Genomic DNA, 121,896 nt, shown 5'->3' with positions numbered 1-121,896 from the left:
ACACCATTACCAAAGCAATCTGGTGCTAACAGTAGACAGCATGTGAATGCATTACATTGGTTGTAATACTTTTATGTACTCAGGACAACGTTTGTGAGATCTTGCAAAAAAAAAAAAAAACAAAACAAGGACATGCATTAGCAATGAGATCAGTTTGCTAGGAAAGATGCTGAGGACCACTCTGTCTCAATTAAGAGCAATTTGGAGTGGCAAATATCTTAAATGCTGGTTGACTCAGCTTGCAGAATGTAGCCAATAACCAAATGGCAGAATTTCACAAGTGGCTACATCAAAAACATTCTTCCTCACTTGGTGACACAAATAGCATTAATTTCCTATGTAAGGTATTTTTCTTCAGTAGTGAGATCCATTGACCCAAGATTTTTCCTCGCATCTAAGAAAGCATCATTTCCTCACTGTTCCTGTTTTCTCCTCTAAATTAATTCTTCTCCTCTTTGATCTTCATAAGTAATAGATCAATATTTTCCTTCAAATATTTTGCATTAGTTTTCCTCTAGCCATGGGGATGAGTGGGAATGACTTCACCTTTTTTGATAGAATAAATCCTCTCTTACTTTTGTTGAGAATATGCACTGATGTATAGTAGGTAATGCCCTGATGTAAGACGGGGCTAATTAAAAGAAGAGGAAGGGAGACAGCACCCCTCCTTTTTGTGAGAACAAGGAGGCTTTTTCTCCTATTTTGACTCTTTCTAGTACAATAGTGTTTGTATGTGTCTCTTGGTCACCAGGTATAAAGGAAAAACATGGGTGAAAAAGACTTGCACAGCATTTCAAACTGATAGAAAAATGGAACAGTTTATCATGGCAGGATCCAATACTTCAGTAACTTAGGTATCGAGGGCCTTTTTGTAGTTGCAGTACTAAATGATCCTGAACTCATATGAGCATACACTTGCTCATACCTCATATCTCTCGCAATCTTTCTTGCAATAACCTAAAGAATTACAATTGTACTATGTCTGTTTCCTCTAGAGTTCCAGTTAATTCAAAATAAAAGAGGCTAAATAATACCTCAATATCAACCCAGAACTGTTCAACCCAGATAGATCTGACCTGTGCAGTAGTCCAGGAAGTTCAGAAACATGCAAACCCTGTGGTGCTTATGGCATGAAATGTACTTAATGGCTTTGGTTAACTGCTGGAGTTCTGTGGTGATGTGAGGAAAAAAAGCCCTTTGAATTGTTTTTAATGAGTGAGCTCCACAGATCAGAGGAGAATGCCATGACACCCTGAACTGAAAAGGCCTGAATTTCCCTATATTTACTAAACAACTCTTTGTTTTCTTTCTAGATTCCAGCCTATGGAGAAGAGCACATAAGAATAGAATAAATATGGCTTTTAAGGGCGAGGACCACTTAGATTCCCTTCCGTTACCTGTTCAGCGGTAAGTAGTACACTCTTTCATCCAGACTTGTGTGACTAAATGCTTCTAAGGCTGCAGCTGCACTTTTCTTTGAGGATCCAAACTCATTTTTAAACTCATGTAATGTTCAAATATAATGTTGAGAATTAATATGGAAATCTGGGATGCATTTCCCACGGCGTTTGCAAATTCATGTACACACAGTCTGGTAAGTCATGACAGTGAATATGCAGTCATTTTACATGGATGAAAGTATTTGCAGTAGAAACATGACTGTGTTTACTGGATCAGTTCTTTGGCATGATGGAAGTAAGTTGAACGTACTGCACTCTGAAGACTGCTGAAAACTATAGATATAATTTTTTAAAAAATCTGTTCGACTTTCTTCAGGTATGATATGATAATGATATGAAGGTTATAGTACAGTCCCTCCAGTCTGTGATGCTCTGGTGGGACTGGAGATGTTGGTAACTTGACTAATCAACAGGTCTTTAAAATCTGGCTGTTGACTGGCATCTAGTATCTGTATGTGTGTAGTATAGTTTCACTTCTAGCATAATAGAGGTTCTACGAAAAGAAAAAATGAACAGTGAATACAACAACCTTCTATGTTCTCATTGAACTACAGTCTTGACATGTGGCACAACTGTTTTTTTTGGTGAGGGGGATCGGGGACTGTTGAATGCAGAATTTAAATCAGAAATAAAAAGTATTGCAATTGCAATTTCAGTTTTTCTCCTAGTCTTTTTTTCTTCAGGTCCAATTGTAATTCTTTACAATAACTAACTGGCTGCTGATGCGCAATCTCAAAATGCTCTGCTTTTCTTCATTGAGAATTTGATATTTTTGTACCTTTTCCTGCTCAAGTCTTCTAGCAGATGCTTTGATAATGTCATGAGTATATTGTCTTCTGGAAGAAGTACTATGTTGAGGAGCATGGTTCGGGGATCCCAGGTGCCAAGGTAACTGGTACTGTTCATCAGATTCCAGCCAAAATTAGTTTTAGGAATTAGTGAGTCCTAGAAGCCCTGAATAGCCAAGCATGGAGTGGGCTAGTATAAACAGCAAAGAGGTGTCCTGTCTCACTTATTAATCTAATTTTCTTCCATGGGATGGAGCCACATAATATAATTTCACATGCACACAGTAGTGAAGACAGACTAATGACTTTGCTATGGAAATACTCAAGTTAACCCAGTGGTCAGGTAAGCTGCCAGACATTCAGCTTAACTGTTTGGTGATAACTAACATATTCCAGAAGCTGAATTCTGGATCAAAAATCAATGAAGTTGTTAAAGCTAACTGCTTTGCCAAGAACTTAGGTTGCAAAATGGGTCACTGAATCCTCTTATTCTCGCAGAAAACTAGCTGCAAACAGAACCAAAGGTAGTAGGTCCTGTGGATGTCTAGGGCTGATCCAGGTTGATGGTGGAAATCGGCTGCAGACTCCCTATGCTAGCAACTGGCAATGTGCAGTAGGAATAATGCATGCAGCACTCAAAGGCAACAGCAGCACAGAACTGAGAAGCACTGATTGTTTTTTTATTATAAACCCACTCAACATAATAGCTTTTCCAAAGAAATGGAATTTATGTGAGATTAAGTTGTTTCTCTGGGTTAGAGAAAGGACAGACACAGATCCTATAGGGAATTTAAGAGGATTAAGTCAGGTTTCAAAATAACTAACAAGATTCAAGGATTATTTTTTCTTTATTTTTCCTGTAACCAAGCCTCAGGATTCCAGTTCATGCTCCTGCTTTTTGTGAGAGGGACTTGAATTAACTTAAAGGCATGTGCTGTTGTGTCATGTCAGAGGGGAAATGTAATGCAAATCCAATTGAGGTTAGTCTTGTGTAACACCACATCCATGCCTTGCTTCATGCTTAGGTCAGAATCTTTCAGAAGTGAAAACAGATACATCCACAGGCAGGAATATCTGTCTCCATAGGAAAAATGTATGATACACAGACAAACTGATTCTAAGTGTTTCCACAGCAGACATTAAAGTCAACAGCTATCCTGACTGTATGAGGAATTTAGAATTGGGGCCTTAAACCAAGTCTCTGTAAACAACAAACTGTTGTTTACACTCTTCTCTCCCCTTGGATTTTGTGGGAAATCGCTGCTTGTATCAGGAAGTCTCTGGAGTATTGAGTCACTGTGCTAGTGGTTTTCTAACGCACTGTCAGACCCACTTTCTCTAATTGACATCTAGACTGCTATGGGTACAGTATTTAAGACTATTCTGTATCACAAACAAAAAAACCCAAACCACAAACAAACAAAAACCCAAACAATAAACCCCACAAACAAATTATAGTTACAGAAACTTTATTTTCTGTTTCAGTGAGTTAGGAACTAACAATTAGTGATACTTTCAGCACTTTACATGACCACAAAAAATAATCAGTTACCATCAGTGACAGCCAGTTCACTATATCATGTGAAATGTGCATATATTCCTTAGAGGTGCATGTATCTCAACATTGCAGTAGACTTACTTTAGTATAGCTTTTGAAAAATGTTGTGACTCTTTCCTCATATCTTTCTATTGGTATTGGTTTTCCATATTTCTGGTGAGCTGTTACAAATGGCAAAGCCAATGTAAAAGAAGATGCGTTTCTCTTCTGTCTCTCCCCCTCCCTCCTGTGTAATGAAAGTTCATTGGCCTTTTTGTTTTCTTCAAGTGAAAATTGTAATTTAGCCAGGTTTTTTCATGGTAGTCATGGTTTCTTGTGCTTTCCACTTTGGGTAGTAAACTAAACTTAACATTTGGAGTGCTGAATCTGAAGTCATTCAGTTAAAGAAAGGGTTCTCATAACAAAAAGTGAAATAGAATGCTGTTTTTTCTTCCTGGATTATGTGTTCAATTCAGTATTGTAATTGTGAGAAATATAGTATGATTAGACATACTTTAAAAAAAAAAAAAAAAAGAAAAAAAAGAAAGAAAGAAAAGAAGGTCTTCTGTGGAAATTAGATAAAAAAAAAAAACCTGTCACCACCACCACCATCAAAAAAAAGCACAAACAAACCCAAACTCAATCAAACAAAACCAAAAAAACCTCAACAAAATAAAAATACCTTCATCTTGCTGAAAGATGTTGGAATTTGGGCTATATATCTTGGAGATACTCTTGAAAATGAAGAATGGGGTGAGAACAGAGAGAATATGACTTCCTGATTGTTAGGAATGCAATACTACTGGACTGTTTAATACATTGTCTAAATATCCTTATAACTTCAAAAATGAGAGATGATGCTGGAGGTTATAATTTCAACTCACATACAAACAAAGGGTAATGCTGATTATTTAAAGTTTTGCTTATAAAAGGTGAACACTTTGAGTATGAGGACCAGGAACATGAATCTAATAGTTGTCCATATTTATTTTTCCTGGTTTTAGTAATATTATTATGTTTTCTGTGGCAAATTTACATCATCATTGGGATATAAATGAGAATTTTGATCACTGCTTTAGGTGAAAGAGATGAGGCAGAGAAAGTAGACAAGTCTTTCAAATGTACATGCTTGTGATTAAGTCCTTTGTAGCATTTCATGTCTCAGAATCACTTGCTTCATTTGACCCCTCAAATCTGGAAAAGTTTGCCATAATGGACTTCTGTGGCAGAGCCAAAAATAGAATCCAGGTTTCCTGTCTCCCAGTTCTTAACCAGTAGACAGTCCTTCCTCCTTTTGTTATTTTCTTCCTTATTTTGTTGAACTAGAGATCTGAGTTCTATGAAGGAACAATATGAATGAGGTCATGCCTTGCATATTTATAGCCTTGCATTGCTCCTTAAAATGTACTGTATATCTGCAGGTGTTCTGGTAACTGCTCTAGAGGATCTGCTCAGGGATTCTGTTATGTAAATTAACATGCCTTTTGGAATTAAGAATATCAGTGTTAGAGCATACTTCAGCTCTTAAGAAATCTGAATTTCTTCCGTTTATTTCAGCTCACTTTTTGTCTTAAGTAGAATGTTTGTTTGTTTTTCAGTGCTAATTTTGTATTTCTGCATGGTAGCTAATGTAGTAGCTGGAGATCTGTTCACTGCATGTGCACACCCTGAAAGGAACTGTACAAGCTATAGTGACTAGGTCTGTTCTGTACACTCTGTAAGATATGATGGAAATTACTGAAGGAAACAGATTCATAAACTCACTTTAGAAAAAGTCTTATTATATGCATGACTTGACAATGGAAGCAAAAACATGGTTAATGTAAGAAAAAAAAATGCCTTTTAAGTCCAAGTAGAATTGTAATCATCTTGCCCCAAACTCAAGTTTAATGAAATAAATGAAGTAGTTAAAAAAGCAAACAAAACCTGGGAGTTGGTGCTTGTCAGTGTCATACACAAAAATCAATGTGTTTCTTTAAGTTCAGATTTGAAACTTTCTGAAGTAAGAATTTGTGCTGAAGAATGTGCTTCTCTGAAGTGCAGCAAGAGCAAGGCTTTAGAAGGGTCTGTGTGAGAAGTTCCCACATGGCTGAGATATAGCAACAGAGCCAGCGTAAGGCCCACACCATGATGGCCCTTCAATTAACAGTAACTTGAGGTATAGAGAGCTAAAGTGGAGGAGACATCAAATTTCATAGTATGAAAATCTGAGGACAGGTTCAGCTTGGTTATGAGAAAAATACTGTTCTGCATCTGTGTTTCCCTATCCATGTAAAAAGAGAGATTAAACTGATATTTGGAAATTTATGATGTGTTTGTCCCTTCAGATCTAGAAGAACTGGGGATCACTTGGCGGGGATAAAGAGTGAGGTCTTCAGTGAGAGAATTTTTTGATTAGGTTCAAAATCCCAACGCAATACTGAAGGATTTAAGGAATCCACAGTGAGAGAGAGAGTTATTCAAAATAACTTGCAGGTTTTCAGTAAGCAAACAGAAAGCAAACACTTGAAAGACTATCCCCAGAGAACAAGGATCAATGTCTTCCATCCATGAAGAGCTGGGGACCATGTTGTCTTTCACAACTCTTCTAAGTACTTTGCTGCTTGCCCAGTGGTGAAAGAGGTATTGATTGAAATTATGTTAAAACCTTTATGAAATGAAGAAAAAAATATATTTATGTTTGGGATTAATTGATATGTTGACAGATAATGTTTGCCAAAAGTTGAAAGTTGAGACTTGAAGTAAAAGCAAGAGAAATTAAGAATTTTTATACTGCAGAAACTGCATTGATTCTACTTGTATCTTTGCCAAATCAGGAGGAGAAACATGCAGAACTTATGGAACACATGGATATAACAAGATGAAAAATACGGACATCTATAATGGATTTTTTCTTTTTTTTATAATGTAAACTGTGTTTCTCATCCAAAATCCCTAACACTTGACAATATATTCCTAGTAAGGAGTATGTGTAAAAAACCCTTTGTAAATTAAGCCATATTTCTACCTGTTCAGGAACTGATTTATTTCAAGGATTATTCACATCAGATTTTACTTCTAGAGCTTCATATGGCCTCTGTACAATTGAGGTGTTTTGAGAGCATTGAGTTTGAGGTGTAAGACATGTGGAGAACCTTTCAACATGTTTAATATAGTGTTCAGATGTTCTTAAGAAATAGAACCACAAATAAGGCTGTCAGGAAAATAATGGATCCTACCTATTGTGTTTTTATCCCTAGAGTGTCTAAAACTTCACAAATACTGAATGATTTTGTTGTTAGGTTTGAGGGCAGGGAAATTATGTTGTCCAGTCATTAAAAAGTGAGTTGGACAAAATTGCACAGGTGTGTTCCTTTTTATTCAGCTAGCCAATGATCTCTTTCCCCTTGTATTATGTAGGTGGGGGGAATCTGTAGGTTTTGGTGCCATCTGTTTATCTGGTTTTAAGTTCAAGCTCTGGTTTTGACTGAATCTTGGGCAGCAAGTCGTTTGATCGAATGTCAGTTCATTGAAACATTTCTTGTTTGGTTATCTACCTGTTTTTTTAGATATGAATCCCTCAGGTGACTTCTGTGAATTAACCTGAATAAAGGTTATTCACTTTTGTCTCTTTATCATTTATTCTTTTTTTTTAACCATCTCAGTTCTTGTTATCTTTCTACTTCATATCTGCATAGCTTCAGCATATTGTTACCACTTCTGTTATTAGTGCCTGTCCTCACAAGACTTGCCTCACCTTTAATTTTTTTATAACACCTTGACTTCAAGAATCAGCAACACATTTGAAAGTATGCACCACTCTAAGACTGTTCTCAGGTTCATAATTACCCATAAAATCATATTTAAGTACAAGTACCTTAAATGCTTTGTCTAATCAATAATTGTTTATGTCCTTACACTTTTTAGACATCTTCTACAACTGCCGAATTCTTCCTATTTCATGGTTTCCTATGGTGTCTGCTGCTGATAATCAAGGGCTTGTTCTGTATTTCTGGCTTTTCCCACCTGCATCTGCAAACTGAACTTCCTGTCTGACAAGCACTCTGTGCAAAGCAGAAAACAGCATTTGTATTTCCTGTTTATATTTTACAGGCTACTTACTGTACATAGATCTTGCCCTGATTATTTAAATCCTACTTTCCCTACAATCGGTTTTATTTGGACAATGCCAAGAACTTGTATGTTGTGGCTCTTTAAAGCATTCAGATAAAGACTGTAAGAAACTCTTGAAAAAAAAAAAATGCATGTTATCTGTAATACAAGTGCTAGAGCTGAAGATTTTCAGTGTGCTTATGTGGCTTTGAATCATTGTACTATGACTTTTTAAAAGCCATTCAAGAACAGAATGTTTGCTGGGCAATTGAAAATGTTTTTTGAAAAACCTCTTTTTGCAGTAAGCTGTAGGAACAGAGTACTACAGAAGAAAGGAAGGTGCTCTGCCAATAATGCAATAAAGTTACCTTCTGGTGATAAGGAGCAATTTCAGTTATTGCATAGCTCAAGGCATTAATGATGCCTCATATGATGGCCTTGTATTCTTTTCATTTTACTTAGTTACCCTTATAACAATTCAGCAAACAGGGAGCTTGTCTTACTATGAAGCATTTCTGGTTTTAGGGATTAATATTCCACCTATAACCAAGCTGATAGCCGGGTTGTTTGCAGAAGTTTTCATGGTGGCAGTTAAAACAGATTTGTGTATCTGTATGGCCCTTCTGGGAAGGATTTTTAGATATGCTAGTTGACTGGATCCAAAGGATGATGTTAGTAAAGTAGTGACTATTGATTTGCCATCATTTGATGGTATTCGTGAGGAATATGAACTCAACAGATTTTTATTTTTTTCTTTGAATGCCTGGTAAAATATCTCTGTTCCTATATTCAGGATGTTAAAACATAGGTCAGCTGTTCAGCTCACAGGCAGTAAAAATAATTGCACTTCACTTGTACTATATGCATTTTTGGGGTGTGCAAGTCTGCCAGAATGCAAGGTTTTTCTTAACACTTTCTTTCTGATAGTTTTATCACTATATCTTTATATTCTGTTGTATAACATGCTGTAGAAACATATTATATTACTTCCCAGAGCTATGCTGTAAAATATTTTATGTTGAACTTTAGAAATCACAGAAGAATTTTGGCTTTTAACCTGAAGGAAATTTGAGTTTGTCCATTATAATAATTGTAAAGTTATAGTGTCTTTAAAAAGCAAACAAATTGACAAATTTAAACCATCTGTTCAATTGGCTGCACTAGACCTTTTTTATTAAAGTTGGTATTTCATATTTGTAGCTTGCTGCTAGTTGGGAACTTTTCAAAATTATCCTGTACCATCTTTCATCCATCAAGACAGTTAAGAGTTTATCCTGAATCCCACTTGCCAGGGTCAGTAGCATGTTTCATAGTATGTGGCAAACAAGCACTGTGAAGTGGTCAAGCTAGTGCTGGTATAGCCTTTATCATAGAAGATATTTAGCTGATTATTTTCAGAATGTGTATTTTTGAAATGTGGGAGTCTTCTATAGAAAAGACGCTTCTCTTTTTGTGTGCTAGAGAAATAACAGTCTCCACCTGCCTGATGAGTATCTTGCGTTTGGGACTTGGTCTTGTTTTTAGAAAGGACCCTCAATACAATGTATTTGAAATAACAGTGACAAAATTTGCCTGAATGTTAAGACAGACATAGATGATGCTTTCTGACTGTACCTTCACAACTATTGCATGAAATTTTTATTGTGATGTCAAATTAGCAATCCTGTAAACTTTACACCATGTAGGTAGCTCTTCTAGCCATTGTTTTATGGCTTTGACTCCATGGTTTGTGTTCCTCTGCAAATTTTCCTTGGTAGTAGCAAGACCTTTGCAAATAATTCATATGTTGTTTGTTGTCGGTTATATTTATTTGTATTCAGATTTTCATCATACTTGTTCTTCTGTAGCACATTTCAGAAGAGATGTTGATCAGGTTTATACGTGTTGCACCACTCCAGTTGGATGCCTCTGCTCTGTTTTCAAAAGATATTCTTGCTAGTTATTTCTATGTTTAAGTTTTTGTCTTGCACATGGGAATATTCTTTCCTCTTTGTGAATCTAACAATGTGAACGATACATTGACATCAATACTTTAATTACTTTTAGTCTACCAAATGTTTTTAGTGCAGTTTGATACTTGTCTGCTTTGTGAAGTCTTCTAACAATGTAGATGGATTCTTTGAAGTTTGGGGTCTATTAGCTGTGCTATGTGAATATAATGGATTTTTTAAATTGTAAGGAAATTGTATTTATATTGTCATCTTAGTTCTTTAACTCAAAATTTTATTTCAGCATTCGCTATGTATTATTATAATGATTTACACTTTATAGCTATTTCAGTATTGACAGTCTTCCCTTCTAGTTCACAGATGGTGTCCCATAGGTGCCCCTGACCTTTCTTCCCTCCCCCCACCCCCAAAAAACCCCCAACCAACCAAAAAAAAAGACAAAAAAACACCCCTCAAACTGTTTAGTTTTGGTACAATCTTAAGTAAAATATCAGGACAACTTGCTTATTTACCACAAAAGCTAAGGAAAAGCCTCTTAAAACCTACCATAAAGGTTAAATAACTCCTTTGATTGAGTTGTGCAATGATGTTATGCTGTTATGTAATAATGTTTCAGCCATGGGTAGCTGGTAGGAGCCAAGTTTTTGGCTTCTGTATTGTTGATGTGAGCTTCCTGGCTTCAAATAAGATGAAGCCTGAAGTGTAAGTGTACTCTTTCTGAACCCAGTGTATGAGCTGTGGGGAAGGGATGTGCAGAAGGAATCTCTCCCAGCAACTGTATGGCTAAGAAGGAAAAAGGAATACAGAGTAAGAAACAGTGGAGTATGGCAGGATAAGGCCACCACAATAATTTGATATGCCTTGTGGCACCCAAAATAAGTCAAACTTGCACTTAAGAGTGGAGGAACTCGGAGGGCTGTGCCTCGAGGAACTCAAGCCTGTATCTTGCAATCATGTCTTGTGTGGTCACAGAGCAATGCTGTGTGCCTGGCGGTGATGCTGTGCTCAAGGGGTTGAGACTGCTCTCAGATGCTGTCCCCTGGGTGTAAGATGCAATGAGCCAGGAAAGGTAAAGCTGGCATTGACAGGGAATCCTGAAACTAACTGCATCCTTGTTCCTATTCTGCTTCATGAGAGCACAGAAGTGCCTCAAACCATGCTTGGGAAAAGTACAGAGAACTACATTGCTTCACTGGCTGCAGTTTTTGGTGTGCATCTTAGAAAATTTTATTTCAGATTTGTTAGCAAGTTTGTGCATGGAAGAATTTCCAAGTTATAAGGAGTCTTCAGGAAGGCAAAGTTAACTAGTATTAGCTGTAAACAGTACAGCTTACAAGGAAAATAGGGAGTCTGCAGTGTCTAATCTTTGACTTGGTTTATCTCCAGGTCTTTCTGAACTTTGATAAATTACAATAAAGAGTGTACCTTTGCTTTTCCATTTACAATATAGGGTTAATATTTATTTGTTTTAGAAAACTATTGTGAGACCTTGACTTCCTATGTAATTTTACACACATCAAGCAACCTGAATTTAGTATTCTGCTGGCAAGAATAAAGATTCATCTGTTGTCTGTCATTTTAACAGCTAGGCCATAATTTTATTGTTATCATGTTAGTAGTGTAGCTGGAATTGTTCCTGTTAGCCCTGGAAGGCAATTAAATATGAAATCCTGTCTGTTGAGTTCATTATATCAAAAATATTTTTCCTGTATAAAATGCAAGCTTCAGTGAAGCATTTCAGGGATATTCACCTTCACCGTACAAACCAAGGGGGAAAGGAACTAAGTGGTTCTCCTTAATGGGAATATACCTCTTCATGCAACTCGAAAGCAGAGATCAAAGTAATGAAGGGATCCTAATGGTCAATAAAGTAGATTCACTGAATTATTGTCTTATTGTGAGACAAGACAGTGTTGCCATCTGTCTTCAAAAGAACACTGAAGTTTGTTGAAGCCTTATGTTTGATTTGAGCATTATACACCATTCTTCCAGGTTATACTGCTGATTAATCTTCTTGGCCTTAAGCAAAGCACTTTATCTTTCTGTGTCTTTCCTTTCTCCACCTCAGCTGGGGAAACACAATGGAAGTCTTGGTTGGTCCATCTCCACAAGTGGCTATTTTAATGATACTTATTATAGCACTTGGTATGTTATAACCTCATCTACCTTATTATGCCTGATAGCTGTACATCATTGCACTGTTGCAGGTTGGTAATGTTGAATACTCCTAGGATCTGCTTTCAGTCAATGTGAAGTGTATGTTTCTTTTCACAAAAAACAGCTTGTTCCTTCCGTGTGTTATATTTTGCCATTATTTTCACAGTGGTGTTACCTGGCAAGTGAGTTCACTAAACCCTCTTTCCAACCATGGTTATAACAGATGATGATTAATTACACTTTTTTTCTTTCTAATTTCTGAGGTGTTTTTCCACAATCTGATTTTATAAAATAAATCACCTTATTAAGGATATTTTAATGATCTTACTATTACTTGTATTCTCAGCTATTTATTGGAAATGGGGTATGATATTGTGTTAAGTACAATATTTGTCACTTCAGTTCACCCTTCCTGGGAATTTCTTCCTTACTTAATTGCCTGGTGTCTCTTAACATGGTTCTCTGCTGCCTGGGGATGGTGGGAGGATCTTGTAATCAGTTGTTCAGTAATGAGCAAATTTAAGAAAGCTAGCAGAACAATGCTACAACTTTGTAAATGGTTTTTTGCTTTTTTCTCTTTCTGACAAATATAATGATCTTAAGACATATGCTGGTCTGACCCCATTTCTAGTCTCATTAAATTTGCTAGTGTCTGTTAGTGATGGGATTTCTGAGCTTGTATCAACCCTGAGGCATTGGAGTGGTGGACTGCAACACGTACTGGAGTTTAGTATTAAAGCTGAAATGTGACTATCAGTAGTGCTAGTTGATGCTTTTTGCTCCCTACAGTATTTTAGAGAATGTGATGAACTATGTGTGTATGTATATGTTATTTTATTTAGGGCAATGTGCCTAAAGGACTATAGATATCCCTTAATTTACTTATTTTTAAAGAAAAATCTTTTTCTTTTGCATGTTTAGGCTATGTTTCATGTTTTGACTGTGCCTAGACCACGTTTCAGGTATTTGAATTTTGTATCTTACCTTTCATGGATATTTTATGGTTGAAGTTATTCCAGGGGTGCAATGGAAACATAGAACACATCCACATCAAGAACATAATATTCTGTCCAACTAAAGTAAATGGAAATATTTTTTCACTGTCTAAAAAGGCAGCAGGGCTGAGCTCGGAATAAAGATTAGACAGGAAAAAAACAGTGGAAAGCTGAGAAAGTAAAATATCAAAGGAAAAGGGAAAGACCAGGAAATGGCATCAAAGTAGACTGAGGTTGTTCAAGAGATGGCAAGATAGTTGAAAGCAACCTTCTGGGAAGTGCTACAGAGCAAAAAGTCCTGTTCAGTATTGACTGTACACACATAAATGTTTGATTTTGGAATTTACCTACTTTGTAGATTCAATTAAAAACACATGGTGCAGGATGTAAGTTACTTTGGTACAGCAATGAAAATTTATTTTTTATACTACTTATGCAAGAAGGATAAGCTAATTTCACTTTTCAGTAGTTTAAAAACAGATAAATTGAGAACTAATGGACATTACATTATTACAGATATATGGTTTCTACCTAACCAGGAAACAAACATTCAGAGTGTGATATTCCATTAAATTTTAAATTTTGAAAAATATTCTGCTGAGTGCAGAGCACAAAGTTTACTGCTGACTGGGAGAACTAGACAGTAACTTTTACCCACCTCTGTTGTCTCCCAAGACCCACTTCTCTGGGAGTTCTGCCAGCTTTTGGCCAGAGAGCCTCAGATATCCTAATCACAGAAGATTTCTACCTGCTTTCCCCTTGTAGCATAGCTGAGAAGCTTTGAAAAAGTAGCCAGAATGTTACCTTTTAAAATTTATTTTACTCATGACTATCATTAGATTTTTATTAGATTTGAGTTAGAATTGTATCATCTCTATTGAGGAGCAAGAGTTTACATGTGAAGAGAATGATCTTTAGTATGTGAAATTACTGTTTCAATGACTTTTCACTAATTCACCTTTGATTTCTGAGATTTAAATAAATCACAGAATCGAGGAATAATTTGGTTTGGAAAGAATCTCATGAAGTTCCATCTTCTACTTCCACTAAGCTATCTCTGTTTCTTCCCCTCATTGTTGTTGTGTGGGGCTTTTTTGTTTGTTTTTTAAAATTTGTTTATCTATCAATTTAGTTATTTATCTTATTTATATATTTATTTACATTGATACCTTACATATATTTATAGACTGGGTTTCCAAACTTTGGTCGAATTGATTTTTGTTCTATGGGGGATGCAAAGGGCAGGAAAATAATGGAATTCAGAAGCAGTAATATCAGCTAATGACACATGTTCAGATTGTTATTCTTATTTGTTAGGATCTGCAAGGAAGGGAGCCATAGCTGTCTACAGGCTGACTTATAGACCAGGCTTGAATTCTGTGCCAGTGGCTTCAAAATTCAAGATCAGAGTTTTCTATGTTTTGTTCTATTGATGCAAAATGTTATATTTTTCCTTTATTTTGTGAACTTTTTTTAAAATTTTCCCCTTCAAAACTAATTCACTGCTATCCAATTACTAAGGCTAAGATTTTCAGTATAAAATCTGGAATGCTGGTCTGTCTGCAAGGCTTAAATGATGAGATCTTGGCAGTGACCTAGTGAATATTACAGGAATCCAGCCTGCAGCAGTTACGAGTCTTTTATTCACAGGTGTTTAAGTTGGGTTCCCAGTCTTGAGAATATCATTGAAGTCCTCAGACTTCCAAATGTCAAGTAACAATATTTGGATGCTAGTTTTCTTATAGTTCAGTGCACCCAGTGGGAAATCAGGATGGAGAAATATGGAAATGTCTTAATAAACTTTTTTTTTTACATTATTTTGACAGAAACATCTCTCAATAGTGTTTCAGGCATAAAGGTATTTTTTCCAAATCATGTAAAAGCAAACAAACTTTTCTTAAGCCTGTTGGAACTTCCCATGATGCGGAGGAGTAAGGGCTCTGCTTATGTTGTGAGAGTGAGTCAGGAAGTAGTTAGATCAGAACACTCCTGTTTTTTTCTGAGTAGAGATTCTAACATCATATTGCTCTTGGCTAAAGTACCAGGAACAACCTGGAAAGAAATCAGATTTTTTTAAACTTTTTTTTTCCTCCCAAGCATTTTGATCTACTCAAAAGAACTGGAATCTCACTGAACATTTCCTGTGGTTCAACTGCTGGGTGAGAATTTGACCTCAGTAATTTTGGAAAAGTATCCTTTTCTTGGTAAAGTGTGAAGACAGTCTAACTGAGCAAATTGCTACAGACCTGCCATGCTGTAAAAGAGGGAGATATTTCAGAGTGTGCGTTGGACTCGGCGTTGTTCTACTGTGGTTCCAGTTGCTGCTAATGCAAGGCCTTCAGTAAATGCTCATATTGAGCATTTTTTACTATTTAAATTGAAACCTCGATATCAATTTTCACACCTCTTCAACTGATCCCAAAAAAAACAAATTTGGATTTTTAATTTAAGTGGCTACTGTGACATGAGAAGCAAAGACTTTGTTTGTCAGTTGCCCCAGCTTCTTGTTTTGGGCTGCATGAACCAACCCTTCACAGCCTGCCCACTGAACATCTTCTGCACCGAGGGTCTTTAAGCCAGCAGGACACCAGCCTCATACGACTGTTGAGTGCAGCATAGCAAACAAGAGAAAATGTGCCAGAAGATGACATGTGAAGTTTGTAGACACAGAGCAGTCACCAGTGCTCTGTGTGTGCTATGAGGACTGTGGTAAGTGAGGTAAAGCAGACTGACAGCTGCTTCGACTGCACTAGGGTCAGAGCTGTACTGCAGTTGCACACACACTCAGCCTTTGTTAGTGCCAGGCAGGATGAATCAGGCCCCATGTCTTCATGAGGTGAGAAACTGGAGTAATAAAGCTTTATTATTATCTTTATAATGGTAGATAAGTGTTTAAGCCATTTCTCCTATTCAGAGAATAATTTTAATTGAAAAAGAACAACAGAACTGCCCAAAGGCTTTCCCCTGTTTCTCCCACAAGCACACACGTACACACACTGAAATTTAGTTCATAAGCAGAGAACAGTGTCATTTCTCCTATTATCTTTGTGAACTTTCCAGTATTTCTTTCCATGTTGTTTAACAAGCATGCTTACATGGAGGTCCATATGAAGAATAGGTGAAGCCACCCTTAACCATTTTATTTTCTTCTCCACCGACTACCTGTTTCATCCTCCAAAGAAACACCTTTGGCAAAAATTACTACTTAATCATTAAATAAATCAGGAAAGGTAAAACTGATAAGGTGGAACAAGTGTAATATTCCACAAACATAATACAGGAATCATAAATGCTTTCTGCAGGTATATTAACCTTAGCGTTATTTGAAAAAATATATATAGCCTCCAACCATTCTTGTGTTGGAATACAGCAGTACCACTTCCCAAATTAGGTCTTGAAGTAAGCAGAAGTGAGCTTAGTTATGTTTTATATCTCAAAGAGCTTTAACAGTGAAAATAGCCCATTATCATCAGAGGTCTGTATACAGACCTGCAGCTTGTTAGGACAAGTTTTACTACTTCAAGCAGACAAATGTGGGACAGATTAGCTAATTTATTATAGTTACATAAGAGAAGACATGTTCAGATTTCACACATTCTTTTATGTCAGATATAGTTGAACCTTTTGTTAATAGGCAGCAAAGTGCTGTTATTTGGTATGTGTGTCTGTGTGTGTGCCTGTGAAGCTGCTGTGCCTGGAATGCTGTCACTATTAGTTACCTGCGCAAGGGGCAGGCAAGTGGTACACTGGGCTGCACACTGGTGAAGATGTGGTCAAAGGATATCCTAGCTAATAGTAGTGTGACCCAGAGATTATTTAGCATGGCCTAGAGCAGAGGTGTCAAACTCCTTTTCACTGAGGACATGTCAGTATTGCGGTTGTCTTCAAAGGGCCAAATGCAATTTTAGGATTGTATAAATGTAGGAGTAGTTACATTAATGTACAAATGTGGAAATGAAAATTTCACCAATGAAAATGAGTTTGACATCCCTGACCTAGAGAATTGTTTTAGGAACCTCTCTTCTGTAGTTCTCTCAAGAAATATGAAGGTAGAATCCTGTGTGCAGGTGTAAGATGATTATTTCACAACAGGTTAGGTCTGTGAACAAAATGAAAGAAAATAGGTGTTGTAGGACTGTTTATCAAGTCTTTGCGTATTTTTTTCTCAAAGCTGACGTAAACCAGATTGACAGGAACACTGAGTACAGTTGGCTGAGAAATGGTTCCTCTATTTGAATATTTCATATTTATTTGTTTTACCTTTGCATAAAGATTGTGTTTCTTGTCTGTTCCATTCAAGTATTGGAAACCAGCACAGGAAGATCCCCCTTCTCCCAGATAGCTTGTTTCCTAAAAATATCTCTTGAAATGGTGACTTGAGTCCAAGCTCAGTATAAATGCCCTAATATCTTTCTGGATAAACTTTATATATGTATTGATAGGTCAATGATTCCAACAGAACCTATTGCATGAGACTAACGTTAGAACAGCAAAAAGCCAGAAAGTGGAATATGAAGTTATAATGTGTTAAAGCAATCACACTGTGGTCTGAGTCAGGAGATACTTGGCCTGTTATTAAGCCACAGGTGCTGGGTGTTTGACTAGCATGGGTTTCATGTATGTGGAGTCCTGAGTCCTCATTGTGACTGGAACTCTGGTACATAAAAACTGATCTGAACCCTTCCCCCTTCCCCCGTCCCCCTCCACTCCCCAAAAAAAAAGCAGTTGGGGGAGAAGGAAAAAAAGAAGGAAAGATACATACTCAGGAAATGGCCAGCCAATATCAGGTCTGATGTGTCAAACAGCATTTTGAGATTTGGTCTATAGTCTCATGGATCTAGCAGTTACTTTTTTCATATGAAGTGTCATGGTATTTGATTAGATCTGTGTGTGTTTCTAGAGGTAAGTATATTCATACAATGTGGACGAAAGAAAGATAATGACCTAATTGGCATATGCCATGTCATAGTTTCACTCCTATTACCACCAGCCATCTTTCCAGGTATCTGTGAGGTACAGGAATGACTAGCTCCAGTAAGGTAAGCTGAAAAATCCAGCTATATGTTTAACAGATCAAGGGCACAGCGTGACAAAGGTGGCATTCCCTGAATACAAGAAGAGGATACTGCACCATCCCTTTGCAGTCTCAGTAGGACCAGTGACACTTCTGTCAGTATTGCTCTTCAAAGCCTTGCTATCACATTTAGACTTGAATAGTGCAGTCTGGAGCATCTCAGGTCTTCAAAGCTTCTGAATTCAGGTCAGACGTCTGGGGGTTGAGGTGGTGGGAAAAGGTGAGGAGGAAAGAGAAAAGCAAAGACATAAGCACACAACTTCTGTCGTTACCCTATTTCCCCAAAAATAAGCCCTAGCATGAGTTTTATGGATTTTTGAGGATGTTTGAAATATAAGCCCTACTCTAAAAATAACTCCTAGTTACAATTCATTGAAAAAGTCAATTTAAATAGTGTCCAGGCAGCTATACATGTAAAAAAGTAATAAGTTTTGGAGCAAAAATTAATATAAGACCCTGTTTTATTTTTGGAGAAACAGGATAGTACACATCTGGCAAAATATAGACAGAAGATATTTAATGTTTTACAGATTCAATTATAGAAGTGCATTATGTAGTGGTTTGTTTGTTTTCTTTTTTCTTTTTTAGTGCTACTTCTACATAGAGAATTGAATTTCAAGGTGGGAAATCATGGCAGGCTATTATTATTTCACTTGTTGTGGATGAGTGGTTTAGAGTCTTGCTTGTCACAGAGCAGTAGTTATATCACCTAAAGAGAAACAAGACTCAACAGAGTTCAATGGCAAGGTTCACTCTTACTGTATGGAGGAAATATGCCAAGGAGAATCAGGTGAGAGTTGTTTTAGAGTGACTTATATTTGGACAGGAGATGCAAAAGGCTAGATAGACGTGCTCCTGTTGAGTCAGAAGGTTTAGAATGGACTCCCTTGCTTTCTAAACTCACTCTCAGAGAGGAGTCTAGGTGAAGCTGGATCCAAACTTAGTCCCAGACTTGGTCAATGGTTCATGTCTAAGAAACATAGAGGATAAGGGATTATACATGTTTATGGCCAAAGGATTGTATGTGCACACTCGATTCTTTATATCGCTTGGCTAGGATTTCAAAGTGTCATTATTCAGCATCTGACCCTGCTTACCTCTCCTTTAGGGGTCTGGTGCAAGGCCACTCTGAACTATGGATCCTCAGGCTCTCAGAGAAAGCTCTCAGGCATTAAAGTTCATTGGCGATGAGGATGGGATTGTAGGTCTCTCAAAACAAACTCTCAGTCAAAGTTCATAAAAAGAAATAATATAATGGAGCAGTAGAGCAGCAGTGTCAGCTTGAGCTGGGTGCTGAGCCGAGCATAGAAGTCCCTGGGTAATTATACCCTGACAGACTATTTACCTGCCCCTCACGTGATGATTCAATCCAATAGTAATGTTTGAGTCTGGGGTTTTCTTGCTTGTTCTTGGATTCTTTCACTGTCTTCAGACAGGCCCTTGTTTTTTTTTTTTTTTTTAGCTGTAGAAATTGGTGACAGTCTGTAGGCACTTTGTACTGGCCTTGAAAGTGTTTTCTGTCTGAATGAATTCTGTTTTGCTCAATAAGGTGCAAAACAGGTCTTATCTTTCAGGTGTCATTAGTGGTTTGTAGCTGCTTTGTTTTCACTAAGTAGATACAAATTTGGTAAATATGAGCAGAATTTTACAAAATATGGTTTAAGATTTTGGCAAATTTACCTTACTAAGTAACATAAAGCAGACAGTGTATTAAAAATCACACTACCGTATAATTCTAAGTTATTTCTTCTATTTGAAATGCACTTACTTATGCTAAATGATTAATATAAACCTAAATTGGGCTCATCCAGTGATCTGTGATTAGTAAAAGATTATCGCCCTCAAGCCATGCTTGTCTAGCAGAGAGAGCTCCAAGTGGGCTCACCCAGGCTGTTGTATTTGTTGAATAAAGTGATTGGCTTGTAGTCAAATTGCACACAGTGGGAAAGGTATGCATGAGACTTCTTGCACCCACAACTTACCGGTGTTGACTGTGTTGTTCTGCTTCTTTGTGGGTTTCCTAAAAGGAGTTCTTGGTCCAGCTGCAGCTTAGGCTTTTACCTCCTCTGGTGCCTGTACCAAACTGCTGCTGGTTTGAGGGGGTGAGGGGATGCATCTGTCACTCTTGCATATTCTATCACACTGTTTCTAATGCTTGTTTTTTGACTAGCCTTAAATAGGTTAATTGACATTTGTTTTTAGCTGTCTACTGGAAAGGGGTTGTCTTCAGCTTTAGTGTCTAGCAGTAATGAGAAGTAGGAAAGTGGGGGAATTGGCCTGTTTAGTTTGGTGTGTATGGGGTGCTTAATGTGTGTTTTATTGATAACAGAGAACAGAAGTATCTGTTAGTGCCTTTTGAAGAGTACACCTATTAAAATTATTAATTTCTGGAATATATTGAAAATAAATGCTGTATCTTTCCCAAAACAGGAATTGTGTAGATTTGTTCCTGTCTTCTAATTTCAGGAGGAAGCTTCAGTTGCTTTGTTTTTCATGGATAATCTCCAGTCTAATAATGAATTTACTCAAGTGAAACTTTTAGGAGAAAGGGACACCGGAGAGAGAATCTCTATTTCTCTTCAAGTTAGAGATGCCCCAAAGTGCACAGTTTCATTCCTGTTTCAAATGTTTTCAGGTTTAGGATCTGGATGTGAGGGTATTGTTTGAGTCCTTCCAGAAATGAGTGTCAAGTGAGGGATGGAATCTGACTTGCACAGCCTTTTGCTTGTAGTCAGTGTGCCAATTTATCTCTGAGCTTCCTGCCTTTTTGTTTTTTTTTTTTTTTTTTAATATATCAGTGGCTGTTATAGAAAAATCCATTCTGCTTGAGAACTGATAGAATTTGAGAAACTGTTGAACATGTGCCTTGAAAATTTTAGGCAGTGATGGCAATCCTTTAATAAAACTACATTGACTTATTTTTGCACTCTGGAAAACAGTAGAACATGGAAATCAGATAGAAAACTGGGATCTACCTGCATTTGCTTCTCTACATGGTGAAGTCAATTATATTATTTTCTGGTTATATGATGGCAGCAGGAAAGAACTGTTAATCAGACACTTGACAAATCCACAGAGGGCTTTTTTTCCTTCCTCTGAACACTTTACTCTCGTAATAAAGACTGAAAGAGAGAAAGTAAAGGAGAATATTCAATGAATAAGCATTTTTTTTTTTTTTTTTTTTTTTTTTAAATTTTGTGCATCAGACATGTATTTCCCTTTTGTGAGGAAGTTCTGTTATCCCACAGTAGTTTAAATGAAGCAAGTTTCTTTAGCTGGTGACTATAACAGACTTAATATTATGAAATATTTCCTTGCTTCCATTTCGGATACATTTTCACATCCAATTTGCTTGCTCTACTGTGAGGTATCATAAAGCATTATAGCAGGACAAAACCTAGTTCCACTTATCCTTTAATTGTTTTTTAATGCAAAATATTGTACTCACATAAAATACCCATTCATTTATATTTGGTGCCAGAGGCTAATTCATTGAACCTGGGTTGTATTATTGCAAAACAATGGTGTTCACTATGTTTTTCGCTCCTGTTAGCTGTTTCCCAGGTTCCTTTCATGGTCAATGAGAGTTTATTAGTGCTAAATAAATAATTAAGGAGTGATAATTGACTTATTTTTGTGCAATGATACAAGAATGATGCTTTTTTTCCTGGAAAACATAATTGTTCAGTTTTTATTGCACTGTAGAATGTGAAGCCTGCATACCCTTATTAATCATGTATAACTCATTTGTTCCAAAGTTTCACTGACAGTGACCCAAACCCTGCTCTCACTAAATGAAGAGGAATAAATAGATGTGCTGTTCCATTCTACTCACTAAGAAGAAGAGAAAATAAGAGAACTTTTTTCTACCTTCTCTTCTTGTCATCATTTGTAATACTCTCTCAGTCCCCATGAAAACCACTTGGTTCTATCCTCCAATGTGTGTAATTCTTCTCACCCACTCCCTTCTGAAGATGGAGATTAACACAGGTGGAATGAGGCTCTTATCAGCAAGATTTGCTCTCTCCCTTGCTCCTCTTTTACATCTGAGATTACCAGAGTTGCTGTGGACAGCAGTAAGGTGAAAAGTCTTCACTAATGATTTATTTCCAAGGAATGAACAATCTGTGAGGCTCCTAACCCACTCACCTTCACTTTCACTAGGAAACTGGGCTGTGGTTGTTTCCTCACCTCACTCAGTATTTTGAAGAACCCTTCTGAACTCTTGTCTTTTTCAGGTGTTGGAATCCAATTGCTTTGGATTTTATATTTTAATGAGACTGTTCTAGCTCAGACATTTTTCACACTTCTGCTACTGTCCCTCATTGAAAAGCAACTTATGGTGGTAGAAATAACCACTCATTTTCTTTCTCCCTTTGCTATTTAGCCTTCATAACTTTTTTCAGGATTGCTTTGAAAAACTTAGATTTTTGCCTTTCTCCACTACATGTGTTACTGTAGCATCTGGAGGGTCCAGTCAAGATCAGAATGCTGTGCACAATGCACAGTATGAAAGTAGGAAAGTGTCACTTCATATGCCAAGCAGAGGGGAGAAACAAAGTTTAACAGGAAAGAAGGAAGGCAGGAGGTGATAAAATTTGTCAGAATGTTGATAGGAAAGCAAAGAGGGGAGCCCAGCTTTTTTAATTTCTACTCAATGAGTCTGTCCACAAGATAACTCTGATGTTCTGAGTAAAGTTATTGTGGCTGGAGGACCACACAAACTTTAACTACTTCAGAAAAGACAAGTCTGGCTGTGCGCAGCAAATGGAATACAAACATCTCTTATTTCTGCTTGGCTCAAGAGTCTTTCTCTGGTAAGGAAGCAGTGGATATGCAAGCGGAAAGAGCAAAACAGTAGTACCAGCAGAAGGAGGGAAAAGGAAGAGAAATCAGAAATTTGAAGTACATTAAAAAGGCAGGAATGAAACAGAGTCTTTTCCAATTAGATCAGAACCTTAGACATAATGTGTTGTTCGGGAGGGATGTAGAGTGTAGAAAAGAGAAATGTCATATATATATATCTGTGCATGTACACACACACATACACAGAGTAATTAGTGTTGTTGTACACTAATTTGGAGCATAAGGAAGTGCCCAGGTGGGGAGACTGACAGAGGAGGTCTGAGTTTACTAAATAGCCTTTTAAGGGGTGATTTGACTGTCTAGGGCTCTAGTCTAGTATACACTGTCAGTTATACTTTTTCCAATGTGATTTTTGTTCAGGAAAACAATTTACCATGTATGAATCTGAATTCAATAACTACACAGACTAATATAGAAGGTTCAGTGTGGAGAAGGCTGAGAGGGAATCTCATCAATGCTTACAAATATCTCAAGGGCAGGTGTCAAGAGGATGGGACCAGACTCTTTTCGGTGGTGCCCAATCTGAAGCACAGGAGGTTCCATCTGAATATGAGGAGAAACTTCTTCAAGGGTGACAGAGCACTGGAACAGGCTGCCCAGAGAGAGGTTGTGGAATCTCCTTCTCCAGAGACATTCAAAACCCGCCTGAATGTGTTCCTGTGTCATCTCTAATGAACCTGTTTTAGCAGGTGAGTTGGACTAGATGATCTCCAGAGGTCCCTTCCAAACCCAACCATTCTGTGATTCTGTGAAATGCTTACTTTATGTAATTACTAAGGAGTAGATATTAAAAGCAGTCATAGTACCCTGACTAAATAAAGACTTAATTTGCAGTGCAAACAGGAACATTAACCATCTAATTTTGACTCTGTCATGTACATGGGAAGAGAAAGAAACATATATAAGAGATAATCAATACACAAATGAATCTACAAAAAGCAGGAAAATCACTCTGTTCAGGCTGCTGAACTTGTTGGCAAAATTTTTTAGTGCCTTCAAGTGAAAGGTAGGAAAACATAATGGTTACATATAAGTGGTGAGAGGGAGTGAAATAGCAGATAACTGGAAAGGAAGAGACAATAAATTCAAGAAAATTTCTAGTAAAATGTAGCTGAAGGTTTAGGATTAAATGGGAAAGGGGATGCCAAAACATGAACCTGCCAAAGATAAATTAAACTAAATAATCTGCTATTGTTCTCTGATAAGGTAAGTCTCCCAATTCACCCCTTTTCCCTTTTAACAAAGGAAATTCAGGGAGATTATACATGTGGTGATTCATTAGTAAATTCAGAAAACAGTAAAAGGGTAAAATGGCAAAGGGTAATGGCAAGGGTTATTTTTGAAAGCAGGGAAATAGAAGAAGAATTCAAGTATTGAAGAAAAAGGAGGAGTAACTGAAGTCTCAAGATTATGCATTGAAAGACTAAGAACAAGAAAGTGTATGAAAATCTGTAGCTCATTCAATGAAAAAAAAATAGGAGGAGGGCCTATTTATACTAGTTGCTAATGAGATGACTGTGACTGCATTTGCCAGTAAGGTGTGGTGATGAAAGCAGCAAGATCAGTCCCAGGCTGTACAAAGCGAGATGTTTCTGGTGGAGATAAGGGTGTACTAGTGTCACAGAGCAAGGTACTCAGAGACTTTATTTGTATCAAGCAGGATGTCAAGTCTTTCAGTAAAAAATGAACTCAGCAGCAGCTACAGATCTGCCAGGCTGCTTAGGACAGGGGGAGTGGAAAGCGATGTAGTTTCGTAAAAGGACCCTAAAGAATTTTGCTTGTTCAGTCTTCCAAAACAGAAGCTGAGAGCACATGTTTGCTTTCTTGAAATGCATTGGAAGATAAATTTTTGTTTAAAGGATGAAATGAGAATGAGCTGGATCTGAAGAAAATCAGATCAGAAATAAAGTATTTCAAACCATCAAAGCAGTGCAATTCTGGGATAGCCACTTACTAGAACCCTTCTGAGCCCACAAAATTATCTTTAGAGTTGTTTTTTAAAGCCATTTATGAACAAATTATTCTGATCTTTTTCTTTCTGGTATCAGAAGAGTAGATGACATAAAATTTCATTTTCAATCCTTTGCCTTCTATAGAAGTATATAATTATTTGCTTAAGTATCACATTTGTTTGATTAGAAATGGCTTTCTTATTTGAATGAAATGACTTAAGGTATTTTTTCCAACTCATTCCATTATTTGTGAAACTGTTGCTAGTTTCCATATTTTCAACTTGTCTATTGAAGGGTTAATGTTCTACTGTGAATCTTTGAAAAGCCAAGATTCTTTTCTTACCCATTTATTTTTTCTTACCCTTTTTTTCTGACAGTTTTAACCAGAGCTGCTGTGCAATAGGTATGATAGAGGGTCTCCAAATTTCTGTAGTCTCCTGAGTGATACTGATCTCATAACTCCCTGTAAAATGGTTGTTGCTTCCTTCATTAAGTAATCCAGGCTTTACTTAATCAGTAGGGTTAGGACCTTAAATGAGTGAGTAGTGAAAGGTGAAAGGCTAATGGTGCTGCTCATAATGCATGTCATAACTGCTTTGAAAAAGGCACAGAGCACTGTACTGTTTGTTATTAAACTACAAAATAAGGCAAATTTGAAAGAAGGAAAAAAAAACATTCAATGAGCTACTGGCACTGTTTTCATGGACTCTCATGTTAGTTTCCAAATTAGTCCTTGCTTGTGATTGTGTCTGAGCATTTCCATGATCTATGGCCTCAAATTATTTCCAGTGTTGTTTTTCTCCTCTCTTTCATTTCTGTTTCACCCTCCCTGCTAGTTGTTTACAAGGACTTCTCTCTTACAGCATATTGTTCATACAAGGCTATGAGGAATATTGTCCTCGGAAATTACAAGCGTAGCCTGAGCATCAGGAAGCAGTGAACTGGGATCACCTCTCTGGTTAATATCTTGAGCACATTCTCTCCTGCTGATGACCTTGTCTTTTCTGTCACACAATCCAGGAAACATGCCTAGCTATTTATGGGAGTGAGAACTTTGCATATACTCAGTAGTTAGCAATTTAAATTCATGCTGGTGACACTATCCCTTCAAGATTATCAACCTACTTCAGTCACCAAGTCAGACTTAAAGTCCAGAAAGAAGCTGTAAAAATGTTCTGAGTAGATCTACCTTGTGATGTTCCATCAGGCTATGCTGTTCTGCTTACACTGGGCTAAATACAGTCCAAAGTAATGGATTCTGTCACTGTGCACAAAGCTAAGATCCCTCAATTTTGCTATCTCTATATCTATGTAAATACAGAAAAACTGTAACTGTTTCACAGACTCAGGCTGTTATTTGCAAAGAGAATAAGAGTGGTTTGATCTTGCCTATTCAGCACTGCTTTCGTCTGTGCATTGGAGAATAGTTTCTAACTTCAGGATCTAAACTCAGAGGAAGGGAATGGCTATTTCATCCAGCTCATCAAAGAACAATTTGCCTGAGGAATGAAGGGAATCTGCTTACTCACTGCAGAATAAATGATCAAGTAACAAAAGAAACAATGTTTTCCACAAATCATGGTCAGTGGGTTTTTTTCTTTCTTTACTTCATGTATAACTCTTCTATCTATCTCACACTGACATTCTGTAAATATCATTAAAATGAACATGAGCTGATCCAAGAGAGAATTCATTGGATGATGTTATCCTATATATATGTGTGTGTGTGTGTGTGTGTGTGTGTGTGTGTGTGCTTAGTGCAGAGCACAAAAATGCAATACTGCTTGGCAGGTTTGGCTAAGTGACAAATCTCATCTTAGGGAACATCCAGGCCAATGTAGCTGATGAAGTGCATACTACTACTGAAATGAACTTGTAGAGGAAAGCAGAGTTTAGATGATGATCAGTGTCTTGTTGCAAATAGTTTTTATCTGACCTTCAGTGAATAACAGACTCTCTTATACATAGAATAAAAAGGGATAATATTAAAAAAAAAAAAAAAAAAAGAAGAAAAATTTCTCCATATCAGAGTTCTACTTAATTTGATAAATTCACCTTCATTTATTGGGAAAATTGAGATTAAAAATACATAAGGCTGTCAGTAACTGGTATGAACACATTTGTGTGAAGGGACCTGTGGGAGAGGGAGGACCACAAATATGGCCAGAGAGCTGGAACACCTCTGCTGTGGGGACAGGCTGAGAGATTTGAGGTCATTCAGCCTGTAGAAGAGAAGGCTCTGTGGAGACCTTATTGCAGTCTTTCAGTACTTAAAAAGGGCCTATAAGAAAGATGGAAACAGACTTTTTAACATGGCCCATTATGACAGAACAAGTGGTAATGGTTTTAAACTAAAAGAAAGGAGATTGAGGCTAGACATGAGGAAGAAAGTTTTTACAATGAGGATTGTAAAACACTGGCACTGAATGTCCAGGGAGGTGATAGATGCCCCACCCCTGGAAAAATTCAAGATCAGGTTGAATGGGGCTCTGATCCACCTAATCTAGTTGAAGATGTTCCTCCTTATTGCAGGGGGGTTGGACTAGATGAGCTTTAATGGTCCCTTCCAACCCAAACTGTTCTATGACTCTATATTGGCAATCGACCACCACCACTTTAGCATGAATGGACTCTCAAGCAACAGGGATCATGGGAAGGCATTTTTTTTTTCCCAATTTACCATATTGTCCAAATTGTAGAATGTCTAAAATTGCCTGCTTTCTAAGGCTGGTGGATTCCTCAATTTGGACCAAAATCCATCAGGTCTGATCTGAGTCTACAACAGCTTATTAAGTCTGAATATGCCAACATCACGGGGTTCACCAGTCTAATTGGTTTTGGACATTTTATTCAGTTTACTAGTTTATAATGACACTGCAAATGCAATAGTATCGTTACTGGTATGAATTAATGATACCATATGAATACGAATTCACCAGACATATTTCAGTTGGTGATCTTTGTTACAATGTTAGCATACTGCCCGTAAGCAGGACAATTAGTAGCCTTATACTGTCATTAATTTGCCTATAGCAGGGTTTATTTAACATTTCCTTCCTTCTGTCAGGAAATTATATTCTCTTTTACTGCTGTCTTTACTTTCTGTGAACTTGGTGGCTTATGTGCTTGTCAAAACAGCTACTGTTTTAGCAATTTAATGTACCAGGCACGAAGTAAAAATCCACAAAACGGGCTTGAACTAGTCCTTTTGCCCTCCTGACTGTCTCTTCAGTTGAGAGAAGCTGGAAAAAACCTGGCCCTACTTGAATTCTAACCATGTAAACAAAAGTAATACATAATAAGTTTATCCTAGATTTTGCGGAAGCTAATCAGCAAGCTGAATTGGTCTGTGATTTTTATATTGTCTTCCTCATGTTCTATAGTGTGCCAGTAATTCTGGGATTGTATATTTCTAGACGTTTTTAAAGGGACAACTTACAGTGAAGACTTCTCAGAAAATATGAAGATCTAAGAAAAGCATTGGTGCAGCATTTAATGCTAAATTATTTATACGGCTTTTTAAATAGGTGTGATGAAGCTATAGTTAATTTACACATAATACCTTATATTTTATAAGTATTTATAGTGTTTTTACTTTCATTATAGACCTTTCTATATTGCTGAATGCATAAGGTTTAAAAAATACAGCAGCCTGCCCACAAATGTTTAGTTCTAAGTTTCACAGGCTGAGCTCCCTGCAGAAGTTGGATGGATGCTTAACAAGGCATAAGCTGTTTGTGTTTTAAACACGTTTTTCTCAATTGTAGCATTGATTTTGAGGGGGCTGGTGGTTTGATTAACTCCGTCATCCCAGAGTGGAGATGTCAAACTGAATTTGGTAATACTGAAGTTTCAGTAAATGGCAAGGAAGGGACTATTTTTGGTGTCCAGTCAGGTGAAGAGATTCATAGATATTGGTTATCAGAAAAGTAGCAATATTGAGGTATCCCTGTTCAACAAAACAGTTAACTTAATACCACTATTGTGATACATCCATATTTTGCTTGTGATCTTTGAGTAATTCTGGTTTTGTTACCAGTATTTCTTCATTCTGCCTATTGGCATGCTGATTCCCGAAACTGGAGGTAATTCCTCTATTACTTCTGTTTCGTTTCTATGTTGTTTAAATCTATATCTAAATTAAGTGGAAATGTTGAAGCATAGAAGGGTGATTGATGCTGGCTAACAAGAGTTCTGTGTTCTACAACACATTTCAGGATATCTGGCTGACTACAGTGTTCCTTTACTTAAGTTTCATTTTGAGAAAAGTTTCAGGGCTTTAGCTCATGTCTGTCACAAACTTCATTTGGGGAAATTGTTAGACTTCAGAAACAGTAATGTTTGAACATTCATTGAGGCAAATTAAAACACCTTTTTAATGCAGCCTGTTAACTTTTTTTGATAACTAGGAACTAAATTGTTTTTATCAATGTTTTCTTGAGGTTTAAAGAATTAATTCTAAGCTTATATTTTGTCCTAGTGGATTTGGATTGCTGATTTTCTACTGGAAAAGAACAACATAAAATCAAGGGGAAAAAACCCACAGTGCAAATCATTTGACTAATCTTTTAGATTGCCATATCAATTACAAATATCGAATATTCATAGAACTCTGTTACCTTAGGAATGATTTACAGAGCAAGTGTATTCACTTAAAAATCAGGAATCTGATTCACAGCTACCTTCAAGCTATTCTGTACCTTCTAAGCTAACTAACTAGCTCTATTTAATTTTGCTAAATTCAATGCAAATACAATATCATGGATCTACAAGACTCTTATGCAATTAATATAGTGTAAAACAACTTGAGGATAAATGGAAGCCACCTCTATGGCTCTTCACTTCCACTTATCCTTTCACTGAGAGCTGAGTTCTGCTGTCCATTGTATTGATGTAGAAACTGGCCCTAGGTATATTGGATATCTATGAATAATTTTGAAAAGATGAATTAGAAAAAAATTAGAGATGATTCATGTTCAAAGATTGGGCTAAATCCATTCAAAAAGTTGTTTGTTGCCAATTAATTACCTACCACTAATTAGAATAATAAATTTGAGTGCAGTTGTAAGACTTGGCATTGACTTTCACTGTAGGCTTATCTGGAAGCTATAATAAATGCTATCATTGGAAGCTGTAATAAGTCTGTCATAATAAATGAAAATTGAAAAAAAAGGATGAGAAGCCTCGAAAACATAATTTGACTCAGCAGAAGTCTTTACACTTTATAAATGTGACTGTTGGAATTATTTGCATGAATTGATTGGCTCAGACTTGAACACAATGTTATAAAACATGAAACTTTTGCACTTAGTGAAACTCAGTCCTAAAATGGAGGTATAACTCTTTTTCAGTATAACATTTGCAATTTAAAAAAGAAGTTTATGTGCTGCCAGTAAAATTGTAGTAGAGAGCTCCAAGCTGGAAGTTTTACACACATGATCTAGTTATTAATTCTTTGTTTTTGTATTCAATTAGCATCAACATGAGATAGAGCAATATTTTATATGACAATCTATCTTGTCTATCCTAAAGACCTTGTGATGTGTCAGTTAACAAATTCCTTATTAGAGGACAGAAAATAGCAAAATAGAAGAAAAATGCTGATAATAGAACTCTGAATATGATAGGCCTCTTTTTAGAAATTTCAAATGGGAATTTTTAATACAAGTATTTCTCCAGGATGAACTTTGTCTGCAGTGTATTTATATAGTGCAATGGTATCTGTATGAAACCAGGTCTGAACATTTTTTTAAGAAATATACTTTAACATGCTGTTACTCTAAGGTGGTCTCAGCCATTGACACCAAATGATTTTCTCAAAACAAGAAAATTTTTAAAATACCCTGTTTTTTGGCAAGCACACTAGAGTTCAGAGTATTCAAATTGCTGGTTACTTGAGTTCAGTTGAGTGCTCTTGAAAACTTCATCAAATATTTTACAACCTCAATTAAAATATAATGACTTTGAAGAAATGCTGGAGAGTTTCTCTTGAATTTTTACTTTGCACTGAATTATTTTTACTGCTATTTTTACATGAAATGTTGATTTTATAGTGTAGAGTCTAGATAAGTTGTTTTTTTGTCAATATGCCACGATATACTAAATTCAGAAATTCTAACTGATGGGAAACTACTATCTATGTACATCAGGATCTCTGCCAGTTACCCAGCTGCTGTTTCTCAATTAAGCAGAACTGGGGAAAATCACACCAGCAAGGTCTTTTATGCTTGAAACAATCTTGCTTAATGTATTTAGCAATCTGAAAACTAGTTATCACAGCAGGATATCACTTTCCTGCTGATGCAAAACTGTTCAGGTTAATTTAAGATAATGTGCAAACACAAAAATTCTTACAATACCGAGTCACTGAAATATAAAATGCCAGAAGAAATTATATGTTAATGAACATAAAGTAGTGCACATGAAGAGGGGTAGGGATCAGAAGAAAATCTCTTTCATTGTATGTATAGGATAGCAAACCCTAAACTATGTATTATCACTCATGGAAAAGATTCTGAAATCAAAATAAGTAGATTTTCTGCAAGGTAAAAATGAAACAGGTCTATGGAAAACACTTAAGTATAAGAGAAAATTAATTTTGGATACTCTTGGAAAATAGGGACAGTGCAGAAAATGTAATCAAACTGTAGAAATCCATAATTTACCTGAATCTTGGATTATTGCCTGCTGTTCTTGCCATCGCATCTCAGGACATATCAAAACCAGGGAAAGTTTTCTGAAAACATGGGGAGGGTAAGTGGATGATCAGAAGAGAGTGGAATAATTTCTGTATGGTGATAGACTGAGTTTCTCTACCTTGGAAATTAGATAACAAAGAGAAGATAGAGTAAAGCAAATAAAATAATTATATGAAGTGGATGAATGTAGAACTATCATTTTAGTATCTCTTAACATGCAAGAACTAAAGAACTTGTGTTAGTATCTCCAGGCAGCAAGTTTAAAACAAAAAATAAGAAACATTTTTTCATACAAAAATAATCAAACGATGTGAGACAGTGCCACTCGATGTAAAGGCCAAAAGTTTAACTGAGTTCAAAAAGGGTTTAATGGCTACTTTTGTTTCATGAATTGCAAAAACATCCTGCTCAGACACAACTTCTGGCTTTAGGAAGTTCCTAAACCACTAATTGACAGAAGATGGGAAGGAGGGGTTGCTCAGCTCTTGCCATGCCTCTTATAATCTTTCTGTATGCATCTCCTAATGGCCATGTTGGGAGCAGGATAATGGGCTAGACAGATGTTTTTTTTTAGTCTAACCCATTATGATGGTTGTTTTTATTTTGCAGGCTTCTTTTTTTTTTTTTTTTTTTTTTAAGTAATAGACAAAATGGAATTTTTCAACTTGTTTTTATAGTTCAGTAAATTCTGTCTGCAATATGATTCTTAATAGCTAGTTAGGAATGATCAGACTTTTAAACTTTATTTTAATATATAAACAATTAGCACACAAATTCATCAGCTGAATGCTTAGGAAGATTTTCTCTAAATACAAGAAGATATGGACGAAGGTAAATAATTTCTGTGTTTCACTTCAATAATCATGATATGTGTATTTTAAAACAAAGGTGACATAGGGAGCAGGGGAAGTTTTTTGTGGTTCTTCTCTCTGGAAGGAGGTGAATGGCATTATTTTTGCCGTTGTTCTGAGTTAAGGAATACTATGTTTCAATGACAGCACATCCTAAATTGTACATTGTACTTCTGACAATTACTTGGAACAGTGAGGTGTGAAGGGCAACGGGCACAGACTGAAGCACAGGGGATTCCATCTGGGTATGAGGAGAAACTTCTTTACCTTGAGGGTGACGGAGCACTGGAACAGGCTGCCCAGAGAGGTTGTGGAGTCTCCTTCTCTGGAGACATTCAAGATCTGCCTGGATGCGATCTATTCCAGGTGAACCTGCTCTAGCAGGTGGGTTGGACTAGGTAATCTCCAGAGGTCCCTTTCAACCACATTCTGTGAGAGTTTAACATTTGTACTTTTTTTGTACAACTCTCATTCTTTCCTCTCCTCAGAGTGAAGATTGACCTTTAGGATTAAAGGAAATATGATATATTTTTTTTCTTCTTTTCTGACTAACGTGTTCTATTTTTTTTTCTGTGTTAATTTATAATGTGGGAGTTTATTTGTACTTACTATGCAGAGATTTAATTAATTATCATAGTGCACTTTAGAAATGAAAAATACATTAGTCTGTGTCAAATTAGTTTATCCTGTACTGCATGCAAACTACACACATCATTATAAATCATGGTCTCAAACTTCTAAAGTTGTTATTTTTGTTTATTAGGAAACCTTGCTTCAGATCCAAAAAGGCAATAAGGGGACTACACATAGCAAGAAAAAAGCAACCCACAATCGATCATGAAATGCAATTACGCAATCTTCAAAGCTGAACGAAATAAAGACCTTAAATAGCAGTAGCTCGTAAAGTTTTAAAATTAAAAGTAGTTTCATCGTTTATGGTGAAAAGGGGAATTGGATCAATGAAATTGATCTCTTGTATCTTGTTTGCTGTTGATTTATATGAAACTATACTTGAGGTGAGCCTCCTTTTCATACGTATGTTAATAAATGTTGGTAATTTGTGGAATACTACTTCAGTGGTCTGGAAGGGCATTTCTTGAGTTCAGCTGGTGCTCTGTCTATAAATGGAAGCACAAGAATTAAAAAGGCCTTCCACCTGCTCACCTGTAGCTTGGCTAATGTGATTGCAGATTTTGTTCTAACATTAAGGTTTTACACAACACAGAGCATTACTGCTGTGATGCTGAGTTGCAATAAATCAGTACCTGAATTAAAAGAATGGGGGCTGTAAAACAAACTTTCTTTTTGTCCTTTCTGACATAGCATCTTATAAAACTGCAGCATGTATGCAGAAAGTTCACAACAATCTGCTACACTGTCAGACTAGTTGTAAGATACCAATAGAAGTTTGGAAAAAATAATTAAGCACAGTGTCTCTTGCTTTCGCTTAATTTCATTTCTCCAAATTTAATCTTCACTTCTTTGGAGTTCTTTAGTATTGATCCATCTTTCACTAGGAAAAGAGATACTAAAATTTTGAACTATTTCATGTTAAGAAGACTTTCCAAAATTTCAGACTGATGAAAACTGCCAGAAAAAATATTTTATTCATTGTAGATCAGAAATTTGAAATTTGTGCTGAGTAAAGTGACCCTTTTGGAAGTGTATTGTGTATGCAAATTCTGCTTTTGTTGGTCATGTGTGTGTTTATAAATTCTGGAAAAGCTGGCTTAGAGATATAAAAATCTCCTATGCCATGGAGACTTGCAGTGATTCTTTGAGCTCTTGGCCTCCTGCTTTACTTTATTACTAGTGAATGATGTTGCAATGAGAGGGGATATATTGGGCCTAGTAGGGAACAGATATTGATAAAGCCAGTCTTTAGCATTGCAACCGTGGTTAATTTCAGAAACTGTGATTGAGAATCTTTTAAGCTTTTGCATAAAGATAAAGAAAGTTTAAGTAATTTGAAAATACATTAAAGCTTTATTTTTAGAAATAACTTGTATCTTTTTCCCTTGGCGCTATGATTAGATTTATTAGATGTAGCCCATTAGGTTTATATATAGATATATATATATATTTATACAAATATGTATTATATATCTACTATAACTATGTTTCATATATCTGTGTTTATGTATATACTTAGCAGAGAAACTGGTCTTTTGTGAGGACTGGGGAGGGGAAATGCAAACTGAAACAATCTGAAAAAAAAAAATAATTTGGATGTAGGATATTTGGAGATGAACAGTGTTTGTTCTGTCCTTGGTTTGGAATCGAGGGTCAGACAGACCCCTTGGTAGTGATGCTCCTTCTTTGCGGAGCTCCCTCCTGCAAAGGAAAACAGTTCCAGCCTTGGATATGGTAGGTGAGTCAGACCATGAAGCTCGGAGCCTCTGTTCTGTGCAGATGGTCTGAGAGACTGTGGGAGGCAGCAATGGGCCAGACATGCCTCAGAGAGAGGGAGCAAATTTCCAGGGAGTCAAGACATCAGGGTGTTGCCACTAAAAAAGTCCATGAGCTAAATGAAACAAAAGCAGAAACCATAGCCTCTCTCCAAAGACAAAGTAGGTAAGAATGAATGCGGTTATGGAAACTTTGGTCTGTCTGACCCAGAGTTCTATACCTGACCTTTATACACTGTTAGATACAACGTTAGTAACACTAGTCATGTTTAAGAAAATCTGCCTCCCTACCTGTGTATGGCTGGGGTGAGGATTAAAGTTGTTTTATTAGGATCTGGGCATCTCACTGTAAGGAAAAAATTCAATGCAACCCAACCTCAAGGCTTTGGGGTACATGGGATCCCTCACATAGATGAATTCGGAACAGCTCAGTACAGCTGCTGTCTCAAGTATCACATTTGAGCGCTGGAGGGTTTAAAATGCAGGCCCACTGCCCTTGGGTCAGCGTATACTCACCAAAGAGTTTCTTTCAGCCTCACTGGTTCACAGTACATTTTTTGTAGTGCTAAAATGTGCATTGGAAGTCAGATGTGCAAATTGTACAGAGAGTAGTGAGAAAGAAGGGGGAAGGTAAAGGACTGGTCAGAAAGTACAATCCAGCTGAGTTTTGAGGGATTATGATATGACAGAAATGGATATTGCAGACCGTATCATTCACTGTCTTGGTTTGGCTGTGTCAGTGTGGGTGGAAGGGCTTTGGAGAGATGCTGCAAAGCAAAATTTCAGTTAAGTATCTAATAGGTAAAGTGTCCAGAAAAAGCTGACAGTATAGTCCCGTAAACAACAAGCAAACACGCCCATAGTTTTGCTCTTTTATCGTATTAAGGTCTGAATGTACAAGAAACATTTTTGCCAAGAACTATAGTCTAAATTTCTCTTATTTACCTACCTCTAATGTCTGCTTGTTTTTTGCAAACAATTTTATAGCAGAATATGTGATGTGCAGATGTTTAGAAATCTAAAACCTGTGTTTGGAATACAAAGCTAAACATGTCACTGTGTTATTACAAGCAAATTGTTCTGTTCATTAAGTTACCTTTTGTCAAGAAAGTGCAACTTAGCAGATGGATGCAACTGTATTTCTGGTGGTTATTCTAAGGTTGTTTTTCATTACCTCATTCTTCCTTCTCTTTCTCTGTCTTCTAGCATGCATTTAATTCAAGTGGACTCTGTTCAGCGATGGATGGAAGATTTGAAGTTGATGACAGACTGTGAATGTATGTGTATTCTCCAGTCCAAGCCAATCAGCATTGAGAAGGATGAACAAAATGAACTTCTCCTTTCCTCACAATATAGCACATGTGATAACTTACAGCTGATATTAAAAAGGGCTTGGATCATAAGCACAGAATTGACCAGAATTGCTCAAAAGCTGGAGAAGAATAGATGGCAGAGAGTCCACAGCATGACAGTAAGAGTCAACTGCCATGTACGTTCAATGATAAATGAATACAATACATTCACTATGAATTCTTCAGAAGAAATGCACCAGGTAGGTTGTCTCACCTATTGTCATGCTTGTCTTGTTTAATTTTTTTATTGTAATAGTTAAAACTGTAATGGGTAAGAAATCCTTACATACTGATACTGGTCCCTTGTTTAAGACCTTCTAATCCCTTTTCAGCTAAGAAAACATTATTGACTCATTTTGGATCCTGTTTTATCATAGGCCTAATTCTGAATGATAGCACTGTTAAAAAATTATATTGCAAGGTTTTGTTTTTGAGGACTACTGGACTAAAATAACTAGATGTCCCATCCATGAGTTCCTTTGCATTTACAATGTAGAAAATACTACTTTTTTTATTAACTTCAGTTTTATCTCCAGTTGTTTTAAGCAGAAAAGTAGACAGAGGGTGTCCAAATGAAAATTATGTTTCTGGAGGGTTTTCACCTAAATATAATGGAAAAATATTTAGTTTTAAAAAGCAATTGTATATATGGATATTGCTTTAAAACCACTTTTTCTTTCTCTGCAGTTTGAAAAACTCTTAATAGACAAGTGTTCGGAATTTACAGCATTCACAGAAAGGTAATTTAAGTTTTCTAGTTGAAATATTAATTTTGCTGTTTTGTTATGTTGTAAAATTTCTAATGAGGAGTACAAATCAACCAACACTCTCAAATGTCTGAACTAGGCCCCTGCAGCTCTAAAAGGTTTTCTAAATGTTAGCCTCTAGTGGGTGAAGTGAGTTGCTTTTATCTAAACTGCATCCTAATGAAAGATGGGATCTGCTGTTTCACAAAGAGCCTGGCATAGACACAAAGCTGTGTGCAAGTGGAGTTTTTAAGGTTTTTAGACACCAAGGGAGAAAGTCTGGCTCTAATGATATCGATGACAAAGTTCCCTTCAAGTTCTGTGGAGCCAAGATTTCAGCTGGTGTGAAAACTTACATTGTGAGACTGTTGTACTGCATGTTCTTCTATGCATATATCAAAGTGTTGGTAAATCAAACTCAAATAAATACACATTCCTTTAATTTACAATTGTAGGTTTACTCAGCTCCACGCACTCCAGAATGCCGAGACTGGAAAATAAGAATCTCTTTATAATTCTTCTCATGATATTTCCCCACCTATCTTAAGTTATCCTGTTTCCTCCAGCACAGCTCAATCAGTCTTTTTTGATTTATTTTAAACACTGTGCAAGTCATTCTACTCGAGGGATCATCAGGGAAAAAGACACCATCCTAATTATCCAGGAAAGAACATTTCTTGAGCACTATTGCTTTTTGCCAAACCCACACAGCTCAGACTTTACTTTTATATTCTACTGTGAGGCACACTGATTTAACGAGATCTCTGATCTCATAATGTCTGCCCCGAATCAGCCCTCTCCCTCCTTGTCTGTTCGACAAAAAGTTGACATAGGTGAGTGAAAGACAAGTGAAGTGAAAAGGGGACCTAATGTGTAGATGGAGGCACTGATCAACCAAACTATATCTTCCATTACAGTGGCCTGCCTAAGTAGAGCATGTTTTGACAATTCAAATGAACGCATTTCTGTGAGGAAGTATTAGTTATTTCATTTGAATTGTATACAGTTTTCCATCTTTAACTCATTTATTCAGTAACAGCCCAATATCACTGGTTACAGGATAGTTATACTAATTCTGTGAAGCTGCTGTATGTAATCTTCCTGCATAAAAGGCCAAATTTTACTTTTGAGTATGCTGTTTAAATTTAAATGAACTTTACTCATCTGGGCACACGTTCATTTTGGGTCGTTACCCTACTATCATTAAACTATGGCAAAGAAGGTAAAGAAATTAAAATTATTGAACACACTTCTTTGGCAATGAAAGATGGATGGATGTACATAGCTTCAGCTGAAATGCAGGCATCCTGTAGTGACTGTAACTAGAAGCATAAGTGGAAAAATAACAGCTACACTGATACAAATACAGCATCTACAGAATAATCTGACCTGCAGTCTGTGAAGTAAATTTGACCCCAAAGTGATTTATTAATGTTTATGAATAAACAAAGTTCCTGCGTAGAGAAAGATTTGATTGAAGTCTGGTGTGATGCTAATGGCACAAAGGCTGCGTCTTCATATTAACAGTTGAATTCCCATTATATCCCCATTGTTCACACAGAGCTCACCCACTGCAATCAGCTTGATAAAACAATAGTTGTCTGTTGCATCATTTTTCCTTCATCCCTTTCCTTTCTCATTCTTTTCAGATGCATACAAACTGAAGATGAACAAGCATTGAAGTCCATGAAATCTTGTATTAATGAAACACTCACCACTGTTGCTCAGTATTTTGGCCAGTTAATAGAGCTGGTTTTAGCACATGAGGCGCAGGTTAGTTTATAGATTTATTTATTTAATTATTTTTAACGAGGCTGTCAAATCGTTGAATATTGAGGGAAAGCATCCGTTAAGAGAAGGATTATAATTACAGCTCTCAATTTTCAGCAAACTTATGATCAGTAATTCAAATACCTTGCAAAGTGATGTAGGTGTGTGTATTCTCAAATTCTCCAACAACCTCAAATCTCTACCACAATTGTCTTGTGGATCGATATGTTACTTACTTCTCCTGATAGGTTGTCTTCGTTGCAAGGCATCTAATTTCTGTACAATATCTTGTTAATAAGACCTTTGGACAGATTTTCTCTTCAGGGAGAAAGTGCTTTTCTTTAGAAACCTTGAAAAAAGTCTCTCAGTGATTTTTATTGAAAGTTAAACTTTTTAGAAGACGTTCATATAGCAAGTATATTATTATAGCACACACTTTAACTGTATTTTGTCACTACAGTGTTTTGTACAGGTTATATGTGTGTAACCTTCCAGAAACAATGCTGTGTCATTGCAGGCATGACATATAGTTTCCAGTGGTGATTAAATGTAGATGAATACATTGAGTAATAAGACTGAGACTACAAATGCATTATTATTTTTTTCCATTAGACCATTCTTGAAATAATAGCAACTTGTAAGTCTAACCAATCTATCTTGGCTTACACTGTTTTTTTTTCCTTGAGATCTCAGTAATGCCTTTGTACCCTTCAATCTTCTTCAAATAAAAAACCCCAAATGTAATTACGTTCAATTAATTTGTCCATATTTTAGAGGTGATGTTATGATGAAATGTTATGTTGTCCCTACAGAAAAAGAGGAAATGAGAGAGTTACTGAAGAGGAAATAGTTAAATAGTATTTACTACTGTGCTAAAACAAAATTAATGCACGGTATTGGTTACATTTCAATGTACCTTGATGCATTAAGATTAAAATACAGTTACGTCTCTTTCAGAAACATCCCTTATAGTTTTAAAACATTGTTGCTAGGAAGTGAGAATCTCCAGAATACTTTGCAGAGTTACTGTCAAACTAACAAGCTACTTGCTAATGTGCTGTGGTTAGGATTTATGAGAGCTAAATGAAACGCCACATATGAGCTGAAGTGTGTAAATAAATTTGCATATTGCAAATTCAATGAGTTGCTTGTGGTTGTTTTGACATTTATTCTTTTTAATCTGAAGAGTAGTTCCTCATTGCTAATAGTTCTGTCTTTGGGCACTTTGATACCTACTGTCATCTGATGTGCAATTCCTTTTTTCTTAAGGGAGCTGAATTAATTACTCTGCATCATCTAGTGTGTATTTGTGTGGCTGAGGACTCAGATTAGAGATCATTAATGAAAGCATTTTTGAGAATAGTTTTCTGAGCCATTTAGTCAGGCTGTGTGTCCATGTCTGCCACACAAGTGCATTGTCTGTGGGTACTTTGCTGCTCTGGAGCAGACAAAGTGTCTGTGTGAGAGGCCAAAATTCTCAGCTTAAATTGTGTGCTCAAGAGCTTTCTTTTCCAATCAAGGTATCAAGATTTTATTCAGGATAGGTTCATGTCAAAATGTGAACTGATAAGTTATGTCTCTTATGGAATCTTTTTCTAAGAGAAGATGCTACAGGTGGGAGAACACAGCCTCCTCAAGGGAAGATAATTGAAATTTGTATCAATGACAGTGTAAAATGTGGGATATTTCTTTGCACTTCTTCCTAAGTTGGATTAAATATCAAAATGCTTGCCTTCTTCCTTCTAGCAAATATGGTTAATTCTACCTCTAATGATAGAATGTACTTTCAGAAAGAGTAGAATTAAACATCATATTCCTCTGACAGCTGTGTTTCTTTATGAAGCTGCAATGACATACAAGGAAAAGCAAGATAACTATTTACAAAGACAAAAATACTTAACCTATTTCATACATTGGAGAAATAAACTCTATTTCTGTAGAGAACACCCTGCGTTGGTCAATGATATTTTGTGCATACCAAGAACAGTGATGAGCCTAGAGCCTTAGAAATTAATGTTAGAAAGGATACCGCAATGTTCTGTATAAATAAGTTGGAAATCCTGTATCACCTTGTGATACACCTTCAGCACTAAGACAATTACTTGCCTTCTGAAAATTTTAGTTCAATCCCAGGCCAAACCCAATAATAATTTACTAAATAGCTGAAGAGTTCTTTATTGAATGTTCTCACACACATAAAAATAAATATGAATAGAGTAAGAGAACATTTAAATATCACTATTCTTGGTTATATCTATCCAAATGCAACCATAAACATGTTAGTGTTATCAGTTTGACTCCTGCCCATGTGTGTGGTTTTTTTTCTTTCTGTGGGTGAGAAGTAAGATGATAGGGATTAAACGAACTAGACTTTCTACTCCATTTTGTTTTTAAATATAATACTAACATTTTTCATTGGAAGTAAATTATTTTTATTATCTTATGTCACACAGAACCTGCTGAGACAAATAGAATTGTCGGATAGTGTGTACATCACTGAGTCAGCGATTAGTAGTTTATTCAGCCTTACCCAGGAAGGTGCTCATCTGTGCCGTATCATAGCTAAGGTAAGTGGATTTATGGATTAATCCAAAAGAAACTAGTAATACAAGTGTGTTGCTTTACTTAACACAGAAGTCATTGCAAGTTTTGAAATGTACAGAACAAGATGAAATCCTGTATTTCAGGGGACAAATCTAGGTTAAAGAACAACAAAATATTCTATGAGGAACTATTTGTTTTCTTCTTTTGTTGCTTTTTACAAGTCTTAGTTACAATTATACTATTAGATAGTAAATATATATATATATAAAATAATAATAATAAAAAATAAAGACCACAACCCCAAAATATTTTATTCAATAAAGCACAATGCTTGTACAAGTAACTGCAGTAGGATGGTAAGCTCCAACAAGCTTCTGAATGTTGATCCAGCTACAGTTGTCTTTGTGCCACCTGATGCATTATCACTCCCTTCGACATCTTAGGCATTTTTCTAGTGTTTCTCCTGAGAGTATCAGACGCAGAAGTGGAGAGAAACTTCACAATTGGCCATGCATATGGCTGACAAGTATGCAGTGAAACAGCAAGATTCTTCAGCTGTGTGTACAGAGAACATCAGGGATATTATGAAAGATGTAATTTTAAAAATACTTTGAATTGATTATTTTCCTTTTACGGAGGAACATCATTACAGTTACTTCTGGCAGTGTGTGTTCTCATTCACTGAGTATTTGATGCTAGCTTTTGGTATAAACAAATTATTCTGCCAAGATCAACGATACTGGCAATCCGTGCAGTGTTGGCGCCTTTGAGGATGCTTGGATCTTGAAAAAGTGAGAAAGGCATGGCACTGTGTGAGGTTGAGAATAGGTTAATCCCATCCACAGTGTGTACAGGAAGAAGAAGAAAACCTCCTTTCCCCAGCTTTTGCTTATGGAGTGGTGTGCCAATCCCTTGTCCTGCTCAGAAGTGAGGTTAAACAGAAGCGTTTAATTCATTTTACTTCTGATTTGCCTTTAGATGGATTTTTGCACCATGAAAGTTACTGCTCTGTTCTGAAGATGGAGACTAAGGTAGACTTAGAAATGTGTGGTGGATCCTGGCAACAGCCTGAGAGGCTTGATTTTTTCTAAGTTGATATTTGAGCTCCACTCAGTGGTATCCAAAAACAATGTTAAAATGTTAAGTATTGAGGAAGTGCAGAACTAACATATGGAGGAAAATTGGTATTGTGCTTTTTATCATTGTGTGAATTCCAAAACAGTTTAATTTAGCTGAAATCTGACCTTCCATAAATCACTAAATGAATTTATTGCTAAACGCTGGATGTGTCACAGGTTTATGAGTGAGGAAATGCATCCCCTTATGCAAATAACCCTAAGTGGTGTTCGGCTGCCAAATTACAGTCGTTACTGCATCACCTGTCCTGTGTGACTCTTTGTGCACTGTGAACAACATTCATCCTGACTCACTATCATCATTCACCCTCTGTATTGCCTCAGTTATCTACGTCAGTGAGCAAGGTGGTGGAGGAGTTGTAACAGATCAAAATTTTGAATTCAGTCACTGGAGGAGTTAGCTATGACATTGAAAGTGCAGGGTGACTTTAAACAAAAAAGCCAGAACTTTGCCCACTCATTAAGGGGTTAAGAATGTTTTTGTAAAGATCTCAAAATTTCCCACAGATACAAAGTTCCCTTAAGAGCTGTCATTATCTTTGTAAAAACTAGCTGGAGAAATGGAATATTTGTTTACAGCAAAAGCAAAACTCAACAAATGTGTTGATGTAAACTTGATGACTTAGTCTCCGTGACAATGTCTGATTTTGTGGAACACTGCTGATAGCCTTTTCTTGTCCCAAGATATGAAGTACAGCTCTAAAGCACACCAAAGTCTTTGACATGCAAACAAAGAACCTCGATAATATTGTAAAGCTATAATATTACAGGAACTGGTTTCTCACTTTACATTTTGGTAAGGGTTTCAGTATCCTCTTTCAATCCCTCTACTCCCCCCATCCCGCTGCTGAAGTATTTGTACCAAAATTTAAAAAAAGCTTTGAAATGATAATCTCTCATGCTGAAACATCACCTATAATTTTATTCCACCTGGAGGTGGTTTTTTTTTTTTTTTTCTTTTAGCATGTAACTTTGTAATGTGCTGTGAAAGTGTCATGTTGCTGACTCACCCTGGCAGCCCACTAGTTGTTCTCACAAGCTGTCAGAATTATGAAGACTGAAGTCTCTAACACAAATGAGTAGTAGCAAGGGCAAGATAAGAAACGAAAGGAAAAAGCCTAAATACTACTACTGCTACTACTACTAATCACCCTTGAATTCTGAGCTAACAGAATACCCAATGTTGAGCTATGATACATAGTAATACATAGTTTTCATCTACAAGCAACTTCACTGGTGGCAGCATAACGAAAAGTCCACGGGTTTAGATAATTTTAAAAGCAAAAAAAGATGAGGAAAGGAAGAGAAGAGCCAAGTAGAGAATTACTGGGTAGAAGTTTTAGCCAAGTTTCTTTCTGCAGATCAGTTTCCTACATTTGGAACTAAATGTTGCTAAAATATTCCTCTAACAAGTCTTATAACACATAGCTAAACATCAAAAAATTTGACTAACTTGCTGTATCATTGTCTGGAGTTGTACTGCAGGAATGTGTTCACAAAAGTATTTTTTATTATATTATAGATGTATGGATTTTTTTTTTTTTAAAAATTACTTTATGGATGTATGGATTTGATGGATAGACTCTTTGGTAGATGAGGAATGGACTGAATGTTTGCATCCAGAATGGTCAACAGCTTGATGTCCAGATGGAGATCAGTGATGAGTGATGACCCACAGAGGTCCATATTGAGACTAGTATTGTTCAATATCTTAATCAATGACATAGATTCATCAAGCGCACCCTCAGCAAGTTTGCAGGTAACGCCAAGCTGAGTGGTGTGCTTGATGCCTGAGGGACCTGGATAAGCTTGAGCAGAGGGCCCATGTGAGCCTCGTGAGGTTTAACAAGGTCAAGTTTAGGTCCTGCACCTGGGTCAGGGCATGCCACAGTATCATGACAGGCTGGGGGATGAAGAGATTGAGAGTAGCCCTGCAAAGAAGGACTTGGGGGTACTGGTGGTTGTTGAAAAACTGGACATGAGTTAGCAATGTACCAACTATATCCTGGGCTGCACCAAAAGAAGCATGGCCAGCAGGTTGAGTGAGGTGATTCTGCCCCTCTGCTGTGGTGAGACTCCACCTGGAGTCCTGTGTCCAGCTCTGGTGCCGTAAGTACAGGAAAGACATGGACCTGTTGGAGAGGGGGCAGAGGAGGGACATGAAAATGATCAGAGGGTTGCAACAATGCCCCTGTGAGGAGACGCTGAGAGAGTTGGGACTGTTCATCCTGTAAAAGAGATGTCTCTTGGGAGATCTTAGTGAAGCCTTTCCATAGTTAAAAGAGGTCTTCTAAGAAAGATGGGACAGACTTTTTAGTAGGGCTTATTGTGACAGGAGAGGGAGTAATGGTTTTTAAATTAAAGGAGGGGAGATTCGGGCTAGACATGAGGAAGAAATGTTTTACACTGCAGGAGGTGGAACACTGGAACAGGTTGCCCAAAGATGTGGTTGATACCCCATCCCTGCAGACTTTCAAGGCCAGGCTGGACAACCTGCTCTAGTCGAAGATGTCCTGGCTCATTGCAGGGGGTTTGGACTAGATGAACTTTAAAGGTGCCTTCCAACCCAAACTATTCTATGATTCTATCTATTAGATTTCAATCCTGGGATCTTTCATATTAAAAACTATGAATTAGTCCTGGTTGTTAAAACTATAACTTTATGTTCTGAGAGCACAACGAGACACTAAAAAACAGAAATTATAAATTTTAAGTGGACTTGAGCACTTGAAGTAAACTGGTTCTAAATTGATTTGGCTTCATAACAACCAGATGAAACAGTAAAAATCAGTTCTGGAGTTACAACGATAAATGTTGGGACACGGTGATACAGGGAAAGAAGTGTTAATAAAACCATTTCACTGATCACGATTAGAGTCTAATACCAAATGTATTGAGCTGGATGCTATAATAATAGTCTCTTAAAAGAGAGAGAGAGAGGTAGAAATTATAATGAAGATAGCCATACCCGCTTATCACACTCTTCTTTGGAGAATGCTTGACTATTTGAATCCCATATGGATGTGCAGCAGATCACTTGCTCTGAAAGGCTTCTCATACATCTTATCTTTACCTTTTTGTATATCAATTCCTTTTCTAGCAAGTATTTACTATGAAAACTTCTTCATAGATCATCTTTAAAGCTAATTATAATTGTTGTCCTCTATCATGAGGAAAGACTTGATGAGAATTCACTGCACTTTGAGTGATTTCAGGCTGAAACTGAAAATGTTACACCTTAGAGTTGGATGCCTTTTCTCTCTCCTCTTTATTCATTCAACTCACCATGCACAGTGGGGTTTTCTGTACTCATTACTTCCTTCAGATACTTTCTGTGGTTTTATTTCAGGTGATTTTGTTATCTCTTGCTGGCCCTTCTGGATAGCATCTCAGGGATGTCTCCAGGAAAGTGAATTCCTGTTAACCCAATATAGAAGAGAAATAGGTCATCAAGCAGTAAAGCAAATTCTCTTTTCAGATACTGCTTCTCAGAGTATGTGAAGCCTGTCCTGAATGAAACTTGAATTACAGAAAGAGCAGCTTTTCATGTGTTATTTTGGCATTTCCAGATTTTGACCAGAAGTCTGCAAAGAATATATAAAAGTATGCTTAGACATATCAGGAACTTTTGGAAAGGTGCAGGTTTATTTCAAAAGGAAGTAAAGCTCAGTGCTGTTATGTTTCTTTGTCTGAATGGTACTGTTTATTCATTTGAATAATTTATATGTATTCCTGTCAGATACAGCTTTGTCATCATTCCAAAAGATACAGGAGACAAATCTTGGAAAAGGTGAATAAATTCTGGGGAACGCTGTGATCCCATTGAGGGGAGTGTTGTTGACAAGCCACAGAATCAGGCTCTGTATTTCCTACACATTCCATATTTCACTTACAGCTCTCTAGGTTCATTATTTGTGATCAATATTTTACAGCTTGGTGATGGTACACAGGGCACAAAATAAACAGTTTAGATCTCCTTCTGACAAACATGATGATAAGTCACTTCCCGTCCATCAGAGGCAGAAGCAGGGCACAAATTTCTCATGCAGAAAGCTTGAAGCATATGTGCCATTACTTCAGCTTTACTAGTGTTGTCCACAAACTTCTGCTTATGAATAAAGCAGAGAATCAGGTCATCTCTGTTGAACCATGAGGACTTTCAAACTGATAATAAAATAATAATAAAGAAATCCCAGTTACTTTAGGTTTCGTGACAACAATATAATAGCTTTTTTCTGTATTTTTAATAGATAATTCAATTAACGCTTGGGTGAAATACCAATATTCTTTTGTGGAATGCAAAATATGACTGAAACTTTTTTTGTTAGTGTACTGCCTTATTTTTATTTTAAAGGCTCAGGTATCTTTCTGCAGTAGGTTATATATAGAAGTATATATAGAAGTATAGAAGTACAGATACTTGTGCACTTCTTACAATTCCAGAAATACATTTTACCCTTAGCAAACCTTAGTAAGCCTACTGTTTTCACTGATCTCATGGAAATTACATATATGTGTGCAAAGACATAATATAAATGTTTTATCTTGTAAATATATTGAGGTGTTAATTTTGTCTAAGTCTAATTTTCTTATAAATTGGTATATATTTTTGTTAGACTGAACATATAGCTTTGCTTGCCCTATTATTGTCTACTCTATTCCAGCAGAACTATTACACTACAAAAACGCAGAATTCTGAAAATGAGTGGTCTGTATTGTAGTCCGGAGGTTTTATGACAGTACAACCTGTTGAGCTTTCAAATAAGAGACAAGGTGGAGGAGAAAAAGATTTTCTGTGAATCTGAACAAGAGGAGTGTATATTGCACTTGCTCCATGATTCCAACAATTTTAATTTAGTAGTGTAGCCTGAGTACTTAATTCTGAGACCTTTCATCTCTTTTTAATATTTTGAATGCTTTCCTTCTCATTATATGTCTGCTCTTACATAATATAAGGCATCTCTAGTCTACCTGATGGCATAACATTTTTAAATGTAGGAGAATAAAAAAAATACTAAAAGAAGTGCATGTATTGTCTGTATTTATTTATATCTTTCCATTTTTAATGTGAACTTTTCTAACACTTATATGTTTACAATCTGTGTTGGAAATTATTAAGTATAACTACTGTAAGGATGTATATGTACTCAAATATTTGTCATTATTGCCATATTTAAAAGAAAAAAATGTAGGAATGAGAATTTCATGTATTGGAGGATGAAGTTATGACTTGTACCTGTATAGAACTTGACAGCTATTTCCACATTATTTTAGGTAGGTCTTCAACCATCTGATCTTCTCTTTCAAATTTTAACATTAATTAAATATTGTATGGAACTCATGTAGAGCAATGGGAAATATGTGCTAACAAAAGTCTATTTTAAACTAATAGCATATTGTTGAATTGTCACTTAAATGTCATTGCAATTGCTGGTTATTGATAATTCTTGGTAATTTTTGCATGAATGTCAAGTTTAATTTAAGTTGCACTTGTAATTGATAAAAGTCAACCACTTAAGCACACCACCTACTGAGGCTATATTACTTTTTCATCACTTAGTGTATAAGCATTAATCAACTTGAGTTCTCTATGTGAGCTTAACATCCTTTTTGTTGGTGTTGTGATGACAGCTAATTTGGATAAATTACTAAAGGATTCTGTCCCCCATCCCAATCTCAGTTAAATACTGGGGAGACATTCAGTGCTGCTTTTCTGATTTTTGCTTGTCCCCTGCAGGAAGGAGGTGTCATCACTCTCTTTAAGATCTGTCGCCAGGATTGTTTCAGGTGCCTTTATCCCCAGACACTGAGAACGTTGGCATCCATTTGCTGTGTAGAGGAAGGTATGCACCAGTTGGAAAAGGTAAGCACTTCAGTGTTCTCTACTGACTCTGTGTCATAAAACAGACAAGTCCTGTTTTTAATCTCTTCTAGGAATTCTAGGGGGTGTTTGGTACTGTGCTCCATGCTTTTCACTTTTTCTGTGCTGAACACTTCTTCAGTTTTTACAAAGTTAGTCCCAGCAATACCATTATCCTATTCAGTTGCTTGCATAAATAAGTTTTCTAAGTGGGGATAATTTTCATTACGCAGATAAATACGCTAGTGACGATGTCAAAAAAAAACCCAGAGAACTCATAATTTCTGGACTCCCTGAAGTGTTTGTTTAGAAACTCTAGCGTTTCAAATGACCCTTAAAAGACAGAAAGCTCCATACCTCTTTCCATCTTTTCGTGATGCACAGGTAGGGCATTTGTGAGAGTTGTAATTGCACAGAAAGAACCGGGACACATATAGAAACTGACCAACAGAAAAATGTGTCTGCTAATCAGTAGTGAGTCTCATACAGGCCAATTTTAACTGGGATGGCAAACATCAAAACATTATCCAGATAAAATTATATCAAATGCTCAGGTTCCATTCCTTTCTCACTCTTGCTACATACTGCTGTGTATTGGAAAATGAACACTTCTGGTCACTAAATCATGATCTCATCCTTTGTATTTCATAAAACAGTCATCTTCTACAGCTGAATAATGGCCTCTTCAAGTTAATGATAAATGATTTCACTGCCACTTTACATTGACATATCTTGTAATTTACTGCCCTGAATTCAACCAAACCATGACAGAACATCTGCAGCAAAAAGCAAGTATCTGAGCTTACAGTAAATGAAGATGACTTTTTTTTTTTTCTCTTTTTACATAATGCTGGTTCAGACTGACACCAGAATCAGTCTAAAAGGATCTTTCATTATGTCCACTATAGCAGTGGAATTAATAGAGTTAGAAATGGAAGAGATTGATTCAGCTCACCTGGTCCAATTCCTGGCAGTCTCAACATGCATTTAATGTGGCCGATATCAAAGCTGACAAAACAGGAGTCCTAGAAAAAGTGATAACTCTCAGGCTCCTATGTCTTTGATCTGCTTTAATGTCGATCACAAGCAAAACTTCTCAGGGTAAACTTTGTCACAATCAGGACCAGAGTAGGTATTAAGGGATGTTTAACTGAAATCCCTACCCCTGCTTTCAGTAGTTTGTTTTTCACCTGGGCCTTCAATTCTTAAATAATATCTTGGCAAAACCTCAGTCTGTGACATGAGGGGCTGGATGTTAATCCTACTCACCAGACTGAACAGACAGAAGCAAATTTTCTCTGCAAGGAGAAAGTGCTAGTGGAGGTTGAAGAACACAAGCCAGTAAAATGTTATGTCACCAGTAAATAATCTTTCAGCTGGTGACAGCCCAGGTTTGCCAGTTTATAGAGCTGCAGAAGGATAGTAAACAAGAAAGTTTTACTACTCTTCGTACTCTCTTTTCACAGTTCTTGTATACCTATTTAGAAGTGGCAAGACATTCTGACACTAGGGAGGCAATGGAAAGTACATGGATCAGATGACCAGTATATTGATGTGAACAGCACTCCAGTTTTTCATATTGTCTTCTTTAAATAAGGAGGACTCCTTACCTGGCAGAAAGGGTGGCTTCTATTATCCAACTAAGTACCTGGGTGGTAGGGAAGCATTTAATTTGTTTTAATGTAAATATAATTATGCCACCTAGTGCATTAAAACATCAGTGCAATTTGAATTTGATTTTTAATGGCAGAAACTTCATTCAAACAAATAAAGCTTGGTCTCAAAACAATTCAGATTAGGTATTTCAGGATTAAAACAATTATTAAAATATTAAAAAATATTAAAATATTATCTCTCTCCCTCCCCTCGAAAAATACACCTTCCCCCTCTATTTTTCAATAAGATTTCACAACCATTAAAGTGTTGGAAAGACCACTTAAAAGAAAGCAGCAGGAGCTACCATTTCTAATGGAACATTTCTTTGGGAGGTAAACTAAAAGGAGGCAGTATACTTTCTGCAGTAATTGCAGTTCTTAATTACTAAAGACATTAGGAATATTATATATTTATCCAAAGCTCTTTTATCTTTCCAATTCAGTAGCAACACAAGAAGGGTAACAAGAACATCTATGTTAATGCAAATAGTTATTTAGAAAGCAAGCAAGGTATTGAGTAGTTCACAGAAGGCAATCCAAGCAGAGAATATTTTAACATTTTTCTTGCATTTTAAGATACCTGAATATTAGATTTTCTTTATAATTAGTGCAAATTTAATGTGAATTATGTTATACTTGTCTTAAAGCATTTGTCTTGAGTGGATTTTTGGATTGCGATGTGGAGATATTGTCCTCATTTACAAAAAAATAAAAGTAACAGTTGAGTGTTCATTTCTAAAGGTGTAGGAAATTGCCTATTCTAAACCAATATATTTTCAGTAATGAATTATGCAATTAGGCAATTCTAGTAGAAAGATAGTGAAGAAATAGTCTCATTTTGTGATTGAGAATCGTGTGTAAATAAATGTTGTTCTGTGAAAACTTGTGCTCCACAAGTGGTAATTCTGGTGCTCCAGGCTGTTTATGGATGTTTGGTTGTTTGTTACACTTTAAGTTTATAATCCATTGTGACACCAGCAGGTTTGAGACCATTCTTTGGTCTCAGCTGCCCGACCAGTCGCACTTCAGAGGAGTGGTGAGACACTGGCAGAGCAATCCAAAATTTCCTCCTTTACATCACTAGTGTAGCTGCCTCACCCTGTGCCAAAGAGTTTTGTCAACTGTGTCTTGTGGAACTTGAGCATGCTAAGTTTTTAGAAGAAAGCTCACTGCATCAGAAAGGATGGTTATTTTTGGTCTAGGCACTCCAGAGTTTATGCAGAGACAATATATAATACAGATATAGATAATATATAATATAGGTAATAGATAATACAGAAAATAGCTGAAATCTCTAAAATGAGAAGAATGGAAAACGCTTTGGAGGAGATGAGCATGACTGGAAACTGAAGAACAGTAGTAGTGCTGCACACGCAGACCTTTTTGTGTATCCAGCTCTGGACAGAAATGCAATGATATAGAAGGAAATTTGTTCTCAACACAGACATTTGTTGAGGGTTCTAGAGGGAAGAATATCTGAATCTTCACAAGCGTGCTTTGACAACCTAATTCACCTCAAGGGTTCTCATGTAGAAAGGACTGTTGGAGGAGCAGAGCTGAGAAAGGTTAACATATGCATTTCACGAAACTTAAGGTAAAAAAAAAAAGAAAAAAGAAAAAAAATTGGTGGACTTGATTGTCTGATAATGTACATCCTGCAAATTACATTAGGAATAGCTGTACTTCAAATGCCATTTTTATTGTCAAGACACACACAAAATCTAACAGATTATGGTCTTCAACATGAAGCAACCTTGCCTGGAAAAAGGATTTTTATTTGAATACAGTCATATATCTTCAGCATGTTGTTTGCCTAAAGGAGCTCTTCAGCCCTTTCCCTTCCTGAGGCTGCATTAGGTTCTTGTTTTGCAGAGCAAAGTCCTTCCTGTACAGATGCTGACATGTGGCCTCATTAATGTCTAGAGACTCTGGCAGTTTTTCTGCTTCGGGTCTGTCCATACAACACTTGTTGACTGATGCTAGAAGGCATGACTTTCCAATTTTTGCTGTGCACTGAAGCTCAGTTGTGTGATTTTCACTGAGGCAAACTTCCTATGTGATAAAAGAACTGCAGAATTAGTGCAGAAATAAACAGCAAACAGGTAGTGCAACGTACTGCAATTTCTAATGTGCATGTGAAACATTATTACCTTTAAAAGCTGCAGCTCAGGAGGGACCTAGATTGAGGCTCATCTGCCACAAAACCATAATGATTTATACAAGTAGTCATTCAAGCAGCTGCCTAAATATTAACATGTGCGGTGTATGTTTACTTACACTATTTAAACTACTCCAGAAAGCAAGACACCTGGAATCAACTCATTAAGAGAAGATATTCCAGAGAGACTGGTGACAACTGTAGTTACTTTCATTAATAAACCCTCCTTTTGAACAAATGACGTGGTTTTTATCACTGTGCTTTAAGCAAAATTGCCAAGGTATAGATTACAAATTACTTTAAATGCTTCATTTAAACCACATCATATCAAATTACTTCCCTCCAGAAAAATAATCTGAAGAAAGAGAAAGCAAATACAAAATGTCTCATTTTTGTGCTTTGGAAACTGTATGAATTTTGTGAAAACTTCTTCAACACAAGTAACCTAAAATCTGTTGTTCACTGTGAACCCAGTCTGATTTTTAAGAGCAACTGCGCTTTTATATGGAGTAATAATTTCTGCATGACGGGGATGTAGTATGTCAATGATATATTTGAAAAATGAGCTTTTGGTGAGAATTAAGTAAAATATTTATTACAGAACCTGCAACTACAATTTATTCATAGCTTTTGGGTGAATGTGAGCTGATTAATTCATTCAGCTGTAACTGCTTTGAACTTTCAGTTTCCAACATTAACCTCAGTCAAAGCCAGGGAGTAACTGTTTCAGATGAAGTATATGTGTTGCCTTGAATCTCAGCTGCTGAAACCACTAAGGTTCGTGTAGCTGAAGGGTGAGACAGAAGTGAGAAATATGGAGAGGGTTTTGATTATGAGAGCTTTGATGACCTGGTATGAGGGTACAGTCACCACTTCTAAAATCTGAACACAAAATTTAGCTGGTGGCCCATGGATTTCACTGTCATGGCATATGAATGTTTTTTCTTTTCATAGTGTCTGGTATGTGATGGAAATAACTTTGTACCATACAAGAGAGAGAAAATTTGCCTGATCTGAATGAACCGTATGGCTGTCTTCATATTTACATATTCCAAATGCAAAATACCAGGGGAAGCAGAATATTAATAATGGTCTCCTAGAAAAGGTGTGTGAGAGTGCCAGTGATTAGGAAGGAGAGACCCAGAAGTTGCTACATTAAAAAAAAATATCTGCAGGTTGTCTTCTTATTTTAAGAAATGCAGGAGTAGTGTGCAGCTTTCTAAGAAGCAGTGAAATGTTGATTTTCATTATGGCAAATAGCAGCTTATTCACAGGATCTGCAGCAAGGAGAAAATCTCAGGAAGTGCAGAGCTCTGCCTTAACCTGCTGGCCTCTCTCACTCCCCAGAGAAGGGCTTTGTGCCAAAATTTCTTTTCTTAGTTTTAGAACAAGGGGTTAGATGGGCTTATAAGATGATAAAAATTGCATGGATATTTTATTCTAAAATTCGTTGAATTCAAGAGCTTGATTGTTTTAAGAAAAATATTTTCAAAAAAACCCCCCATAGTTTTCAAAATTTACTTTTAGTTCACGGAAAGTCAAATTCCATGTTACTCTGTCTCCTGAGTGAGATAGGGCAAGGCTGGGTATTAACAACAAAATAAAGGACTTTTAGAAATCGTTAGAAGGGGATACGTTGTTGAGGAGTCCTTCTCTTGTCTCTTTCCCACAAGAACAGGTAACATTTAAAACTGTAATCCTTTCCGAGTGGATCATATTGATGAAAACATTCTCAACACTTTTTTCTGAATGGGAATTTCACTCTTGTTTGTTCCCCAAAACAGTTCTTCTGAAGTTTCACGGATGAGAAGAGACTGGAAACTTTCTTTCTGCATGCTTAAAACCACAGAACACTGGCTTGTGTGCTAAGAGCATGTGAGATGATTTAGATGGAAAGAGTTGAAGAGATGCATTTCTTTTACAACCCTTTGGCTGATGAGTCAACTCTCCTGATTTGCATAATGGACTTTTCTCCATCTGAGAACATTGTTTTGGCTCATCTTCTGTGAACATTTGTAGCCAGGCTTTGAAATCATGCTTGTAAACTTACAAACAGTGAGCAGGAATGGATAAAGAGATTTCTGTTGTTCTGAATTTTGAGGAGAACCTTTTACAGACTAATTTAAGCAACTTTGGCATGCAGTGCAGAGCACACTGAAACTTAATGTCATTGATAGCTGGAGTTGGGAACTTTGTCTCACTGGTCACTGGGTAATTGTGTATAATAGTTCACAGGGGAATGAAGAGCTACAATGAGACAGAAATATGTCAGCTTTAAGGAACAGTGTGGGGAATAGCATTTTCAAAAGCTGCTTCTCACATAGCCTTTTTGATAACCAGGCAAATCTATTTCAGTAGCTGAGTTTGTGGTACAATTAGATAATGTAAAGTTCTACTCTTGCAGCTCTTTAATTTACTGGACACTTCTTCTCAGTAAGGCTGTTTAATTAATTGGCAGTGAAAAATGTGCTGGGTTTGGCAAATTACATTTCTGTCAAAGCCCTTGTGAGATTCATTAAATCATATCTGAGAGTGCAGGAACAGCCCTTCCTCAGCTGCTGGCTTTGTATCTGTTAGGTGGTGTTTCAAGTTTTACTTCCTGATTATACAGCCATGTATATGTAATTAGTAAATGCAGCTTTTCAGCAGAATCCCAGAAGTAGGGTAGAATGCTTTGGAAGTCATGGAAGGGACTTGTTTCTGAATACTGAAAACCAGTGTGAAAACAGCCTCTCCCTGTGCCCTCCCCAAACCAACAACAACAAACCAACCAAACCAACAACTGGTGGCTAATGTATGCAGTATCACTGTTGAAAGCCTTCTGCCAGTTACACAGCAGATTAACATTTGTTTGCTTTATCACAGTACCCACTTTATCATGCAAAGAAAAAAGCAAGGTTGGTTTTTTTTTTTTTTTATTTTTATTTAATGTACTTGTTATTCAAGAGACATGGAACTGAATAAAGACAGACATGTTAGTGCAGGATTATGGGACATTGCCAAATCTCTGTAGGAATAAAGTATGCACAAAATGCTTTGGCTGAGGTCACTGCCATTATTCCAATTCTGTTAAAATAACTAATTAAATTATAGTGGTTGTGTTGTTGTAGGCCTGATGGTCTAAGGAGATATGTATCAGTTGCTCTAATAAAAGATATTACCTCCTCTTACAAACCTTGCTTCACTTTAATCATATTATAGATTTTAGAAGAGGGAGAATGGAGCCAGCAAGTGTAGCACTAAAGATAAACATTTTGATAATACTGGTAAAGTAGGACAATATGAGACTTAGCTAAGTAGTTGGTGAATAGCTGCATTTGTAGGACACAGATTCTGTTGTTTATCAGTAGATCCTCATTTAGATATCAGGCCTGGCCCAGACTCTCCAAACATATGCACATGCGCTTAGCCTTAAGTGTGTGAATAATTGCATTTAAAAACAAAATAACAACTACCTGTTAAAAATGTCAACTGACATGCATGTCTGTTGTTTTGCTCACAATTGAGGTTTCAGACTGCAATAAGTTTCACGCAGTAAATATTACTTGATGGTCACTGAACACATAGTGCTGTGGAACAAAGCAAATGCTTCAAACTCAGATCAAATAGGTTCAAGACTTTTTTGACAAACCTTGTCTGTCTTTTCAATAAGAGGCACAGCAGGCAGTCTATGAAATGATATATAAATCTATCTATAAATTGATAACAAAAGCGCAAGCTGTTTTCTAACCCCAAAATGAACATTTTTTTTAAGGCATTTGCCTTTAGAGTCCTTTCATGTCACGCACAGATTTAATCTTTACTTCCCTTTGTCCTGTGCTTAAAGTGACATACTGCTTAAGCATGGATCTGTGATAACATGTCTGCATGCAAGAATTTCATAACAGTCAAAACAGGCCTGCTTTTATTCAGGTTTTGTCTTGTTTCTGTAAGATTTGATCAGGAGAAGCCATTACAGTGGCATTCAGGTATTATCAATGATGTGCTGAGAGCAGATCTTGCCACTGCTCTGTTGTGTTTTTTCATGGCTCCAGAGCAGCGTCCAAGCAGAGTGAGAACTGATAAACTTAGGTGGACTTTGGCATTGGTTCCCCTATATGATGCAGTCACTGCAGGAGGAACAGCATTGCTTCTCATCTACTCCTCAGCTTTGTCTTTTTATACATCTTAATTTTTCTAGCTGAGGTGCAGAAAAGAGTGTCTTCAGAATTTTTCTTTTTGTTTTAAAAAGATAAATTGCACTGAAAGAGATTTTGAAAGCGGAAGAGGAAAGTCCTCAGACTATGCCAGGTTACTGAGGTGTACACTTCAATGTGCAAGATCAAATTGGAACATTGCCTGTAGATTGCCATTCCCTGCAACGTCATTTTGAAATTTTGAGCTGGTGCCAGCTTACCACTCTGCACTTGTTTGGCTCCCATATAATTTACACATGGTTTTTGCAGTCAGTTATGTTGGTATTTTATGCTAGCTATTGATTTTATATTTCACTGAGTATTTTATTTAAAGCGCTCCAAATAGCTCTAGATTTATGTTTCAAAAGTCAGGATGTTAAGAGAATTTTATAAATGAAAAATAATTTGGAAATCACCATACGATGATTTTTCTATAATGATTTAAAATATTACTTAAAATGATGACAGTGATCCAGGCAGCAAAGTGATCCACAAATGACGTTTGAAGGAACGGAAGCCAACACATCAAATGACAGGTGGGTTTTCCCTACCTAATAATAATAATAATAATTATCTATCAAGCAAATTTAATTTTAAGATGAAAGAAGAAGCTTACTCAGCTCCTATACTGAAGGTAGAGATTAATGAGAATCAATGGAAGCATTTAAAAAGAGTGCAGGGAGAGAGCTGTTTTGGACCTCAAATATTCCTCCTGTCCCTGATAGAGGCAGAAAAGAAACTGGAAACATATGGCCTTACAGAAAGACCTATCAGATGAGTTGCTTTCATAATTCTTCTCACTCAGGAAACTGTTGCATTGCATGTCTGCATTTGCATCCATATGTAAACACACATACTGAATGTGCTTACGTAATTCAGCTGTATTGCACTACATAGGGAGGAGAGATAGGAGTAAAAATACTTGCTAAAAGAGACAGACACATTAGAAATTCCCCCCTCACAAAACCTCAGCTGCAATTAGATCTGCCAGTCTAACCGACCCATCCGGCTGCTGACTAGATGACTCAGAATTGTTGATGATTTTTGTGACTCATTGGAAAAGTCCAAAGGGTTTGCTGCTCAGACTCTATTTCTTGTCTGGCTGACCTTTAACCTTGCCTAAAACTGCACTGACTTCAGAATCCTCTGCAGGAGGAAATACATACCCATGTAGATTTGGTTACACAACAAGGATTTAAACATTTTAGAGCCTGATAATTCATTACTAGGGTTATTTTCTCTTCTAAGGCTTCTGTCACATTTACTTTCCTACCAGAATTAACTATGACACTCGAAGTTTCCTAGTGCTCTATGTGCTTTCTTGTACATCTATTCTTGCTTGCATAACATTGCCTTTGAAAATTTTACACACATTTAATTTTGAAGGACTGAACTTTCCAGATGCACATTACTAAAAAGCAAGAGGAGAAAATCCTTTCTTCATTCATCTAACTGCAGCTATGGAACTCCTCACTAGTTTAAAAATACATTTACCTGGTTCGAGGTGCTTCATATTTCTTTTCTTCGGGATATACCAGTTGGAAACAGCTCTGTACGTTCCATCTGTTAGAGCTTTTAACTTGTCCGTAAATTAGTTGATCTCAGTCATAGGTGAGGACAACATGATGGGGGTTACTAGACAAGTAGCTGGCTTACTTTTATCTGGTAATGAATATTGGTCACCTACTGGGGTGAGAATCAGGACTTAAAAGCACTGCAGAAAATTGGTTATTCTCACGAAACCATCTGTATTCTGCATTAGCTTCTCAGCTTGACCACTTCCTTGGGCTTGTTTCTTAGTAGTAGTTCAAACTAGCAAAACACATAAACCTCAGCTTACACCTACCTTAGTCCTTAGCTCTTTTCCAAAACCACATTTGTAATTTTTGTAGTTCATTCTCACAAGTGTTACTGCCCTTCCCTGGGTTCAACACAGGGTTAACAGGCCTCATGCAACACAGCACTCATCAGGGTTCACACTTGCTTAGGCAGTGAAGCTGTAAGAGACCTGCTGTGACACAGGGTTTGGAGCAGGTGAAAGGCAAGAATCTTTTCTAGCTGCAGACACTAAGGAGCTTTTCCAAATTGGGTCCCAGCAGTAGTGTGCAACCTCTCTATGTGGTTACTGAGAAGGAAATTCAGAAATTTGTGTTTTGTGAAATCTCATTTTATATGGCTCGAGTTGTCTGTATTTTTTGTTTGTTTTCACCCACTGTTTTCCAAAATTATATTCAGAACATATGGTTGAAAATCCCTTTTCTCTTTTCTCCTCTACAGTATCACTCACTGCAACAAGTTGGGACAATGCTTTACAAAACAGGGGAAAAGTACATACAGGAAACATTTTTATGATAACACCTTTGGCCAGTTCTAGCACTGGCCATTACGACTTAAACTTTTTACCAGTAGATTTGATTGGTTTAAATGAGTGCTTATCAGTTTAACTTTCTCATCCGAACAGCATCTTATAAACTCAAAACTGTCTCAGGGTTTTGTTGTCAGTATTGGTATATTCTGATTCTGTTGCATGGTCCAAATGCTTACTCTTACTGGAGCTGAGTTTGTTTGCAAGAGCTAGAGTCACATAAAAGAAACAGAGGAAATCAAATGCAGTGTAAACTGACTAATTAGATGAAACTTGGTATCCTTCCCTTATGAAATGCATTTTAAGGCATGTGCCCCTAACAAAAATAAAGGAAGTTAATTGTATAAGTTTTTTCTTTTCTCATATATGTTATTAGCTAAGAGCTGCTTTGTGGCTTAGCTGAAGCTCACCCATGATATGTATGAGTCTCCCTGTATTTCTTAAAAAAGTGAAGGTTAAATAATAAGTCATGGCAGGTGATGTAGAGGCATGTGTTTGCATTAGTATAAAGTTTTTTTTACTTAGGTTTGCGTGCAGGAAACCACTTAGATCTGGCACTCTGCCCGATTTACACTAAAACTTTCATGTTTCATAAAGCATCTCCAAAAACATTTAAAGAGCTGTTAGAAAAACAATCTCATCTGTTTAAGATAATCATCCTGGTTTTGAAAAGCTAAACACGTAGCAGCATTGCTTATATATTTGCTCTATCTTCTGTTGTCCATCTCTAAGTTCTCAGACAATAGCTCTTTCACTGACTGTTCCTTCCCTTGCCAGTACTGTCTAGAGCTTTTCCTTTGCAGAGGGCTTTCATTTTGCTCATTTGCCATCCATGGGAATGGATGAACAAGTTTTTGTATGGATCAGGGTGTACTGATATGCAAAATCAGTCTCAGTTTTCAAGAGATACTTTGCTGCATGCCATAGAATGGCAGGCTTCCCCCTCCAGCTTGCAGTTTGGTAGGAAGGTAAAGTCCACAGATTTATCAGGGCTGACATAAACCTAAACTACAGACTTGAGCTAGGTGACTTGTGTTATTCTTTACTTTGGAAGTCATCTGGAGTCCTGAAGATTGTCTCTTAGGCCTTGTTGTGCATAGCTGGTTTTGTTTAACTCTGCTAGCTTTTGGACCTCAGGTAAAAGTTTGATCTGACAAAGCTGATATGACGTCTTGCAGAAGGGATCCCTATGGGACCAGTGGGTGGAATTAAGAAAGCAGAAGTCTTTCTGGTTTTTATAAGAGCTCATCTCTGTCAGTTTGTTCTCACAAAAAAAAAAAAAAAAAAAAGTAGGAAAGCAAAGGTTCCCCAATAACTTGGCTTTACCAAGGACAAGACTTGCCCGACCAACCTAGTGTCCTTCTATGATGGAGTGACCGGATTAGTGGACAAGGGAAGAGCTACTGATGTCGTGTGTCTGGACTTCTGTAAGAGCTCTGACATGATCTCCTAATACTTTAAATCCTGCTGTACTGGGTATGTATGTACTCATGCCCCCTTTATACTTTGTATATAACCTACAGATGACCTTATTTTCCTTTCACTGAGTACAAGGCATTTTATTTGATACAAACTGTTAGTTTCAATCACAAGAAAAAAGTTTTACACTTTTAAGAGACTAACAAAATTAACAAAGCTCCAATATTTGTCTTATTTTCATACATGTTTTACAGTAAGCCACTGTAAGGGGTTTGTTTCATACAGACGTTGTTTCTTAGGGAAACTCCATGTTGATTTGCTACTTCTTGTTCAGGGCCAGTTATCCAGTATTATCCCCTAAAACACAGGCAACTATTAGAAGTGTTTTGTTTTCCTAAATGCTCTATTTAGTTGCAGTAATGACATCATAGAATTTGACAGCAGATTTAACAGATTTCACTGTCAATTTCACTGACAGAAGTTTTAGATCTCCTTGGGTTCACACTCTCTGGATGTGATCTAGGTTTCACAGGATGTACGTAAGGGAAGAACTTGTCTTCCCCTCTAAATCTGCTTTCTGAAGTATTCATGCCAATACTGTCTGATTTTTGAGATCCCGATAAGCTCACTTTTAAACACAGACAAGAAGGCATGAGGACTCTTGCAGAGACATGTAAGTGTGGCATTATGGAGATGCACCAGAAGTTAGAGAAGAACTTTCAGTTGCACCAGCAGGCTTTGAATTACACCCATAATAGAAATAAATGGGTGAAAATGTCATCATAAAGAAATCTGCACATAAATCAAGCTGTTTATGAGAGAAACCAGTGGTAATGGCAGAGTTATTACTAACATAATGCAACATAACCAGTGACCATCACAATCTGTCCATGAATATTGAAATCTATTACTTGCCCAAGGCGATGGCAAGCAGCATGCGGGTTCTCCAGCAAGAACTCACCCCACTGCCATCCCCAGCACATGCTGCTGCCCTGTCTGAATGCTGGAGTTCTCCACATCTGTAAATGGAGCTTGTTTGCACTTTTGTTTGATTTTCTTTACACTCCTTCTAGTGCAAGTACAATTAAAAATGTTATCTTACATGCAATGCAAACACATTAAACATTCAAATAACTTAAGGAGCCACAGGTCACAGTTTTTTTCTTCAGTGTGAGGAGAGCTGTATCTTAATGGCTTTGGTTCTGCAGTTTCTTTGCTGAGCTTCCATGCATGTTTTTGCAGCTGTGTCCTCTGAATGGTGACAAGCACACAGGGTGGGAAACAGCACACACGGAAAAACATGTGCTGTTACAATACCAAGCATGGTGATGGTAAGCATGTAATAGTGGCATTGCTTAGTGATAAACCTATCCATAATAAACCTGTTGAGTATGTTTTTCTTGTACAGTGGCTGCTTGTATGAGTTCTAAGAGGGACTCTCATCCTCCAGATCCAGGCAGATATAAATGAAGAAGAAAAAGAGAAAGGAATATTATTTTCTGAGAAACAAGCATGTCTGTGATGGGCACTGTAAAAATAAACCTAGCTATACTGGCATAATTTACACCATGCTCCTAGCATCAACCTTTGTCGTACTAGTAAAGCAGTTGCTTTTAGCAGATCCCTGACATCCATGAAATCCAAAGAAGAAAATACACTGTTGTCAGGAAGCTTAAATTCATCATACAGGTGTCAATAAATCAGAGAGAGCTGAGAACCCTCCTGTCTATGACAATTCTGATTCTTTCAAAAGCAAACAGGACACAAACCTTGTAATTACCCTGACCTGAGCCAGCCCTTTGTAGAAGAGCTGGCAGAGGGAATGGAGGACATGGAAGATGAGAAGCATCTGTGTAATGAAACTCTGCTATCTGATCTCACCATGGGAAGGGGAGGTAATGATTTAATGCAAAAAAAGGGTAAGGTCACTGGCATCAGTGTAAAGGAGAGGGATCTTCCTCACAGCCAGAGCACTGAGGGGTGCTGCTGTTGTTATAAGGATGATGATCCTGCTGTCATAGCAAGAGAATGCTGGGTTCCATTCTGAGAGCTGCAGCAAAGCAGAAGACTCTACTCAAGAGGATCTGTCTGTGGAGTCAGAAAATGAAAATGCAGCACTGAGGGGGTTGTTCAGCCTGGAGAAGAGAAGGCTCTGGGGAACACTTATTGCCACCTTTCAGTATTTAAAGGGGGCTTCTAAGAAACTTGGTGGAAGACTTTCTAGTAGGGCCTGTAGTGACAGGACAGGGAGTAATGGTTTTAAACTGAAAGAGGGGAGATTTAGGCTGTAACAGGTTGCCTGAAGAGGTGGTAGATGCCACTCCTGGAAACATTTAAGGTAAGGTTGGATGGGGCTTTGAGCAACTGACTCTAGTTGAAGATGTCCCTGCTTACTGCAGGTTGGGAGGACTAGATGACCTTTAAAGGTCCCTTTCTACTCAAACCATTCTATGGTTCTATGATGCTAACTTTTTTTGTAATCTTGCTGAAGGAGAAAGCAACTTCCTGTAGCAGCTGAACTCTCCAAAGGCAGAGCTCTTGATATAGCCTACTTGTTAACTTCAGGGACTGTGAACACTGATATCTTTGTAGACAGGAGATTGTCTTATTAGTTTTACTAGTCCCTACACTGTTGTCCTTAGTTACAATTTAGTGCTAAAAGCACTGTCTCTAGCCCTCAGGACTTTATATCCTTCCTTCCCGCCACTTTATGCATCCATTTTTTATGAGGAAATACGCATCTTCTATGTATATCTTGAATTTTAAAAGGAGTCCTTTCTGAGAGGAGTGGGTGACAGCTTTGATCTGACTAAAGGCAATGCAGAGCTGGATGCTCATGAGGCTGAAGCTGACATCCTATACCACTGGAGACGTTGTCACATGAAGATGTGCAACTAGGGCCATGCAAGATCTGCATGTGATTATATCATCATATGCATGTGATGAAATCATTACCTGGCCAGTCTGTTGTCTGCAAATCTTGATCTATGCTAAGTAGTGCTGCAGTCTGCTGTGTGTAGCTGACAAATAAGTAAAATGAGACAGCAAGGCTGAGGTTGAAGTCTCTGGTAGCCTGACCATTGCTCTGAAGAACTCTGAAGGCAGAACAAGACACTTTTAGAAACTATTTCGGGTGGCTGTGAACAGCCAGTTTCCCTAACCATTGGTGAGGTAGGAAGGAATATACATATTCTAGATTCCTGGAAGTAGGACTGGGCCTTTTTCTTACTGGGAAATTTTTAGATCAGTTGTTGATGGAAAGACAGGGATTTTCCATTTTTGTGATAGCACAAATTGATTTATAATCCTGACCTTCTTCCCACCTATGACGTTTCCTTTACGTCAACACACATATGTCTAATAGCCACATACCCATTTAAAGAGCAGGTAGATAGCTATTTTATCTTGTTGCCATTTTTAGTATGATTCAATAAGTCGGCATAATAGGAGAAACTACGTGGGTGATAGTCATTCCTGCAGAGTTTGCCATGTGTGATGAACAACAGCCTGCGTGCTGAGAGCCCTAGCAGGGCTGTTGTAGTAAAGTGAAAAATGTTGCCTCTGTCTCAATTTTCTTTTGCAAGTACTTCTATTTCCTGCCCTGGGTGAATTTCTTGAACTTAGCATTTTATCTTACGAAATGAATTGCGAACTCTCTTTAGCTACAAACAGCCACTATGAGTTTCTCAGCAGTGCAGGAATGGTCAGACTTCAGGGCATTTGGCTTGTCTATTGCCTCTAGCCCTGTACCACAGACCTGTTTTGCTGCAGGACACTGATTTATCTGGCTGTGAAAAAAATGTGGGTCAGATCAAGATTCAGTCTACTTGCTGTTTGCTTCTGTTCATTTCCCTGATTTGTCATACAGTCTCTTTCTCTCTTCCTTCCATATATTCTTTTCCCTAAAGGAGCCTATACTGTCAGACAACTGCTTACACGTTCTTCTTTTTTGCCCATCTCTGTGACAATACAACTGATGTTGGCAGAATCATGCAAGCCTATGTTTGTAGGAAAATCTGTGTCAGTATGTAGCAGAACTTCAGGAAAGTATTCTGGATTTCTGCTAGAAAAAGGCTAAAATCCTTTCAAAGATCAATGGCTATAGAAATTTCTGTACTTATCAATGCTACCATCTACCAGACAAGACTGTTGAAAAGAGTGAAAGACCAGACACTGAGGTAAGCTTTATAAACAGTGAGACACTGCTTCCCCTGTCTTCATCACCTTGAAACAATTGTGGGTATGTCAGTTCTGCCAAATGAATAGTATAACAAATGATTCTAGTATGGAGGGATAGCATGAAATCTCCTTTTAACAGTCTTTTGTCTGAAAGATTTTCTCACATTTAGTGTAAGCTCTCAAAATCTTCCACTAGGTAAGACTGAAATGAAATCTTGTTATTATTTATTTTTTTAATGGAAGCCCAGGAAAACAAAATAAAACAAAATCCAAGTATAGGGATTCTGTGAAACAGACAGACTAAAGGTTACTACATTGTCTAGCCAGAATTTTTGAAAGTGATCGATGGCATTAAAGTTCAGCATTTTCAGATTCAAGGTTAAGTCACCAAAATGAAATTTGATATTTAGCAAGTTGTGGATATCCACTGGCCATCAAATGGAAATTACATCCATTCCATAAAAATAATACTTAGTTGCAATTAAATTCAAAGGTAGGCTAATAATATATTTTCAGTGTTACTGCCATCCTGATGTGCACACAGTTTACAAACACTCACTAAACGTTGTTATGGTCACCTACAGGTTTGTGTTAAGGTTTTACCCTTGTGGTATTTAAGCTGTCATCAAAGCACTTTAGAGGGAGATGTGGTTATTGTCCCTTCAGAGGTTAAAAAATAAGGTCAAAATAGGATGCTAAGTTGATTATCAGCCAGCACTGCGGAACAAATCCACTCATGGGGCTAAAAGGAACAAAATTAGGGAAGAATCAGAGCACTTCTGCATTTGAGCCTTTTAGCTGTAGTGATCTAGGAGGAATTAAATCCTCCTTGTATTGCTGTCTCGAAAGGAATTATGATATAGCATTTCAAGGACATAAAAATGAGTGTTAAATCTCTGAATATAGTTGGAAAACTTCACGAGAGTGAAGTGCCAGTTGAAAGTCGGTTTTGCAAGTTTGTTGACTCATGCAGCATAATCCACTCATTGCGTTATACAATAGTGGCACCCAGTGGAGGCTGGAATTACAGCGAAGTTTCTGTTGCTGCTGGTAAGGGCTTGTCCAAATGAGTTTAGGACTGTGGACACAGATTAGGGAAGACAGGTCTGTGAGGACCAAAGCTACGTGAACAACTTACGTGTTTTCCTAAATCAAGAACTCTTACCTGTCCACCAGACTTTTAATTTGAAAAGTTCAGGCTATCTGATTTATCTATTCGCAACAACTTCTGGATAGTGTGAGTGCCTATTTTCCTACAGGATAGACCCTCTGCACAAGCTGCATTTGTTCTAAAACCTTAAGCAACGTCTAATATATGAACATCCTGGGGAGCGGAGGGAATATATGCTCTGCTCCTACTGCCTGGAAAGTAGTGCTTGAATAATGACAGTGTCAGCCTCAGAGGTTTGGCGGGAAAGTGAAGAGCAGCATGTGTGCATGGGGGCAAGGGGGAACAGACGGAAAGCCTGGCTCCTGATTCAGTCTGGGCTTAGATGCAATAGTCTCAATAGACTGGAAGGTATGTGAGAGAGGAGTGAGAACAGGAGGAATGCCAGATGTGTGTCATGTAGGTGGGAAAGAAGTCTGTAGGGAGCATATTTTAACATTTTAAATTCAGGCAATGCTAACAGTAGCATCATCAAAAATAAATGGACATTCATAATAATCTGTAAGCAGATCAGCCCCCCAAAATGTAGAGCCCTCAATGTGTTACATTGTGTCTGGAATGTTGGATTTCCCTAAAGTATACATTATTTACTACGATGCTGGTCAATGTCCAGGGGGAATGAGGCTATATGTGTCATCTTCTGGTTATTGTTTTCTCAGCAGAAATGTATTGCAAATACTTGCGGTGAGTAGGGATGTGGGAGTAACTGACTTGCAGTGTCAAAGAGAACAGAAAGAATTACAACAATGTTCCTGTGTACCTCATGCTGTTGAGCTCAGATTTCAATTCCAGGCTGCATGCCTACGTAATGTCTGATATTATCAGAAAAATGTGATTAATGAGGATGATGATCTGAGTTCCTCCAAAATTTTCTTCTTTAACTGGTTTAGCACCATCTGCTCCCATTTTTTTTTTTTTTTTTTAATTATTTATTTTAACTTTTCATTGTAAGTACTGTATGCTTTAACATTTTGGCCAAGCTGGACTTACTTTAGATCTGCAAGGAGAGGCTGAATTCAGGAATTAATTTTCAGGTAACTGTTTTGCAGTCAAGAAAGAGTTTAAGAAAGAGAGAATGACAAGTTGGACCAGTTTATTTGCACACTTTGGAATTGTTTTCATAGGTGCAAAAGTAATTAGGCAGAAGAAGCTGCTTATTAAGTATGTGCTCTGTCACTGTTGCAGTACTGTATTTTGCAAGTGATCCCATTAAGTCATGAGGACTGTGTTGATTATGTTACTATTCAGTGTAAGATATACTCTCGTAATTTGTGGAGAAATGACTGCTTATTTTAATGATAATAGGTAGTATCATTACAATGGCATTTATCCAAACATTATGTGGCAGTCGGTAAGTAGATTATCTTCATTTTATAGCACAGGGTGTGAGAGCAAAATTAAATCACTCAAGTAAGGACTTGCCTCAAAAGTGTGATGTGAACTTCATGGCTGATCCAAATGTGATATTATACTACTGTCTAGGCTGAGGAAGGACTTATAATGAAAGAGAAAGCAAATCAGAGCTGTTGGAATAGGTTTGCAAAATATTTTTTTCTCGATATTTATTTTGTTCTGAGCAAAATTATTGAAAGTCGTAGGACGCTTTTTCATTACTCACTAAAGAATGCTCCTATCTCATCTTGTATTCTGGAAGAAGAACTGGTTTTCAAGTCACAGGATTTCACCTAGCAAATACTTGTGGATGAAGCCACGTGTCTCCTGACTTCCTACTCCTGTTAGAGGAATTTATTGTATGAGTTTAAAGGCTGTAACAAATTACTTTTCCCCTTACTCAGAAGAGGATTTGTGATGAATTGTGCCCCAGGGAACTGGCAGTTTGTGAATTCCCCAGCCCATGGCACTTCTGTGCTGATGTGTCAGATTATGTTGAGAAGCCACCCTGCACCTTTAGTGTACTGGTGTTGCCATCTCAGTTGTATTGCAAGTGATATTGATGTTATACTGAGTAAAAATTCTTTGTGCTGTTCCCCTTCAGTTAATCTTCCCTTCAGGCTCATTTCAACATGAAATAACACAATTACATCTAATTTTTGGCACCGTTTTATCACTACTCTGCTAGAAGGATTTCTGTCTTCTATGAACTTCACAAAATGAAGGATTTGCCACAAAATGTGTGAAGAAGGTAAGGCACCTGGGGCATTGGAGAAGGCATTAGGACAAAGAAGTCCAATTAGTCAGATGAAGACTTTCATCCTGGAAAAAGGGCGGGTGATTGAGACATACTCATGTAATTACAATTGATTTCACTCACAGAAAAAAAAAGAAGACACAAAATATGGCAATTGCTGAAAGCGGTAATGGAAAAGGAAGTAATTTTAATTAGAGATGACACTTACTTTTTTTCTTTCCTTTTCCCTCTTAGTTTTTAAAGAAAGCTATGAGTTCTGACTTCTAATCCTAAAAAGAAGCCAGTCAGGGTAAGCCTATACCAATAAATGGTATTTCAGAGTCACAGGGAAGAGAAAATCACGGAGAGAGAAAGAGGAGAGGATATAAGAATCAAAGACCTTCTCAGTAACATGGATAAAGATTTACAATTGAATTAAGAATGATCAGTTGTTCAAGCTCATTAAAAGATGACTGATTAGACTTTTTTTCTTTTTTTTGAGCAAATGGTTTGTGGTCAACTGTTCTGAATAGAAACATGATTGCGCTTTCCCTTAAAATCCTTCAGGCTTTGGAGTACCTACTGTCTTGTATTTTGCCTTGGCCATTCATCTTGGTTTATAATGACTTTCACATTTTACCTCTGGTTAATGGTGCTTTTTATTAAGACAACCAAGGATCTGGGCCATAAACCTCAATAAAAGCCCAGCCAATATCTCTGTTGCAGCTGGGCCCATAGTCTGTAATGGGTAGCGATGGAGATGACAAAGAGACACCCTGCAGGCTTTGTGCATAAGGAGTGGGAAGCCTTAGCTTTTTACTATGGCAAGGAGCATGTAGAAGGTCATTTGCATCTACTTGGCTGTATTGGTGCCTTTGCTCAGTGATGTGACTAATGAATCTCCGGAGTCCATGGTGAATGGATTTTTTGACCTGAAAATATCTGAGTGGAAATCAACAGTTAATTAGAAGCAAATGTATTGTTTCTAAAATTTCCTGGATGCCTGATAAAAGGTGCTTTACAAAGCAGTTCAAAAAGTGTTTTAGAAAAAGACTTGAAAAAAACCTTTGCATGTTGCTCTGCCAAAGTCTGCACGCTGTTATAAACATACATGTTGTCTTTAGGGGCTGAATCTTAAATGCAAAAATTATACTCTCTGAAATTGTCAACCAGCCATTGCAACTTCCAAGAATGACATAATAGTGCCAGAAAAGAAAAGCAAGGTGGAAACGAATTTAAGATGTGTGTATATTCAAGGGCAAAATCATGTACATATGAATGCTAACCTAGCTGCCTTGGAACTGTGAAGACACATCTAGTAAATTTACTGATAGATCTCACGGTTAAGAAAGTGTCACATTTTTGTGACAAACTTTTGTTGATAGGTTTTCAGGAAGAACTGCTAGAAGTTGTTGAGTGAAAGAATTTAATTAGACTACTCCAACAGTGTTGCTGCTGTCTTTGCTATTGGCAATATGGAAATTATAATGTGGAACAATATGAAATAACTGTTATTGGTATTTGACTTGGGTATTAGGAAAATCATAGTCACAGACCAAAACTCTATGATGCCAACTATAGTATGTGCAGACATATACACACAGAGTCTCTTCAATAAGTGACAATTCTATAAATATTTTGAAAGCAAAAGTCCACTCGTTCAGTATAACAGCTGGTGTTTAGGTTATTAAACAGAACTTCAGCGCAGACACTGTGAACAGATCATCTAGGAGTCTAGGCAGTCCAAGGTTATTCATAACTGTAAAGGCTTCTAGTGAAATTTGGGACAACATGGGGTGTGGAACAATTCTTAGTTCAATGAAGTCCCTGTGGAAAGACTTTCTATTGACGACTCCTAACTTCACAGGGGAATGATAAGACTTCTGTTTGTAAAATTATTAATGTGCCTGAATTGCAAGGCACGTTTCTCACGTTTTGTGTGAAACTAAACCTGTACCATGCTCTTTGTTCATGGAAAGCAAGAGAGACAGTTGTTCTTAGCACATTGGAGACTCAGTCCAAGACACAGTTTTGAATAATCTTTAGTAGAATATCTGTTCCTTTAAGCAAATTATATGTAGAGAGCAAAAGAAAATGTGTAAGAGAACATTTTGCTTGGAGGCTACTAATCTAGTGATAAGCAAGAATAAAATGTGCAGGTTATTTAAAAAAATGATTTGCACTGATTGTTCTCTTTTTCCTCCAGGATCCTTGTTGGCTTTGAATTTGGCATACTTCATTTATATTGTGTTTTGTTTTGTATGGCTTACCTTCTTCATCAGACATTAGTCAAAGTAAATTTCAGAAATACACTGAGTTCATCTCTGGTAAAAAGTCGTGGGAGTGATATAACCCAGACTTTGTACTGGCTTTTCCCCAGCAGTCGCTATCATTGCTTACAGTGCCAGCTCAATTGTGTTGCGACACTTTCTCAAGAAGAATAAGACCAGGGCTCTACCTGCTGCCCAATGGAGCTGGAGAGGTGGCTGAAGGAGCTTCTATCCTAATATAGATAGAAACATGTTCACAGATATTGTTTCCTTTCATTCTTTGTCAGCTATAGAGCTGAAATAATGCAAAAATTTTAATATTTTTGTTTTGTTTTAATATTTTTATATGTTTTAATAATTTGTTTTGTTTTGTTTTAATATTTTACTTGCAATCTGAATTATTCTAAAATAGATGCCTAAGCAAATAACATTTATTCTGTTCGTTAGTGCTGTTAGAAAGGGAGAGTGTATTGCAAACAAGTCTCAGGAGAGAATCCAGTTAGCCACTATTTTATTCTAGCATCTATCAAGGTGCTGTCCCTTGAAACAGCATTTTCTTTTCCCCAGATTATTTGATCTTTAACAGAATTTGAACCTTTTATACAAGTTTGGTAAACTTTGATCTAAAATTATGTTCTTTGTTCATAAGGGTACTGTAGTTCTGATTTCTAAGTGATGTGTTTATACCCATTTTCTAATTGTCATGCTTTTCTAGTACTTCTTCTAGATGTCCCATGGCTTATCTGTGCTTCACTCTGAAAAAAAAAGTGAACAGATCCTAATCCTGGGAGCCTGTCCTGGAGCCAGGGGAAGCTCTGTACTGTTCTGTGGAGAGCTGCAGTGGCTCTTCTTGTACTATTTATGGACTGGCAGGTGGCAGAATCAACCACAGAATCACAGAACGTTGGAGGTTGTAATGGACCTTGACAGATCAACTAGTCCAATCTCCCATGTAAAATTTCTTGCTCAGACTTGGGCTTTACATATTTGGAGGATTAGGTTGGTTTGGAATATGGAATGAGAGTTTTTAGTGCTTATGTGAAATGAACCTTGAGTATTATTGGCAAATTCTAATACTTAGTACTTGCTATTGGAATTGTTAGGTTCCTTCTGTCATGGCATCTCTTGTGAGTATTATTTTGAGTGAACCAACTGGCTCATAGATTAGAGACAGTATTAGAAAAACAAGCAGTGAGTGGGTGACAGAAGCAGAACAGTATTTGGGACTTTCCTCAACAACATGCTTGTTTTCCCAGATTTGTGTAACTTCTTTGCTAAAATATGGCAAGTTGAGGTTTTATCTTTGTCATAACATAATGCTTACACATTTCTTGATCTAAAATAACCAGAAAAGGTCTTTGGCAGTTGAAGCTGGAACTTGCTCACTAGGTAACTTCATTTTCAGTGAGTACTGACATGATTTTCTGATGTGAGATCAGTTTATGATCACAAGCCTGACTTGCCAACTATGATTTTGAATGCACATTGGGAGTGCCTCTGTATCAAAGTGCTATGTTGTAGCTACCTTTGCTTGCTGAAAAAAAATCTCTATTGAAAGTGTAACCAAATATATGGTTTTGTTCCTACTTCAATGTAGAGTTCAGACACTAGCTCAACTTTAAATATCTATGTTTGCTATCCTCAATAAGGATGCTTATTTCTGTTAAGACCTGGCAAAGAAGCAAACAATATTGAGTAGAAGAAAAATAAAAAGTCAGCTTGTAAATATACCCCATTTTGTCAGCCTTTTAGCATTGTCCTTATTTATTCTCATATAGAATCAATGTAGCAACTGTATTTGACCAAAGAGTGCTACTGGGAGGCGTTAATGGAGAGAAAAACCTCTGAGATCACTTTACCTGATGGCTCATAGTAGACCTCTGACTGCTCATAAAGATTCCATGAAAACATCTGATCTTAAACTTGAATTTCTTATGCTTAAAGCAGTTTTGAAATTATTTTATTGCCACTTCAGTCATAGAAATAAATCAATATTTGTAGGAGACACTAGGAGATTTTCCTAACTGTCAGGAGAGGAATCTTAGGACCAAATAGCTTAAGTCTGCTGCAGCCAGTAAAGTTACATCAGTTTTCACCAGATGAAAAGTGCTACATTTCTACTTTTTTTTGAAATTCTTGTTTGAATAAGGGTAGCAATTTCCTCTGTTGTTATTACAACATGAATGGACTCTTATTGAGTTGCTCACTAAAAGTTTTATAGCTAAAGTGCTGTGAGTGTTTTCGTTATAAATGGCTATCATAAAGCTGTATAACTTGCTTGTAAAAATTCTCTGCCAATAAAAATCTGGCACATACAAGGTCAGCTCTGGAGCTAATTTATTTAAATTAATTTATTAAAATAATTGAGCAGCCATTGTGAAGTAATGTATGTAGCAAACAATTCTTTTAACGCTTGGTGCCTCATAGCATTTTTCATATAAGCAACAAAAAGTTTTAGAAAGAACAACATGGGTCAAACACTGCACCACTTTTGGCAATTATGTGAATTTAGACATAAAAATATTTTTCTGGACAAGTCGCTGAATATATTTAATATATTCTATTGGATAAATATCCTACTGTTAAGGTGCATTTAATTAGTTTGCATGTGATTCAAATACAGTAGAAGTCTTGCCTTTCAGAGTCTCTGGATACTTTTTAGGCTAAACTGACTGACACCATTGAAATGAGAAATATTTGCAGGAAAATTGTTTGTCTAAGGTTCTGTTTCTGAATTCATTTGCAGAATCTCATATTTAAAGTAATAATTAAAAAAGCGACATCCTGTGCTATTTCCATTGCTCATTCACTCTCTGCCTTTCTGATGTAACTCTCTACTTTCCTGCTGTGGTGTTTTCATTGTCCTGCTTTGAACACAGGGTAGGGTTATGTTTGTTTCTAACTTCATGGTATAATGACCTGCTCAAGAATTTGAATCTGAGGAGAGGAGAAGTTGTATGTGAAATTACATTAATAATTAATAATAATATGTCCATGTATTGACTCTTTAGCATAATCATGTTAAGGTTAGAAAGTATTGACTTAAATACATCCAGAATTCTAGCAGGAAGATTATAATAATACGTTACCTGAGAGAAGAAAGACACTATGAGGTGTTAGATTAGCGGCTATATGACAGATTCTCTGGCTGTGACCTCCATGCTCTTTTTGGTTAGAGACACTTTCTCATTATTGTAATAGATGAAGAGGGTCCTCTACAAATGTGGCATGCATGGGATTTTTTTTTTCTCATGAAGAGGTACACTAACAGACACTTCTTGAAAATAAAATACATGGTGTCACACCCAAACCTAAATGATACGAAGTAATGAAACATGTTGAAAGAGTGTTCTTGTTTTAAAGTGCCAGACACCAGGTGTTTGAGAATATGCCCTCATGCAATTAAGTGTCTGTGACATTATTTATTTAAAACTAGATGATTGGAGCATGCTCTTTTCAGTAAGCACATCTCATTTTCTGGAGTGCCCTGCTATGTATAACCCTGGAGCCCCTTTTTGTTTATAGGGATAGCTGAGGTGTTTGTTCGTTTGTTTTCTCAGACTAGGATCCTCAAGGGTAAATAAAAATGAGGGCTATGTGAAAACTGCTAATGTGAAAACTATTAATGTATGGTCTTTCCCTAACTCAGACTTCAGGTCCCAGTATCTTGTTCAGCATTGTTATATAACACATGACACTTCCTCTAATTTTTTTGCCAAGTCCTTTTTGTGTCTGTGTGGCTTCATTTTAATGGAATTCAGATCCCAAAGTACAATATATAAAGCCTCATCCATTATTTAAAATAAATAAGCATATACTTTCTGTAATTTGTAATACATACATCAAGAAAATCCTACAAATAGGAATAGATTCCTGTAACTTAAAAACAAGCTAGTATGTCCAGCCCTCCAAAATGTAGGGCAGATGAATCTGAGAAACCTTTCGCTTCTTCCTATGTCACATAACTTGAAGAAATTAATCTGTATCTATCTTCTGTGAACACAAATAGTCCTCCCATATTCTTATATGCTCCTGAGACTACAGATTACACATTATTTTGGTTGTCTCTTAACTGTGACAGAGCAGGAAAAAGAGAATGTAACAAATGTTGAGTTCAAAGGCCATTGCAAACATCTTTCTTTATATATATATATATATATATATTTTTTTTTTTTTCTCAAGCCACCATACTCATTTGTGTTCAGTAGTTTTCCTCCTGTTTTGTCAAGACATCCTAATTCTATAAACACCAACGATGGTTGAGTAGAAGGATCTGTACTACAGATGACTTCTACATAACTGCAAGTGAATTCCTTTGCAGTCTCTTCTTCTGCCCTTTGAAGTCACTGCTATCATGTAGAATTGGAGGCATGAGAAAAGTAGATCAGAAAAGCCGAATGTATCCTTGGGTGGTTCACCTATGTTTGTAGAGGGTAGTTTGAAGCAATGTAAGATGTGATTTAGGGAGTAGGAACATGTGAGTTGCTTGGCTAATAGCACCACAGTTCCTGGTTTCTTATATCAATTACAGAAATAATACTTTAAAAGACTGTTTTATCTTTCATTTCAGTCCTCAAAATTGAGGGAGTTCAAAGCCAGCTATTCCTTATCCTTGAAGTGAAGACAAGAAGTCCGGATGTTGATCTTATTGATTTTGTCCATCCTTTCTGTAAAATGATGTATTCTCTATTATCTCTTTGCAAACAGTTGTAGTTTTTATCTGCAACAAGCTTAGAGCACCTCTGAGTGCCAAAGAACATGCACTGTGAGGTGACTGTTAGGCTGCTTTCTCCAGGTTTTGCAGGGAGAAAAGACTTACATACTATTTATCCTTTCACTCCCAGTCAGCCCAGAATAAGGAAGTTGTTATTTCATCTTGCTCTGCAGTTTGTTTCTTCCTGCAGCATTGCTGCAAGGTGGTTACCTGGGCATTGTCACAATGCATCCTTCAAGTTAATGCAGCCAACTCTCTCCTTTTTTTTTGAGAGAGAGAGATTGAGATACTTTTGTTTCACACCATATAACAGTATTCCCCATATAGATCAGATCATCTTAACATTGCCCCTTGATGGCTGAACATGGGAAGAATGAATACCTCTTCCTTAAGTTGACCACATTATGAAGGAGGGAAGTTTAAAAGGGAAGCTTTAGTTGAAGTTGCCATGAACCAAAACAGGCACTCATAGCCAATTTAGATACAAAGCTAAGGTTATTGCCAGCAGTTTTTAAAGCTACTGAGATGGCAACCTTTCAAGCTTTATTCAGCCCCACACTTTCTGTAGAGTATATAATATGGCTTATAAATTAGGTCCCATGGTCACTTGCACAGCAGGAGTTACAAAAATCATTGGAGTTTTGTTCACTGGTCACTGCTGCTGCCATGGAATTGCTGCAGTAGCTTTGATTACTTGGAATAGTATTTGTGGACATTTTAATTGCATCACTCTATTAATATATCATCTCACTTCAAAAATAGCTGACCAAATCTTAATCTAGTATAAGTCAGCACAGTTGTCAGTTAGTGAAGCTAAGGCAGTTTTTATCTGCAGAGCACTTGGCAGGGCAACTGTTCAAATATGAAAGATCATTTTGTGTGAGGTAGAACACTTTTGTCCTTTTCTCTTCCTGTCTTTCAACACAGAAATTCTACAAGACTTGTAGGCCTTCTACAAGTGCAGAATAAGTTAGAGAAATTGACATCAGATATACCTCAGCCTTGAATGATAAGGAATTCATTTAATGAGTAACAAGTCATCAAAATAACAGCATAGGGATTCTGCTAGATGACATTTTCAATGGAGCTGCAGAATAGTGAAGTCACTCCATGGTTCACGTGATGGTCTGGCAAGTGAAAAAGATTGTGGTCAAAGAATGCTGAGCAGGATTCAAAATTTTCTGGACAGGATAATCCCTCCCTCCCTTCCTTCATTCCCTCCTTCCTTCCTTCCTCCATAAATTTTAATGTGTTTGGGTTTTTATCCAGCTATGCAGTTTCTATTTAGTCTGATAATGTTCATGTCTTCACCTATATAGTTAACCTGTCCTTGCTTTGAGTTTGAGGTGCTAATACACAGCATGTGTGAAAGTATAAACCAACCACAACTCTGATCTGTCAGTTCTTGACTGTTTGATGCAGCCTCTGCATTTGAAATGCTGCTCTACCCTCCTGGGAAGGCTGAAACAATGTTTAAGATGTTTGTGATTTTCTTTCCGTATTTGCTGTCTTATATCTGGATCTCAACATCTACTTTCCATTCTTCCTTTAAAACTGCTTTGGAATCTGCTGGTGCTGCCTACCAGAAGCACCCAGTTGTAGGCTGATAATGTTATCCATAGGATATTAGCTGATAGCCTGTAAGGCTTTCCAGTCTCAGCAAGATGACTTGGGAGATCAATTTAGAGAATAAAAAGGCAAAACAAACACACCACCACCACACCTTTGAGAAAGTATACCAATACACAGCGATCATCAGATTGTTAAGAATGGACAAACAGGAATGTTGGAGAAAGTCACAGCAGGAGAAAAGGCTTTCAGCAACATTTTATACAAATGAAGACAGTCATTATTCAAAAGAAGGCAATTGGTTTTGGCTCCCAGAGTGACATGGAAAGCCTGTCTTGAACTTCCTTCTGGAAAGTAGAGAGTTAAGATTGTTGTTGTGTATAATATTTCAAATCATGATGCTGTTAATGCAATTAATCCCAAGTTCTGTATTGGTATCTTTAACAGATGCCTAGCTTTATTTAATATTTTTCTGAGGAATCAGTATGCTGAAGAAAGAAGAGGTCTGCCCCAGAACTCATTCATTCCTGTTGCAGAGAAAAGGAATTATTTTCTTCCAGAAGACTTAATATATGCAGTAAAGTGGTCACGTATTTATTTTGTCACTTTGATTAAGTTTCCGTAACAGGGGTATGCTCACAAGGATGTAAGGTCTTGGCATTTTTCCAGTTATCAATATTGAAATATTAGTGATCAAGCATTTACTGAACGCCATTCCTCAAATGCAGGGTTGCCACAGCATCTTGTTGCATTCATAGAATTCATTTGTTTGCATTATCTGGCTAACTGGTTCTTTTGTATTGCCAAGGTGATGAACAGATTTGACATTTAGCTGATTACTTCACCAAAATTAAACAGAAAACAGGGCAGCCATCCAAAGTTCCTTTCAGTGTGAAAGCTAATTATAAAAATGCTTTGAGCAGCAATTTCTTTTTGGATGTTAAAGTGCTTTTATTAGATTGTTCCCCTGTCATTTTAAAATTTATTGCTAGACACTTATAAATGGGGTTGCTTGCAGGAGTAGAATTATTTTATTTTCTATGTTTAAGATGGGAGACAAAAGTGTACAGAGAAAATTTTAGGCTGAATTTGTTAGTATTTTCCATGATTCTGAATAGAAAGGAGAAAAAACAACTGGTGCTGGCTTTCATGGACCCAAAATATGTATCCTATCTGAATGCTGAATAAACACATGAATCCACTTCTATTTACATTTCAGCAACTCCCAATCTCCAAAAACAATTACTTAGCAAATAAAAAAATCAAATATGTAATTTAATAGTTGAGTACAGCCCTTTTATTGTTAGAGACTTGTATTTTAGCGTGTGGATATAAACAATCAGTGGTGATGGAAAAATCTAACCATGTGCCTGCACCTGTTTTTCATAAGCCATTACTTGTCTGAAATAGGATAAAACTACTCTAAAGTCATTTTGTCGAGGTCATTTAATAAGAGTTGACCAAGTGAATTTTAAGCAGCATATTTAGAGCCAAAGAGTACTGTATCCTGTTAAGAGATCTTAGGAGAAGTTTCTTGTTAAGTATTTTCTGAACGCGTTGGAATGTATTTAACTTTTTATACTGACTGTTGCTATTAGCATCCTTTGGATGCAAGACAAGGTGTGATCTGGGGAGGTTTCAAGGTGATGAAGTTGGAGGGTTTTGCATATGATATTGTCTAGCACACTTTTGCTACTAAATCATCTTGTGAGGATATATATTAATTCTTGACACTGAGATCTATTAATATACCTTGAAGCCAAGTGAATTATGTGAATCTGCTGTTTCAAGCTGTAGAATTCTGCCATAACTAGGAGGAAATATTTTGCTGTAGGTAGATTAATGTTGAAAGCTTGTCAAGAAAAAGTTTAATGTTGAAAATTTATTCTTCGTCTTCTTGCCAGTACTTGATCTCCTATACTAGATCCCATTTGTAATCTGAGGAAAAATAGGGATATAATTTCTTTTGTATTTATCTGTGTTATTAGAATTCCAATGATATAGTCTGTTGCCTATTAAAAAGTGCATCTCAATGAATGATCTTCCAGAGGGTAATTTTTGCTCCCATCAATCTGAGAGCTTTTCTTGTAAAATAGAGTAACTGTCAATGCTTATCAAATAATTTAATTCATGCTTATTATGGGATAGGTAATTAAGATAACTCAACAATCTGTATTAATAAATAACAAAAATGTGAATATTAGATTTGCTAAATACCTTTTGTGAATATAATGGATAGGACCTACTGTGCATGTTCTGAGGAAGCTCTGAGTAGACAGATAACAAGGTCTGAACAACAGACCTAAGACAGCATCTTGGTAAGTGTACAACACAAATGAGGGTTTGTTTTTTTGACTGTTAAAGTATATTTCAGTGCTAAACCTTCATAAATCCTCTTTATGTTTATGAAGTGTCCAAGCAACATATAAAGCAATTGACCTCATACTTTTTCAGAACCTCAGATAAATAAATAAGGCCGGTTTTTAAAACAGTTAACTTGGTGAAATTTATAAAAGTTCTCATCATTTGTAAACCACCCCTATAGTTCAGTAGTTTCACTTATACAAAGACTTTAATTAGTGGATCTACGTAGATTTGACACAAACGTATCGATAATTAATTACATCCATCTTCATGCTCTCTACCCTCTAAACACATCTACCTACCTGCTTAACAACATGATGAATCACAGTATCACAGTATATTTGGGATTGGAAGGGACCTCAAAAGATCATCTAGTCCAATTGCCCTGCTGGAGCAGGAACGCCTGGGTGAGGTCGCACAGGAACATGTCCAGGCAGATTTTGAATGTCTCCAGTGAAGGAGACTCCACAACCCCTCTGGGCAGCCTGTTCCAGTGTCTGTCACCCTCACTGAGAAGAAGTTTTTTCTCAAATTTAAGTGGAACCTCTTGTGTTCCAGCTTGATCCCATTACCCCTTGTCCTATCACTGAGGACTAGCTCTGTCCTCGTGGCACTCACCCTTTATATATTTATAAGCATTAATAAGGTCACCCCTCAGTCTCCTCTTCTCCAAACTAAAGAGATTCAGCTCCCTCAGTCTTTCTTCATAAGGGAGGTGCTCCACTCTCTTAATCATCTTTGTTGCCCTATGCTGGACCCTCTCCAGCAGTTTCCTGTCCTTCTTGAAGTGAGGGGCCCAGAACTGAACACAATATTCCAGATGTGGTCTCACCAGGGTGGAGCAGAGGGGAAGGAGAACCTCTCTCGATCTACTAACCACCCCCCTTGTAATACACCCCAGGATGCCATTGGCCTTCCTGGCCACAAGGGCACAGTGCTGGCTCATGGTCATCCTGTTGTCCACCAGGACCCCCAGGTCTCTTTCCCCTACACTGCTCTCTAATATGTAATTTCCCAGCCTACACTGGAACCTGAATAATTCTGTGTTTTGTTAAACAGGGGTGAAACATAGTCCTGTTAATATGAAAGTTCACAGATTATGTCCTTGTCTACAGAGAACCTTCCTTTGCTGGTTTGGTTATTAACAGATGTTCTGTTGCTGCAGTTCATGCCATCCCACTGGCTGTGCTCTCTTGCAGTCTTGCCTTGTGTCAATGGATCTCCTTTAATCCGGAGCAAGGTGTGCTTCTATGATATATCTACCTAAACTGTAAGAAATGGGATTAGAACACTTCAGATACTCTAAAGCATAAACCTATGTACATTTTACTAAATTTCTGTTTCTCTTCCAAGTAAGCAAGGAATATACAGACTAGTTTTAATGTGAGAGCTGTGCAAGCTTATCAGGTGCAGTTTGGCCAGAGGTGCTCCTTAATAGTATCTTTTGATCCTGCGTTGGCTTTGCGACAAATTCAGAAAAAACATGGCAAAAAAAAAAATATCTGTAAAGAACTTACTGCACACCCAGGCTCAGATCTCACAGTGGGACACACTCAGATAAGTGCTTAAATGAGGCTGTGGCATAGTAGCAGTGAGCATTTAATTCTCAGAGCTTATTTTTGGACTGATGTTTCACTTGAGATGTCTGTCAGAAAACACTTGTTTGTTTGACTAAAATCAATTGAGCAGAAACATTAAAGGAGAAAGAAATGCAAGACTTCGGGCTGGTCGTCAAACTTTTACACTGAATTCATTTGTATTTGCTAAATTGAAACTTCTTGTGTCATAAATGCCACCAAGTTTAACTCGTTTTTGAAAATCAACCGAGCAGTTTAGCCACAGCCAAGAAAAGAGAACTGTAAACCCATCTTCAGTTGCAAAAGTATTTCCTGGAGTATTTCCAACTTATACCTATTGTTTTTTCCGTAGGTTGATGGGATACTGTGCCTGGCCGACATTCTTACTGATAACACCCATTCTGAAGCTACTCATGCAGAAGCAGCGGCAGTAATTGCACAGATCACATCTCCACATCTCACATTCACTCAGCACCTGAGCAGCTTTCTGGAAAATATGGAAGAAATTGTAACAGCACTTGTCAGTAAGTTCTTTATGGGATTTCTGAGTTTTTCCATTTAAAATAATAGATTGGCACAGGACTCTGTTTCATTAGAAATATTCCCTAAACAATGTTTGCCAATCTTTCCTTAACAGGTAAAAGAACTCAGGCATTTTAAATTCAGAGTCAGGGCATTCTGCAATTACACAATATTTTTTGTTCCAGTCCAGAGTAGTTTCTATTAGTTGCTAACTTTTATGCCTGTTGAATTTTCTAAACTTGCTAGAACTCAAGCTCACTACTACATCTACATTTGTATGATACTTCAGAGGGAAAGTACAGTATTATATAATCTGTGGGCATTGTCACAAGAAAAGAAAAGATCTGTCTTGTCTAGGCGTCTGATCCATGGTAATATGAGGCAAAGGTAACAAGATTTTCCTTAACCTGGGCCAGTGAGGACACTTCAGAAAAATAAGATCATATTTCTCATGACTTTCTGAAGAGAGGTATGTCTTATTTCTGCCATTGTGCTCCAACCCTCTCAAATACTAGAAGCATTCTCTTCCTCTCTCTGATCTGGAAATTCAGAGTTTGACAGAGCTTCATGTCAGAAAGCACAATTTGGGTTACCTAGTTTGATTTCTCATGTATGATAGATCAATAAATCTGGATATTTCTATCCTGACCCCAATGGCTACATTTAAACTACAGCACTTTGATTTTCACAACGTAGTAGTGCCAGTGCTTGAGGATTCTGCAGTGGCTGGGAATTATCTGGGGTGTATTTAGGCATTCTTTCATGTGTCCAAACAGAAATAGTGCTGAAGATATCAAGGAAACAATTGACCAGGCCAGAAACAAACATTGAAGGCTTGGCCCTGAACCTGCCCTGGATTCCAGTGGGTGGGATTAACTTGTGCTGAGATAAGTTCTGTTGTAGCTGGACTCCTAGAGGCATCTGACCTGACTTAAGGTGATTTTCCAGGTTATTACAGTGTACCACAGTCAAGGGACAATCTAAACAACCTATCCAGAAGATATTAGTAGGTGTAACATTTCCCTGATTATCACTGTTCCACGGGAATTTTAGTAGTATATACTCAAGAAATCTGAGCATTAAAATCAGAACATGTAAAATGTTGGAAATGCCCTTTCAGTAATCACATACCGATTTCCTTGTGATACTTACAACTCAGTAACTGAATTACTATAATATATTTAATTTTTAAACCATGCTGAAATCCAATTGCCAGATCATTCACATCTTAGTTAAAATACATGTATGCAAGAAATGTAAAGGGAGCTGTGTCTTCAGCACTTCTTCAGCTTTGAAACACCTAACTATATTTTTTGTAATAAAGGAATTACTTTTGTTCAACTTATTTTCTGCATTCTTAGAACTGTGCCAAGAAGCCTCATCTGGTGAAGTTTTCCTGCTGGCTTCAGCAGCTCTTGCCAACATTACTTTCTTTGATACCATGGCTTGTGAAATATTACTCCAGTTAAATGCAATGAAGATTCTTCTAGCAGCATGTTCAGACAAACACATAGTGGATACACCATATTCCCGAGATCAGGTGAGTGGTTTCTCAGCAAGATGTTGTCTCAACACATTTGAGTAAAAGTCAACAGGTTTCAGATCTACGTCTGTATTACAGTATCACAGTACGTTTGGGATTGGAAGGGACCTCAAAAGATCATCTAGTCCAATCCCTCTGCTGGAGCAGGAATGCCTGGGTGAGGTCGCACAGGAACATGTCCAGGTGGGTTTTGAATGTCTCCAGAGAAGGAGACTCCACAACCTCCTTGGGCAGCCTGTTCCAGTGTCTGTCACCCTCACTGAGAAGAAGATTTTTCTCAAATTTAATTGGAACCTCTTGTGTTCCAGCTTGATCCCATTACCCCTTGTCCTATCATTGTTTGCCACCGAGAAGAGCCTGGCTCCATCCTCGTGGTACTCACCCTTTATATATTTATAAGCATTAATAAGGTCACCCCTCAGTCTCCTCTTCTCCAAACTAAAGAGATTCAGCTGCCTTAGCCTTTCTTCATAAGGGAGATGCTCCACTCTCTTAATCATTTTTATTGCCCTACACTGAACCCTATCCAGCGGTTCCCTGTCCTTCTTGAAGTGAGGGGCCCAGAACTGGACACAATATTCCAGATGTGGTCTCACCAGGGCGGAGTAGAGGGGAAGGAGGATCTCTCTCGATCTACTAACCACCCCCCTTGTAATACACCCCAGGATGCCATTGGCCTTCCTGGCCACAAGGGCACAGTGCTGCCTCATGGTCATCCTGTTGTCCACCAGGATCCCCAGGTCCCTTTCCTGCTCTCACTGCTCTCTAATATGTAATTTCCCAGCCTATACTGGAACCTGGGGTTGTTCCTGCCCAGAAGCAGGACTCTACACTTTCCCTTGTTAAATTTCATTAGGTTATTCCCCACCCAACTCTCCAGCCTGTCCATGTCTCGCTGGATGGCAGCACAGCCTTCTGGAGTGTCAGTCACTCCTCCCAGCTTAGTGTCATCAGCAAACTTGCTGATAGTGCACTCAATTCCCTCGTCCAAATTGTTAATGAATATATTGAATAATACTGGCCCCAGTACTGACCCCTGAGCCACTCCACTAGATACTGGTCTCCAACTAGACTCCACACCATTGACTACCACTCTCTGGCTCCTCTCCTTAAGCCAGTTTGCAACCCACCTCACTACTCTGTTGTCTAGACCACACCTCCTCAACTTAGCTGTGAGGATGCTGTGGGAGACTGTGTCAAATCTAAGTTGCTTTCATATCTTCTGTTCTTGGTTCTTTTCAATATATGGCTCTTTCTTTATCTGCTTCTGTTCCTTTTTATTATGAGAATTATGAAATATGACAGCTTTTAATGTGTGTTGGTTTTTTTTTTTTTTAAAAAAAAAGCACAAAGTTCCATATTTCTAAGATAGCAGAATTCTTTTCATCATGAAAATGGCCAGACAGTGCCACAGAAGCCCAGAGAGGCTGTGAAACCTCCATTTCTGGAGGTATTCAGAACTTGACTGGACAGAGCTTTGAGGCAAATAAGCTATATATGGAAACTGCAGCCTAATATACAATTGTCAGTTCAAAGATGAATTAGCTCTAAAAGCTGAATAAGGATCTGATCCTCAGCCCATTGACGTCGGTGGGGTTTGGATCAAGTCCTAACTGCATAGTAGATGGTTTGCAAGTTTTATGGTTTTATGTGTACTCTTGCATTTCCACTTCTTTTTTCACCTTTTTTTTTTTTTTTTTTTTTTTTTTTCAGTAAAGAGACAGAAAATTAAAGGGCTGTGCTAATGCAGAGATGAAGTCAGAGGGAATTCTTTAGTTCCTCACAGTTATCTCCATGCAATGGGGTGCTGCAGAGGCACTGTTTGTTTGGCATCACAGTGATTAGTTTCACCTCAGCAGAGTAATTATTATGAGGCTTGGGGGTTTCACTAACTGTTACTAGTCTGCTGTGTTAACCTACTTCTCTTTATGAGACATCGTGAATATAACTAAAAGTCCTTAATTCAGGCCTCACAAGCCAATGCCCTTCCCACCTCTGAAGTTGTGGAAAGATGATTTACGGTAGACTTGGGATCTGCATTGCTACAGAAAACTCTGTACCCTTCAGCAGGGGCCAGGCCATGGAAATCAAGGCACAGGGGACCTTAGAAACTGATTATTGGTGTTCTAGAGAGTTTACTAGGGCTTCTTTTGTTTATATTAAGAGCACTCAGTTTTCCAGGTCAGGAGTCCTTATGAAAAGATGGAGTTAAGCCATAATTACTATATTTCACTTTGGGCGAAATCAAGGATGTGAGCTGTGGTGTTTGACATGGCTGTGTACTATTGTTACATATGTACAATTCTTCATGTTCTTTTTTTATTGCTGCTATACACTCCCATAGTTTTGATTTTCTTATTTATTTATGCCCTCATCTTAATTCTGCTGTCAGCTGTGAGTTTGCCATTTGCTCTATGGGTAGCATCGCAAGCCCCTTCTTTGTCTGAAGAAGGCAGACATTTAAAGAAATATGTATGACTTGATCAGGTAACAGACTAGTTCCAGGCACTTTGCAGCTTGCAGGACATCTCATTAGCTATAGAAACAGAGAACTAAGTGGCTTCCTTCCAACTGAGGATATTTCATCCCAAATAAACCCTTACATTCCTTCTTTGAATGAAAAACTTGATCAGAAAGATGTGATGTGTTTCTGTGGTATGCTGCAGTAAGTTTCTGAGCTGACTCCTTGTTATTTCTGCAGCAATGGGGACTATGAAATCCTGCCTTGTTTTTCTGTTACTGAGCACCTGATGCTCATGTGGAATCTGAGTGCTGCTCATCTTGGCTTAAGAGCTGTCAGTGTTGCTAATCAAGCAGTTTTTGTAATGCAGCAGCCTTAAGAGAACTCATTCTTTGAATTCCTGAACAAACATGTGTTTGAGTAGATTGCTTGCTTTTCAAAAAGGTAGTTATTTCAGTGTTATATTGGGGTGAGGGGGAGGATGTCTGCCAATTATGACAGTTTTATGGAATATTTTGCTTTTTAGTTTGCTCTGTGCCTAGTTGTTGCAATGAGGAAAACACAGAGAGAAAAACAATGATACAATACTGTATTTTATAATGGTATTCTAAATTGCCATTTTGACTTTTGATATACATACTTCAGTTCCTTTTAGGGATATGATATCATTACTAACTTTTCCCATTATATGTATTATTATGTCCCAGCCAGTAGACATTTGCCAAAGGATATGTAGATTAAAGTAACTTTAGGTTTGGGAATTTTTTGATTCAAGGTTTTATTTTGGAATACATTTCCATGAACTAATGACCATTCTGAATGATCAAGTTGTCACGGCCAGTAAAGCAGATGAATTAGAAGTAAGCGATACTACATATTGATACAATTAAATAAAGCAAGAATAAGATTCATAACAAATACAAGAAAATATGGTCTAATTATCATTAAATGTTATAAAAGAGCTCCTCAAACTTAAATGCCCTGTTTTTCATACAGAGCTTTAACTTAAGTGACATAGTTATCCTATAGAAAATTACCCAGTATTTCTAAATACATTCCTACTTTACAATGACTGCTGATTTAAGAAAATTGTAATTTGTTAAAATAGATTGACGCATGCTCACTGTAAGCCAAAAAGGAGAGAAAGATGGCTGATATGCAATAAAGGAACAGTGAGATTTGTTTCCATTTATGCCATTTTATCTTCAAGTCACAGTATGTCCTTCTATTCAACCTTTCTAAGGACAGCTAGCACTGATTAATTATCACCTTCCATGATTAATATTCTGCCCAGGAGCTGGATGTTGGATGTACTATGTGTTGCCTGCAGAAAGTACTTTTCTGCTCAAACACCTCTAAAAGTATTTTTTTTTAATTTCTGAAAAGCTTTTGTGAGCAAATGATAACAAATTTTTCCTGCCTTCACTATCTGAAAACCAATCTCCTTCCTCTTTCATTTCCCAGGCAATGGTCGATTAGGTCAGGTGAGAAATCTAGAACTGAGTGATGGATGTAATGATGAACAAGATAATAATTGTCTGTTTGATGGAAGCATGTATTGTTTCTGCAAGCAGCAGTATTACATTGAGAATGCTTAGTCTTATAACAAAATACTTTTTATAAAAGTCACCAGATCAATAAATAATTTTCAGATACCTTAGCCTCTAGTTTTACGTCAAAATATCTATGAATGTGCCATGTTCTTTTTCTTGATGCAGATACTTATTTTTTGGATAGCAAGTTTTTTACCTCCAAGGAGCATCAAAATATCCTTTCAGAAGGGTTCATGCCTGAATTCAGCTGTGTAATTCGTACAGTCAGATGTCTTAATGGAGTTTAAGCACTGTCAGAAGGAGAGTTTAGTCAAAACCCTTGTGATTCAGAGCCTTCTTTACTTTAACCATCATCTTAGGCTCTACATAGAAAAATATGAAATATGTATGTTTGCGCACAGTATGTTTATGTATAAAAAAATTTTTCTCTCTGCATTCCCACTTGTCTCTTCAGTGTTGTTAGTATTCTCACCTTACCTGTGAAGTTGTGGAGGTACAGTCTAACAGCTTCTGATCTTCTGTTATTCAGGCAAAGAATTAATGTGCAGTGAACACATCAATTTTAAAGTGGTTACATCTAGATCCAAAATCAGTGAATTATGTTTCAAAAAAAGTTTGAGGTGAAGAAAGTCTTAAGTTGGAAGGACAAAATGGAAATGGTTGTTGCTTTTTTCCAGCTAAATTCTTTCCTGTTTTCTTGGTATTTGGGAGATGGTGCAGACTCTGAAGCTACAAGACATTGTGTCTTATTTAATATTTGAAAACCCTTAATACTATTCTTCTAGGTTACCGATCCTTTTGTCTGCCCTTCCTCTTTCTTCCCCCCACCCAGCCCGGGCATTTGCTTCTTTATTTTGTTGGCGTTCCCCTCCTTTTTTGTCTTACATGGGAACTGTAGGGTCAAAAGGAGAGCAGAGACAGATGTTACTTTAATATAATTTTTTTTATTATTAGATTTTGCCTAGCATGCAATGAAAGACTTTGAGAACAGTGTTTTTAATGATAAGAATATTAACAGGTCTTTTAGACTTTTGAAAATCCCTGCCTGGATTGTAGTACTACTTCTTAATCTGAGTTTCTTGAATACTGGGGAATTTATTACTCCTTGCCAATTGCTTTTTGTTTCTGCTTGTGGTAATGAGGACTGTGGGATTCCTGACTCCATTTGTTAAATTGACATCCAAATTTTCCTGTGTGCATGGAACCCAGTGTAGGCTAACAAGAACACAGAGCCTGAAATAGAATTTGAGCACCACAGCCTGTGTTAGGTGTCTTTCTTCCTTACATCTGACAAGAATTAGTAAACAAAATCATTGCTGGTTAGGTGGAGGGCAGTTGATGAAGAGTCCTCATTTGTGCCTTTTTAAAGTTCTCTTCTTGGAGAATGGACGGAAGGGGGAACTCTCTCGCCCAGTTGGATCAGAAGAGGAATAATCCTTCCACTGCTGAGCCATTGCCAGAGAAGAAATTCATGTGGTACCCTGGGACTAGATCCCCTATGCCCAGCAACTACTGACAGTGTTAGGAGCAGAGCTTGATGGGCTGCCTCTGCCAGGTCTAACTTCAGTGGACCTAAGCTTCCTCTCCCTTTTTCAAAAATTGTTTTCAACATCAGCTGCAAATAGTATTTAACAGTCTCAAATGGTTCAACTGCATGCTCACACATCCTTTCAACATACTTTTTTTAGATTTATGTAGTATGGATGAAAATGCAATGAAGTCTTTACATAAAGTCAACTAGGTCATAAAAGGTCATCTGTACAGTTTTCTTGCACAGATCTCCGTCAATATCCAGCTCTGACATTCATATGATGAGCAGATGAGTGGTCAGAATTGCCTTCCCTCTCAGTGTTCTGACTGTGAACTGTGGTTGGTAAACTATAGGCTAAAACTGTGTGATCCTTTCCAGCATTGACTAGATCACATTGAGAAAACACATTTTCAACTAATATAGCTAGAAAGAGAGGTGATAAATTGCATAATTAATTTATTTTAAAAACCTTAAGAAATTAAACAAGACTACCAGTAACAGACACAAAAATGAAAATTAGGCCAAAGTTACATGACTGTATCTGAACTTTAACCATGGCATTATATCACTGGTATCTTAATTAGTCATGACTGTATCTGAACTTTAACCATGGCATTATATCATTGGTATCTTAATTAGTTTGCTGTATAAGACTGTAATCACTTCCCTGATGTTCTTCCTTTAACTGGTTATCTCTGTCTTTCTATTTATATTTGAACAATATAAAAATATAAGTAACAGTATCACCTGGCATTATGTGGTCAATGTAATGGATTGTTATATTTCAGCAGTCCAACACTGACTCTCTCTCTTAAACATCGAACCATTTTGAGAGAGAATTCCTCCTTAGTTATAATTCTGCCATTCACATTTATATTTGATACAGGATAAGATAATGTGCTCCAACTCACAAAGCAAGAGGTTCAGTTGGAAATGTAAAATCTCAGCTCAGTTGAGGAGCTTTGCTATTTTTGCTAGCTAAGCGTGGTGAGGTTTTTTTATTCCTGGGATCAATTCCTAATATTGCTGCTGCTGCTCTGATTTTGAAGAAGCAATTTAACTTCTCTGCATTTTGTTTAATCATCCGTAAAGTTGGGCAGACATTACACTTAGTGTAAAGTCTCTCTAGAGGAAACATGCGATGTCAGCACAATTCATCGCAGTTTTTGTTTTCTGCCCCTGCCTGCCAGGTTAACAGTACAATCGGGCTGATGCTGGGCTGTTTACTGCAAAAGCTATAAACAAGAGACTTTGCAAGCTGTACCAATAATGAAGTTGTAAGTCAGAGATGGTTCTGTATACATTTCTCTGCATTTGTCACCTTTTTATCTTCAGTCCGTCAGGAAATGAGATGGCAGATTTTGAACAGCCTATGAATTTTGCCACTGATATATATTTTTTTCTTCCGAACCAGAATCACTGCCTAGGTGAAGGCTGTGATTTCAGTCTTGATTCTGAGCAGGTGGGCTCATAAACAGTGTTTCTACAGATTACAGTTTCTTATTTCTTCTTCCTCCTCAAGTAGAAAATCATTAACTCCCAGGATAGGCACCAGAAATTACTTCCTGATCACTCTGCTGGAGTTAGTGGCAGTCGAGCTAGTTTTCTGCACTTTCTGCCTCTCCTAAAAGGGGAGTAATTAAGTTTCCCTCCACATACTCAAACTTTGATTCCAATTAGACTAGTTAGACAAAGAAAGTTGTTTCCTACAACAGTGCATTAACTTATGTCAAATAGTGTTCTGCTCTAGGAGACCAGATGTCTTAGGCATCTTCAGTTGATTGAGTCAGTTTCAAAATCTAAGAAGCTTTCTAATATCACGAAGGATGTCTGAGGCATGATCAGTTTTTTCCTCCAGATTTTCAAGTGAAGGACAGAAAACTGGCTGCAGAAGTGAAGGAGGAGACACTCTAGCTCCCTCACTATCTTAGAGTCATACAACCTGGTTTACAGGACATGCCCGTTCACCATGTGACCCATGCGGAATGCATTTCCTATGCAGTTCTTTAAAACAAAAAATGTGACAATCTGGTTATTCTGCCTACTCCCTAGCTAGATTAGTCTGCAATATGAAGTAAACAAAACTATAGCAAACACATCCTTCATTCCAAAAGGTAAGTCTCTGTTACTCTGCCTCAGCATACTGACATTATAGTTCCCTGACTCATTCTCAGAACAGACCTAGACTTTGCAAGCAGATCCTGTTTCTAACTGCTAGTATCATTATAAGGCAATATTTGCCTCTTCCAATCAGGTGACAGAAGGGCCTATTGATGTACTTATCTAGGTATATTTATTTCTCTGTTTTCAGGAAGGAACCTGAATTTCCAGCCACAAAAATGATTATCAGAAGCAATGGGAATTTTCTATTTTAAGCAGTATAATGTCTCAGAGCAAGTTTCTAGAGATTTCTTAGCAAAGTTTTTTTTTTCTCCCAATAAATAGTACGCTGAAAGGTTTTTCTATCTAGAATTGATGTGACTCTGAGATTCTGTGACCCCTACTGTGTGTATTCTTTTGCTATGTCCCTGTGGATTGATCTTGAATTGTGAAGTTCAGATCTTCTAAATTTACATTCAGAAACAAAGACTCCATTTTGCTTCTGATTAGTTGTCAGATGTCCCTTTGTTTCTGAAGATGGGTGTCTGGAATTTTGCAAGCACACTCTGATTTATCCTCATGTCATTTATGTGAATGAATTACAAAATACTCATAACATGTAGAAAAATTAATTTTACTTAGCGATTAATCAACCTTAAAGGAGTAATTAACTAAGAGAATTAGCATTCTACATTGATCTACTTTGCCACTCAATTAGATTACTTGCTAATTATCATTTGAGCAAGTGTCTTTCTATTTGTGTTGGGACTGTCAATAAAAGCTTACTGAAAAGCGTGCATTTACTATCAATAAAGGTATATTAGCATCACTTTGTCCACCTCTGTAGACACCTCCCCTTCCCCCAAGAGAGGTATGTGGCCCTCAAATGTGGAAGATATTGCTCCTTTAACAGGCAAAAACATGTGCTTTCATCTTCCAAATCCTATTACATCTTCCTTCCTGAGTAGCTGTTTTCACAATAATGAGAAACACTTCTAGATCATCTTAAATGTCCTGTTAAGGGAAAGTTATCAAAGCAACCTTCTGTTTCTTCTGTGCTCTTTAGCGTTAAATCTCTTCATTACCTAAAGCATTTGAGATTTCTACTCTCAGTGTATGTATCTTAGTTTATAACAAAGCATTTTCATCTACTTTTCACTTTTGCAACAAATGTTCAGTACCTTTGTGAGCTGGTTAATGAACATTAGTCACCATTAGTTGTTTAGAAGGAAAAGTGATATTATAGTTTTAGTGACTAAATTATTTTAGCAAGAGAATTTCCAGCCTGCCTGTTGTTCTTCAAGAGGTTTTGAACAAAACTGTCTTAAAGGTTCTTAATTAGCCATTGTTTCTCAAATTTTAATCATTCTTGACAACTGAAATCCCTATAGTTCAGTGCAAAGCAGACCACAGAACTGAAAAGTAAGGTTCATCATTCATAAATTCAATATATGTGAAAGGCTGGGTGAGTGGAAGGAAACTATGTGGAACTAAAAACAATTTTAAAAATTGTAAAAATATATTTAGTTTACTAGAGTAGCCATCAAGATCAACACTGTCAATTTTATAATAAAGGATGATATTGTCACTACAGAGAGGTATCTGCATTTAATATCTCTTTAGCTATCTTGCTTATAGAAATAGAGATTTTTAGTTACATTTTCGATTAGATTACAGGACAACTACGAGACTAGCCACATGAGGCAGTACTAACATTCTAAAAGTATGAAATATCCCTATTATTTTAAGTTTAATTAGGGAAATTTTCCATGGGTCTAAAGGAGAGACCCCTACTCCCCAAATATTCATGCATACTTTGTTCATCAACAAATCATTTAAAGGTGAACTTTCAAAGCTTCTTGATTTGGGGTATGTTTTTTTTAAGCTCTGAAGTTTAACTCCTTAGTCTCTTAGTCTTGTGAAAAATCTTGCTAGTCCACTGGAACTAGCTGCGTGTTAATATTTTGATAAGTTGGTACCTCTTCAAAAGGTGCTAAAACTTGAGCTGGTCTGAGAATTCTCTTCCTGGCATTTTGTGTTTCACTGTTCCTCACTACTACATGGTTTAGGTGTGTAGTGCATAGCACATATTAATAGGTAGGTGGTGGACACAGGGATAAATCCCAGAGGCCTGTTCCTCTGGTTGTTTTTAGTAGTGTAAATAATATGACACTGACCTGAATAGATCTGCTTTCATCTAGTGGCAAACAAATACACTAGTTCATTACTCATTGATCAAGTCTATTTTTCTGTGGCATTCATTACTTGCAGTGGTTTTAGGGCTGCACATTCCCACAGAGAAAGCTGCAGCCACCAGGTTTATCACAGTCCTGCTTCAGAGAAGCACACACACTTTTTGATGGGTATGGATAACAGAGACCAGATTGTGGACTAGCTTGGGTGAGTTTCTTGGAGAGCTCTGATAGAATACAGACAAGGGAAATGCACAGATCAAGATCCATCTCAAGAGCAGATCTGCCCAGCAGGCATCCAAGTGCTGAGGCAGGAAATTACGCTGGATGAGGTCAGTTCTTGCAGCATGTGGTTTCTTAGGCAGTGCACTATTATATAATCCTGCATTAGGTTTTGCAAGGTTAGGTTAGAGTGTGAGATCAGATGATTCAATAAAAACTTCCACATATGATGAAGCAACTTCCCTCATCCCCCACCGCCCTGGAAACATCTCTGTCAGTATTTCCTTAGTAGCACATTTGCAAATCCCACTTATCAAGATATCCCTAAGGTATGGAATTTGTGGGTGGCTTCAGTGCAGACTTTCTGCATGGTGTGATAGCACTGGCAGATGATCAGAGCACATGAGTCCTGTCTTCAGGATATCTTCTTTTTTATGCTTCGAACTGAGTACAAATTTGTTGCATGGCTTAGGGATCCAGAAAAACTGCAAGAATCATAAATTGTCTCAGGAACCAGTCCTTTACAATCTTGGAGTGCAACGTTTTACAAGAAATGTCTTGAACTTTTAATGAAAACTGATACTAAGTATTACAGTTCAAGTGTAGAGATTCCATGTTAAATATTTTCAAGTCTTTCTGTTCTTTCAAATTTATTTCAATTCTGAAGGAGGTTTTGGTGCCTATTGTTTTTCCAGTAATTTTCGTCTATTTTCCTGGAGGAAATGGCACTTAGGCAGTCATGTTTATGTATACGTGTTTGTGCACTGCATGTTACATCTGAACTTCGCAGTTATTTTTGAGAGACTCCCTAAGGCTTTATGAAATTTGAATCTAGATAATGGGAAAAAAGAGGCTAAGATAAAGACTGCAGCATGAGCTTATGTATCATTAGACAAAAAAAAATCTACAGTGGGAGAAATGTCACTGGAAAAATTCTGTTTATGGTTTTTGATCATCTCTAAATCCAAAAGAAACGGGATTTCATTATACCAGTGCTCATAGAAGTGTTGCTTATCGAAGTAAATTGAGCCTACATTTAAGTTTGTGTTTTCCTCTAGAGGTTTCATCTTTAGTTTTAAACTTCCTTGAACTTTGGTCTGTATTACAGAGGAAGTTTTCGTGTAAGCTGCATGTATACTGAATTTTAAAATAGGCAAGTATTGGAGAAATATAACATTTAAAGTCAACTCTTTATACAGCGTGACTATTATGGGTTTATATTATGCTGTTTCATGTTACATTGTTTACATCACAGGAAAATGTGATCTTTTTGGGGAAAGAAAAATTTGTCTGTGAGGAGTGAACTAAGCTATAGTTCACCTAGCTTCCAAGTGCTACTAAGATATTAGAGATGATATAGGTAGAACTTGATGGTTATTGATGATAAGGGTCTTTTATAAACACCTCTGGAGAAGGTTCCATATAAGCTCATTAGGTTAGTTCATAAATACATTTGAAAATATAGAGGGCCACATAATTAACGCATAGGAAGTATAGATACAACCTCAAATAATTTTTGGTGTCAAAAGAAACACACAAAATATTTTTATGTATGAAAATACTTATTAGACAAAATAACTTGAAGCACTGGAATAACTGGCACGTATTCAAATGGTGGTTAATTGAATTCTTCATCTGTGGCTTAGAGAGCCACATGGGGTACAGATTCTGCATAGAGGAAGCAATTTTCATTAACAGGATATAATTTAGAATGAGAAAACACATACACTCTGCCTGAAACACAGTTAATAATTACTATGGAATAAATACATAGACATATACTGAGTTACCATATTTCTACCTGTCACTCTTTAGAGTTTCAGCAACTCATTTGCATCCTAAGTAAGTGTATTTATTCAGAGAGATGACACTGTAACACTACCTTCAAAAGTGGAAGACCTTTATGTCACAGCATTGAAAATGAGTCATCCTTGCTACTAACATGGCAAAGTGAGATCAGAATGGTGATTTGATCTCATGCCTACTTACATCTGAGAAGTTTGCTTGTTTGTGAACTGACTCTGTACTGTTAAAAGGCTGATAAAGAGTTCTCAAATTGATCATTATTTTTGAGACTAATTGTTTTTTTCTCAACTAGAATAGAGAAAATTTAAACCTCTTAAGAAAGAATATTATTTCTATTTTGTATTCTAATGACCTGTAACATTTATTATTTGGTCTCTTACATATGCTCTTAGTATTGAGATCTGTTTGCATGCAGGAAGCAGTTACTTGAAGGATAAAGGAAAAAACAATTGCAGGATGTATGAAAGAAAGTATATGACAGCAGTGAAGGGAATAGCTGATTGAAAGCCAGCAGCTCCATGTGATCCAGTTTCTGCCAGCATCTTGCAGCACCACTTTAAGCAAGCTGAGTTACACCTAATCTTGAGAACTGTTAGTGTTATTTTGGATAAGAAATTTGTAAATCATGATCTCAAAATGTGCTTCTCTTGGAAAAAAAATCTAATATTGGCTTTAGGTCAGAGAATGTATAAACGGATTTTTAAATCCAGAAAATTTTGGGACAGTCATTTGACACATACATAACTTATGGCTTCAATAAAACTGAAAAGTATTCCTTAAATACTACCTTGAACCAAGGCTCAAAACTTAAAATCTGTTGTCAGGATTTCTCAGTGTTTCAGCTGAACCATGAAGCTGAAACATAGCAATAACTTAGTGCTGCTGAACATATGCTATGTGCTGATTCTTAACCTTCACTGTGAGCTCTGCCTGAGCTGGAATGTGACTACAGGGTTGGATCCTGAGGGTGGGCAGCTCCTGGCTGAATTCTTTGTAGGACTCCAGGGGTTTTTTTGGTAGGTTGGTTTCCATAAATGTTTATCTTCCTCTTTCTATCAATTTGACCACTGAACAAATCTGCTGCATAGGATTTGCATGAGTATAGGAAGGTGAGAAAAAGAGGTTTTACTTTCCTTGTTTGGATTTCAGTTAGCAGCCATATGTAAGATAAAGACCACTGAGAAATCACAAAGGTGGGAATTGACTGTTCAACTACAAGAATGCTTTTTAATTTTATAGGATTAGCCATATTTCTGCCATACTAATTTTAAAAACCTCAGTGCTATTTAATATTACTGAACTGTAGGGCTATACTTCACATTTCTTTCTCTTTTTAATAACAGGTGGTAACAATATTGGCAAACATGTCTGTCTTGGACCAGTGTGCTTCAGAAATCATTCAAGGAAATGGTACGTCTTTTAGCTGAATTATATTCTGTATTTGTTTGTGAAGAATGTGGATAGATGGCAAAGTAGTGGTTACAAGGTCAAGGAGAAAGTCTTCACTAATAATATTTCATTTTACGTCCTGTCTCTGCTGGATATTGCACACTGCTGCAGGGTGCAAAATGAGTCCTTGGGATGGTTCTATGTAACTGAAATAAATTACCACTGTTTTAGAAAACTTAACACATATGACCATATTGCCAATGTTCTATGTTTGTGACTTACTCATAGATACAAGGCAAGGCCATACAAAGTGTTACAACAACCTATGTATAAGGTGGCAATGCTTACACCTTGGAAGACATCATATGATACTGAGCCATGCAAAATTGCATTTTATGTCACCTTTTTTCACTGCTGTTCAGAAGTAATATAAATTTTGAAGCATTATGTTTTTATGACTCTACAGCAGTTTCCATTTTTTTTTCTACACTTCTTTAAATATCATATGATGAGAAATTCATTATGTTGAAAAAACCCTACGTGTTACAGGCCCACCAGAAGTCTGAGAAGTTAGGTTGATTGTGGATAAGGATACAGGAAGACATAACTGCTAGAAAACTCATGGCCAAGCAATATAGTAAGACAGCTGCTTTTTTTTTTTTAAATTACAGTGAAGCTTCACATGTATTTCTTTTTCTGTCCTAGGAATAGAATATCCCTTCCATACTTTTTAAATTGAGGTTCGGATAGGAATAGTTTGAGTTTGGATCCATTTGAATTTCAGACATGGCTGGTTGTAGGTGGGAGAAGGGGTTTCGGAAAACATCTACATAGAAACATGTCTTCACATAGAACTGGCCATTTCCTATGTAATATTTTATTTAGATGGTCCTTCCATTTCAGTGGAAAATTGAGCTCTGTACACACAATTAGGACTGTGATCAATGTGTGCACAAAGGTATTGTGCATTTTATGTCCTTGCTAAAGTGGATAGGTGTTGCACTTTGAGACCAAATGATAAGGCAGAGGTTGAATGGATCTGGATACTGAAGCAATTTAAGCAGAGATACACGCAGTTTTACAGATTAGTTGACTTCTGTGTCCTGTGCAGAAGACAATGCAGTGAGGGGGAAGAACAAAGCAGGTTAGCAGGGTGGTTTCTCATACAATCTCCTTGTTGAATGGAAGGGATGGAACAGTCCCAAACAGAGGTTGGTCAGGTCCACATGGTGCTCCTGCCATGCTCCTGGTGCAAGCTCCTTGTGTTCCTGAAGGTTGGAGAGGTGGTCAGTGCAGACGCATAGGGTTTTCCTACACAGAGGCTTTTCTGGAAGCTCTTGGTAAGGCCCTGGTGTTTCCCAGAACCCTAGATGTCTGTAATTACAGGACTGGGTAGAGAATACTCTTGTCAGTGATTTGTCTATTTGTCCTGTGCTGTTGTTTTCTGATTTGCTCTTATTAGAACTCACAATCCAGATATTCCCTGGAAGTTTTGCATTCCTTTATGATTAACAGATTGTTTATGTAGTTTGGCTCTCTATTTTCTTAAGGACACCAAAACCTGTTTTGTTGTTTGGGACTTCTACTACAGCAGAAACTTGATTAATGAAATTATACTAATATCTACATGAACAAGGCCTAACTCATGCTAGATACTACAGTAGGTGGAGATGTACATTGTGTGTCAAGCACAATGTGATGAAGTAAAGTTTGTGTATGCACTCCGTAGTGGAAGTTCACACATAAGCATGTGCCCCCAGGCTTTTGAGAAGGGTTGATGCTCATCTTGTGTATAAAGGCTCTTTGTGTCTGCCTAATGTTGTAATAAACAGATGCTGGCCAGAAGCCAGATTCACAAACTGAGAAGGGTGTTTGAATCCTGGAGAGTTTAGATAAGTATTCTTCTCAACTTTGACTTATTTTGTATGTTGACTGCTTATTATCTAGCTGCATGATTCTGGTGCTAATTCTCTTAATTATTTATGCAAATGTTCTAACAGTTAAAATCCTCTGATGCTACCTGAAGTAATCTGAATCCCTAATAGCATATGGAGTCTAATAGCAGATAATTGTCCTTACATTAAAAATAATCTGGAAAACAGAAATCAGTACAGTCTCACATGTTTTCATGCTGCTACAATAAGAATTTCTACCCCTGCAGGCAACAGTAAGTTAACAAAACCATTTTGACACAGATGACATTGTATTTTCTGAAGAGTTAATCAGACAGCAAACTTCAAGAGGTGGAATTTCATAATTTCCTTCATTAAAGGATTCTCCATTCTGAAATACCCTTAAACAGTTTGAGATGGAACTTCCAAAGGCTTCCTAAAAACATATAAACTGGAAAAAAAAAGTTTTACTTTCCTTTAATTCAAAGCAAAACTTCATGTAGAGACCTGCAATATGTCACTACAGATTTTTTGGTTAGTGATTACTCTCAGGTTATTTTAGAAGCAAATAAAGAATTGCATTTAGTTTGACCAAAATAAATTTGTGAAATCTAAAATACCAACTTGTAAAGAAGTCTGAAATTCTGTAGCTTCCTAGTGAAGGCAAACTTATGTACAGATCAGATGTAGCTGACTGCTGATGGCCAAATTGCAGTTCATGTTTATGCATTCTTCATGCCCTATTTGGGCAGTGATTGGTCTGTATTTACCTAGCTTGCTTTTTCCTTTACTTTTTTGGACTGAGTTTCAGAGGATAACAATGGCTTTTACCTCCTCTTAGGTGTTCAGCTTTTAATGGAAATGCTCTTTGAAAGATCATCTTCAGGAAATCCAGCTGAAGTTGCTGCTTGTGAGCGAGTCCAACAGAAATCTGCAGTTACACTGGCCCGGCTCAGCCGAGATCCTGAAGTGGCAGATGCAGCCGTAAAACTCAGCTGTAAGGATGTATCACTAGCTTATCAGCAGGCTGAAAAAGAGGGGAGGAACTGCCAGTCATGGAGAAGCTCTTTTTAATATTTAGCCTCACTTGGTACAGTTTATGGAATAGATTCCCTGTACAGTCTGTCCACAGAGGTGACTGGGGAGGTTGTGCTAAATGAAGCTCTGGCTCGTTTCCCAGAGGAACCTGAAGTGCAGCATCCGCTCAACACATAGCTGTGGCAGACTGTGTCAACTGACAGTGCTGCCTCCTCCATCCTTTCATTTAAACCCTCATGCAGCATCTGTCAGTGGACAGAAAACTTGGACCCCTGCAGATGTGATGAATCTAAAAGGAAGCAACCTGTTATTTTGGACAGAGTTTTTTAAGGGTGTGTGGGAGGAGTGATAGAGAAGAAACAGAGGTCACAATTTCCACACTGAAACAGCAATAGCGGGTAAAAACTATGCATTTATTTGTTTATGGTTCACATCTATTAATTATGACTGCTCTGAACTGCATAGCTCTAAGGACAGTCCCTTAATATTTTCATATAATCTTTGCATTAGAGTTCTGCTAGGGACAATAAATATGAAACATCTAAAAAAAGATATCTCAAAATAAGGGATTTGTTTTTCTAAATTGTTTCTCCTGATACTCTTTTGTGCACTCAGGTATTCCTCGCCTAATCAAACTTTGCAGATCTCCCACTGAAAGAAATAACAGTGATTCTGTTTTAGTGGCATGTCTGGTAGGTACATTTTAATCTTTCTTTCATGATTATCCTGAAAAATGCAGAAAAAACAGTCCTTTAGATTTCAAAATGCACGAGTATTGCAGGAATGTTTTAAGTTCATGCCAGGGTCTCCTGCTTTTCCCTTAAGCATAACCCTGTACAGAGTCAATTATTTATCCTCTGATTGAAGATTTAAGCACATAAGGAAATATGGCTTAATCTTCACATTTTTGAGCACTAAAAAATTTCACTGGGACACTTCAAGGTTTCAGTAATTCTTAAATTCCATTCTCTCTTGATGCTAAGTTTGCTGAAATGAGCCTTGAATCACAGGGGTAGCAGCCCTTTATCTGCACACACAGATTTGTAGGCAAATATTTCTGTAAAGTGGCCAAAGAGAGTAAATGACATTTCTTGCTTTCACCATGATCCATCTTTTTCTATTTGAGTTTCTAAGAGAATATAGTGTCCAGTCAAGGAGTGACCAACAGAAGGTTTAACACCTTTTCTGCTCAGGAGAAGGATCCCAGTAGTGGCCGTGCACTGCCTGGACTGTGAGCCCCTGACAGCTGTTGAAGCTGAGTAATTTCACCCAGCATTCTGTGAGAGGAAAGCGCACTGGGGATGAGGGTGATCTGGGGTTAGGAGATAGATTTTGGTGAGCGTAGACTGAAGAATATTGACAGTGCTCTTTAGTATTAATGTTATTTTCAAAACAAAACTTGGTTAATGCATCTTTGATTAACAGCTAGCTTTGTAGCAGCATGTGAGAAATTTTGTTTGTTTGAGCAGGACTCATTTGGGATAAAGAGAGTAATAATGTGAGCATAAGAAATGGAGTGATTAATCTTCATACATTTTGAGAAGGCTTGTTAATCTTGTATGGCTAGAGCAGAGGCCACACAGTGGTGACTGCAAACCAGACCGCAATTTTTCTGTCTCACTGAAGTTGTTGCTGCACATTCCTTGAATTCACACCTGTTGCTTGAGATGTTGCCTGCCTGTCCATCTCAGCAATTCTGCTTCTCCTGATATTTTAGTAACTGCCCGATGACACTCTGATAAACGTGCAAAAAATATTGTCCTTTCAAACATAAGCTCTGACCAGTATTGTCACTAAAGTCTAACAGTTTGTACTGTTTCATATTTTTAGCTTGTTTTTTTACTTTTTGTGTATTTTGAAGCAAGTGATTAAGTCTTGTGCTAGTGCTTCATTGAGAAACAGCACAGAGATAAGCTGATCACAACTATCAGACCTTACTAGTGGAAGACAGTTTTTGTTCCTGAGGAAAGCCAGCCTGCTTTCCAGTTGCATCTGTTGTGTTGGGTTGCTAGAAGGTTTGTAATTGTTGTACATTTTTCTCTCATGAGAAAAACAAGTAACGTCTTAGAATGGAAGAGTTTAGGAAGATAACAGTAACATCAATGCAATTTGTCTTGTTCAGCATTGCCACAATTGGAACAACTGGCAGTTTTGTTTGTTCCCAAATGGTTTGAAATGTACAGCTTCTTTCTACTACACTAGTACCTAAATATTTCTGTTATGGGCATTGCACAAAACTGCAATACCAGATGTTTTCTGAATTAGATGGCTTATAGTTGTCATAAATAAGACAAAAGATGAGAGGAGAGTTGAGATACAAAGAGGTAATGTGATATGTGCAGCAGATCAGAGATCAGGTTGACAGTCCATGCTTTGCCTCTCACTTCTGAGTTCTTTATCATCACACTGTCCCTGCTCCTCAAGTCTTAGAGTAATGTGCCCAACAAGAATTGTCATTTAATAGCTGCATTTGAGAGGAAATTCATCTGACAGGCGAAGACAGTAACAAGAAGTTAGCCAGGTGGAAGCATCCATAGATCTGCACAATTCAGTTTTGAGTCTTGGCTGTTATTTAGAGATAGTTATAATGGATTACTGCAATAAAGACTTTGTCAAACCTTGAGAGTATTGCAATTGCATTGATTTGTTTTTCTAGGCAGCCTTACGGAGACTAGCAGTTATAAGTCCCGATGGACTTGAAGATTCAGATTTTCAGCAACTAGTAAAGCCCAGACTTGTGGATTCCTTTCTGCTATGCACAAATATGGAAGAGAGCTTTGTATAAATGTGAGCCAAAAACCTTTGAAAAGTAATCAAGATGAAAGGTATACAATAAGATAATACATATACATTTTTATTTAATTTCAATTCTATTGTTATTTATTACTTACTTATTTTAAAACCATGAACATATGGTTTGTAGGAGCAAAGAAACAGAATGAGGAAACTTGTTTCAGTGGTTTGCAAAGTTATTTTTTTATTTTGTTTTCCTGCTAGGTTATGTCAACAGACTTTATCACTGCAACTTAACGAAACATTGTCGTCTTGTTTAATCAGGTTAAATCAAGGTAACAAGGCCAAGAATTTGGTGCTCCCATGTTAAATGCTTCTAATAATATTTTGTCACTGATATTTTTTCTACAGTTAGAACATTCTGCAGGTTTATGGGGTTTTTTTAAGAAATGCTTTAGTCTCATGCATTTGCTGCATTAGAATAATCCTTAAAGCTGCAAGTTAGTACTTTGAAACAAAAGAGATATTACAGTCTGAGTCCAGTTCTTAATGGCTGTTATTTTTTTAACAGATTAGCTGAGAAAATTTTTCAGGAAAATTTCAAATACGGCTTGGAATGTTGCTAGATGTCATTCTTATGTTGTATGAAGATGTGCTTGATTAGAGGATACACACTTGCAGATAACTCTTTTATTTACATTTACTGAAGTTTCCTAAAGAAACTGCAAGAATTCTAGAAAAATCTTTATGAAATCCAACATGTCAGCAATGTGAAGATGTCCACATAAGATTCAAAATCATTACACACTGCATACACTAAATAACCAGATAATAATAATAAATTAATTGTAACTTTAATTTCCACTTTTGTTGTTGTTGTTTTTCTATCTAGTCCTATATTTCTAAAACTGTGAAATGGGACTTTCAGGAGCTCTTGGAGTTGAGGAAATGAGATTCTACTAATGGATAACAACATAAAGCATAGAGATTATTTTAATATTTTTTTTAATGAACAATCGTCTTAAAATTTGCCTTTTTCTTTTCATTAAGAAACCATATACATTTAAAAAATATTCAACCAGCAACATCCTGAGAGTGTTTTTCCCCAACTTTTTACAAAACTCTCTGTAGATTATGAAAATATATGTATTTTTTTCTTGATGGCTTTCAGCTATTGCTTTGGATCATTTTATGATCAGCAGCTTTAGGGTACTAGGACATCTGCCAAAAAAGTAAGTACAGTTCTTCTTTACTGTACTTACTTTGTAGATATGTTAAGCAGCTTAATTCATTAATGTTTATTTAGTACTATGTGGTGTTTAGATGAAAGGCACCAGGAAATTGCTAAACTGTGTTTGCCTTCTGCATTTTCTATGTCTGAGAAATCTGCCTCACTTCAAGCAATCATAAATGGTGGCTAGTTTTCTCTCACCTCGAGTATATGGGTTAAGAAATCTCTGCCTTAACATTTCTTCTTTGTGATCATTTAACTGTGAGCTCTATCTTGACTGAAGTTTTAAAACATTAGAAACCATACGATGCCCTTTGTCTTAAGCAACTACTCAAAGACGAGCGTTGAATCAGATGTTTCACAGATGTAATTTTCTAGTAAGACCACAGATGAATTCTGCTTTGTTTGCTTACTTTGAGAGAGCTCCTTAAACTTCTGAGCTTGTTAAGATGTATGGTACTGTACAGCTTTAAAAATATTACACAAGTGACAGACTTTAACACTTTCCTCACTAAGGAGGAATACATGTAGAACCATGGATACTTTAAATGTTAAGAATAAAATTCGTGGTATAAAGATTGAACTCATAAATCTCATAAAAAACGAACTCAAAAGGTCCCATTGCTCTCATGTTAATAGTGTGACAATCCCTCATAGAATAAAACCCATAAAATTATATTGTGAATGTGCTGTACTGAACCTTGTTCTGTCAACTGCAACTAACGGATACTGTTTTTCAGATGGGGTGGGGCTTATCCCATTATAGGTAAAGTTAAAATCTCATTTTAAAAAAAAGTCCACACATGTAAAGTGACCTGAAGTAGCTATTAAGAAAATGCCATTATGACCCACAATGTTTTAAAGCCATTTCCAATAGGTCGGTCAAATATTAAATAAGCAGACCAGTAGCAATGAATGAGTCTAATTTGCTCTCAGATGCAATGATATGAATCCACATCTATTGATTTTACTACAGATACGCTCAATCTGTAAATATGTGGCCATAATTCTAGGCCCATATTGTTCATTTACATGTGTTCGTATTATGCATATGGCTCTTTACACTACAGAAACAAAATACATTTAGGTAGATCTCATACTTTATTAGAAAAACATACATTGAAGATCCAGTTCAGGCCTGTTATCACCTAGATGTCATTGAAACCATTTTTGCTAGGTCTGAATTTTTCACCTGAAGTTATGCACTTTATATACTAAAGTTTATGAGAAAATAAAATTACCTCTTCCTTTCCTCTTAATTAACTTGGAAATAAAAAGTCATAAAAATAGTGAAATATTAGTTTCTCATTACTTCTGGATGATTTCTGGATTAAAAATTTTTACTTTGAAAGTGACTTTTCATTTTTTAACGAACAAACAAAACCCCAAACACTTTAAGTCAGAATAAACATGTTTAATTTCAATTAGAATGAAACAAAGTATTTAATATCAAATTATTTTCACTTAAATGGGTATTTTGATGGATCAATATTTGGACTTCATGTATATATACATATACTGTAGTGAGGTAGAGAGTATGTATAACACATTTATGTATCAATTCATATATACGTACTCATTGACCTACAGAGTTTGCATGTAGGTTAGATATTAGCTTAACCATTCTGGAAACCGAATGTTATTGTTGTCAGAGATGTTTTAGTTTCATTTATTTTTTTCTGAACATTTTAGATACTGCATGAGATTAGAAATAGAAAAATGTTCAGTGAACTGCAGAACTCTCTGTAACTTTGTTTACATTCCAGTGACGTTGCACAATTTGTTCAAATTTCAGCTTTAATTTGGATTATATACAGATATACATGGCCCAAATCTTTCATTCATAGAATATTTTTTTCTCATTTTATTGTGCGTTTGGTCCAAGAATCATTTACGTGGAATGTATTTGTCTGACCTGTTCTGTTTAAAATAATATTTGTATCTACAAGGGCTAAGATAATGTCTTGGTAAATTGGATATTTTACCTGTTTTTTAGGGTTGGCTGTTAGTATCCAAAAGATGGAACTTGGTCTGTAGGGTGTGACATTGCCTTAGTACAAGACTGATTTTGTAGAGTCTCATATGGCTTGTTCCAAATATCTATGTTGACAATCTTAAATAACAACAGTCAACTGTCAAAATAACATTGGGTTTTGTATTTTGAGAAATGTGCTTTGATTTTCAGTTTAAATTAATATTATATGGAATGCATTTAAATTAACACTCTGGACACTGTAAATTATTCATTAGTGTTCTCATTTTTAAGAGGAGGAAGGGGAAAAAGGCATTGAACATTGAAAGATACACCTACAGTGAATTTGTTCATTTGAGTTGGAACTGCTTGTCTGGTGGGGAGGCGGGTAAATAATTTCAGCCGTTGAGAGGCTAAAGAACCAGGAACAAGGAAAACGTGTGCCCATCTATTTTAGATACTTACATGCTTTGCACAAATCCTTATCTCTACTTTCTAGCTTGCTTTTGGGTCAGAGTTTCTCTAGTTGTGATGAATTTATACCTCTTGGAGTGTTGTTTCTATAACTATTAGTTAAAGAAAGTTAAATTCCAAAGTCTGTTCCAGTTAATTATTATGTTGATAAGGTTTTTGCTGAGAGAAACTAAGTAACATAAATAGCTTGTTGAATAGAGGTACTCTAGATGACCTATAACAAAAATAAATGTTTATTGTTCCCACAACAGGGGGAAGAATCAGCGTGTTCTTCAGAAAACTTCAGACAAAGCATAGGTATAATAGTCTACTTCCAGGTATTGGTACTTTTACAAGTAGACTTGATAACTGAGAGTTTACAAATTGATTGGTCCGCTGCCAAATAATCACTGAATCAAAGTAAATAAAGGAAAACCACTAGATCGACAGAGAAAACATGGGGAAACCAAATATTTTTCTCTTTCCTTTACAACAGCCAATCAATGACTTTGTTTTAATAATTCAACTGTGCCTTGAACTCAATGGAACCTATGGGAAACCAGTGGGAAACAAACAAAAAATGTAGTAGGTAATTTTACTAATTTGCTTTAGAGAGAAAACAAAAAGGATAAAAAGGCTTAAATAGTGTGAAGAAGGAGGTGTGTCTAACCCGGTACCTTTTCCATCACTGTTGTGATCACCTGTGTCACAAATGTCTAACTGAAAGGTACACTGTTTGTATCCATTTCTTCAAGCTTTCTGCATATTGCCACTGTCTTTTAATGACCTTTTGTCCATGTCCTCCACAACCTTTAGAACGTGACCTAATGACGCACACATCTTCAAAGTAACTTACTGATTTTGGTAAATAATTATGGAATGGGCCCAAATGATCTAGGGGAGCCATCTTTGAAGCCATGGTAAGTCAATGTGTCTGCACTGCAGTAAAGAAAAGCCAAAGCTAACGCTTAGGTTTCAAGATTCTTGATACAATTAGAACTGTAGAGGTCTAACACATAAAATTAAACAATATCTCGCAATATGAAGCTGATTATAAGTGACTTATTAAATTTCATTATAAACATGAACATTTATGGGGTACACTTTGTACATTAAGGAAGTACTTGTTTATACATGCTGGCTTCCACTTCCAAAGATACAATGACTTTTGTCATGGCTCTTTACTTTTGTACTGTTTAAGTATTAAAAAGGCCACACTTTTTTTCAGAGCTGTAATTATTACAAATCAGTGATTTCAAAAGTCTACCCTGTCTTTAGGGATGGATAAACACAGAAGTGACTAAATACCATGAAGCCAATCATCTACATGTGTGTCTCATCCTTAAAAGAACAAAACTTTATGGAATGAGATAGAGTAATTATTGGTTTAGAACATCTGGAGTAGAAGTAATCTACTGTGCTTTACTCTAGAGGAGAATTCTCATCTGTTTTAAAGCTCAGTTCTGCAAGTATCATCCAGATCAGGAATTTAGGCACTTTCTATAGACCACAGAAAGAAATGGACTATTCTTTCTCTTTGAGGATGACTGCCCAGGATAGTATACATAATACCATGGAACTGCCTATTTTTTTTTCCCCCAGTGGCCATGGAAAATGGTGCCAACAATTTGTTTGGAGGAGCCGTCTAAAGACCTCAATGTCTAACTATTAGTTCAGATCTTGTGAGACGAATCCCAGACTCAGTCTGGAGACAAAAGGAAGGCACTTTTTCAGCTGCGGTTTCATGTGTTGTTCATGTACCAAATACAATTCCCACCAAACCAGAAATTTTTGTAATGTCAGACTCTTTGTTTGAAATGACTGAGACATTATTTTCTTGTTTGGTGTACACTAGATGATGAGTCCTGTTTGGCAGTGTTGTAAAACAAGGAATAGCTGTACTAACTCATCAAACTCAGAATATTATACCAGATTATATACTGTTATTAGAGAAAAATCGCTTTTATTTAAAGAGAGGGATAAAGAAAACAGGTCACAGGACACTAACTCAGAGTGGTCTCCAAAGTGAGCTATCCTGGACAATATGTGGAATACCATTGAGCTCATAAATAGCATTGCACATGTCAGGAAAGCTACTGCTCACCAGAAAAGAAGAAAACATGACTCCAAGCCTGCATCCTTTCTTTCTCCAAAAGTAGTAAGCTGAGCTATAAGAAGAAAAAAAATTCCTCTTACATTTCTAACGTTGTTTTACAATGTTGTTGTATGGTTATTATCTTGTCTTTACCTGTGAAGTTGTCATCTTTGGCTTTACTTGTATTAAAGTTCTCATTATAATTACTGTTATATTAATAATTTTTCTTTCCTTGAACTCAAATGTTTAGCTCTAAATGTGTTATTAGACAAATAAGAGATGAAAAAATGAAAAATGGGTGCCAAACGGATCTCAACCTGAAACTTGAAAAATTTGAAGAGATTTCTCTTTAGAAATGCATTTCTGCATAAAAATGTATTAAAACAAGTGTTCCATTAAACAGCTTCCTAATGAAGTAAATAACTGAAAAAATGTGTGAAGATGTTCCTTTTCAACATAGTGAAAAACCATATTAAGATTATACACAAATTTGATATTTCCAGCTCTTAAAAACTCAAGGGAACTTCAGAATCGGTGTCTTTTTGGAGTTTTTCACTTAGCTGTTTGAGGCAATGAGGTGAGTCTCTTATAATTTAATATCGTAAGATAAATATAGGTGCAACTTAAAACCAATGTCCATTAATGTGCCATTTCACAGGCATCACTTTGCAGTAAGCAAGAGTTACAGAAGCTCTTGGATATACTTTTGCTCTACTGCAATAAATTCCTTTACCTAATTTTTTTTCCCCACAATAGGGGAAAGAATAGAGGTGACAGCATTTTCATATCTATAGATGACTTCGTCAACATTTATATTCTGAATTTTTGCACTTGGCCAGACAGCTACCAGACTTGGACCACAGGATAACAGTAAAGAAAGACCCCTTAATTGCAAGGCAGAGTCTGGGACCTAGCAGCATCACGGGCAACACCCTGATTAATTTTGATTATTTCCAGGCCATCCTTCTGGAAGTCATGCTGGCATGCTATAAGCATAAAAGGAAGTTGCTTTCTATCAAGACTACTGCTAAATCCTTCCACGGAAGTCTCTGCTGCTGTGCTTACTGTGGCTTAAACACTGAGCTAGCAAACCTTAGCAACCCTTTCTTGAATATGCTTTCCATCAATGTTGCAGATGACAATATCTGGGTGGTGGTTCACAACTATGTTACTTTCTGATTTTCTGTGTACGTTTCCAGCTGATGTCAACTGCTTAATGCTTGCCTTCAGAGTGAATATGAGCTGAAGGATTTGCATGGCCCGATATAAGAAGCAACTGAAAGAACAAACACAACATCTGTGAACCCCAAGACAGCGACATGTTTTACAGTGTATCTGCCGGTGCCGTCTCTTTGCTCAGTTACATCTGCATCAAGGCAATCTCTTGGTCTGGTGCCTTGGCTAAAAGTTTGCCTGTTTTCACGTTTCACAGTTATCTACATCTGACAAATATTTCTCCTCAAATAATGAAATCTTATTTATTTTTCCCTTTTGAAAGCATTTTATTTAAAATAGTTACCAAAATGCTGAGCAGTGCAATCAGATAGAATTTCTGGATTCTGCTGCAAAGATTAGATGAATGTGCATTAATTGTTTCTACTCTCATTCTTTGTCTCTCCTATGTAGACTGAAAACTACAGGGTTGTAGTGTTCCTTTCCATCTTTTTATATGATACTAAGTTCTCTAAGATTCCTCATTTCATTTGAGACCACTTAAAGATAATATATTAAAAATAAATATTAATACAAAGTCCAGTTCCTGTGGCAGTAGCAACATGTTCTTTGTGTTTGTAGCCCTATGATATTCCTTGTACGGAAATGTCTTTGTAACTTGTTTTGCAGTTACTAATCTGACATGGCTTTAACTGAGATGGTGGCCTTTTGTGTCCAAGCACATTTTCAGCTGCAGCATTCATTCAAAAAGAACCGCTGAATTCAGACTTCTTTCCATTGATACATCTATTGTTTGCAACCTCATCTGAGTTCCCCTTTCATGTGGCAATGCATTTGCTGCTTCTCATACTCAACTGCAGTTCTGCCTTCTTCATTCATCCATTGATCACCTTCATAATTTGTTCACCTTTCTCACTATGCGTATCAGTAAGAAAATGTCCCAGATCTGAGAAATTTTTCTGATGACAGTTTTATTCATGGTAAAGGATATGTTTAAAGATTTAGTTGTTACTAATAATGTACAAGATCTTTCTTTGTATGCTGAAATCCACTATCAATTTCAGGTCCAGCTTCCACGTAAGTCCCACTAAAGCCTTCAGGGGAAAGTTCAAGTACTGCAGTTGTAGCCTTGTAAAGTAGAATTTTATTATTTTCTCTGTAGCATTTGTTACTCCTCAAATGTCTTTCTAAACTGATTAGTTCTTTTTTACTTTATCACACTGCTGTCTACAGTAGATAAATTCACCTGGTTTTAGCTGAACAGAGTCAAAAGTACACTGAACCCTTTTTTTTCCCCTTTGTTCGTTTAGAACTTTAGTTCACGTTTTTGTTCTTGTGGTTGTCAATGATTAATTGTGGATGATCTGTGAAGCATTAAATAGCCTGTATACTAATGATACCTTAACTATACCTTACCCTATTAACGATGAAACTAGAACACATGTATTGGAATTAAGGTGAGAAGGAGAAAAATATTCATACACCATAATTTATTAATAGTGGAGAGGAGGAGAGTTACTTTGTCAGGCAGGCAAAATCTTCCTGGTGATAGAAGAATAAGGCTTTTTCCTTGGATCTTGGTGAGGTGGAGAAACAAGAGAAAATTTGCATAACTGAAGTACTGGGTGTGGAATTGCCTAAATCAATAAACTTTCTAATTCTATTTGGAGGATGGCACCTATTACTAACCTTTCCCTCCAAGCTAGTTTCACCTCCCCAAAAAAATGGGGAGGAGTGGGTAAGTTTTAATTCCAATTTAAAGATTGTAAGCTGGTGGGACAATAATTGAAAAGGCTACTGAAAATTAAATAATTAAAATGGGGTTTTAGTACAGAGGTATTATTGACATCAGGATCTTGGACTAAGTATTTTGAATTAGTTTTCAAATACTTACAAGGTAGAACATATTTCACCAAAGAAGTATGGTTATATTTTTTTGTAAAAATTTTCTTTCTTAAATAGGTTATATTTTTAATTACAAATGTTTCTATTAAAATAAACACAAATGAACATGGCTATTTTAAAAGGCTAACAAGGAAAACTATATAGTTTAGAGGAGAACTGCAACACAAATAAGTGAAAAACTCTTTAACCATTACTTTGTTTTCTAGGGTCTTGCTGCATATGAATAAATACTTCAGGTTATATTCTGATGGGTGTCAATAGACAAGCTATACATTTTATTCAGATTCTGAAGCTACTTTTCCTAAAATAAAACTATTTCCAAGTCTTAGCTGTAATCAGTGAAATAAAAATATGACTATAGGTAAGTAAAAAGTTTAGAAGTATGAAGTAATTATTTTAATAAATTTCAGTTTAGCAGTTCTTTTAGGGCCTAGTGACTGCACTAGTGGAATAAACTTCTCAGTGACAAACTGTGCTAAGGTCCTGAAACAACTCTTCACTGTTCAGTAACAGCAGTTCTAGATCCTCTGTTTGCCTTTTCATAAGATTTTTCCAAACAGGCTTTCACATTGTTTTCTTTCAGGACATTTGTCAGAGGTTGCATGTCCCTTTTTACCCTGAGCCCAGCCACTCCAGCATCAAAGGACCAAAGAAAATCTAATTTCCCCCAGGGGTTACTTTTTCGGTCACATGGAAGTCCACAAACATCACATGGTTTTACCTGCAGCAGTTTTGTACTCCTACCCTGCAAACTGAAGGTCTATTTCATGTGGGAGGCCAAGAGCCAGGAAATGTGTGAAGTATAAGCAAGTGTAAAGGTCTTGCTGAAAGTGCTTCCTCCTCTTGAAGATTTAATGAAGTTGTCATCATCTGGATGCTTCATGGCCCCTAATGAGTTCAGGTGTCTGCTGCCTTCATTCAGTGTCCTGTGGACCTGTTTACTTTTTCAAACAAACCTCTTGAGCTGTAACTTCTCTCTTTTCGCATCAGGACAGCTGAGAGCTGCAGCCCTGTGGATAATTCTGATTTTTTCTGCATAACTCTGTTTTTCCGCTTTATCTGTAACTCTTGCCCACTGAAGACGATTTGCTCATGACAGGCTCTTCTGAAATCTAGAAAACTGCAATCAAATTCACCACGTAACTAATGTATTTCTTCTGTTTACAGACAGCATTTTTTTAGTAATACTGAAGCATTTTCTGGAATATTTAATAATTAGTGAATTTTGTCAGGGGCAGTTGCTCATATTGTTCTCCTCTAGTCATGTACTTTCAGTAAAGTAAATAAATTCCTCTTAACAGTTCAAGTTAAAAGTATTGTTTTCAATTTTAACTTATTTTTAAAGAAGGAAAAAAATTAAAAGCTTAACATGAAGATTTGATTTTTGAAAAATAGAAATCAATCAGAAGAATCTTGTAAAAGGAGTCAATCCTCATGTAGCAGCCCACGGTTTTACCATAGGCTGCATTTTTCTTTTTTCTTGAGAAGGAATACAGTGTTGCTATTGTTCAGTTCCATGTTAGTTCTGGCTGCTATTCTACAAATCCCATTGACAATATAGTAACCTAGAGGCCCCTTTACAGCTGGGTGGGAAAGGAATTCAAACAATAATATTTTAAATATTCCTTAAAAGTGCTTGATAGTTTTGTAACTCATTCAAGTGATCCAGTCACATGAATAAAGACATTTTAAAAGTCTTAGTGAGGCACTTGAGTCTTATCTCAGTTCCTAAAATCCTTAAGAGGTAATTTTCCTTATATGTATAATGTCTCTAGTCAGTTTGGCTGTTTTGATCTGGTTTAAATCTTAAAAAGATTAAGTCATTTACAGACCTGCAAATGAACCTTTCCGAAGTCTTTAAAACACTCTTGAATTTATCTGAAATACATAATCATTATGGACTGCTATACATTCAGATTCTCTTCCAAGTCTTAAGGGATGAATGTAGCCAGGAAGTCAGTTTCTCTTGGAGCCCCTGGTCACATGAAAAAAAGTCACACAAAACTTTTTCTTGCACTGGGAATTGTTGAGAATTAATTTTTTCTTCCAATATTATTCAGAAAATGAAGTTCATACTACAGAATTTTTTGGTAACAGGATAAGTTTTTCTTAGCTTGGTTTTGCATATTATTTGATTTTATTTTTAAAGAGCAGAACAAGTAATTTTTTGTTTGATTCCATGATGCAGTAAAATATAAAGTGATGAAAAGTTATTAATTTTATAGAGAACAATGAAAGGTGATACAGCTGCCAGATGCAAGGAATGAAAGTCAGTATAAGCAAATGAATATCCATTGATGTTGTGTCTCAATCAAAAACCCAGATTTTACCTGGCCTTGAGTTTAATCGGATATTTATTTAAGGATTTATGTTCCCATGGAGACTTAGTGTGCAACTGGGAATGGAAAGTACCAGGAATCTCTGTCTGGATGTAGCTGTCCAGGAGTATGAGCCCTCCCATAATGTGGGAACTCTAGGCCTCATGGGCTTCTTGTTCCCAGAGGGTTTGCAGAAAAATATAGCCATGAAAAACAGGCAAACTGAAGCATGAGGTCTCATTTTTCATGAGAGAACTGAATAACAGCAAGTGAAAGTTGAAAAGAATTGAACCAAAGTGTTTGGGAAGGAGACACTATTGGGGCTTGTTTGAACTTGGGAAAAACAAATGTTGCAGGGACTGGATGTGAACACTATAACTGGAAAACCAATCAGGGTCACAAGGAGGGCTACAGTTATAATCAAAGTATCATTGAAAACTTTGATATTTATGAAGTGTTAAATGACATAGGAAGAATTAATACAACACTAGGTACTGTTTTGTATTAGCAGTGACATTGCTTTGCAATTGACAGATAATCTGTGTGTGGTTTGGTTTACAATGGTGGCATGAGTTCTATGATCTCATTAATTCATGGACAGAGATTAGAAAAATGGATACATTCTTTTTCTGTCAAAACACGTAGATGTAAACAAAGCAAAATGAGTCTCTCTGCTTTCTCTACTCATGATATATTGCAAACTGAGTTTTCAAAAGCTTCTTTTAGTTGTACTTAAGGACTTGCTGGGGGAGAAGTGGTGACATCTACTGGAATTTTAAAACACTTCATCCTGTGTTTCCAAGGCTGCTAGCAAGACATATTTGATTTAGGTTTAAAGTTGGATGAATAATGCAGAAACAATTTCTACTTATATTTGTGCAAATTTGGAAGCAAATCTTCAGCCATCTTGGGGTTGCTTTTGGTTTCATTTCCTGCACACACTCATAGAGTTATTAAACTTTAATTGTATAACTGTTGGCAGAAAATAAATGTTAAGCTCACACAGGAATACTATGAAAAGCGAATTTCTAATGTGCTCTCTGTAAGCCTGTGTACCACAAATCTGATGCCATGAGTTATGCTCATTAGATTGGAGGATGGAAACAATAATAAGTGATTTATGGGACCAACTGCAATTGAACAGCAAGTTTGTGCTTGGAGTAGCAACCTCTTACTTTAAAAGAAATTTTTAAAAAATGCAATGAGAAAGGAATATATGAAGCAAACTGCAAACCGCTTTCCACATTTCATGGAAAGAAAGCAGGAAACTCATCCATCATTAAATGCATTCATTAAAAATTATTCACTCAGATCCATTTAAACCTTGTTCTGACTTCAATCTCTTGATTTCTTGGGGCTATGTTGTGATGTGTACTGCATGCCCAATAAGAGTGTGAAGGCTGTTCTCGCATCCTGATGTAGGTTACTTGGACCTTGGGATGAGGCCTGCAGGAGCAGCAGGGTTATACATCAGCTTCCTCTCTCCCCACGAGGGAGCGTGCGGAGGGAAAGGGAGATGGGATTGCAGAAGATGAAGCGGTCTCTCTATGCACACAAAAAACTCTGACTGACTTGCTGGGATTGGCTGGGGGTCAGAGTTTCACAAAATTTTACTGCTATGAACCAGTGGTAAATAATTCCCTCTGGGACAAGGAAGTTGCAGGCAATAAATTGGCCTTTGAGATGTATTCTTGAGGTGTGTTTTCCAAAGTTCTCTGTGTGCTATTGAAATTTACCTATCCCACCGTCTTCAGTCTATGTCTAATATTCAGTCCTTAAAATCCAAAGAATTTATGACTTTACAAAATTTACGGCCTGATTGTATGATGTGATTCTGTCATACAATTAAAAATCGGAGAAAGTGAGGAGTAGGAGTTTTCCCACTCTTCTTAAACTAAAAGCCAAATTACCAAGGTCTGAAGTAGTTCAACAGGCTCTCAGCAACTCTATTTTACCTGGCACTTCGTGTTTTCAGCCTTTGCATACAATGGACTAAAGAAACTGTGTGATTTCGGGTGGGTAATGTTAAATGATTGTTCAGCGCATGATTGAAAACTGTCCAGTGGAGTCAAACTCATCTTCCTTGTAGGAAAGCTAATCACTTTATGTTTTTTTCTGCAATATTTAAAGTAAGAAGCACAAGAAATACCAGGCAAAAATGGAGAATGATGCTTCTTGAAGTCCCACCAGCATTTTTCATTCTTACTCAGAACTATTTCAAGTATTACATATGTAGCTGGTTCACATTATTATGCCTGTTTGGTTATGTGTGGGTCTTGGTGGGTGGTTATTTATTTGTTTTTCCATTACATAATTTTTGTTAAAAATAGTCTGATCTGTGAGAAATTTTCTGCAAGGCTTTACACCAAGTTTTCCTAAGGATTTTCTACTGTTAAGGAGATTTATTATTATGGTATGACAAAAGGAAACCATCTGCTCTCATTCATCAAAATGCAAGTCTACCACCAGACTTACCAGACTTACCTCTAATTCTGAAAGCTGCAGATGGGTGGAGATTTTATGTTGATTTTTGCACCTGTGAGCATATGACCTGTTGTAATTCCTATTCCTGCAGCCTTCAGTTGAGTTCTCTGAATCAAAGCAGATCCCCAGTCACAAGAGCTTTTCTAGTAATGGAAGTTGTTTCACTTAGCAGTGAGCTCTGGTTATGAGTCTGCATGGCTAAAGAGATTGTGAGTGTGACAGTCTATCTTTCCTACTACGAAACTGGATCTGTTTGGCTGTCAGTTAGCATTATGGTGAGAAACTCTGACATGACAGTTTTCTGACTGTATTAATATGTTTAAATCCTCTGAACAAATTTTGTTAGTTCATGTTGACTTCTCTGCATTGTGTCTCTGATTTGCTAGACTGACAGGTTTCTGTGAATCCATCAATCTTATTTAGCTGGCCTGCTGCTCACAAGTTTCTCTAGATTTATCATTATGCAGATAACACATTCTTAATTTAACAGAGATTCCCTTAGTCTGTATCTATATCCACATCCATTTCTAACCATTTTTATGGCTAAAACATATTCTTACTATAGACTTTTAAATATCAGAGATCTGTACACAAAGCTTTTGTATATTTTCAGTTAGTACTTTCCATATGACACTTTGCTGAATCAGGCCAGGGTACTCAGTCTGTTTGGGAAACGTACCTGTGCGTAAGAAATGCAAAAAGTTGCCCATACCATTCTGGCACAAGTTCGTAGTATTTTAGTGCTATACCAGCTTATAGAAGCTGAAGATCTGGCTGAAGACACAGCTACAATATGCTATGTTAAGCTAGTAAGACAATAAATGATTGAGAGTGCAAGTACTAAAAATCTTCCCCAGACAATAGTACATGATATCCAAATAATAGTTATGGTAAATCTGTCTGAAATGTATTACATATAATTTGTGGCAAGATTTGCTTTCAATCAGAGATTATAGAGAACATTTACATTAGCAATGAGAATTACCCTGAATAACAAGCTCATTATTTACTATATTTGCATTTTGTTGAGCTTATTAGTAGCACTGCCTGGTTAGATTTTGTGGATCCTTTTCTATCCTTTCTGCCTGAAAGCCCAACTATGGAACATTTCTGAAAGCAACAATTGTGATTTTATAATGAACCACAAGAGGGGGGAGAATGAACATAAATGAAAGAACTTGATTTTAATGAACAACTGTTACATTTAGGACAATGCTGTATCAATGCTGAATTTAAGAACCTTGGCCAGGTGTTGTCTGTGGAATGAAGAGTTTGAACTAATGGCGAGATGCTGTTCCTCAGATGCATTTTTCCAGGTCTGCCCGTTTATAACTGAGCTTCACTTAAAACTGTGGACAAACAACACTTCCAAAGTTGCAAAATACCATGCTGGGTGCTCATCCTTTTCCTTATTGCTGTGATTAAACAGAAAAAAATTGCTAATGAAATGATAAAAATAGAGATCTCTGTGACCGGGATAATCAGTTTTAAAGCCTCCTACCCTGCCTTTTCATTTTCCCCCCCAATTATACAAGGGAATTCTCTAACTTAAATAATCAAGGAATTTCTCCCTGGTGCATAGATGAGTTTTGGGTGTTAATTCAAAAATTAAATCATCCCACTGTTGTGATCGAGGGCTTACACAGAACTGATGAAGTTGCAAGAGTGTTTTCAAATTACTTTTTAAAGAAGGCTCACAGTCCCCTGCTCCTCACTATAGTGATGACAAAGCTGGGGACTCCTAGAGATGGTACTCAGGGACTGCTGAGAGCACAGATCCCTCCAGCTGGATCAGCTCTTGGGAGAGTAAGCGCAGGCAGCTTGAACAAACAATCAGCTTCCTAAACCCAGGCCTCTGTGGGGTTGGTGTCAGTTCCTATAGCCAGAAAGGATAGAATACATATTTCAATAAGCTACCCACTCCATCCTTCACCTTCTCTTGTTTCAAAGTGGACAGGCAGCTTCCCATTTTTTAGTCCTGTGTATCTCATGTCCTGGTCTAGGTTATCAGTCTCTGGGGAGATGGATAGGAAAGAAAATGAATCTTACTTCCCCCCAGAGTAAGAAAGAAGCAAAGCAGCAATTATAACAGTAATATGAGGATGGTATTGCAGCAGGTGGTTGCAACATGGCAAAAAATAGTAGCATAGGAGCAAAACTTTTCAGTTATTCTCTGCAAGTTACTGTGAGTAGCCCAGTAGACTATAACTCCGATAGAACACCATGTAATGTTATTAGGCAAAATTATAATATCCTTAATTTCATGTTCAAAAGCTGAATGGTGCTGAGGGAAGCTTGAAGAAGGAAATTAAGATAGTTACACTAGAAGAAGACAGAATGTCAATTACCAGCAGCGAGATATCTAGATTTGACTAATGGCACAGTTATTGTATGCATAAGCCCTAATGGTGTTTAAGTGGTTGCTAGAATGAATGCAATTAATGTAATTTATTTGTCAGCATCCAAACAACATAATACTCAGAATCGGATGGGAGGTCCCTTGCCTAGCATATAGCCCTATGAATATTTTTCAGTGTCTCTTCTCACAAGCACACAAAACCAATGACTCTGATTTTTTTTTTTTTTTTTTAATTCTCAACACATTTGAATTACAGATTAAGCTTTTGAGACTTCTCATTTTATGACTGTGCTTTTGATCTCACATTTTTGTAACCTTCTGACCATTTCAATATCTTTACTTTGTGTTTTGTTTGTTTGCTTGTGTTTGTTTCATTTTGATTGGTAAGGCTTGTTTTATTTGCTTTTGGCTTTTTTTCCACCAGATCTAAATATCTCTCAGATATCAGATATGTGGACAAAACCACCTTAGTGCTCTTGCTGGATATTTTCCTGCTTACATGGGGAGTGAGGGGCATCAATCCCATTGAGAGCTATTTCTTTACATGATATAGTTCCTCCAAATGTGTATAGTAGCTCTACTGCTACTCTCTAACCTCTACTTGCACTTGTGTGCAAACACTCTTAGCTTTGGTGTTATTCCTAGTCAAATCAGAGCAAAAGCAGATTCATTATTATTGACAAATGAAAATTACTGGATATGTTAGGGCTAATAGCAAAACCATTAACATGCATTTTCTTTTCAAGTAAGTTATTAAAAATATTAAGAGCCTCTTTAAGTTACTACTCCCCTCTGCACTGAGGACTGATACGGTAGGACTGTGATGAACCATGTTTGCCTTCAGACTGAATCCAGACCAATTACCTTACTGTGAAGCCACCAACAGGAAAGCTATGACTGGGCTGTATATCAAGGTTCAACACAAATAGGATCTGTCAAAACCATCAGATTAATTATTGTTCATTAATAGTTTCTTGTTCAAAATGGAGAACCCTTCCAAATTGAGGCACAAAAAACTTGGAACTGCTGTTTATAGAAGCAGACATGTATTTTGATGAGGCTTTATGGATTTCTCAAATTATTATTTACATGCTAAATAATATTTTTTACACCCTTTTATATCAGTGGTATCAAACTCATTTTCACCAGGGGCCACATCAGCCTCGTGGTTGCCTTCAAATGGCTGAATGTAATTTTAGGACTGTATAAATGTAACTACTCCTACACCCCTGTTCCATTGTAAATAGTGGAGCTATACAAATTTATATGACTGCTTCATCTTTATTCCCCCGGATTTACATGACTAGCTTGAAGGCTGTGTCATGTTTAGAATAGCTTAAAATACCATAGAAATATTTCTCTTAAGACATATAACTACAAATGGAAGGCTTCTCTTTTTTTCTTTGTCAGAGTTTGGCTAGCAAAATGCTAGTAGTTAATAGAGAAGCTTCTTGTAGTGAAACAAATAAATGGCTAAAAGTAGCAATCTTGTTAATCAATGAAAGACCAAAATTTAGCTCTGATTCAGATAGCAGTGAGAAGCTTCATTTAACATAGTGGTTGAATTCTACCATGCATTATTTTCCATGTATACAATCTATACAATGATAAACCTGTGCTACTTGAGTTTTTACCTTCAACAATTACCAGTAGAAAACCACAAATGGACATTTCATTTTTCCCCGTGCAAGAGCTTTAAAACAGAAGGTAAACCCTGCTGCCAAATCACTTTTACGGGAACCTCACAATCCTGTTCACTAGTTTTACTCCAGTTAATTAAAAGCAATGCTCCTGCCCTTTGCTGTGGTTTCCAAGGTATTCACAGGGGCACATGCCCCATCCGAAGTCCTGAGTGAGACTGAATTGGAGGTCCTTGGTGGGTTCATACCCCAGGGCTCCTACACCTGGGAATTTGAGCTACAGTGCTCATAAAGTCCTCTTCTCCAAAAGATGGAAGCCATGCAAAGCTGAAATGAGCAGGCCACATAAATTCTAAAACAGCGATGAAAATGAGCTTACTCAGTCTTGGTTCTCTTGTTTGTTTCAAGTAGGATTGATCATTCTGATGCCTCTTTAAAGAGGTGAAATGAAAGTTTAAATATATATTTTTTTAACACATTCCTGTCTGTAAAAGGTCTTTAAGCATTCTGCATTCTCCTTTCTTTGCAATTAAGTTTCCTGGTCTTTCTAATGTGGTCCTCTGGGTGCTGGAAAGTAACAAAAACAAGAATGCATTTAATACCTGGCCTGGTGTCTTGGCAGCAGAGCTTAGCACTCCAGTGTGGGGAGTAGCAGGTTCAAGACCAACCCCAGGAGTCTTACTACTTGGACTGGTAGAGGGCTAGCGTAATGCACAGACAGTGAGCTCATTCTGCAGGTGGAGTGTTCAGCTGCATTGATCTTGTGGCAAACCCAGCCTGCAAAGGTTTTGGAGAAACATTGGCTCTGATCTAAAAGGAAATTGTGCTGCCTTTCCCTGTCTTTCCACTAGTTTAGCTTGCAAGCTCTAATAACATTAAAACATACTTTAAGAAAGAAGGCTGACACAGCTACAGAAACACAAAGTAATTTCCTAGAAATAGTAAACACAATAAGGAATACTCTCTAATATCTCATTAGGTAATTGTATTTTCATGGGGTCAGCCAGCCTCCCTGGCCAGGTTGAGGTCAATTCTAAAATATGTGAATTATATACATTAGGTGTCTGTTAATGAAGCATAAATTTCATCAGCAATCTGGGTGCCAAAATAAACTAATTTGGGTACATGGTTTGCATCTACAGTGGTGTCTTATGGATTTGTTCCATAGCTGAAACAGTGAGTTTGTGTAGATGACATGAATGGCACATAATAAGGAAAAAAACCAACACCAGAAGCATCTTAGAGGACCAGAAATCCTCTGAATTTTTGCTAGATGAAATGCAGAATTCAGTGGGTTTTAAGATGACGGTAAATAAAGGGTAAGGAAGAGATCATCTTACCAGAGCCAAGAACATCCGATCAGTGTTAATAGTTATTTCCTTTGATGAAGATGAAATATAAGTAGATAAATATGAAATGGAGCTTAGGTTTAAAAAATCACCAGTATTTTGCTAAGGTACATCACAACTACCTTGGTAGAGCATCAGCAAGATGCCACCTCACCAGCAATCAAGCAATAAGCCCTCATGCTTCTTACTTCTCCTGTCAGCCTAGGGTGTTAAATGTAGGATTTGTTGCCAACAATAGCCAGTCTAGAAATGAGAATAGGTTCAGTAACCCTGATGCTAAACCTTATGATGATGATATGACAACAGTCTTCCTTTGCAGGCACATAAGCAAAAACCACTTGCCTGCTTTGAAAGTGAAGTGAGGCTATGTGTTCCCTCTCAACATGCGGGCTGGAACATTGCTTTGTTTTATTTAACCACCACAGGGTCTAAGGACAGCAGTGATTTTGGCCGTTTTTTATTGCCCATTAAAGTGTTTCAGAGTAGTAACCAATGTGAAAAAGAATATGAAATGAAATAAATTCTTCAGAGTTCAGAAACAGCCCCATTTCATTCATTAAGTTTCCATAGCTGAGCACAGGATTGGTGTGTGCTTTGGCAGTGAAAAATAACATTTCAGAAAGAGCAAACTTTACCAGTAGCATATGTTGGAGCAACACTATAGGCTCTAAGTTGTGTTAAGCCAACTGTAAGTTTGACAGCAGAAATATATCAGTCTCTTTAAACAAATAATCTGAGGAATATATGTAGATTCATGTGAGCTGTTCTCTTAGTTTTACTTCAGTAATTTTCATGTGAAGTAAAGGTGAGATTTTAGTAGGCAATAGCATGAACAAATTATTGGGGAAAACAGCACACCATGCCAAGAATTGTCCCGCAAGACACTGAATCCCAGTGGGAACTGATGACCAGCAAGTGTGTGAGGGGAAAAGATGATCTCCTAAATCTTCATTCCTCTTACTTCCCCAGTTGAGGAGAGGATGGGTAAGTAAAGGCAAGTTAGTCCTTCTTACTCTTGTGTATCTAAACTTCATGGAGCAAGGAACTGAATGAACAGAAATATGGAGAAGTGGAGGGGGGATATATATGTGTGCTTGTATGTGAATAGGAGAAGGTAGATACAGACTGCTAACAAATCCAAGCCACAGCCTGACACTAGGTACCTGTATATGTATTTAAAAACTCAGTTTTATGCTGCTTAATAAATAAACCTTAAAGCTTAGATGAATCAGAGTACAGCATACGTTACCTGTTAGCAAGAGTAAATTTTATGTTCTGTCTTCTTCCTCACAAAAAATTAAGGGAAGTATTTCTGTTTTCCTAAACTATTAATAGTAAATCTGTCTTCAAGGGACAGATCTCAATGATCCTGTCAATTTAAATAGTGAGATATATCTTGAGGTTGATTTTTAAAGTATTATGTAGGCATCTAGCTACAGAACCCCATGTAGATTTTGTTCCTCACTTGCAAATGACATAATTTTCTCACTCTCTCAGAAAATATTTATTAACTTAATAAAGAGCTTGATAAACTCATTTCTTGGTGAAATCCACCTCTCTCATGGACAGAGACCACTAAACATCCGTTTTCTTTAGAGCTTCTCCAATTGTGCCACCTGCTGCCATTCATCATGCTGTTCTGTTCACACAGTTTGGTAGCTTAAATGATTAGAAGGTACTATGATGGATGGCGCCAAGCAGTAAGCAAAATATGCCCATGGATACTGAAGAGAACTTGGAATATTTTGGTGGCTAATATATGTACACGGTATAGGGATAAGTATCCAGCAGCTACATTGTGCCTTTGTACATTATGAGCTATCGCTAATTCTGTAACCACTGAACTTTTGTGTTCAGTTCAAGTCCAATTATTCTGAGCTCAGCCTGAGTGTGTATCTCTCCTGCACAGCTAAGGAGGAGGTTGACTGCAGGACAAAATACTAAGAGATAGTAGCCAGT

At 37.0% G+C, this 121,896-nt stretch overlaps 1 protein-coding gene across 1 annotated transcript; it reads left to right on the top strand.

The window, feature by feature from the left end:
* Positions 1-1,327: 1,327 nt before the first annotated feature.
* Positions 1,328-101,010, top strand: INSC (INSC spindle orientation adaptor protein; the record flags this gene model as incomplete). The annotated part of the gene is made up of 12 exons (XM_080345212.1): positions 1,328-1,407; positions 36,034-36,379; positions 36,867-36,919; positions 38,575-38,698; positions 41,149-41,262; positions 48,113-48,238; positions 80,329-80,500; positions 81,860-82,038; positions 95,250-95,316; positions 98,029-98,184; positions 98,841-98,917; positions 100,882-101,010. Exons 1-12 carry the CDS (start codon positions 1,355-1,357, stop codon positions 101,008-101,010), a joined length of 1,596 nt encoding a protein of 531 aa, XP_080201338.1. The 5' UTR covers positions 1,328-1,354.
* Between the last annotated feature and the right edge of the window lie 20,886 nt (positions 101,011-121,896).

This window comes from Nesoenas mayeri (genome assembly GCF_963082525.1).
Source record: "Nesoenas mayeri genome assembly, chromosome: 5".
NCBI classification, from domain to species: domain Eukaryota; kingdom Metazoa; phylum Chordata; class Aves; order Columbiformes; family Columbidae; genus Nesoenas; species Nesoenas mayeri.
The sequence above is the reverse complement of the archived record's forward strand: the minus strand, read 5'-3'. Positions and strand labels throughout refer to the sequence as shown.